Below are 144,179 nucleotides of genomic sequence, written 5' to 3'. Positions count from 1 at the left end.
TGCTAATGCTTCTAAAAAAAAAAAAAAAACCAAACCAAGCCAAAAAAACATGTTCACAGGGAATCCAAAATGTTTATCTTCAGTGACTAAAAACACATTTCAACTGACAGAAAATGGGAGCCATGCTAGCATTGTGTTATAATTGGAATTGTGTTCTAACAAGTTTCATCTGCACTGGCTTTTTTCATATTCCAAACATGCTGAATAAATTTTTTATATATAGCACCAAAAAATTATGATCTAGGCATCAGTGAAACCATGCGAAAGTTTCTCAATTCCAAATTTTTAATAATGGTTCAGGTGGGGGAGGATAAAGAATAAAAAATAAATCGTGTAAACGCCTGCAATTGGCAGGCCATGTTTTTCACAAATTAAAGTGGACTTGGCGCATTATAGCCTGGGCTACTCATGCACCATAAAAACCAAACCAAACAAATTAAAGAATTAAATTTCAGCAACATAAGGTCAAAAAAATTTTACATTTTCTTGCGGAAAATACTGAACTAGATAAAATACTTCAGAATAAGCAATAAACATATGAAACTGTGAACCAAGTATACAGCTTTTATAGCACGATAGTGCAGCTGATGTTAAGCAAAATCCCAGCCATAATGCAAATAGTCCCCAGTTCAGTCAGTGTCCTGCTATCAAATAGTTGTTCATTTTATGTGCCTTTCCTTTTACAGTGTTCATTTATTGACCACAGTTTAATGACTACAGCAAAGCAAATTTATTGACCACAGCAAAGTTGCATCAAGGCACAAAAATTGGAGTTTGTTTTGATGCAGGTTTGCATTCTGGCAGTGAACGTGTTAATAGAGATCCGGCTTTAACCAGATCACTATTATTAAACACCTTCTGATTTTAAGCCTATAGTTATGTCAAATGAACTAATAAGACTCGTAGTAAAGAAAAAAAATGTATGGGATGAATATAAATAATCAGGCGACACAGAAGCCTATCGTAGATATAAGGTCTGTAATCAAGTCACACAGGAGGTTAGGCAAGTGAAGACAGATTATGAGAAATCTTTGGCAAAGGATGCTAAGAAAAATAGCAAAGGCTTCTATACTTTTATAAACTCTAAAAGGAAGGGAATGAATCAGATTGGTCCACTTTATATCACTGGTTTGACTGTAGATGATCATTCTAAGAGCTGCCAAACTAAATGAGCATTTTACATCTACATTCACACGTGAGGAGTTATTCAAGGAGTTAAGGGCTAGATGTGTATCAAACTCTAACAGGGAGTTAAATGATTATGTAATAATTGAGAGCAAAAAAGTGGAGGAGAAATTGTTTAAGTTAAACATAAGAAAGGCACCCGGGGTGGATGGGATCTATCCAATTAAATTAATAAAATAATTAAAGGAGGTGGCAAAGGAAGTAAGCAAACCCTTAGCCATAATTATGAGGGCATCCTTGGACTCAGAGAAAGTCTCCACAGATTAGAGATGTGCAAATGTATCTCCAATTCACAAAAGGGGTTGAAAGGGTGACACGAGTAATTACAGACCTGTTAGTTTGACTTCTGTTCCAGGGAAAATAATGGAGTCAGTGGTTAAAGAAGCATTGCAGGATCATCTTGACAAGACTGCAGTAATAATAAAGACACAGCATGGGGAAGTCTTGTCTGACTGATTTGATTGGATAGTATGACGTGGTCACAAAGCAACTGGATGCAAAAAATAGTTTTGATACCATCTACTTGGGTTTCAGGAAAGCTTTTGATACTGATGAACATGGAAGACCACTGTACAAGTTAGAGCAGTATGGCATTAAGGACAAGTTGCTACAATGGATAGTTGAGCGGGAGAAGACAGAGAGTGGTAATCAATGGACACTGCTCTTCGTGGACTAATGTTATTAGTGGTGTCCACCAGGGTTTGGTGTTGAGCCCATTGTTGTTGTTTTATATGCTTGATATACCTTCATCAATGATATTGATGAAGGTATATCAAGCTTATTGTCAAGGTTTGCAGATGATACAAAAGTTGGCAGGGTTGTTAATAAGAGTAATGACAGTATGCTGCTGTAACAGGATCTGGAGAAGTTGGGCAGATGGGCTGAGAAGTGGCAACTGAAGTTTAACATTGACAAATGCAAAGTACTGCATATGGGTAGCAGTAACCCCAGAGAAATATACCAACTGTTTGGTGTTACACTCAGAGTAGTGGAGAATGAAAGAGACCTGGCGGTAATTGTGCAGTCAGATATGAAGTTTTCTGACAGTGCTGACAGTCTGCCAGAGTAGGTCATGAGATCCTGTCAGTGATATACAGGAATTTTTCTGGCAGCAATAAGATGATTATCCCCTTGAGTACCGCGTACAGCTCTGGATGCCTGATTTTAGGAAGGGTATAGGGCTACTAGAATGGGTACAGAGAAGGGAAAAGGCTGGTGAAGGGAAGCAAATTACAGCATCTGTAGAGTAGGCACCTGTGAAGTGATCTGATAGAGGTGTATAAGGCCTTGTATGGATTGAGCAGGCTCAATGAATTGCTCAGATTAGAAACCTGAGGGGCCATAAACTGAAACTGAGGAAAGACAGTTGTCGAATAGATGTGCAGAAATTTGCCTATAGCCAGAGGGTAGTTGATTGCTGGAACAAACTTCCATCTGTTGTTGTGGAAGTTGATAGCTTAAATAAATTCAAGGCAGAACTAGACAAACATTTGGAATGAATGGATGGGTGAAATGGGAAGTATTATTTTATTTGTCTGATGCTGTATAATCTTGCTTTCTTGCATCATATGCCTCTACTAATGCTAATGGCCATGTACAACTGTGTTCTGTCATTCTCCTATTATAAATTTTCTTTATTATAAATTTTCTTGAACAGTGCAAGACTTAAAAAAAAAAAAAAAATGTCGAAAGTGACTTAGTTACTTTTCATGAAGTGGTTAATATTAATTACTTTTATCAGCCAAGACTTAGTTTGTTCGCTCCAGGTTCTAAGTGTTCCCTGGCTGATTGATCTGATTGCATTTTCCAAATTGATTTCAAAATCTTTTCTTAGAAAGGAATCTTCTTATAAAGTTAAAATTTCAGTTTTAAGTTATAAAGTCAAATAAACTTCAGGCTTACAAGTAGTAAACAAACTCAGAAAAGAAAGTAACCTTTCCTTTTATTTTCTTTTTCACTAACCGAACTAACCTAATACTACTTGGCTACTGCTCCAGGACCAAATGGAGTATAAAATTGACTTCATGACATTTCCATCTACTGATGGAAATGTCATGAAGTAAGCTAATCTGGAAACCAATGACAAAGTCTATGAAACGGCCTCAAAGTCTATGAAAAGGCGTCTCAACTGAAAAGGCCTCTATTTCACAAGATGTTCCACCCATTTTAATAATTTATTCACTGGAAACTCAACCTCTAAACAAGCTGTCACCTTTTCTTGTACAGAAAAGTATCGAGGCAATTTCTGGTTGTCCCAAAATGGTTAAAGGGCTACATCTGGAGATGATCTGATTGAAACTTCTGATTCAAGACAGTCAGAACAGTTATTAAAATAGATTACTTTTGCTGGACTTGCTGTTACAGTCATCTTGCTATCCAAAATGCTTCCAAGGAAGTGTGATTTGTTAATCATCTCAGAGGAATAAATAGTAGAAGAGCTAAGAGACCAATGAGTTGTTAAAGCAAAACACATTAAGTCTTAAAAATATGGCAGTCTTATTCCTAAACCTAGTATCATGCTCATGTTTAGCACCCCAAGCCTGCCACAAACAGTCAAAGCAGGATATTTATTATGGCAAATCCATCTGCACAAAATCCAGTCAGGTGATATAAATATCAAAAATACGGACATTTGCAAGCAACATGCCCTCACTGTAGAATATAACCAAACACTACTGCGACTTGACCCATTCAAATTGTAAAGGAAATCATTCAGCCTTCTCTAAGATTTGGGATTTATGGAAACTTGGTTAAAAATACCAGAGTAACATATCCTGAAGCAAGAAAACAAATCATGTCAAGTATGCCTGCACACTCATATGCAGCTACTGTTGAAAGCTACAGAACAGCTTCTAGCCAAACAGATTCTCAGTTTCTCTGACGGTTTTAATTGTTATATAGGCCAAAACAGTACTCTCTTCCACTAAGCAAATTATTTCCTCAAACACCCTGATAACTGTAGCACCTCACTAAAACAAAGCATGCTGTCACTAATGACAAGAAACAATCACATTCTGCTAATATGGAAATAGATGATTGAACAGATGAAAATGATACAATACTGATGCTGCACACAGACAATGGCTGCTCTGTCTTTCCAAAAAAGAACAGACAGAAATAGGCTTGATATGTAGTAACTTCCTCTAAAAAACAGTCAGATCAAACAACATCATCAGCCAAAACCAATGCAGACCTTTATATAGTGGGAGTGCTTAGGATTGCACAGCTACAGAGATGAACTGGAAAATTTAATAGAACAGTTGGACCCTGTTGGGATATGTGTTCAAGAAAATTATCTAAACCCTGAAGTATCTCCCAAGTTGCATCATTTATAGATGTCACAGAAGTACAGAATTACCAAATCGTGTGGGAATTGTTGTTCTGATTAGATGTAATCTACCTCTTCAAACTGCTGCTACCCCTATGGTGATAAGGGTAGTGGCAAAATGCATTATTATTGAGATCACTTTAACCCAGGTTTCTATATATGTATATATATATATTCTACCAAATTTTTTTAAGTTCTTAAACATGTAGTAGCTCAACTTAAGTCGCCAATTTGTATCTTGGGAGATCTGAATGGCCACCATCCATTATGAGGATCCCGGGGGTGGCTTAACAGAATTATTACTCATTGTTTACCAACTAGCTCTGCTAAACAGGATCACATATTTGCATCCATATCCCAACAGGTAGTGCCTGTTCTCCCTCAATCTAACCAGGTGTGGAATGGTCAATGCTGAGTGATTCACATAACAGCAGTCAGTTTTCTATTATATGTAAAATCCAAATACAATTAACCTCTTGCCTGACAAGCCACATTACCATGTAACTTTTGTAAAGCACATTTGAATGATTACAAAAATCCTGTTCAGTTTGATGATCAGATAATTCTATCTGAATCCATTGACGACATTACAGTGGACATTACTGAACAAATATTAGTAGATACTCCTGAAGTGATACCAAAATCACAAGTTAGAATTCTTCATTGCATACAGAATGCACATTCTGTATACAATAAAGTTGCTGTTCATAACACCTTTCACGGCTACAAGTCAGAGGTTGGAATAAATTCCGCGAGTGTCTCATGACAGATAACCTAATAAATTAAGAGAGACTCAAAGCTGAAGCCTGATGAATTACTCGTAAGTCTGCCTTTTGCCCTCAGTACAGCAGCTATCCGACTTGGCATTGATTCAACAAGATGTTGGAAGCGTTCGGGAGGTATGGCCAACCAAGCTGTGTGTAATGTGGCCAGCAATGCAGGTATGGAGGTGATTGGAGTATCCAGATGCCTGATATGCCTTTCCATAGTGTCCCGCAGGTGCTCTATGAGATTGATATTGGTGGAGTTCGGAGGCCAATTGATGTGCTGGAAGTCAGAACTGTGTTCCTCGAACCATTCCTGCAGAACAAGTGCCCGATGGCTCGACGCATTGTCATCTCGGAAGACACTATCGCCATTTGGGAAAAGGTGGAACATAGTATGGTATACACAGTAAAAAAGCAAGCAGTTGATGATAGCAGAGACCAGTGATATGTTGTTCCACATGCACCAGGAGTCCAAGTTCCTACTAGTGAAACATGCCCCACATCATACAACTGTCTCTATCGACCTGCACATTCGATACCATGTATTATGGATCAAGAGCCTCGTGTTGTTGACACCAAATCCATACACGACCATCCACGTTGTGGAGTAAATAACGTGACTTATTCCAACCAGCACACCTTCCATTCTTCTAACGTCCAACTTGCATGCTCTTTGCACCAGGCAAGTCTTTTACACTGATGAACCTTGGTTAGGAGAGGATTCCATAGGGGTCGTCTGCTGGTATAGCCTATACGTGCGACGCATGGTCATGCCAGATATTGTTCCAGGTTGGTCCATATTGTATTGGGTAGTCAACTCTTGAACAGTGCTGCGCTTGTTCATCTGTATGAATCGTCAGACCTGGTGCTCACCTCTACCTTCAACTTTTTGCTGACCTTTGCAGTTTTGCCATCAGGTCATTGTATGACCATTTTGACAACAGTCCTAATACACTTTAACTAACTACGGCGACTCTTGAACACCCCACCAGTTCAGCTGTTTTGGAAATCGAGGCACCAGCTCGTCGAGCACCCACAATCTGCCTTTATCAAAGTCCAATAAATCCTTCCTTTTATCCATCACGCTCGGGATTTTACTACCTACTGAACCACTGACACCTTATCTATGTTACATAGTCGACTAACTCCGCACTCTTGTACGTCACATGGTCAACGGGTTGCATTCACTTTTCATAAGGTTTTCGTAATTCAGTGATCACTCAGTGTGTCTTCCCATGCCGAAATAGCAGCTCCTACTACATCTGACACATTTTCAGAATGTTAAAACTCATGCCAAATGGTGCAAGATCAATTTTGCTACCACCATTTCCTGTCCTTGTAATAAACCTTTCAAAAAAAGAACTCAAGAAATCCTTACATAATTCCTCTAGCAGAGCTGCAGGACAGAAAGGCATTTGTTACATCATGCTGCAAAACCTATATGACAAAACCTTGAACTACCTTCTCCTTTTTTTTATAACTGTATCTTTTGGGAAAATGACTATCCATTATTTTGGTGTCACTCAATTGTGTTAGCTTTTCCAAAGCCAGAAAAATATCCTTCTTTATCAAGTAGCCGGTATGACACATCAGCAAGATCTGGATGAACTAGACAGATGATAGGCTGGAAAGTGGCACTGGAGGTTTCGAACATATGGTGTTTGGTAATTGTAAGCAGGAGTTTTTCTTTTAAAATACAGACACAGAATTGTTTATCAGTGTAGTATCACCTTACAAACATTGGCTTACTAAGTTTTTCTCTTTGTGGCTTTCTTTTTTTGGATTATCTATTACAAATCAACTGGTTATGATTGCTTTGAGAAAGATACTTTTGTAGACCTTGTCTTCTTCAGAAATGTTAAATCTGGGTTTTGTTTGTAATAATGGCCGTGCTGTCTATACCTGACTATCAAGAATATTTCTGAACTTCCATGAGCTAGAAAGAGAAGTTCTGAAATGCATTTTTGATCCTTTTTTTTTTTCCCATTTGTATTCATATCTTCTCACAGTCGACATTGCTATGAGGTCTCATAACAGATTTTCCCAAGTTGTGCTTGGTGTTTTAATAACAATGCCAAGTATGACTTGGGATAATTTATTATATTTCAGTCTTTCTTGTGTACACTAGATTCCGCAACCATGGACCACATTACATCAATTCTTTCTTTTTTCATAATAGTATGTTGTCACACACTGAAATTGACAAAATTGATAGTGCAAATTATCTGTTGTTTTGTCTATTTTTTCATATTGAGAAGTGTTCTTGATTCAGTACTTACTTCACTGAAGACCCCTCAGCATTGGCACCTGTACATGGTCGTTGCCTTCCAGTGATGCTGCTGAACTTCCAGATTAGTATCACTGGAATCTGGAGTGTGAAGTCGTTCGCCATAACCTGGAAACTTGGATTGTGGTGGGTGAGGAGCCCACCCTTATACAGCACTTTGGCTTGACTGGGATAAATGAGCATATAGTAATTACTGCTAGGATCAATTGCATTCCAATAAATCTGCTTTCCTTTGGTCCTTGGACAGGGTCTTACTGGAAATGTGAGTATGGTGCTCCAAGCAAACTTGTCATCCATTTGCAGGCCTTGCTAGTTTGCAAGTGGTGTCCTCTTGTACCTCTTTTCCTCACTCTCCATTCCACAAGAGAGCAGGCAGCCAGGAAAACGTCATCCTTCTTCATTCAGAAATGATTAAAAGGGTTGGCAGGATCCTTAATATCTCTGAAAAAGCTACGAGCCGGAGATCTTTTAGTTGAAAGGCTCAAGTGTCAAACAAACTGTTCAAATGGTGTCTTCTTTGTGTCTATGAATAAGAGATCTGCTCTGACAGGTGGCAAGAAAATATCGATGTGCAAGGATGGGAATCTCATTCCAAATGGAGTTCTCGGATTTTTTTTTTTTTTTTTTTTTTTATGGAAACCCCAAACACGAGAGGTGTTAGAACCTATAGTACTTAGTACCGTGCTTGGGTTGGAGGTTGAGAAGATGAGAGAAGATATTTGTTGACATTAGACGTGAACTTCTGTAGACTGTAATTTTGATACTAGAGAGCTATTACATGCTCGAATCACAGCATGACCTCGTATACAGTATACCATGCAAAAATTGTGACGCTGTCTACGTAGGATCCACCATGGGAGTGGCACGGCTTCGAGCAAAACAACACGAAGCTTCGGTGCGGGCGGGTCGTTCGAATGCATCGGAACTTTCGTTCCACGCAATAAATGAACGACATACATTCGGCTTTACTGAAACAAAAATTATAAATATTCAACACAACTACTACAAACTACTCATTGCAGAAACCTTAGAGATGAAACTACATGAAACTTCAATCAATATCCGTAGGCCATTCCTATTATCCGACGATTGGTCACTTATACGCATGCGTGAAGAACAAATACTACAACATAAGGAAAGAAAAAAAGTTTCGGATTAATTGTGAGTAACTCTCTTCCTGTGAACATGATGCCCCGAAAAGTTCTAGTCCAACTTAAGGAATGTAGAGAATAACCCCCAACCCCTACCCCTGCCTCTTACCCATTTATTAGACCTCTAAATTTAACTCAAAATTCCAGCCACAGGACCAAAAAGAAAAATCGATCCTTAATTATTAGCCCGTTTAGACCTCCAAAATCTAACTTTATGACAATGTTTTGCAAAATTGACATCGCCTTCCCCATGAATTATTAGTGAGTTGGACAAGGAGAGTTGGAAAAGAAGCTTCCTATATCAAAAAATAAAGGTAAGCCCTGTTGATTCATAACTGTAATTTTGAAATGAACAATTGGATGAATAAACGAGGAAGATGAAAAGTTGGTTCTGTGAGTTTGAAGTTGAACAGAAAATGGATGTTGGCTGGTGGCGGCACATGTTCGGACTGTTTTGAAAGAGAGAGTGGGAATTATAGAAGCCAATTCAGAAGAACAGTGCCCATGGAAGTATCTGTAGAAAAGGCATGTAGCAGAAACAGTACATTTATGAGGCAGCGAGTGGAGAGACTCTGTTAGAGATGAGTCATTAATTATCCTAACTGCCCTCTTCTGAATGGAATCAAGAAGCCTGAGAGAGGTTTGGGGGGGGGGAGGTGAAGGAACAATATTCCATGGTAGGGTGGATTTGCAATTTCTACACAGTGAATAGCTGTTTGGAAGAAAAGTAATGCCGAGAGTGAAAGAGAAAACCAAGTTTTTTTAGATGCAGAGGAAGCAATATTTGTAATGCTTGTGCCAAGAGAGCTTAGAAGTCAGGGTAATCCCCAAAAGAGATATATCATCTTGCCTAGAAATTGGAGTGTCACCAAAGATAAGCATAGGAGCAGAAGAGTCCTTTATGCGAGATATAAGACAAGACTGAGTTTTAGAAGGTTTGAAATCAACTAAGTTGTCTTTGCTGCACTGGAGAATTACTTGGAGATTGGCATTTAAGGAATTGGTAGTGGATATTTGAGAATTTGAAGCTAATTGAGCAGGGCAAGATTTCTCAAACTAGAAAGTGGAATGCAATGTGCTATCGTCGGCAAAACTATGGATAGGATTTCCAGTCACTCGAAAAAGGTCATTAATATACAAGAGGAAAAGAGTGGGGGAAAGAACTGAACCTTGGGTGACACCAGCATTAGTGGAGAAGTTAGAAGAGAGCCATCTATCATCACTCTCAGTGAGGGATCAGAGAGAAAACTGGATAAACAATTACAAAAAACAGTTGGTAAACCATAAGATGGAAACTTGTTTAGAAGACCTTTATACCAAACACGATCGAAATCCTTTGAGATGTCAAGAGCAACTGCTTGTGTTTCACCAAACTTTTCCATTGTTGTTGTTGTTGTTTAAGGGTTTTAAGACACAAGGGCATCAATGGCCAAGATGTGTCTTTCCAAGTTTTTCATGTAAATCAATCTTTTCCGTTGAATTTGTCCATAAATGGGTAACATAAGCCAGAATATCACCAGTGGATCGATGTTGGCGTAATCCATACTGGCGATCATTGATCAGATGGAAGGTTTCTAAGTAGGTTAAGAGTTGGCAATTAATTGATTTCTCCATTACTTTAGAAAGGTTAGAAATAATTGGATGGGATGAATTTGTCCCCTTTTTAGAAACTGGCTGGATATGAGCAAATTTCCACGCAGAAGGAAATACACCTTTGGAATAAGAAAGTGAAAAAAGGAGGCAAAGAACAGGATTACGTTCAGGAGCACAGGTTTTTGAGAACAAGTGGAGAAATACCATCACGATCTGGAGATTTCCGAGCATCAAGTTTTGTCAAACTCCTTTTGACGGAAGACCACAGGAGGCATTGAATGGAGCATGTTGGGAATCGTGGGAGGTGTTTTACCAAGATCATTAATGCATGAGTTGGAAGAAAAATGGGATGCTAGCAGGTCAGCTTTATCCTTGGCTGGGCCCCAGGTGCCAAGCGTTCTGTGACTAAGTGATTTCTGTGCATTCCAAAAGCGTTATATCCAAAGAGCCATTGAATAAATTATATTTCGTTCCAACTACCGTTTTCTTTATTTATAAATTACTGCAGCACTTTTGCACTACAAGAAGTAGGCAAAGGCCCAGAAAGGAAGGCCACCTTTCTATTTCTATTTCTAACAGTACTAACCAAATAACTCAGCCGCTTGGTCACCTAGTGGCAGTGCTCCTGCCTCCCCATGGCGGGGCCGGAAACCTGGGAGGTAAACCAAACCCCCAGGGCCAAAAGGAGCAAAACATGGAATATGACAATTTTCCCCCTGATTAAGACTGCAAATCCAAATAATACAGATTTGCATCAACCTGATATTGACTCTACCAATCCAAAGAGACTGAAGATGGATGCTCCTCGAATTGAACACCCAAGTTTTCTGATTCTTCATTCACTGATAAACCAGCCCTTGGGCAATCTATTGCCATTTCTCATTAAAATGTCTTGAGAACATGGCTGGTTCCCCGAAGATGGTGACGACGAAAATCTGGTGACCTGCTTGTAGAGACCACGAGCTCTAAACACTCTGAGTCTCTACTTAGACTCAACTCATTTGGTGGAATTCTGGTCAAGGTATACCCACATGCCACACTAAATACATCCAAAGGCGTACTTTCAGAATGGGACCTAATGAATGTCTCAGACGAAGAAATTGTTCAGGAACTACAGGATCTGAAAGTCACACGGGCCAAAAGAATCATGATGAAAAAAGATGGTGAGCTACTTCCGACTCGGAGCATCATATTAACATTCAGCTCACCCAACCTACTTTTGTTGGTGAAAGCAGGGTATTTTCATTGTTGCATTCGCCCATATATTCCACACCCAATGAGATGTTATAAGTGTTAGAAATTTGGACACTCACAAACAGTCTGTCGAGGTGACTCAGTATGTCCAAACTGTGGATCGAAAGGGCATACCCTGACTGTAATGCCCAGACTTCGCTTTGTCCCAACTGTAAAAGCAACCATCCAGCCTTCTCCAAAAATTGTGAACAGTGGAAATACGAGAAAGAAATACAAAATAGAAAAGAAAGTCTTGTTCCCAGAAGCACGAAAGCAATTGCAACTACAGATGCCTAGATGTATGTATGCCGAAGCCTCTAAAAAATTTCATTCAGTATCAATCCAAACTGATATATCTATTCCACCAAACATCACCATTTCTGAATGGGCTCGGTCCTTGCTCTCTTCTGTACCACAATCATCAAAGCAACATATTTCAAGCAAGGCTAAAAACACGCCAGTCACCATATCACCTGCTACCCATGTAAGACCCGTTCAAACAGAGAAGCCAGATCCCGTTAGCAAACAGCCAGTTGACTCCATCCTTATGGATACCAGTGAAATCCCCAGTCAAGATGAAACAGAAACCATTCTGGAGATCCATCCAGAGGATGAAATAGACACGAGACCAATTTTCTCAAAAAAGAGATAAAATTAAAAGTGACCGCATCAAACAGACAGACTCAGCTCCTTCATCTAAATCTAAACAATGAGCAATGTAGTCCAATGGAATTGCAGAGGCTTGCGTAGCAATATTGATGACATCCAGGAAATAATTAAACGTCATAATCCAGTTGGCATCTGTTTACCGGAGACATATTTAACTCCTCAGGTCTCTCTCTCGATCAAAAATTATACTCTCTTTTCTGACAAGATAGACCGGTTACAAATAAAGCTCATGGTGGGGTTATTCTCATAGATTCACGAGTCCCTTGCAGATGTATTCCTTTGCAAACCTCTATTGAAGCTGTTGGCTGTTGCTATGCGAATAGCAATTGGAGTCACAATAATACTTGTTTTAATCTATCTCTCCAGTCAGCCTTGTATTATTCATGAACTTGAAGATTTAATTCTGCAGTTGCCAACCCCTTTCTGTTTATCGGGCGACTTCAATGGACACCATCCATTGTGGGGCTCTCCCAATGCAGATGGATGGGGACAACTTATTGAATGCTCATTGACAGGCAGAATTTAATCATCCTAAATACTGGTTCACCAACTTACATCCATCTCCCAACAGGAACTGTGTCCTCAATAGATCTATCTATCTGCTCTCCGATCCTCTTTCCTTGTATTGAGTGGACAGCTCTGGATGATCCACTCAACGGTGACCACTATCCACTAATCTGTAAAATTCAAACTTCACACTCCGTGACTTCAGAAAACTGCACGAAATGGAAATTTTCCAAGGTTGATTGGGCAAAATATACTTATCATGTATCCTTTAATAATCAGATCATTGAATCTTGTCCAATTGACATGGTCACCAACCATATCACTAAACAAAACCTAGCAGCTGCATCTATTGCCATCCCACAATCCCAGTCAAGCTCCTGTAGATCCATAAATTATTGGTGGAATGAGGACTGTAAGAGTGCCAAAAAAGAAAAAACCGAGCATGGAATATATTCTGCAAACATCCTACTATTAATAATCTTATAAATTATAAAAAACCCAGAGCCAAGGCTTGCCATATCAGGAAGAAAGCAAAAAGAGACTCCTGGGTCCGATTTGCAAATTCATTTAATAAAAATACAGATTCTAGAATAATATGGAGAAAAAGAAAACAACTAAATGGCAAATTTCCTCCTCTATCCTCCCCAATTTTCAACTGGAATGGACAGGAGCTGTGTACTCCTGCAGAAATTGCAAATGCTTTAGGCTCTGTATTCTCACAGTTGTCTGCACTGACCGTATATGACCAGCCATTTCAGAAGATTAAAGCTTCAGTTGAAAAATGTCGATTGAACTTCAAAACCAAATTGTGTCTATCGTTCAATTGGCCTCTTACTATGATTGAACTTCAAGAAGCTATATATACCTCAAAGAACAGTGCTGCTGGTCCAGACGGAGTGTATTATATAATGCTTAAACACTTAGATAACAAAGCATTATCCTTGCTGCTGACTTTCTACAATCATATTTTCACTGAACATTCATTCCCCACATGCTGGAATCACTCCTGTGTACTGGCAATTCCCAGACCAGGGAAAGATCACTCTATCCGTCACAACTATAGACCTGTTTCTCTTACCGGCTGCTTGAGTAAAACCCTAGAAAAAATGTTACACTACCAACTGACCTGGTATCTTGACTCCAAATATCTAATCTCCGATATCAGTTTGGTTTCAGGAAAAATCGATCATTGCTGGATCTCATGGTCAAAGCTGAAACGAACATCAGAAATGCGTTTATCCGAAACGAGCATCTTGTTATGGTATGCCTTGACATAGAGAAGGCCTTTGACACCACTTGGCGTTTTGGTCTCTTGAAAGATCTTCATTCCCTTGACCTCAGAGACCACTTACCATATTTCATACAAAACTTCCTTCAGCATAGACCTTTTCAAGTCTGCTATCGGCAAGTCCTCTCGCAAATCTATATACAAGAGGAAGGAGTCCCACAAGGCTCAGTTCTGAGTTCTACCTTATTTGTAATAAGAATAAATAACATAACCAAATGCATACCCGACCCTGTAAACACATATCTCTATGCCGATGACCTGACTGTTTCCTGCAGTTCACAGAATATGAACTTCATGGAAAGACAACTACAAATCTCACTTAACACTATTTAACTGTGGATGACACAGAATGGATACCGACTATCACATCAGAAATCTAGTGTCGTTCATTTTAGTTTTTTTTTTTTTTTTTGTTATTTAGGAGCATTAGCAACTAAGGCCATATTGCTCCAGGATGTGCGGTGGTCATTCCCTGACCTTTCCGCATCCTCCGTATTTGGTTGTGATGGGCTCGAGCCCCAGTCTAATCAAGAAGCGTGTTGCTACGCACTGCTGATTCATTTTAGTAACAAACGAAAGATGTATCCTGAACCAGAGCTTCACTTAACAAATCATCCTATATCAGTTGTGAAAAGTATTCACTTCCTCGGCCTGGTTTTTGATAGTAAGCTTAATTTCTTAGAACATGTCAAATATCTGCAGGTCAGATATTTGACATGTTCTACTTGCCAGAAAAAAATGAATATACTCAGAGTTCTTTCTTCGACAACATTGGGTTCAGATCGCTATACCCTACTTCAATTGTATAGAATTAGGTCTCGTCTTGATTATGGTGCCCCAGTCTATGACTCTGCCAGGGAAAGCATGCTAGCACACCTTGCACCTATTCCACATTCTGCCTTCAGGATTGCTACAGGAGCATATTAGGACATCGCCAGTACAAAGCCTTTATATTGAAGCCCATGAAGTTCCACTCTGTCTCAGAAGAAAGGTGTTACTTCTGAATTATGCAGCTAAAATTCGAAGCATGCCTACCCATCCAATTTGGCCTATACTTAATGATCCAAAGTTTAAAATTTTCTATAGAAATAAACCCAGTGCAGTTCAGCCTACTGGTATCAGATTACAGGCACTATTAGAAACTCGGAATGTACATCTCGAAAAAGTCCTCCAAGATCCAACCTGTTCAGTCACCCCATGGGCCTATATTAAACCATCCTGCGACAATTACTACCTAAACTGGGAAAAACATTCCCTTGCAACTATCAATATAAAACAACTCCATACTGCTCACACAAAGAATTATCCTCTTTACAAAAATATATACCGATAGATCGAAGTCTGATAGTGGAGTAGGTGCTGCAGCAGTTTTCCCTTTTAATACCATGTCTGTATCACTTCCCACCGAATGCATCAGTTATACAGCTGAGTTATTTGCTATCAAGCTTGCCCTAGAAAATATTCTCCATCCGTCCATCAAAAAGAGTATAATATATATAGACTCGCAGAGTACACTTATAGCCTTACAAAACACCTCCTCACCAAAGAATCCTTTAATAAAAACTATAAGATTTATGTTGATACATACGCAGGAACGCCAGCTAGTAGTTATCTTTTGCTGGATCCCAGGCCATACTGGGATATCTGGAAATGAATGTGCAGACTATGCCACCAAACATCCTTCTAATTCAGATTCATCATGTTCTCTCGTTCCATGTGCTGACTACAAATCTAATATACAAAGAATATGTAAGGAAAAATGGACACTTATATGGCAAACTAAAACAGATAATAAGCTCTTTCAAATAAAACCAGATCCACAGTTATGGCCCTCCAGCTTCTGGGAAAACAGAAAGGAAGAAGTAATCCTAGCCAGAGCAAGGATTGGTCACAGTCACATTATCCACCTATTTCTCCTTCACAGGCAATGATCCTCCTCAGTGTACACACTGCAATTCTCAACTTACAATAAGCACATTCTTGTTGAATCACCTTATACCCACATGCCCGGCAACTCTCTTTCAGTTTTCTTACTAATCTTAAAGAATTTTTGAAGCGCTGTGATATCATAGGTAACGATGCCAACCCCACAGAATTTTTCTCATTTCTCAAACGGATAAACTTATATGATCGTTTCTGACTGAACAGTCATCATGAGTATCTTCCACATCACTGATAGGTGCAATATGGCCTAAGCAGCCCTTGCGCCAAAAATAACAACAATAACATCCTTGGCTGAAGTGAAAACAGAACCATCTGGTTTTGACAGAGGTGGGAACAGAGATGGGCAAAAGTTTCGGCCAATAGCATTTGGCAAAAGACCAGAATGCTTGGCTACCATTAGGGCAAGAAGCAAGTTTTCTACTCTGAGCCTGTTGAAAATCTAGTTTGGACTGCTTTACAATCGTTGCAAGCTTTGGTGTAGGCAGAAAATGAAACCGAAGAAGAATTGGAAACAAGCCAATTATGATATGCAACATTCTTCTCTTGAATAGCCTTAGCACATTTATTTTTAGAGAGCATCAGCAAAAGAAGTTACCATATTTCCCCATGTATAAGACACACCTTAATTTTGGGGCCTGAAATTTGAAAAAAAAACGTATTACATAAAAGTTATTGAACTCAAGTTTTATTCATCATAAAATTCATACAACTCCTCATCACTGTCAAAACTCCCATCCATTAGCTTGTCCTCATCTGTGTCTGATGATGATTCACTGTCTTCATATATTGCCTCGTCCTCAGAAACATCTATGGCATTTGAAATGCCACACTTCTTAGATGACTTGACAACGATCTCAATCTTGATATTATCCTAGAATATTTTCACCCAGGTACAAACTTCTCCTATAGTTGGTTTCTTCACTCTTCCTGCTGGTGTCAAATTGTCCCAGAAGACTTCATCCGTTAGTTCCATTCATCTCTCATGGCAGCTTTGAAGGGTTTGTTAATGCTGATATCAAGTGGTTGGAGCTGGGATGTCCAGGTATGATGGCAAGTTTTGTTTTTTGCTCTGCAGCAATCTTCTGTGTGCCCTGAACTGATCAAGCACCAATAGGGCAGGTTTGCTTAAGAGCCCACCTGGTCTCCTGCTCCAAACTTTCTCAAACCAGATCTTCATTCCATCCTGATCCATCCAACTCTTGTCATGAACATGGACAATCACTCCTCGAGGAATGTCTTCTTTTGGCATTGTTTTGTGTTTGAAAATCAGCATAGGAGGCAGCTTGGTTCTGTCGGCACAACAAGCTAGAACAATGTATAATGGCTCTTTTCATGTCCACTTGTCTTCACAGTTACAGTTTTCACCCCCTTCTTATCAACAGTTCTGTTACTTGGGACATCAAATTGAAGGGGAACTTCGTCCATATTTGCAATCTGTCCCAACTCAAACTGATGTGTCTTCCGACATTGAATGACAAAACGATGAAATTCAAGGACCATCTGCTCATAGCTTTCAGGCATCTTTTGGGCAAGTCTGGTGCATGTACGCATGCTTAGTCCATTCCGTTTCATGAACCTGAAGCACCGATTGTGTCCTCCTTTGAAATCAGTAACTTCTTTTTCATCAGCAATTCTTCTTGCCTCATGCTGAACCATCTTTGTGGACACAGGAATTCCAATTGCCCTTTGCTCTTCAATCCATATCTTCAATTCCCTCTCTAAATCAGGCCATTTTGCTGACTTGCCTCTTATGGCCTTCTTCTGCCGTTGCATTTTCAGTAGGGTTTCTTCTTCCCCTAGCCAGTCTCGGATTGTTTTCTCAGTTGGAGGAGGACCAAACTTACGTTCAGTAGCACGATTTCCATTCACTTTTGCAAACTGGATCACTTTTAACTTGAATTCAGCACTGTACGAAAATCTTTTCTGAGCCATTTCTGGGCAAAACGTGGCGAAACGTAACCTAATATACCGGTAACAAGTGCGAAACAATGAGCACAAAGACAACAAGCGCAATAAATGCAAGTAAAAATATCTACAACCACTGTATAAGACGCACCCAGTTTTTAGACCCCAAATTTTTCGAAAAAGGGTGCATCTTATATATGGGGAAATACAGTATCTTCTGCTGGATCCCAGGGCATACCGAAATACTAGGAAATGAAATTGCAAATGATGCTGCGAAAAATCCATCCAGCTCAGCCCAAACGAATTCTCTAGTACCATTCAGAGATTATAAAATGAATATACAAAGTATATGTAAAGATCAATGGACTCTTCCGTGGCAAGTGCAATTTCATAATAAACTACTTCAAATAAAACCTTTACCAAAATTATGGGCTTCTAGCCCCTTTGCAAACAGACAAGAAGAAGTAATTTTAGCGAGAGCCAGAATCGGCCATACTCATTTAACCCATCTGTTCCTTTTGTCAGGGACTGGCCCTCCTCAGTGTAATCATTGTCATACACCACTCACAGTCAAACACATACTTCTGGAATGTACTCTATATAATAATGCTTGACTAGTGTCATTCAGTTCTCTGTGAAATTTAAAGGAATCTTTGCTGCTTGGCCATATCATAGGCAAAAAATCAAATCTCACAGAATTCTTCTCCTTCCTAAAACGAATAGGATTGTATAGCCATTTTAACTGCTTCTAAATCAACAAATGCAAGCAGTATGCACCACTTCCATAAGTGCAATATGGCCTAAGTAGCCGTTGCACTTAAAACCTCATCAACAACAACCACCACCACCAAGGTTTAGATAAAGGGCAAGATATTAAAGTGGAGTGTGGAATAAAGGATTCCATTCCTACAAGAATAATTTCATTGACACGATCTGAGCAAACGTTGATATCAGAAGTTTTGAAACAGCAATCCGACCAGGAAAAGAAGAAACAAAATCTTGCAGGTCACCCTATTTTGCATTCTTGTAATGCCAAACAACACGAGGTTGGGAATAGTCCCTAAATTCAACACCCCATAGCCTCCAAGGCAGGTTACTTAAATTGCCAGTAAAGGATGTACGTTCTAAATCCACGAACATCTTAATAGAAAAACTCTCCATTCTACTGCTCCACTATGCTGCTAAGATCCAAAGTCTTCCATCGCACCCCAGTTGGGCGTTTCTTTATAATACTATGTGGGTTTCCTTCTATGAGAGTAAGCCAAATGAGAATCGACCAGCCTCACTCAGTATTAAAGAGCTTGTCCAGAGTTGGGATATCGGCTTAAATGATATTTTTCAGGAAACAAGTGTGCACCTATTCCTCCTCGGACATAAGTTTCTGCCTCTTACGACGTACATCTTTTTCGATGGAGATAGAATGTCTCCCTGCAATATCAGACAGTTCCACTCAGCTCACACTATAAACTCGCATGCCTGTAAAATCTACATTGAGGGATCAAAAACTCCAACTACAGCAGGTGCTGCAGCAGTTTTTAGTTCACTTACAGCCTCACTATCACTAGCCTGCAGCATCTTCACCGCTAAATTATACACCATCAAGTTAGCACTTAGTAAGATTATAGAGCTTTCCATCTCACGTGCTATAATTTACACTGGGCAAAACGTGGCCCAAAACCTGGTATAATTTACCTGGCCATTTTGGGCTTCAAACATGCTGCAGATTCACCAAAAATGGTGAAACGTCTCCAATCTGAAGATTTGTTAATAGAGACCACCAATTTTCGACACTCTGAAGAACTACTACTACTACATCTGACATCCTTGAGTGGAAACCCAGTTCAAATCACACCACATACCAACCCTCAATTCTTCAAATTGAGCGATCACTGAATGGGATTAATTGAACGTCCCCGAAGATGAAATGGTTCAGGAATTTAAAGAACAAAATGTCACTCAGATAAAAAGGACCATGATCCGAAAAGATGGCAGTTTAGTCCCTACCTAGAGTATAATTTTAGCTTTCAGTTCTCCAAACCTACCATCTTCAGTCAGGGCAGGATATTTAAACTGTCATGTTTGGCCCTATATCCCGAACCCTCTAAGATGCTTTTAATGCCAGAAATTTGGCCATTCCCAGACATCATGCTATGGAGATGCAACATGTGCAAGCTGTGGGTGTAAAAGTCATATACAAACAAAGAAACAGAATGTAAGGCATCAACTCCACAGGCAACAATCCAGCATATTCCAAAGACTGTGACCTCTAGAAGTTGGGGGAAAAATACAAAATTGAAAATAAGGTTTCCTGCCAAGAGGTAAGAAAACAAGTAAAATTAAGTATGCTAAAATGCACCTATGCTTCTGCTACTTACAGTCACCAATCAGTAGCATGTCAGACCGAAGTGACTATCCCTCCAGACACATCAATCTTCAACTGGGCTCGATCAGTCCTCTTGATCCTCCATCTCCACCAAACGTAGTAGACCAGCGAAGTAGTACACCACTTACAGTTCGATCCCAGAGACTTCCCCATTGTGGATAATTTGCAGAAATCAGATCCTGTTGAGGTGAAGCAATCTCATCTATCAAGCATGGACACAGATGATGCAAAGAACCAAGAAGGTCTGCTTGAAATATATGCAGATGACGATATGGAAGAAAGCAACGACTTTTTCAAGAAAAGAAAAATCAAAACTCGGCAGATATTAACAAGCCACCCACAAAAATAAATAATGGAACAAACCATACAATGGAATTGCAGAGGTTTTTGCAGCAGTATTGACGATATCTAGGAATTAATTCACCATTTCAATCCTGCTGCCATGTGCCTACGAGAAATGAATTTAAAACCAAAAATCTCTGTTTCAGTCAAAAATTATACCATCTTAGAAGCTGTTGCTACACATATAGTTATCGGTATCACATTGACAGTGGTCTCGATATATCTTCTGCCAAACCATCCATGCACATTTCAGGACCTGGAAAACCTTATTTCTCAGTTACCGTCTCTTATCTATCTATTAGGTGATTTTAACAGACCTCATCCATTGTGGGGTTCTCTGGTCTAAGATGGACTTGGTGAACTTATTGAAATGCTACTTGATAGAGAGAATCTGACACTGACTTACCCACCTACATCCATTTTCCTACTGGGTCAACGCTATCAATCTCTCAATCTGCTCTCTGATCCTCTTCCCAACTATAGAGTGGAGAGTACACAACAATCCTCTAAACAGTGATCATTTTCTGCTAATTTGTAGCATTCAAGCCACCCAGTCCAAACAAACAAAAATGAAATGGAAGTTATTTCCATTTCATTTTTTATAACATCCAGTTTGATAATATCCTCAGAGAATCAAAAGATCCAGATCCCCTGTGGACTGCCTTCACACTTTCTTCTGATGAATACTTGGAGCAATGGGGTAAAGGTTCCATAGGAAAGATTAACATCCAACAACTACTCCCAGTTAACAAGATCTATAACTGATGGTTCAAAGTCTGATGATGAAGTGGGTGCAGCTGCTGAGCTTCATTCTATTAAGCTTGCTGTAAAAAATATCTCGCTCCTGTCAATAAATAAAACCATAATATATACTGATTCACAAAGTACTATTTTAGCTTTGAAAGACACTTCCTGACCCAACAATACTTTATTAAAACTCATAAAACATAAGCTGATGCAGCTTCATGAGCATCAACAAACTATTATCTTTTCTTGGATCCCTGGCCACAGTGGTATTCCAGGAAATGAATGTGCAGATGCTGCTGCAAAGCATCCTTCCAACATAGCCTCAACAGATAATCTTGATTATAGACACAATATACGGAGAACATGCATGGAACAATGGGCACTTCTGTGGAAAATACAAACAGATAACAAGCTATTTCAAATAAAACCCGAACCACAATTATGAACTTCTAGCCTTCGTAAAAATAGAAAAGAAGTGATCTTAGCCAGAATCCGAATAGGTCACACTCACCTCACACATCTGTATCTGCTTACAGTAAATGATCCTTCTCAGTGTGTGCACTGCTCGCAACCACTTACAGTAAAACATATACTCCTTGAATGTAGCTTGTTTAACAATCCCCGATGAGTGGCTTTTAGTTTCATTTCAGATCTGCAACAACCTCTGGGTGCCTCCATAGCCAGGTGGGTAGGAGCAGCTGTGCGTAGCACACGCTTCTTGATTAGACCTGGGTTCGAGCCTGTGACCACCAAATACGGAGGATGTGGAAAGGTCAAGGAATGACCACCACATATCCCCAGAGCAATATGGCTTTAGTTGCTAATGCTCCTAAAAGCCAAAAAACAACAACCTCTGTCTCTCAATAGCATCATAGGAAAAGAAGCAAATCTCTCTGAATTCTTTTTCTATTTAAAACAAATTAAAATGTATGACCATTTCTAACTGTTGTACAAGCAGTTCTCATATGTAAATTCAATTGATTTGGGAGGCACAATATGGCCTAAGTTGCCCTTGCACCAGAAAACACCACCACAATAACAGCTGGCATTTCGGGAAATGATAGTGATGACTTTTCTGCTAAACATCCCCAACTGGCTCTCTCACAACATCCTCAGGTTCCATACACTGACTATAAGTCTGTGATACACAAAGTGTGCTACAATAAATGGTCACAGATCTGGAAAAGTAACACCAACAATAAACTTTACCAGATAAAGCAAGAACCAAAGCTGTGGTTTTCTGGCATCCGACGAAACAGACGAGAGGAATTGATATTGGCAAGACTCAGAATTGGACACACTCATTTCCTGTTATGGCCCTGGGTGCCAAGCGATTGTGACCGAGCAATTTCTCTTTGTGCTTTCACTGCGACTTTCTGAAAGGCAATCTAGTTCTTTTTATGTTCCTCTCTTTAGAAAATCCTTCTGTTTAACAGTAGCTCTTCTTTCAAAAGTACTGGTAGGAAGCTAGAAAGGAAAGTAACCTTTTTTGCTCTTTTTATATTTAATAGACTAACTCCTACTAATTTCGCTTGGTCACTCCAGGCACTGCTCCTGCCTTCCCATGGCGGGGCCGGTAACCTTGCCAGAAAAGTTAATTTGCTAGGGGGTAAAAGGAGCCAACATGAAACAAAATGTTTTCCTCTTTAGAACCAACAAGCAATCGGCCAGACACAGAACATGAGCATGACTCTTCCCAAGCAAAGACGTTAAAAACCATTTTTTCTGCATTCTTAATAATGCACTCATTATCAGAACAGCCTCTTAGTAAGCTATTCCCCTTTCTAATCCAAAAACACTTGGAAAGTATTGCAGGGTCTCCCAAGATGGTTGAGACTGCCAACTGCATGCATTCTGAAAAACTCTTACAAATGACAAACTTTGCTAAAATTCCAGTGAAGGTAACTCCCCATGCAACCCTAAATACATCTAAGGGTGTTATATCTAGTTGGGACTTTTTGAATGTGACAGAGGAAGAAATTAAAGATGGGCTTCAGGAACAAATTGCTCTCAAACGAATTATGATTAAAAGGAACAATATACTTACACCCACCAGAAATATCATTCTCAACAGTCCAAATCTACTCTCAGTAAAAGCAGGATATCTACTTTGTCGCATTCGTCCTTATATTCCTAATCCGTTGAGATGCTATAAATGCCAAAGGTATGGCCACTTTCAAATGGCATACAGAGGGAACCCAGCTTGTCCCAACTGTGGATCCTCCAATCACAGTCATAATGATTGTTCATCGAAAGGAATAACTTGTCTCAACTGCAACCCTGCTTACTCTAAAACATGTGAGAAGTGGAAAATGGAGAAAAAAAATTGTAAAATATAAAGTTAGTTATCAGGAAGCAAGAAAATTAATTGCACCCGGTATAGCTAACCGTACCTATGCCAGTATTTCAAACAATAGCCATGCAAACTGACGTTACCATTCCATCCAACATATCAATCTCCGACTGGGCTCAAGCTGTCCTCTCTCAGCAGCAGTCCAAGCAAGTAATATGCCTCTTACGATTCCAGCAAAATCTTCTCGAAATATTCGTAGTTCAACTTCAAAAAAGATTATTCAAGACACATCAGTGGACCCAGAGTACTCATCCAAACAGGAAGATCCGATTCTGGAAATATTTGTAGAAGATATGGACACAGGTCACCCCTCCTTTCCAAAAAGAGACAAACCAAAGCCAGAACACATTTAAGACAGTCATGTCAGATACAGCTTCTTCTAAACTCAAATAATGCCTTATGTCTTCCAGTGGAATTGTAGAGGCTTTCGTGGCAACATCGACGACATTCAGTACTTAATTAGATGCTACTCTCCAGTGGGTTTCTGTTCGCAGGACACCTATTTAACTGCTCCCGTAAAAAACTACTCAATCTATTGAAGAGATTGGAATACTGCTCGTGGTAGTGTAGCTATTTTGATTAACTCAAAAATCTCTGCTAGCCAAATCATTCTCCAAACCCAAATTGAAGCCGTTGCTGTGCGTCTGATTTCTCAGATTGTGTTTACGCTAGTCTCAGTCTATCTCTCACCAAATTATATCTACTGTTATAAAGATCTCGAAGAACTTGTAATACAGCTACCCTCCCCTATCTGCTTGCTAGGGGATTTCAATGGCCACCACCACCCTTTATGGGGATCCTCTAAATTAGATAGACAGGGCAGACTAATTGAAACTCTACTAGATAACATTAAATGATATCTTTGGTGAAAATGCAAACATTTCTGTTATTTGAAACAAATAGGAATATATGAACGACTATGATTAGTTTCTGACATGAAATGATATTGAACTGTCTTCATATTATTTATTTATTATTTTTTTTTTTTTTCAACATTCGTATGAATAGGCACAATGTAGCCACAGCAGCTTGTGTGCCATTAAACACCCATACCACACACACACTTCCTATTATTTGGAGAACATCAACTGCAGTGCTCATACTATCAATGACAACTTACAGTACATCATTTTCTGGTTGATTGTCCCTTACAGTCACTTTCCATGTTGAATATCTCATTTTATTGGAAATGAAGCAAATATAGACAAACTTTTGATATATTTAAAATGTATTGGCCTGTACAGGAGGATATAATTTAACATCTATAACAATATGTTGCCTCTACATAATCATGATTTTTGTAGTTGTTAGTATTCTCTCAGTTTGTTCATATAGTGGACACCAGTGAGTGCTTGGCTGCCTTTCAGAAGTTCACTTTGGAAATACAACTTTTTGGGAGTTTAATTCTGAAGTCTTCTTGCATGACGTAGGCAGCAATATTATGCCAACTTCGGGGCTTTTCCCATTTCAAGAATATGCTTTGTTGACTACTGCTCTAGTACCAGCATTATTAATTTCACAAGGTTCAAGGTTTTTTTTTTTTATTATTAACTCATAACCATTCAGGCGTGCTGGAACACAGGTCCAAGCCCTATTAAAAGGCTTCTATTTTTTTGATTTTTAATGGTTGGCAGTATGTTCTCATAGAAGTAGAATTTAAACAACAAAGATTAGTGTAAATAAATTTCATTGCCTGTTTATAAGGTAAGTGCAACTGTTAATGGAACACATCCGAGGTAAAGGGAAGATTTACATTGAAGCCAGCGTCCTCTAGCTAATGGACATACCAGGCGGAGCAATTTATGTTAATAAATTTTATTGGATGAAAATCCCTTGCTTTATTTCCATCCGAGTAGTGCCAAAAATTTTGTTTTAGAAGAGCAAACTTTGAGCCTTTTTGGTTCCCCCATATCTTAATATATATTGCACTGTAGATTTAATTAATGGGCATGCTAATTTCTCACATGATGTTGAAATCTTTCTTTCTTCAGGATCATTTAATATTATGGGACGTGAACCATGGAGAGAAGCTTCGAGTAATAATGGTTGGTTCAGGAGAACAGGGTACACATATCAAACAACTCAGGTTATCTGGACAAGCAGTTATATGTGACTATGGTTGTCAAATGTTTATCATTCATTTTCCTGCCCTTGCTGAGAAAGAAGAGTGAGCCCCTCAGTTATTGTACATAGCATATTTTGTCGCCTATGAAAGTGGATGAACTGACTCTTCCTGTGTTCTTAAAATACTGTAAAGATCCTTTCGAGAAAGAAATTAAAGAAACGTTTTTTTTATTTATTTATTTATTTTGTTCTTTTGTTTTGGGTGAGTATATTAATCATTGTGTATTTTAATTTCTTGTGAGACTTTCTGTTCCTTAAAAACTTTACAAGAATAAATATGGCAGAGATAAGAATTTAGAGAGTAGTGAAGGAAGTTTAAATTATTGGCCTGGCAGAAGCAAATAAACATCCTGAGAGATTATTATTACCTATAAGCAAGATTTGTGAATAGTGATTATAATAAAACTGTTTGTTGTGTTTTTTTAAATAATTCCTTAAGAAATTGTATATAGACAGAAAACTCCTAGGATGTTAGGCTCAATATGCCAAGCAGTTTCAGTGCATTTTTTTTCCTTAATAAAGTAGCTCTTTTGTGCTACAAGGAGTGGGGAGAAACCCACTTTTCTGTTTCTCTTAGTTATAAAACACAAGAGAGTGTATAGAACCATTGCAGTTAATTATGAGAGCATCTTTGGACTGCAGAAGTGCCAACTAAAGACAGTTAGTCTGACATTAGTAGTAGGGTAAGACATGTTTAAATAACTTAGTAGCTGTTTTGACACAGTTATTCATGAGCTAGATGTAGTGAACAATTTCAACACACCATTAGAGGTTGGTTACCCTATAAGCCAGGAAAGATTCTCAGATGAGTGGCTGCAGGGTAGAAGGCTGTGAATAATTTATATTCTTCAGGTGTGGTTCTTGGATCACTGTTATTTCTGATTTTCGTGAACTACTTTGCTGAAGGGGTAAAAGGCCAGAAGTAAAAAAGTCATTGATGAGTGGAACAGACTTCAAAAATGACAGCTATGTTTTATGCAAGGTTTTGGTGGAGTTGAATTAAAAACAGTAGAGTTAGAAAGAACGTTTTCTGACCAGTGCAGGTAGCCATGGTGTCCTCTTGATAATTTATTGAATATTATCCTGTAGAGATGGGGGGGGGGGCTCGTGATACCCCTGTATAAGGCAATTGTAAGACCTCCTTCAAAAAAAGACTGAGCAAGTTGCACGGTGAAAACAGCAAAAGGTCAATCATACGAGGAACAACTCCGATTATGTGGGCTTCAGGTGCTCAGCAATGAGACACCTCAAAGATCATGTTAATAAAATGAATGAAGATGAATATTCATTATTATATAGAATTCAAGAACTAGGGACCATAAATTAGTTTAAAAAAGGTTTTCTTTTAGTCACGATGCTGGGATAAGTTGCCTTAATGAAGAAGAAATCACATAATTTGGTTTTTTTTTCTTGCACTATATAGTGAATACTATTACTTCACGTAACTTAGTAACGTGTTTACCTCAAGTCACTGTTCTGGAAAAGTACTCCATTCAGGGCTAAAATCGTGGATGGAATAATCAGAACGCTGAATTTTCATTTCTAATCACTAAGCCTTCTGTATGCAAAAATATATCCAGCTTCTAAAAAATTGTTTAAGGCTTAAATTGGAAGATTTACTAGTCAAAACCAACAGGCAAGTATTCTGAGTCTCTTCGTTAGATTGGGTTGATACAAAGTATTCTCTCATGCCAATCGTAAATACCTCCAGTGGTGTCATAAGGAACATGTCAAAGGGGAAGATTGTCCCCGAATGAATAATGCTGCAAAAAGATAGAGAACTTGTTATTATTAGCTCTATGGTGCAAGGAAGCCTGAGGCTGCACCAGCCAAAAAAATTTCTGAATTACCCCGAGAGAGAGAGTCAGAAGGGAATTACCAAGAAAGATGATATCCAGCTTAGGACCCTGGCTGTGCTAAGCCCGTGAGCACCTGGGTTCTGTATTGAACTTTTAGAGGAAGTTGCAAGACAAAGTATACAAGAATCTTGAACATGCACCATAAACCAACCCAGGCACCAGTATCCCAGTAATATGTGTGTTAGAAATATCACTGTGGTGGCGGCCCTGGATGCCAAGCGATTTATCTGTGCTTTTCTTAAAGGTGAATTATAGTTATCTTTTTATCAAAAGTACTGGGAGAGACCAAGGAAGGAAAGTAACCTTTCTTTATTTTTCATATTTTTTTAGACTAACTCCTACTAATTTCACTTAGTTACACCAGGCATTGCTCCTGCCTTCCCGTGGCAGGGCCGGTAACCTTGTCAGAAAAGTTCATCTGCCAGGGGCTAAAAGGAGCCAACATGGAACAAAATATGTTTTCATCTTTAGAGCCACCAAGCTGTTGGTTAGAGAAAGAAAATTACCATGGTTCGTCGCAACCAAAGAGGTTGAAAACCTCTTTGGTTGCGACGAATTTGGCGACAGACTTACCTGCATTCTTAATAATGCACTCACTATCAGAATGGCCTCTCAGTAAGATATCCCCCTTTCTAATCCAAAAACAACTGAAAATAATTGCAGGGTCTCTCAAGACAGTTAAGAGACTGCAATCAGGGGACTTGCTTATTGAAACTCTAAACAGTAGGCATTCTGAAAAACTGCTAAAAATGACAAATTTTGCTGGTATTCCAGTTAAAGTAACTCCACATGCAACTCTAAATACATCAAGGATGTAATATCTATTTGCGACGGAGGAAGAAATTAAAGAAGGTCTTCAGGAACAAAATGTAATTGCTGTAAAAATAATTATGATCAAAAGAGACAATATTCTCACACCTAACAGTCCAAACCTACCCTCATCAGTAAAAGCAGGATATCTACTTTGCCACACTCGTCCTTTCCTACTCAATCCCAAATGCCTACTAAATGCCAAAAGTATGGCCACTCTCAAACGACATGCAGAGGGAACCCAGTTTGTCCCAACTCTGGATCCTCTGATCACATTCAAAGTGATTGTTTGGCGAAATAAATGATCTGTCCCAACTACAAAAGCAACCATCCTGCCTACTCTAAGACGTAAGAGGTGGAAAACGTAGAAAAAAAAAATTGTGAAATATAAAGTTGAAAACAAAGTTAGTTATCAGGAGGCAAGAAAATTAATTGCACCCAGTATACCTATGCCAATATTGCAAAAAAATATCAAACCATTGCCACTCAAACTGATGTTACTGTTCCAACAAACACATCAATCTCTGACTGGGCTCGGGCTGTTGTCTCTCAGCATCAGTCCATTGCCCTTAAACACTTGGACCAAGAAAGTAATACGCCTCTCACAATACCAGCGAATGCTGCTACTTCAAATAAGATTATTCAGGACACATCGATAGATGCAGAATACTCATCCAAACAGAAAGATCCGATTCTGGAAATATTTGCAGAAGAAAAGATGGACACCGGTCACCCTTCCTTTCCAAAAAGAGACAAACCGAAGCCATACGACAGCCATGTCATATTTTGCAGTGGAATTGCAGAGGCTTTCTTGGCAACATTCAATACTTAATTAACCACTACTCTGATGATATCCAGAGTACTCACCAGTTGATTTCTGCCTGCAAGAAACCTATTTAACTCCTCAAATCTCCATTTCCATAAAAAACTATTTGATCTATAGACTAGATCCGAATACATCTGATTCTGCTCGTGGTGGTGTAGCCATTTTAATTAGCTCCGGCTAGGCAAATTACTCTCCAACCCCAAAATGAAGCTGTTGCTATGCATCTGATTACTCAGATTGCTTTTATACTAGTCTCGGTTTATCTCCCACTAAACCAAACTTACTGTTATAATGACCTTGAGGAACTTTTAAAACAGCTACCCTCCCCTGTCTGCTTGCTAGGGGATTTCAATGGCCACCATCCTTTATGGGGATCATCTAAATTAGATGCGGCTGACTTATTGAAAGTTTACTGGATATGGCTCGCACACCCATATACAGTTACCTACTAGACAGACTTCTCCTATTGACCTATCAATTTGCTCCCCGATACTGTTTTCAGTCATGCAATGGTCATTTTCCAATTGTTTGTAATATGATGACTACACAACCACCATTACACCAACCCTGCAGGAAATGGAAATTCTCTAAAGCCAATTGGACCAAATTTCAGTCAGCAATCACTTTTGAGAAAAAAACTATTCAACTGCAGCCCATAGATGAAGTTACTAATAATATATCATCCCGACTTTTAGTTGCAGCTAAGTACTCAATTGCATTATCGGCATTTCAGCTACTGGTTTCCTGAAGAGTGCACAAAAGCAAAGAAAAAAAAAAAAAAGCATTCAATTTATTCTGTCGATCTCCAACCACAGCTAATCTAATTAGCTAAGGGCAAAAGCGTGTTACATTCAAAAGCAAGCCAAGAAAGATTCTTGGACTCAGCTTGCATGTATTATGAATAGAAACACTGACTCCAGACTAATATGGAAGAAAATTAGGCAGCTTTCTGGGAAGTTTACAACTGTTCCTTCCCCAATTCTTTCCTGAAATGGGCAAGAACTCTCTGCTCCTCTAAATATAGCCAATGCCTTGGACAAAACCTTTGCTCAAGTCTCAGCTGCATCAAACTATACTTCGAAATTCCAGAAAATTAAGGCAGCCACTGAACAGAGACCTATTAACTTTTGAACCTCACTATCACTTCCATATAATCAGCCTCTACAGGCCATCAGAACACTACGAAACAGTGCTTCTGGACCAGAGGGCATATATTATGTCATGCTGCAGCATCTCGATGACAAAAACTTACAACTGCTTCTAGTTTTTTTAACCAGATCTTCCTGGAAAATATTTATCCAACCTCTTGGCACCATGCTACAGTTTTGGCATTTTTGAAACCTAGAAAAGATCCCTCCAGTCCTAATCTCTCTGTCAAGTTGCCTTTGTAAAATTCTTGAAAAAACGATCCACGGTTGACTCATTGAAACTCAACATCTACTAAGTAATTGTCAACGTGGCTTTCGCCAAAACAGGTCCTCCTTAGATCTGAAGATCAAGGCTGAATCTGAAATTCGCAATTCCTTTGTTAAAAATGAACACCTTGTTATGGTCTCCCTAGATATGGAGAAGGCATTCCAGTGACCTTCAAACTCTTGGTCTACGAGACAACCTGCCCATATTTATTAGGAACTTCCTCAATCTTTCCAGCTCAGATATCAAAATTCCCTTTCTGCTACATTCTCACAGGAAGAAGGAGTACTGTAAGGATCAGTATTGAGTGCAACCCTGTTTGCCCTTAGAATTGATTCCATTACAAAAGAACTCCCAAATACTGTAGAGGCGTACCTTTACGCTGATGATCTCTCTCTCTATTTCTTGCCATTCTCAGAACATGAGATCTATCGAAAGGCAATTGCAGATGTCCCTCAATAAAGTACAAAAATGGGCTGAGCTCAATGGATATTGTCTTTCTCAACAGAAAACAGTTGCGATCAACACAAACTGTATACAGATCCTGAAATTTGGATTTCAAATTCCACCATTCCAATTGCCAGCAGTATCAAATTCTTGGTACTAATCCTGGTGAACTTCTTTGAGCATGTTAAATTAATAGGTACTGCCTGTCTTAAAAATATCAACATGCTAAAAAGATCTTACAAGTTTGCTGCTCTTATATAGAGCACTGATTTGATTCCATTTAGATTATGGTGCTCCAGTTTATGATTCTGCCCGAAGGAGTATACTACACTGGCTGCATCCTATTCAACATAATGCATTGCAAATTGGTGCATACAGGACATCTTCAACTCAGAGTCTATACATTGAAGCTCATGACCCCCCTCTGCATCTCCACAGAAAAGTGCTATATTACTTAAATACACAGCCAAAATACAGACTTGCTCTTTCTATCCTATTCAGCCATACCTTTTTAATCAACCAAGTAAAATACGACCAGCTGGCCTACAGCTCCTTGAAATATCACAGAATTGGAACGTTCCTCTCCACAATAGGCAAAGAATTATTCTCATCCACCATGGACCACCTTTCCTCAACTGGTGCAGTAGTGCGTAGCACACGCTTCTTGATTAGACTGGGGTTTGAGCTCATGACCACCAAATACGGAGGATGCGGGAAGGTCAAGGAATGACCACTGCATATCCCCTTAGTTGCTAATGCTCCTAAAAACCAAATAACAAACTTTCCTCAACGGGGAAAGAATTGTCTACTGGCACTAACCGTGCAACAACTCCATGCTAGCCATATTCAAAGCTGTGCTGAATTCTTGCCAATATATACGAATGGTTCGAAATCTCTTTCAACTGTTGGAGCAGCAGCAGTGTTTCCTTCTGCTATCATATCAGCAGAACTGTATGCAATACAATTAGCTGTAGAAAATTTGACTCTACACCCATCTGCAAAATATATAGTTTACACTGACTCTCTCAACTCAATTAGAGCAATCCATCTCAAAAGAGTCACCATAATTTAATGAAAATCAGGAGTTTGCTATTGCAGATTTATCATCTTCGACAACTAGTGAAGTTTTGCTGGAGTCCAGTACATTCAGGCATAAAATGGAATGAAGTGGCTGATATATCTACCAAAAATTCAAGCAGCATGCCATGCACAGAGTTATGGCATAACCAAACGAATAAAAAACTTTTTCAGTTGAAACAAGACCCAAAGTTCTGTCACTCGAGCAATCAGACAGTGCGGCTGGAAGAAGTGGTATTCACACCCATCGAATGGGCGATGAATCTCCTCAGTGTCCACACTGCTTAGAACATCTAACTGTCAGACATATTCTGATTGACTATCCACACTATCAACAACATTGAGCTTCAATACTTCAAAATCTGGCAACATCATATCATTGGAGAGGAGGCAAATGTTAATGAACTTTTCTGCTTTTTGAAACAAATTGGAGTGTATAATCTTTTATGAATAGGTGTCAGGACTGAAATTAAATTGGCTTCATTGTTAATTATTTACGAATAGGCACACTATAGCCAGGGCAGCTAATAAACAACCATACTACGCACACTTTGGTAGCTAGACTTGGAACACTTAAAAAAAAAAACTATTGTAGGCTTTATCAAAGATGACATATAATCCTCACATTATTTGTGCTTTTAGTCTACCCATGACCCTCTTTTTTGTTACTCTGGAATTGGTCATTAAAATAAAAAACTTTATTTTCTATTCAGTTTACTTGAAAAGACACTAGTAGAACTGCTTCTTTTTCTTGGTATACTTATAACCAACTATCCTTTCAACCACTTGGCCAGTGAAGACCAAACCCCTAGGACACTATCTGTCCACCATTAGACCTTTCATGCTTAAGAATTGAACCATCTTGTGCAGATTACAACTTAGTCAGCCTAAAAGGCTTCAAAATATCTGTCCAACCTGTGGGAAGTTATCACCCCTCTTGATCCAGAAATAGCTGGAATCTGTTGCTGAATCACCAAAAATGGTGAAATGTCTCCAATCTAGAGATCTCTTCATTGAAACAGTCAACTTATGGTGAGCTACCAGTATCCAGTACTCTGAACTCTTTTAAATGGGCATCACAGAATGGGAGCTACTTCCACTCTCCAGAGAGGAATTAATTGAGACTGATAAAGATGAAAAGCTCGGTCTAACTAGATCCATCAATTTAACGTTTAGCATTGGAGATTTCCCATCCACAATAAAAGCTGGTTTTTTTTGTTGAATTTGACCTTACATTTTGAATCGTATTCGTTGTTTTTAATGCCAGAAATATCACCATTCACAGAAGGCATATAGAGGTTATGCCATTTTTCCTGTTTTTGGTTTTAGAGATCAAATTGTTCACTTTCAGCCCAAACTGCAAAGAAAGCTATGCTGTCAGCTTCTGGAAAAGACAATGAAAAATCAAAAGCTACAAGAAAACCAGATCACATTATTTAGGTTTCAACATCAACAGTATGGAAGTGGATGAACATTCTGTAATGAGGAACCCATACTAGACTGTCATGCCCTATCTTCCTTAAAAAAGACAACTAAACCTAAATAATGTACAATGTCATACAGTGGACTTAGGGATTTACTTGCTCAGTTCTGTGGCATGTATGTCTGCAAGAAACATTCTTGTCACCACAAGTTTGCAAATTATATCATGAATGGATGGGACAGGAACTCAGAGCCTCCTGGAGAATTAGTTGCCCTTGTTAATTGTAATATACCATCCAGGCACATCAAGTTACAAACCAACCTAGAAGCCACACTAGCTTGCATTGTAGTTGGTATTTCAAATTACACTTGCTTTTACTTATAATCTACCACTTCCCCCATTCAGAACTTGACACCCTCATCACACAACTCCAATTTGTCTTTTTGGTGATTTTAATGGCCACCAGACCCCATTTCAACTTCTGTTTTGTACTACAGTTTGCAACACCCACAGCCTAACGCCATAGAAATTTGGAAAGGGGGAGCCCAGGCATCCCACTCTCTGGTGCATTTATTCCTTGCCATTTAAGGATCAATCCCTGAACAGGTAATGCTACCCAATAAAGACACATTTTCAAAGAAGATAATAATATTACCAAGTCAGCTACAGATTAGAGAAATTGGTAAATGCTCTAATGAAAGGCTTGAGATTAAAGTGGATTTGCAACAAGCTCATATGTGTATGGTTTCACTGTCGTCAAAGCAGACCACTCCTTTCAAACAGCAGGAAAGTGAAAAGCAAAGTTATTAGTACACTGGGAAAAAAAAAGACCTAAATGAAGTAAAAGTGTATGATTTAAACTCCAGTTGCATACTGTCTTTACTATCATTAACAACCCTGGACATTAATCCTGATATACCTTCATCGATATCATTAAGAAATAAAAATGGACACAGCACCGAACCCTGGGGGACTCCACTAGGGTTTGATGCTGGGCCCATTGTTATTTTGTGTATTTCTTAATGATATCGATGAAGGTATATCAGGATTAATGTCCAAGTTTGCAGATGATAATAAAGACAGTATGCTACTGTAACAGGATCTAGAAAAGCTAGGTAGATGGGCTGAGAAGTGGCAACTGAAGTTTAATATTGAGAAATGTACCAACTGTGTGGTACTATACTCAGGGAGGTGGAAAATGAAAAAGACTTGATAATTGTGCACTTGGGCTGCCGGAGTGAGACAAGGTTGTGATTATGCCTTTGCATAAGGCCCCATTTTAGGAAGAATGTAGAGAAGGGCAACAAGATTGGTGAGGTTAACAAAGGGGTTTTCTTACCAGGTGGATAAGGGCTTGGTTTGAGCAGGTTCAATGCTTACTGGATACTTCCACTTGCTTTGATTAAGAACCTTACCGGGCATAGATTCAAAGTGAAGAAGTTTGCCTTTAGCCAGCAGGTGAACTAGACAAACATTTGGAGTGACTGGATTGGAAAGGGCTTTTTTTTTTTTTTTTGGCTAATGCACTCTTGCATCATATGCCTCAGTAAAGAATGGAACCCTAACTTTTGATATTGACAGCTATTTAAGTAAAGAAGAAATTAGCTTTCGTTAGAAAAAAATATATATATATATTTCATCAGATTCATTTCATTGTTACCTTACTAGATCAAAATCCCATAAAGTTAAGTATTTTTGTTGTCTGATGTTCAGGGACACATATTTAATAAATGTCCCCACAAGGAACACCCACCTGTCTGCTCAAATTGCAAAAATAAGGATCACAAGCATTCCATTTGCAATACTAATTGCCCAGAAAGAAAACTATGCTTATGAACCCATTCACTCCAAAATGATACTTTACCAGCACCATTTCTTTTGGTATCTAAAGTATGTATATTAATAGTTAAATGCTCAACAGGGAAGATCAGTTGCTGATGAGGTTCACCATTTAGTAGGCCTTTTGATGTAATTTGCCTACAGGAGCCATTTCATTCCCATGGCAAAATTATGGGTTACCCCATGACAATTCAATATTTGCAATACTACAGAAATTCTTTTATTGCTCGACTTCTTGCTATTAATCCAGAGCCTCTATTAGTTTTAATGGATGCAAAATCTCTATGGTACAACAAATCTACAGATATAAGAGGAAGTTGTTCTGTCTCGACTCTGCATAGGACTGCTATCTGTCTAAGCTTTATACACTCAGATTTTATCGGACAATGCATCGGCTATAGTTAAGTTTTTACAAACTCCTTAGTTCAATCAAATATAGACATTACATTGGTAACTAACAACTCACTCATTTATTCATAGTTGTGAGGTAAACACTGATCTGACCATCTCTTTTCTATTAGAAAAAACAGCGGAAGTTTTGAGGTATTTGCTTTGTAACAATTCAGGATTTTCCTTCAGATGATATTAAAGCTATTTCCAGATCAACAAGGAAGAAGTTCTTGACCACCAAAACTATACCTTGGTAGTCACAGGAACTCAAATTTATCAAGCTAGAAAATTCTTTCAAAAAAGAATCAGAACAAGTTGGAATGATGGCAGTGAGGATCCATGGGGTTTGTTGTGCAAATCTGCAGATATCTTTAATACAGTTATAAAAAATACTAGACAGATTCTTCTGCAGGACGATTCAACTCATGATTCCCCTGTGTGGGCTGAAATCTAAATGAATCATAGAACACAAGTAATGCTGTCGATCAGTCTTATGAGTGCATTGCATGGATAGTTAAAAATGGTGGATGTTCTGATATACTTATTAAGCAAAGAGTGATGCCTATCGATGTCTCAAAAATGTTTATGGTTAGACACTAGGGTTCTGAAAAGTCATCTGTATGAAACTTCTCCAGTGCTACAAGAGTGAAGGAGAGGTTTTTCTCTTACATCTACAGGCAGTGGTGGATTTAGCACTTGAGAGTCCCCCAAATATTTTTGGTACCGCTACAGGGTGCATTCTATGCATCCTAGATTTGGTGTTGTGCAATTCTTTCATACATATTTTAACTAATGTTTAAATGAAAAAAATGGCACAACTAAGCATTAATGATAATATGTATTCTACTTCAGATTCACTTAGTTTGCATAAGAGTTTACTAAATTCTCATATTAAATTATAGTTTTATTCAGTAATGGTAATAATGATGAGTGTAAAAATTAAGCAATTTTATTTTTTGAGACCCCTCCCCTCTATTTAAGAGGCCTGTGCAGAAATCCGCCACTGTCTACAGGTGATGAAACCTGGGTCCACCACAATCAGCTCAGATCGATATGTTAAAACCTTGCATTTGTAGAGTTTGACTAGACAAAGTCTTGATGAGGTTCTTCTCCATGATAATGCAGAACACCACACAGTGTTCACAAATATTATTTGTATTCCAGTCTTTAGAGGACTTTTACAGGATTGGAAGTGCAGTTGTAGCTAAGTGGTCAGAAACAAGATCTGTTTATTTTACAGAGTATCATGGTGCCCATGAATCCTAATAAAGTTATAAGTTGACCCTGCTACTGTCATTTCAGCAAAAAGACAATATCATGTGCAACACTCTAGGAAATATGTCTTTTCCAGTTAGCCCCTATAAGAGACTTCCTGTGATCTTATGGAAGTGTCAGCTGCATCAATATTATTTAGGTTTCTAGAGCCCAGGTATACAAATTTTTATTAATTGATTTCATTAGGTAGATAAAGGACTTGAAGGAAAGAGGTTTCTTATGATCTATTTTGTAAGGTCCTTAAAGGATAATTTATCTACTTAATTCCACTTTTCCAGTATATTCCCCAAAAATGAAATTCTTCAATTTAATTGTGAGGTGGTTTTGCTTTGCCACCCCTTCATTTTCTGTTATAATCCTTGGATTAGTTCTCTCATAAATTTCTTTATGTTTGTTGTCTCTTTTAGAAATAGACCATTTGAATTATTCTTCCACCAGTTTTATTTTCCTTGGGCTTGTAAGTGCTGAGGACAGTTGTTCTCCATAGGGTTTAAAGGCAAATAATGCAGCTGGCTTACCATTTTTAAAAACAGGCACTTATGCTATGATAGTGATTGCAGGACTAATGTATGAAAAAAAAAAAAAGACTTCAACCAGCAATTTATTTCCCATAGATGTAAAGTCAACAAAGCAGCCTTTGCTTTTGAAATTGTTCAAAGTCATCAATAAGTTTTTTTTCCATAATTTCCTCTGAATGTGGTTTGAAATACTGTATTTATTAATGTTCATACTTTAAACTATTAGGGATTAACTGTGTATGAAGTAAGTTACCCACATTTTTATTTAAAATAAATTGCTGTGGTAAATAATGTGTTCACTGAACAGTAATCAAACTATAATTTATTTTTAAATACAGGTCTATGTTTATCAGCTTTTTTTAACATTATAGTAAATAAATGGTGAATGCACACCCAGAAGCTGCTGCTTTATTACAAAATCTGAAAAGGGTCAGTATACATTGCAAATACCAATTTTTGCTTAGGGCCACAATTCATCACTATGAAATTCTTTACAGTAGCAGATGATCTTAGTGGATTGCTCCTTTAGCTGTGATTTCATTCAAATTTGATATTGATCACCAAAGTTATTAATCTAATTATGGAAATATGTTAATGCCAGTTTTCATCTCAAATGGAAGGAGAGTTATATCCTGATAGTAATTTGTGTACACTAGAAACACAGATACAAGCCTCTCACCCTTAGTCTTTTATGTATTTATTTTAAAGCTGGATTTCCTCACCGGATACAAAGAGGGAATTATTTCCTCCAAACCATGCACTGGTTATTTTGTCCTGTAATCTTGTATACACTGAGTCCCTTTGGCAGGGAGGCATTGGAATGTACACTGATTTGACCTAAATATCATGAGTTTGTATGATATCTCATTATTTTACAGAGGTCAACTGAACACATTAAGCAGATCCTTATTTCATCAATCAGGTAGGCTCTGCAAAATCACAGCTTTAGGAAACCGTCTGCGTGAAGCAATAATGACTTTTTTTTATAAACATGTCTCAACTGCTGACGTTAGCAAAGTAGTGCATTTCATGTAGGAACTCTTAGTTTCTTGTCGTAAACCCTGTTGGCTTCTCTTTGCAGTGAAAACTGCAGTTCTGGATCTTCTTGTACAACCTTGTGATGACTTTTAAGATAACTACTTCTTTCAATAGCACCATAGTGGGCTTCATAAAAGCGATTATGACGACGCAAAACATAGACTGCAACTATGCCAATGATAATAAGACTGAAGATTCCAACCACTAAAACAGAGATGTAGATGGGACTGATGATACGGTGACGTGCAGATGATCTTCCCTTTATTCCTCTTCCACTAGCTGTCCCTTCTGCCTGTTGTTCAGCAGAGAGGGCATGTTTATTGGGAGATACACTTGAATCTGGAAAAAGAAAAAAAAAAGTTAATACTGTGCACTTAATAGAACTACAGTTGTTCAGGGGAAATGAAATTTGGAATGGATTGACAAATCTTTCTGACCCCACCAGCAATAGGGATTGAAACAGTATGTTCTAGGAATGATTGCCAGTTTCACAGCTGAAGAGATTTAAATGTGGGCAGTAAATTAGGAAAGGATGCTTTTATCCTGAAAAGACCAAATATTTCCAGCAATGAATAGTATTGATAAATCATGGATAGAGATACATTGGCAGGACTGCTATTGAGCTTCCAGAGTAGCCTCAATATGCATTGTGAAAGGTCTCATGCTGTACGCAAACTTAGTGTTCTATTTGCATATGTAGTACTTGCTAGGTTGTAAAATGGGTAATCAATCAGAGAACATCCAAGGCGACATGTTCAGTAGAATTGATCACCTCAACAAATGCTACATGCTGATTAACATGGTATGGAGCCTCTTAGTCATTATCGACGAAACCATAAATGCTATGCACTTCCAAACATTATGGCAATACTTTGGGGAAGGCCCATAACAGAGTGGAAAAGTTGGATCAGCCAAAAAAAAAAAAAACACTCCCCATTTCACCCCTCCAGCTCAGCCTTAAATTTATTTAGGCTATCAACCTCGTCTGCCATTCACTAATCTTGCAGACCATCTGCACAATTACCCCCAGAGTTGATATGTCACTCTGGGGTTACTGCTTCTCATATGTAGTACTTTTACATTTGTCACCTCTTAACCCATCTGCTGCAGCAGTATCCCTGCCAACGTGGACATACCATCATTTATAAATACAGAAAACAACAATTGACCCAACACTGAGGGACTCCACTAATAACAGCAGCCTTCCAAAGATATTCCCTTAACAAAACCATAACTGAAGTCTTGTCTAGATGATCCTGCAGTGCTTCTTTAATTTTCCTGGCACAGAAGTGTAACTAACAGGTCTATAATTACTTGTGTTGCCCTTTGATCCTCCCCTAATTATGGCTAAGAGTTTGCTTATTTCCTTTGGATTGGATCACATAAATAAAAATTTCATTACAATAAAGGTGGGTGGCCCATCCTAATTTGACAGTCTTTTTTATACAGCATCTGCTCTTGGAAAATACTCAGCTTATAACCAGTTGACTTCTTTCCAAACTCAAGAATACTGGTTCTGCATGCAGTAACAGTTAGATGATGCCTCTTCAAAAATGAACTAGGCCCAATTAATTTGGTGTAAAGAGTATGACAAATGGATCTCTGAGCAGTGGAAGTCAGTTATTTTTTAGATGAGAGACAAATGCTATAGGGGTGCAGTTTATATAAGGTTCTGTAAATTGCTGCTTTTTTCAGGACACCATAATTTGTGCTTGGAACAACCACGAAGTATCAGTTGATGCCAGTTCAACTAAATATTAGTTCGCACTTGAACTTTTCATTTTTACCAAAACTGTTGTATGAAGGTTGCAAATGCTCATTTTGGAATATTTTGAGAGCACCTGTCAAATATCTTTTGTTTATATTGTTCTGATGAGATTCCATTAGGGTTTGTTACATACAGGTGACCACCCTCATAATTTGTTCAGGAAAAATAGAGCACTAAGCAAGCAGCCCATTCCAATAGGATATTTTCTAATGAAAAGATGCACAAATGTTGGTCAAAATATTTTGGCCCTGTTTTTTAAATGATTTCTGCATTGGATATTATCTTCATTAAAATTAGTTTGTCTCTCCATTTCAAGCCTAGCCCTAGTTGCTTGCAGTGGAACAGCTGTCTTTCCCACTGCTAAAATTGTTCTTACAATTAAACTTGCCATACCTCCACTTGTCTTTGACAATGTAACTGTGTTGGTTGCATTAATTACAATACAATGTCTAGACTTCTGATAAATGCATATAACACAAATATTACAAGCAATATACTTGATCGTTTTAATGCTATCTGCGAAAGAGCATTATAGCGAGGGCCTGCTGTATTAGCAACTTGTTCCATGTCTTTCTAGAAGTGGCAGGAAAGAAAAGATGGAAATTTCGTGAAGATGTTTTAATACAAAAATCATATGGGATATATTGTTAACACTTCTAACAAGTAAAGCCTCTCACTGGCTTTACATCATGCTAACCTTTATTCCAACAGGTCACTAGAGTAACTTAGTATAATTAATACACAAATGTAGGATTCATTTGTGTTGTTCCATAACAATTGTACAAACAGAATATCAATAATTAGCTGATTCATACTGCTGCTATTAAAAAGTCAATTTGAAGCCTAGATTGGAAACAGTGGCCTGGCCTAATTTGTATTTACCATTAGGACGGTTCCCAAAACAGGCCACTGTGGTTAGATTACTATGACTTATAGCACTAAGGTGCAGACTACAGTGAAAAGTTGTCCAATCTTTTGATGTTTCACTTAAGACAATTTTTCTTGACTCTGATTAAAGAAAAGAATAGAAGTAGCTTTAAACATTGGTATGTTTGTAATTAATACATTTTTGGAGAATCCTGAAGGTAAGGCACCTGTGACCTACTGATTCAAGAAGTAAAGGGGAATATAAAAAAAAACTTTTAAGTGAAAGACTATTGTATAAATTTCAGCAGTGTGGCAATAACTTGCACATTCCACTAGGAACATGAGTGAATTCAGCCTTCTCCAGATCTCATTTAAATAAAGGGCAAGCCTACATGCTGTCCTAGTAGAATTAAAAAAAAAGTCTCCAAAACTAAAAGTTTTCTTGATTACTACCAATTAACTCGGAATATTTCTATTTTGTGGGTACTAAATGATGCAACAAAAAAAAAACACTTCCTATATAACCAATTTAAGTTAATAGACCTCTTTTCAGAACTGAAACTTTACTTGGTTAGAGCACCTGTATGATCATGGCTCAGTGTGCTTACATCCCAACTAATTATTAGCCATATGGTGCACCAGCCAAAAAAAAAAAAAAAAAAAAAAAAAAAAAAAATTCTAAGTTACCCTGAGAGAGAGAGCACAAACAAGCAGAAGAATGATGATATCCAAGCTCAGGACCCTGGGTGTTTATCTTTGATCTCAGGGGGATTCTCCACAGACTGGAGATGTGCCTCCAATTCACAAAGGGTGACAAATAATTACAGACCTGTTAGACTCCTGTTTCAGGAGTGTCTAGACAAGAGATATAGCAACAGCAGTAATAGTTCAGACACAGAATTTTCTGACCTATTTGATTTTATTATGAAAGACACCTGGGGGTAATTGTGTAGTCAGGTGGTCTTATCAATGATGAGTGGTTGATTAGACCACTGCATATCCCCAGCAACTAAGGCCCCTAAAAACCAAATAGCAACTCTTATGAAGAAAGGCAATCAAGGCCTTGAATTTATTTAAGCAGTTGATTGCGTAAATAAATTCAGAACTATACCAAACATTTGGAATGAAGTGGGTTGTTTGATGTTGTATAAGCTTGCATCATATGCCTCTACTAATGCTAAGCTTCTGGCATTTCTATGAATATTCATATGTAGTGGACCAGCAAGCAATTTGATGCTTTTTTTTTCAGTATGAGCATCTATAATTATTAGAAATGGCCACATGGTGCAAGGAAGCTGCATAAGGCCTTGAGCATGCTGAATTCTGTTGGGATCCTTCCACTTGTTCAGATTACGAACCTAAGGGGGCATAAATTTGCTTTTAGCCAGCAGGTGGTTAATTGCTGGAACAAACTTCTATCTGTCGTTGTGGAAGTTGATAGGTTGAATAAATTTGAGGAACTGGTGTGATTTTTTTTTTTTTTGGCTGTTGCTGCATAAGCTCATACACTTGCATCAAATGCCACTACTACTATTTCTGTCCAATCTTAGGTAATTATTCAATTGAACTTTGAATTTCCTCAAACTGTGAGCCTTTACCATTCATGTAGGTAACTTGTAACTGAAAATTTCATACTCCATTTTATTTATTCCTCTCAGAGCCTTAAACACCTAATCCACATATTCTGTTGTATTGCCTTTCTAACATGCTAATAGAGAATACAGTCATCCAGTTTATTTAATAAGATTCCCCCCTTAACAAACATAATTGAGGTGGGCTATGAAATTAACCAGAATGTGTCAGGAAGGACATAGATTTGTTTGAAAAGAGAAAAAAAAAAACATTCTGAATATAGTATGGTTTTATGTTCAAGGGGATTGAAAATCCAAAGCTGCATATTTGTTTTAAGTAAATGTTGATAAAGTGAGCAGAGTTTGTTTTTCATTTTGTCCCTCTAAAATAGTAGATCTACAGTTGTCAATATTAATGAGCGAAATTTCTAGAAAAAAGTTTAACCTAATACTATACCTCCTTCTTCTCCCTCTTCTATTCTCCATAGGGGTGTTGTAGGTACAACATCTTGGTTACACAGGTTGCTGTTGCAACACACAAGAATGGGCCAGTTACTGTCTGCAATTGCTGGTTTTCTGTTTTCACATAATAATGAAGTTTTGCTTGTAATACATCCTCTAATGATAGGATTGGAGCCATCCTGTCTGTCCAAGTATTGACTATAGCACATACTGGTAGTATTACACCTATGCTTGCCCTGGTCTTGACAGTGAGCAGTAGTACAAATGCATGCTATAGGTTTCTCTGTAAAATAATTATAAAACCATTAAGACTATTTCATAATGAAAATAATCAATGCTATGTATATCAGTAGTACTTAAAACGTAAAGCAAATTTCCTTTTTGTATTGTTGGTTGCAATTATAACAACTCCTCTTGAACAGACATGAATTAAGTTTACCCATAGATAAAATGCCACTGCCCTGGTAGTTTGTAGAGGAACATACCGTATTTCCCCATGTATAAAACACACCTTTTTTTGAAAAATTTGGCGTCTTATACAGTGGTTGTAAATTTTTTTTTACTTTCATTTCCTGCGCTTGTTACCAGTATATTAGGTTACGTTTTGCCCAGAAATGGCTCAAAAAAGATTTTTGTACAGTGCTGAATTCAAGTTAAAAGTGAATGGAAATCGTGCTGCTGAAAGTAAGTTTGGTCCTTCTCCAACTGAGAAAACAATCCGAGACTGGCTATGGGAAGAAGAATTGCTGATTTCAAAGGAGGACACAATCGGTGCTTCAGGTTCATGAAATGGACTAAGCATGCGTACGCACCAGACTTGCCCAAAAGATATGAGCAGAAGGTCCTTGAATTTCATTGTCCCAAGTAACAGAACTGTTGATAAGAAGGGGGTGAAAACTGTAACGACAAGTGGACATAAAAAGAGCCATTATACATCCTATACTGATTTTCAAACGCAAAACAAGACATTCCTCATTCATGATAAGGATGGGATAAAGATCTGGTTTGAGAAAGTTTGGAGCAGGAGACCAGGTGGGCTCTTATGCAAACCTGCCATATTGGTGCTTGATCAGTTCAGGGCACACATAACAAAAAACAAAACTTGTTGTCATACCTGGAGGCCTGATATCCCAGCTCCAACAAACCCTTCAAAGCTGCCATGAGAGACAATTTGACACCAACTATAGGAGTAGGAGAAGTTTGTACCTGGGATGATATCAAGTCATTTAAGAAGTGTGGCATTTCAAATGCCATAGATGGAACTGAAGACGAGTTGTATGATGAATAAAACTTGAGTTCAATAACTTTATGTAATTCATTTTTTTTCAAATTTTGGGCCCCAAAATCAGGTGCGTTTTATACATGGGGAAATATGGTACATTTGGATTTCTTTTATTGACAAAAATCCCACATGATCAGCTTCTTTAAAATTCTGCCCAAACATGGCTTTATTTCCACAAGTTTGTTTTCCTTTCATTGAATATAACAATGTATTGCACTGGTATTCTCCCTAAGGCCTCAAGAGAGTTTGAATGTGGACATTATGTACCTAAACTCCAGAGCATAACCTTGATGTTCTTATTTTTCAAATACCAAACTGAATCCCCAGTCTTTTCATGGGGAAAAATCTGTAATGTAGTTGATGCCATTTATCTAACACTAGTAAAATAATGGAGTCACTGGTTAAAGATGTATTGCAGGATCATCTAGACACAGCATGGGTTTGTTAAGGGAAAGTCTTGTCTGGCAAATTTAATTGGTTATTATGATGTAGTTACAAAGGAACTGGATGGAAAAAATAAATTTTGATATCATATACTTGAATTTCAGGAAAGCTACTGTATAAATTGGAGCTGCTCTTTGTGGAACAAGCTTAACATACTAGGAAATAATTGTGCAGTCCATGATATACAGGAATTTTGCTAGCAGGGAAAAGGAGGTGATTGTCCCTCTGTATAAGGCAATGGTCAGGCCTCTTCTTACCAGGAGAGGCATAAATTTGCTGGAACAAACTTCCATGTGGAAGTTGATAGGTTAAATAAATTTTTTTTTGGCTGATGCTGCATAAGCTCATACACTTGCATCACATGCCACACCAAGCAAAAGGGCAACCTTCTTTTTGTGATAAGATGCTTTGGCACCAGAGTTGGTTAAATACCTCTCCTCTACAGTCCTTTCTTAAAACCATAGCTTTTCTATTATAACTACTCAACTGGCTTATGCACAGTCATTCATAAACTTTACCCAGTACTGAGAGAAGATGATGATATTCACCAGAATCATTTAAAGTCTAGCTGTCAATAAATACCTCTAATGTATTATCAGAGTAAAACTGTAACTTAGCATCCTGTTCCCCAGTAATAACTAAGAAATGTTTAATGCATTAACCAAGTCAGATTTCCTAGTGTGAGAAAGTTCACCTGACTTGTTTAATGTAATTATTTTTCTTAGGTGCTCAGCACTCTTGCTACTCTTTAGCAGAGAATCTAAAGCTATGACAATGCCACAACAGCCATCAGAGGGTCCAATTTTAGCAGTATAAATTTTGTAAAATGTAGTTTTTCATTTGGGTGCTATTGGCAGCTAAGATTTCTATACTTTCAACACTTTTTTTTTTTTTCACCATTAAAAAGGACAATTATAGTCCCATTGTCCCTTTATTTTAGGTATATCATCATGAGTTGCTGTCTCCACAATGACTGTATTGGTCTTATCTAATATTTTTCAATAAAGTGTTCCCTCACAAGTCTAATATTATTGTCATCTTTTGTTTTCTCCTGCACATAAGAGTCTGATTAGTCACCTTTTATGAGTGTTTTTAGACTTTTGATAAAATTTCTCTTTCATCTTCAGTTACTGTGCTAGTGGCTGTTAAAAATTCTTAGTATGTATAAATTAAAAGCTAGAAATCAGCTGTGATAGTTAGCTAACTATATTACCCTTATTAGTGTGAAGGAGTTCTCAATCCAACAAAATCTGTCATTTCTAATAAATATTACAATTTTCTTATATATTTCATACTTTGCAGCGGAACCCCTTTATTACTATGGGAGCCATAACTCTGTATTCATTTTTTACATAAGATGATAATAAATTCACCAACTTCATTACTCCCGACATAAGCAATGATAAAGAAGTTGGTGAATTTATTATCAACTACAAGATTCCTATGGATCTTAATACATAAAACTGATTGGATGCTGTATAAACTTCTTTTTTCCATCCTTTAAAGGACTGACAATAGGGAAATAATACCTGTAATGTCTCTTTAATTTTTTCTTCTTTCCCTATTGTCAGTCCTTTAAAGGATAGAAAAATGAAGCTCAGCCTTCCTCTTCTCTGATGTGCATTGAGGTTTATGAACCCATTCAAAACCTGGGAATGTATTTTCTCTTCTGATCACAAAGCTGTGACTTTCAGTTAAATTATTATAAAAAAAAAATGTCCCCCATCATATCTATAAGCCTGTGTGGTTCAATAATGAATTGAAAACTAAAACCAAGCTAATTTCGTACAAAGAATGTCAACCACCAATGAAATACGTGATCTTGGTTTCATATTCGCGAGCAATTTTTCCTTCTCATCTCACTTAGACTACACAACACAAATTAAAAAAAAATGTATTAACGACTCACTATTGCAGAAACAATTACTTATTTTTACCGAAGTATTGAACCGATGAACAATGAAAATATTTCTTTGTACAATTCTATAAGACAGTTTTCTCACACATTGTGAGGGTAAAATTAATGTGTGATGTGTACCCGCTCCGCATCTCCTTAACCTGTTTTAAAAATTGTTTTTTTTTTTTTTCTGTATTCAATAACAGAAACTTGCATCAAATTTATTCTCCAAGTAATAAAATCTGTATATTTTCCCCTTTAGAGTTATGAAGTCATGGGTGGACACAAACTGGTAAGATAGCAGTGCATTAAAGACCGCACCAAATTTCAATTTACATATCCCTTTCTTTTTTATTATTGGTAATCAGTCACACTAATCAAGAATTTGGAACTATTACTTGGCTAGAGGTTTTCTTCCTTTACAGCAGTAGTACTTAGTATAAGAGATAGGGAAGTAACAAAAATGCCTAACTCATGTAGAAAATTTATATACACCGAGGAGCCATGGACACTGCAAGATTTCTGTATGTGTCTTGTGGTATCGATGTCTGGGCAATACCTGGAAGTCTTCCTCATGTTCTGTGAACCAGTCTCGAACAATCCGGGCTGTGTGGCATGGTGCATTATCCTGCTGGAAGACCGGACCTAGAGTATCCCAGCAGAACGTTGCTGTCATCACTTCCCCAGGTAAATGATGCATGTACCAGATGACCTTCCAATCACTGAAGGTCCAGTTTTGATGCACTGTGTGTTGTGACACACAGTTGCCAAACACCTTGGACCACCCGTCTGGCCATTGTCAAACATGATCTAATTAATGGCAAAGTCCTTAGATTAAGGACCTACAAATTAGAATATGTGCAAAGCATTTATCATACACGACTACCGTTTCAAGAGGATTCCCTCTCTTCTGGAATGCAGTGCTAGACCAGTGGCTCACGAAGGATAGCGATGAGTTCATCAAAGTTGCATATGCAGGGAAGATCAAGACATTCCTGTCACCAAGACCGCCAAAGGTAACTCTATATGGTACTCAAATTCCATATGTACAGAACACCAAGTATTTGGGTTTAACTTTAGATGATCGTCTCAGGTTTCATGTCACTAAAATCAAAAAGTTCGTAGCTGCAGTTGTTAGAATTTCTCGCAAGGAATGGGGTTTATCCAAAAAAACCTCTGGTATTTGGTTAGTGGCTGCTACCAAGGTTACAACTAAAGCCAAGCTTCTGTCCCTGCTTACAGGTACCATCCCCTTGGATTTACACATTACAAATAGCAACATAAAGGAGGAAAAACGTAGAATTTGAGGGAGTATGGAACCATTACAAGAGGTTGTCTTCTTGGTTTTCTCCAACCACCCCTACTGTTCGTGCGGTGAGGTTGAATCTTGGAGACATGTCATCCTTGAATGCGGACTGTATACTTTAGACAACAGGTGTATGTATAATGTTTCCACATTGTACCTAGTTGGAATTTTTCGCTGGCCTCCACCAATATAGCACACACAGAGAATGGTTAGTCCCTGGTGGCGAAATGGCCTGACATAACACTTGGTTCTGAGCTTATGTCTAGGAGCCACCCTTCATATCAGGACATACACACATGTACAGCATATAAATCGATTAATATGTATCTTGAGAATGTATATACAGTTGTGTGTTAATAAATAATCATTTGCACTATGGATTCACACAAGGTCGCACTCAGAAATAATACTCCATCTGGAAACCTCCAAGGCCTTCTGTCGACCACAACTGTACTGGTTAATCAGGAAATACTTCACTGACAGAACCGTTACAGAGGATACCCACAGGGCCCCAGTTCTTCAGGACCGATATCATTGCATTTGGAGATGATCTTTGGAGCCAAACTCTACCTTCGAAGGCCTCCCCAAGTTAAAATCCAAGGCATGCAGTTACCTCGTGATCCAAACTAGAGGTCATCATTGACCATAGACTTACTTTCCTCCCTCACCTTCAGAATCTCCAATACTCCTTTACTATAAGGTGGTGTTCCTCCGGAAAATTATGCGTAAAATTAAACAGAAGCTGAACTCTGTCCCCTGGACGATTCCTGCAGCAATTCTAGGCACGGATGTGAAAAGAGAGAAGCTGCGCTGCTATAATGAGCTAGTTCATATATGGCAGATGCAATGGGACAAGTCATGAAAAAGTTTACTCTCACGATGGAAACCTATCTAGTCAAAGGACATGGTGCTCTCAATGAGAAATTGTTTCAATTTAGACTTTCAGAGCAAAGGAGAACTGGTTGCACATACTCTTCGACTGTGCTATGTATAATGAATCCAGAGATTCTCCTCAACTGCAGTGTAACATCACTCTAGGCCTTTGCAAAAGAAGAGGTTTATTTTGGGGGCGAACCTAGTTTGAAGATAAAATTGGACAATACTTTAAGTCTGTTTTTGATGAGTTGCTAGGTGCCGCCTTTAGTTTTAATAAAAATTATCTAATATAGTGCATAATTTCTCTCTTGGAAATGAAAGATATCTTATTGTAAATCAAAATGCCTTCTCAGCTCTACAGCAATTTGCTACACACGCCGCGGATTACTGAGCTAACTTCTATACTCAACAAAGCTACTTTTTTTTTTTTTTTCCCCCTAGTCCTTTATGGGGCAGGATTCACCACCGTGCGTGATTATAGGAGCTAAACACACTATACTCATTTCTTGCCATTGTAGAGATGAACTAACGTTTAGGGGCTGCCTTTCCCATCCTTATTCTATAAAGCGATATCCCGATTATAACGTATGCAGCAGGCATCTGGTAAAAGAATCATCATGCTTGTCACTCTTTCAAGACCATTCTCAACTAAACAACAGAAAAGAAGCGCCTCCTCCCAACAAAGATGAAGTCACTAGTAAGTTCTTCAGCTGAAGGAAATTCTTAAGTACAGTACAGGTACTGTCAACGGTTTGAACTATCCATGAAATTGACTCTCAACACCATTACCCCCTAGCATTGTCGTTGGTATTATTGCATCAGGCAATCATGTAACCTATCACTGCCTGCAATAAAGATATATAAAACGGTGTGAAGGTCAATTTCATGGCGCACATGTATAGCAGGTAGCATTTTTATTCTACACGGTTTCGTTCCAATGTACTTCTTTCTGCTCAATTAAAGAACGGAAGGGATTTAATCTCTTTCGCATCTGGATATCTAACCCAAAAAATATACAGTACAATATTGGCATATAGCGAAAAAAGGTTGTTTTTTTTTTTGTCTGTCTAATGCAGTGTATTGCGCAGAATTTTTATATCCACCGTAGTTAGGTCACATGTAAATGCTCGCACGATCAAGGCACTATTAGCTCCGAAGCAATCCTGCTAACGTGTATTAAAGTTCTTTTGTTGACCACTTCACAGGGACTTTTAGGACGGCGATGTTCGTTTACGAACACTAGTATCTGATAACATGATCCACTGCGTTTGTTGCAGAATATAAATCAAATGTCCTTACACTTATCACCAACGCAGTGGCATTTTGTTTTATGATCATATACTAATAGTGCCCCCTTATACTTGAACTCCTAAATTGGATGTGCTGGAATGTAGCTGTTATCCTCTTAAACTACTACAAGCTACTTTCCAGCGTAACAAAATGACATGCTATTCAGATTCATGCATTAAAAAATTTGACCACGTGACAACTTTAATCCTTATGATTTCGAGATGTGTGAACACAATAACAAAAAGGCAAATGTTTAAGATCCACTACCACGCCTTACAGAGAAAAATTGCGATAAATGTCGAACAGCAGCAATCTTTTGTATCAAATTTCATTTGATAGATCAACTCTTATACCCATGCAATGTTCACCACTACTTGAATGCAGAATTGCAATTTTAAAAATTCCCATTACTGTACGCGTGTAGCGCTGATTGATGTTCCCAAAGCGTCAGGTTCTTTTGTCATAAATGTTCAATTACCATACGGGGGGCGGGAAGGAAAAAAAAAAAAGTACTCGCATCGTCTTAGGCCAACCACCCAAAATGACTCCCTGAACATCTGTTGCTATTCCCAGCGGCGTTACCTTATACGGTAGCGAATCCAACATGACTTTCCCTGGTGGCTGTCATCCGCCACTCACGTCGAAGTCACATAAAGCTGTCAACATCTCCTTCTGCCACTTAGAGGAGAAAGACGTTTCACATTTGCATGCTAACACGCTTCCATCCATAGGTCGTTGAGTCCGAGTGAAACCGGAAGCTCAATTTTACTTCAGCTTGCAGCACAACTGTATTAAAAATAGCGTTATCTTCAAGATAATTAACCTTTGTCATCCTAGGTTTAAAAATACTCTGTTTAACAGTCTGCTTTCATTTAGTTTACTATTTCTCTTCTGGGTAATTGGCTTCTACAATATAGAAAGTTTGGACTATTAAACTTACCTATCAACCACACCACTTATAATTGCATTATTCGTACGGAAGTGTTAATTATCAGTCTTTCCCTACTAACAACGGTTGATGTCCAAATATGAATAGGCATGCCAGTGAATTCATAGGAGGTAATATCTGATGTAAAATTGTGCTCTTGAGAATGCTAAGACAGTCCACTTTTATCATATTTCTATGTTCGTGGGCCGATATCCATGTGCAAGCTTAAAAATGGCTAACTACAGGCCTCTCAACAGGATTCGAACCCATTATTGTTCTAAGATGGGCTTTAAAAAAAAAAAAAACCTTGCACTTCTATATTTTGTCCATTTCAGTATCTGAAGAATTACGCAAATCATTTTACAAATATCCTTCGCTTTTCACCCATGCCCGTAAAATCTCTTATGTTACAATTAGCCGGTAAGGCTTTAAGATTACCATCCATCAGTAGCATAGCTACCCTTGTTCGGGCCCCTACTTAATTAATTAAAATTGCAAAAAAAGGAGACAGCTGTCTTGCCTGCTTACATGGTAGCTACGCTACTGGTCAATAAATACAACAAAATAAGTATCACACACATTTTTCCCAATACGCCCTCTGTAACTCAAGTTTCTGCATGACGTTCGAGATCAACCATCTTTTCGATGATGGTTTAACTTCATAGGAGTCATATCTTTAAGTTTTGGAGCAAATGCGGAACGTCTTCAAATTCCAGCACTACTGTAAGAAGGCCGCAAGTTGAAGCAATTGTTCTATTTCCAGGGGCTCAAAAAAAAAAAGTCTATAATCCCTACATCACAAACTGATTGAATAGCTGCACGTTGCTTGAACCGCGTTCAAAGATAAATCAACACGAAGCTGTAGGCAAAAATGTGTCCAAACTTACGAGTAATACATTTCATCCTGCGCTTAACAAGTTCCTATTGAGCGAAAAACCGTGCCTACATATTTCTAGGGTTTTTTTAAACGGGTGTGGGAAAAAGACGAACGGGAATCATTCACTTTTAACTTCTTTGTTCATGGATGCATGCGCTACAAGAAGGAAGAAATTTTCGATTTATTCAAGTACACTACCAAACACGGGATGAAGAAAGAAATGCTACTTAAGTGGAACAAGAGCAGTAGACCAACAATCATATCGATGTTGATTTAGTGTATTAAGTAATTGGTGTTTACACTGCATTTCATTTGCTATGCACGTTATAAAAAATTTAATTTCTGTGAATTACGATTGCTCTGAGATACCCACCTCTTAAAAAAAAGTGAGTCAGAAAGGAATCATGATGTCATTTCCTTTGTATAAAATTAAATTGTGATGCTATTTAGCAGTTTCAATTATGGGAAGAAAATGATATTTTCCCCCTTAAATGTAAACAAAAAACTCGGGGGGGGGGGGGGATAAGAGCAGCCAGGCTATATATACACACACTTGAGTTTTGATGATATTAGAAGTAAAACAAAAGTTTTCATAGTATTAAAATAATAGCTGGTCTGAGAATTCCCCCATCCTCAAGGAAATACGTCATTGCGCTAATCTATATCAAAACAGAAGGGAAAAACATTTTTTAAGACTATTACGATTCGCAATTTCGCTTGTTCAGCAGAAACAAAGCTGAAGTGCTGCCATCTCGTGATAGGCTCTCAAACTGATTGGGAATCGTATGCTACCTGTTGCAATTAAAATATGTACGCGTGAATTGCTTTTCTTTTGTATAATTGAATGTAGAAAGTGTAAATAGGTAAGAGCAGTTGTTTAAAATTATTTCGATCGTTAATTGTATTTAGCAATCACTTGAACTTCTGTGTAAGCCTCGGATTAAAGTAATGCCAAGGTGGTTGTTAAATCTTTTTGGACTCATTTTAAATGGATGCACATGAAAAAAAGTTAAAAAAAAAAAAAAAATGTACCGGTATATACACACACGACTTGTTTTATAGTGCATTATTAATGAGTACCGGAAGAATCTCAATGTCCAAAATTTGGGACTGTGTGCTGGATAATTCCATTCTACTTCTTGTTTTCTCTCTCTCAGGGTAATTCAGAATTTTTTTTTTTTGGCTGGTGCAGCATAAGCCTCATAATAATGTCAAAAGAAACTACCATCTCCAAAGTCGTGGTACCAGACTCGCTCTTAGGATATTAGCTGTTCCTCACAGTGTATGTTATTAATTACAGTAACTACTTTGTCACAAAGTGAGTCATCGCGAATGTTCTGTACAGTTCCCATCTATATAATTCCTTTAAATATTAACTTGACATTTTTTGAATGAATAGTTTATTCGTTTCAAAATACAGAAATAGTCCTTTGTTTAATTGCCAATTTTTTTCCGCACTATATTTAAAAACATCTTGAGCAGTATACATACTTTTCACATTAATACTGAATAGTCAATATCACACTTTATGTAAATCTTTGTATTAATCGGCTGATCGAATAAAAAAAGTGTTGGAGTTTTCTTTTAGCAAAGATGATATCATATACACAAATTAGTTTGAGGATCAATTATGGGTTTAATGTTCATTTGAGCAACGAATTTCACCAATCGGATGTATTTAGAGGCCTGATTGTTTCAATTCTGCTTTCCCACCTGCTGTCAGATAATGGTTTTGAAATAAGTTGAAGAACATTTTCAACAAGAACTGTCCAGCATCGTTTACAATTACTTTGATTTATGTCGACTAATTCGGGGTTACTTGTCTAACTACTAAAGACACAAGCCCCTTGAAGACTTAATCGATAAAATTAACTATATTGGATTAAAATTCAAAATTTCTTGCGACATTAGCAAACAAAACAACCGTAGGATTTCTACAAGAAACATATAATGCAGCCATGACCTGAACAGCGCTCCATACTGTTCAGTGATGTAAATTAATAACGGACACCGCCTTGATAGCACTCTAATGGATGCTATTTTCATTCTGTAGTTCGTATTGATCTTTACCTTGACTGTTACTTGTACCGCCCAAGCACAACAGCATTCTGGCACCAGTGTCATCTAGGCAGCAGGTACGCCGTGACAACCCTGCTCTATTATATATTAATGGACTCAAGGTCGTCGGAGAGTAGGTCTTCGTTCGTGTACTTTGCCACTTAAAATAATGCGAAAGGAAATATCATTGTTATCAGTACAGGTGCATTATATAACACTTTCTTTTTTGTGGTGGAGGGAGAGAGAAGAGAATTGGCCTGGCAAGTTTGAAGCACTTCAGTGCTCTGCAAAATTCTCGGATAATTAGAGTTTACAAAACTGCTGAAGCTTACTTTGCATAGAATTCCCGGATCTTCGTGTTTAACAATCTGCATCCAACAGTCCTGTTCTTCTTGAAGTACATTTGCTGCGAAGAATAATTTTAAATAAACTGCAGTCTTCAGCAACTGTTCCTGCATACATCACGTTCTTTAAATAGTTAAAAACATGCTCCCGCTTTTATGAACTCTCAAAAAAACTTGATGCTAGTTTGTTTTTTGTAAGCTGATACCTATTCTTGTATCATCTTTATTTCGCAAAATAAACAGCAAGCCTTTATATTGGATGGCTACTAGCAGACCAATTCATTAGGGCTGGGGAAGAGATGTGATATGTATCGTTTGTAAAAAGAAAAGGAGCTGTGACCATGAGAATGGAAAATCTATCCTTCATTCCAGGGTCGAAATGTTTTTGTTAGTATTGTAAGTAGGGAATTCTCCCACACTGGAAGAAAGGCAATAGTTGATGGGACAGACATTAGGTCTGCTCCATCAGAGACATAATATTTAGTTTCACTTGCTTGTTACCTAAAATAAATCGTTTTCCACATGTAATATATATATTGTTCGACAGCTGTTTGCTTGGTGAAGAAACAGAGGTGAATATCCCCAAATATTTCATCACAGCGACTTTTTGCCTATACTCAGTTTCAAAATTCATGGACAACAGAATAATTTGCATTTTTAGTACTAAAAATGCAAAAATCACATTCATTGGATATTGTCTGAACGATGATTTAAAAGATGGTAAAATGATTATTTTAAAAACAGATTTCAGAAACTCTTGATCAAAACTAACAACTGGTCCGTATCGTCAACTTTACATGTGAATCTGAAGATAAAATCAATCGGAATGGTCATTAATGATAACTACTGGAAGATACCAAATTACAACCTAAAACACAACACCCGTTTCAACTATCTATAACGTTATTGGGTAGGAATATTTGGCACATCTGTGTTGTCATGTACTCGAACAAGTGGCTAACTTATTAATCTATGCAAGCGATAATAGTCATTTTGGGAAATGGAAATATCTAGAATTATATGAATATACAGTATAATAGTACAAAGACCTTCAAACCCTTTCTGAATCACTAGATTCGGGGACGAGTTGCGCGTTGTTTTATTTTAAAATTTATCTGTTCCTCCCACCTCCTCATCTACAACTGACTGAATCGGTCTCCACGATTCTCGAGAATAAACTGGCAATCTTCATAGTGCAATAATGATTTTTTGTCAGTAAAATCAAAAGTGGTTGTCCGCGGATAAAGCAAATTTTTGAAGAACAAACGGAAGAAATTCCTTTGGTTCCACAATCTGTGGAACCAAATTTGTGTCAGGACAAATCCGAAAGTGCGCGGGGAAAGCTGGCTTTATAGCCAAGACAATGGCACACATTCCCCCAGTCCGTTCTCACAGATGTACAGAAGAGTCACACGAAGTGCAGGTATAACGCTTGCCCTGTTATTACGATCCGAGGCGGAAGACTCCCGATGCAGTCGTCACAGGATTAATGGACGTTTCTGAGGAGATAAGTAGCGTCTAACAGAAGGTAAAATGGCGACAGTAAGTCGCCTTTGGCAGAGCTCCTTCGACATCAACTTTGGGCCACGTGAGGGACTGCGATTTAATTAACATTAAATCGCAGTCCCTCACGTGGAAAAAAAAATTGCCCATCTTTATACCAGCGTCTGTCTGGACTTTATTTACTTACAAGAAAGGATAACGTAACAACCAATCGGTTTGCAAAAGCTGATTACAAGATGCATCCCTTCTCTTGCTTCCGTATCTAGTGACGAACAGTAGCAGCTGAACTCAGCTTTAATCTCCTCCCCCCCCCCATATATAACGGTGCAGTAATCGGTTGGGACAAAACTCGTTTCATTTATGATGTTGTCACCAAACATTCAACGCATATCATTTGTCCTTCAGCATGTTTTTAACGGAAGTGGTTGGTGTTGATAATATAAATGGCACGTTATGCTGTTCAAAGGGCTAAATGAAAGGCGTATGAAAATAACCAACAATACGCCAAGTGTCAAAGTTGTAGCAAAAATACTTCAGGTAACAAATTGCCTTCATATGAAAAAGTTGTTGTAAATAAAAGTGTTGGTAACAAGAATTACAGGCGACTGCATTTAAGTATCGTATTGGGGATCAATAAGAGGGGGGGATAAAATGTCATACAATGATAAGCAGACAAGAAAGTCGTGCCACCAGTGCTTCAAAACCAATCGTTATTAAATATAAATGCTGCACTCCTCGGATTTTCAATAAAATAAAGATGATTTCACGATCATTGTTGTCCCCCCCTTTTTTTTTTTTTTTTTTTACTGGAAGAGGGGCAAAAATAAGTCTGCGGCGAGGGTTACAAATATATAGAGCAAAGGTTTTCAAAGTGTGGTCAGCAGAACTTAGAGAAAATGTTCCAAATAAACCATGAGTCAACAAGGGGTTGCATGATCACGATCACACTATTTCTTCCCTAAATAAAATGTCATGTTTTATGGACTAAGGTATTCTTACTGCTATAGTTGTGAGTTTAACAGTACGTTTGCACACGAACCGTCAAAACCGGACGCATAAGAAATCAATGAACTTTAATGGTGTAGCTACACACATTGTCCCGTGGCCGGAAGCAATGTTTCCTTATCTGTGCAAAACAGCAGTCATCACCATTGTACTTCCAGAAAGAGTTTTAAAAATGAATAAATTTAAGTACGACGTTGTGACATTACTGAAAGCGTATCCTTAGGAGGGATGCATAGTCCCATTATAGTATCTTCCCGTCGAATGCTGTTTGTAAGGATTTATCAAAGGAGATACAAGCTTCTGTGAAGAACAGAGAGCATCTTTACTCTGATTTCTCAAACCAAGTTACCCATTGTCTAGCGATTACGCTGGTACCAGTGCGTGTCGAAACGCCCAGCATACTGTTAAAACACTGTTTATTGACAGACAAGTTTCTGAATCCACTTTGTTTGGATTTACACCGGGATCCTAAACAACAGAAGCCTACTTAACAAGGTCAAAGAATGTGACAAGTATTTCGTCGTAATATCGATTGACTTTGCCGGGGCGTTCGACTCACTCTGGTGGCCGATCGTCTTGGGCAGACTCAGGGAAGCTAAAGCACCCATCAACCTATCTCTCACAAAGAAAAATTGAGATGAACACTCCATACAAAAAGATCGCAAGAACAGTACACAGAGGATGTGCACAGGGGTCTGTATTGGGCCCACTTCTCTGGAACTTGGTATTTGATGAGTTCTTGAGGATGGACCTAGGACCGGTGGTGGTGCAGGCCTTCGCAGATGATCTGATTTTGACAGTGCAAGCAAACTCCGGAGCCCAATTGGAAATCCTAGCTAATCAGGCCCTGCAGATACCCCAACAGTGGGCCAAGAAGAATTTCTTAACAATGTCACCGACAAAGACATCGTCGGCGCTGCTTAAAGGAAACCTGCAACTGAGACGACCATCCCAGATTAAGATTGATGGGACAACTATCAAGTTCGCCAGTCAACTAAAATACGTTGGTGTCATACTAGACAATAACTTATCCTTCCAACCACATCTCAAATTCCTAAAACAAAAGATCAGAAACTACTCTGCGGTGGTAGCTAGGGTCTCAAAAAGTGTACCCCAGCCTTGTACTACAAGACAACCTTTCTCCCAATAATTACATACGCTTCACCAATCACACTATTTCTTCACGGCAAAACTGCCTTGGTCGTAAATAAGAAAACTCTAGATGCAATTCAATGCACCATCCTGCAGAACGGCGAGTAACCCAGCACTGCAGGTGATAGCAGCAGTACTTCCATTGATCTTGAAATCGCAGTAACAGGACTCCTCTACTACTTATTTAAGGAATAACCACCGCTTTCCTGGAATTTACAATAGACCCAACAAACAACCATAAGGCAGAAAAGATCCGTCTTCAGTCTCACCTGCTGCAGGTGTGCAGAAACAACCAAAGGAGTCATCACCTACAACTTGAAAGAATCGATCCAAAATCGCCTACTTGGTTCTTTCCGGGGTTACAAACTGGACACGGGCCCCTTCAATGTAAAGTTAATGAACTTCGCCCTTGTAGAGGACCCATGCTGTACATGTGGAGAGATCGAAACCTGTGAACACCTCATATACGAGGATCTCGGGTGAATCCTAATCAAGAGTTTCACCTACTGGATTCAGAGGAGGAATACAGAGCCCTAACCAACTTCGCTCAAGGAGAACGCTAAATGCAATACACCAGGAGTGAAAGACGACCGACCAGCCAGATAACAAATCAAAACATCCTTTCGGACACATCCCGGAATGATAATTATGTGGAACATACTAGCTGTCTTGCCTAGGAATAGTGATGGTGCACTTCCTACAATGATACGAACCAACACTGCCTATGTACCAACAAATATGAGACCTAAGTGAAACTGACAAATGTACTAACCAAAGATAGGAAACCTGGACGAGACACTGTCCCACGAGAGACTCTACTACCGTACATGACTACACTACGACTGCTGCAGCCTCACTGCCATGTACCAGCTCCCTTGCCTAGTACCTTTTTTCCTCTCCCCGCAGGGGGGAGGAGATGGTCTACCTGTCTCCTCCCTCCCTTGCCACCCCATATACTTCGCCTGGTGAGGCATGGGCATGCCTTACTGACCACCTGTGGTTGCCTTCCCTATCGACGCCATACTTCTAGTCTTCACCCCCCTACTCTGACTAATACGCCAGCGTACACCCCACGCAACTAATAAAAATTGAAACCTGAACTACATTAACCTCTCCTGGCTTTTTCTAAAATTAAGTCCTAACCTAGCCACCGAAATCTCAGGAAATTAGTTGGCAGGACCTGCCAGAATATATATAAGCTACTGGGTTCCTGGTGTGCCTCCATCGGGTGTAAGTTGGGCAACGTTGGGCCCCAGCGGCTAAACGACCATAAGAACAACAGTAGACGACACTAAATGATCCAAGACCCACACACTTTTAAATCTCTGGCATTTACAGCGTACTGTAACACACGTGGAGATGGAGAAAACCCTGGTGCCGCTTCACCGTAAACACACACTTCTTTTAGAATTTGTTATCAAGTCTAAAGAAAAAAAAAAGGTTTAAATACAACATCGGCGTTACAGTTTAAACTATTTCAACGTTGATTCTGGTCTTGTTAATGACACAGAACTACGTATGGTTATATGGTGGTTGTTTCATGGAAGCTGGGATTCGTTAGAATGAAGTACCTTCAGCTATCCTTTACAGTACGTTGTTTTCTGAAACATTTAGAAAACACCACAAAAAATACGCACTAAAGAAACAAACTGCACATCGCTTCATTCAGTTGGAAGTGTGTATATAGGTCGGGTGAGCTAAGAAGCTGTTGACAGGTGTTGGTAGTTAAGTTGATGCTGTTCTATGTTTAGAAATACTCCTTGAATCTGAGAGGGGATGAAGATGCTCTACTAAACTCTTTACTGCTGAAAATATCTTTGTGAGCCCTCAACATGTCATGGGTGATCTTAGTGGAGCAGATTAGAATCAAAGTCAAACATTGCCCTATTTTTACCGTCAAAACTGAATCTTGTTTAGAAATGAGTGGTGCAAAATCTACTTTGTATTGAAGTAATCTGATTTTACTCCTTATTTCCTTCAGTCTCTTCGTTAAAATTCATGGCTTAATCAGATATGTCATACCATTCAGGACATTTACAATTCATTTTTTAAAAATTTTATTGCAGAATCGATGACCACTTTAAAAGCCCTTGTCAACTAACCACAAAACAATCGGTTTTTATGAAAACCAATTGTCATTCAGCACCAAACATGCATTTGAATCCATTAACAATTAAAGCCATAATTAAACGTTTATCCCAGATTTGTAAAGAATATTTTACGTTTATCTTCTAAGAAATTCTCTACGTCTCACCACGAGATTTGTATGTAAACCCCATCGTAAAAAAGTCACCCGAATACTCCAGGCGCATCAGTAACGCACCATGCAAATAACAATTCCAACTTGAGGCAATTTATTTGATTTATGCAATGCTCTCTGACGTACTAATCACGTGCCTGAAGGCTTTCATTTACTAGTACCATGAATATTCTTCTTTGACATGGAGAGAAGAGCAGTAATGGCGGATTCACCTTAATTAATATGAAGGGGTCAAGGTCCCATCGGAAGGACGATACACTCAAGTTACCGTGCATACATACACTTTATTTCTCCTCGTGCAAGTGCTCTCTCCTCCCACTTTCCTACCTGACTGATCTCCGCAGCCTTTGTGGTATTCCAACGGAAACTCCAAATACTTATTACATCTGAGGCTCACCTGTTATTACGTTTCTGTCATTAGGACGAGTGCCTCTGGCACCACGGAGTAAACTGCTCGTTTCCCACATCCGCGCGCACAACCATTCATTTCTTTTCCCCCGACTTCTTTCTCGAATCTCTGCCTTCCCTTTTGACTGTCTTGAACGGTACAATTTCAACCAGACCTACACGTGACTTTTCTGATTGCTGGGTACCAACTGTGTCAAGGTAACCTGGTTAGGACTCAAAGTACATGTTTTACATGTATTCGGACGTGTTTGGTCAATTAGGTGTGTTTAGGGAAGTATGACGTCAAATACATTCATGGTTCCGGTTCTGTTGAGCATTATATGAAAGTCAATGCAGCCATTTCTTGTATGTAAAGTGTCAAGTCTGCAAATTGCTTTTTAAAGCTTTCGTGGATCTGAAGGGTCGAAGATCATATTTTCATCTTCGTGTTGATTCTCTCTTTATACTCCGGAATAGCCAGATAAGGTCAAAGTAGCTCACAAGAACTTCACGACATTTCACAGTCTTGTAGTCTTCAAATATGATGGCCTTTATCTCGTCATCGATATAAATGTAACTAGCAGATTTATTCATGCAACTTTTCGGCCCATTCAGTAGGGGATAAGGGTCCGCTTAGGGCCTTAGAATTTAGTGGGGTTCCCCCTAAAGTACTATATCTAAGGTACAATGTCAAGCGCTAAAACTTTAGCCATTTAGATATTCTTTATAATATATTTAAAAGTTAAATATTTTGTACAAGGACATCTACATTTTTAGGGTTGTGGCATTTAACATGCTTCTGTATTTGCTGTAGGAAGAATTTATAGTAAGAAGCAGATGTGGAAATTTGGGCATTATAATAATAGAGGATTGCAGAAGTCGAAATCGTTCGAGCCTGTGACCACGAAATACAGAGGATGCGGAAAGGTCAGGGAATGACCACCGCATATCCCAGAGCAATACGGCCTTAGTTGCTAATGCTCCTAAAAAAAAAAAAAAAAACACAAATAAGTCGAAATCAAACAAATTTGAGGCACCTTACTGCTTTAGGTCTAAGATCCCGAGGAACATTTTGCTTAATCAGAAAAATCGACGTCAAGAACGCGACTCTATTCCGCAACCCTATAATGTGGAAAGACCTGATGTGTACGAGAGCGATTATATGAAATCTTGACTGTGGAACTTATTATAAGCGCCAAAACTGCTTTTAATATACTGTATATATAATCCCAAATACACTGCATGGATTGAAGGCTAAGGTGTTTGCTGTCATTAGACTGTAATTTTCGGGAAATACACCTGAAAAAGTGTTGTAGAAGGGATAAATGAAGAAAAGTTAGTTTGGAATGGATGTTTACTCTTTGACGTGCGTCAAAGGGTCAGCATTCAGAAGAACAGTGCCCATGGAGTTATTTATAGAAGAAGCATGCAATTAAGTCTCCCCACGCTTTCAGAGAGACTTTGCAAGAGATGGATCAATAATAACCTGACTGCCCTTTTAAATGAGTCTACAAACTTGAGGTTTTCAATGCTCCAATTCAGACATGTGAGGGCGGATTTGTGAAAAGTACAGAATGAGCAGCTGTTTAGAAGAAAAGTAATGCCTGGAACGAGAGAGAGAGAAAACCCAGTTTTTTTTAGATGCAGAGGAAGAAATATTTGTGATCTGCTTATACCAGTAGATATGTGATCTTTTCTAGAAATCTGAGCATCACTGAAAATAACCATAAGAGCCCCAGCAGTCCGTTTCTTGCAAGATAAACAGGACGGAGTTTTAGAAGGAATAAAATTAACTAAGTTATCTTTGCTCCGCGGAAGAACTACATGTAATTGGCATTGGTGGTGGGACAGTCCAGAAGTTGAATCTTTTTGTGTAGGACAAGGTTTCTCAAGCTGGAAGGTGAAATGGTGGGCCATCATCAGCAAAACTGGATAGGATTTCGATGTAGTGTATGAAAACTATTTTGGAGACGGGATTAGCGAGTATGTTGACTTTCCCTTTTCAGGAAGAAATTACCCACTGTCTTCAATGTACTCATGATAGACAATTCTTTCGTGTTTCTTCTGCCAGTTAATTGATGTAGGAAATGGCTCATTCCTTGTCTAATAGTTTTAATTTTGCGTGACTCTGGCATAAGTTGGAGACTAAAGCGTCTTTAATGATGTCTTGCTATTTGCTCGGAGATAAGGATTTTGTGCCATTTACAACCCTTTGTCACACAACAAAGCAAGGGATCCGAGACGGGATAAAAAAGATGGCACCAGAACGCTAGTAAATGATGTAATTAAACGCAATCTAATGCGCCTCAGACGGTGCGATGTGTTACTTATTGGCCATTAACCTGACTGGAGATAGTATGCAGTAGTAATTGCAAAGGAGAAAACGGATTATTGTCTGCGAAAATATTTTGGTTTTAGGAGATAGAGGCTGTTAGGTCATTCTGTTCCAGTAGTGTGTTTGCTCGTCCATTTTGAAGCTATTTGTAATATAGATTGAAAATGGACGAGAAAACGCAATGCTATGGGGACTTAAGTCTCCATATTCAAGTTTCTACAACTTCTGATACATGTTTTCGCGTATCGATGTTGATATACCGGTGCTCCAAAATTATCATCCAACTACGTACAAGGCCACGATCTTCCAACAGACCAATTATATTTGGCAGAAATTTGGTACCATGGAAAATGAATAGCATTAGCTTTTTCTGCAACAACCAAAAATAATAATAGAAATTATTATTTGGAGTGATCTCTAGAACTAGAGATCACTCCAACATAAAGCATGAAATAAGTAGATGGCCCCCTTGTTGACAAATGGAACTTTTTAGGAAACAGAATTCGTTTGCCAGCTGCGAATGGCGCCAAAGATTTTTAAGAAGACACTTTGATTAATGTGGTTCTGAATGATGACTGTAGAGAGGATAGATTTTATTAGCTCGTGTCATCACCATAGCCCAATTACATATTGCTTTTGTGTTTCCCGCTATCGCATCTTTCCGAATACAAACCTTAAATTGTTTTACTGAGTAATTTACTACTTTTGCTCCATCAGAACCGAGTGATTTACATTCCCGATAACATGTATTACATATAAGCTTCAGTTGGATACAATCACAAACTTGCCATCATCACTAGAAAGGTCGCCCAAGTTTAGCTGAATGTTTCAGCCTCATCCATCAAAGCTTGGGCGCCGAACGTTTAAAATACTGAAGGTCAAGCGTCGGTAATGAAGTCATTTTAATGAATACCGCGACATGTGCTAACACCTTGTTGTTATCTCATTTCGTTCCACATGCTGACAACTTGTCTGGAGGTAACCTTGGGTTTAGCGTCTGCAATGGCACCAGAAAGAAACAGAGCTTTGATTTACGGACGCTACAAACGTATACAATGTCTACATTTGCCAATGCTCTGACTAATTTCTCTTCGGTTACTCGTGACCACACCCTATGAATATCGAGAGCACTAGTTTATTGATTATCCGTACGATATGAACGCTACTAATTTAAAAGAGCATACGGAAAGAAGATGAATTGATATCGATCCCACCTAGAATTTATAAAATTCCAAAGCTTGTATGTACATAATTATGTGGGGGGAAGGGCGATTTTAATGAAGTACGTATTCATCAGAATTTTATAATTAATAGCGGGACTCCAGTTTGTTTATTTTTTTTAGATTTCCGCATTTCTTTTATAATACTGTAAATATATTATAAAAATAACTTCTGTTTATATCGAGACAGCCACTTAGGATGAAGAGTTTACAAGGAACATTACCGTATTTAGAGGTTAGGTGATTTCGAACCGCGGTCAACTCAAAATCTTCCCAACATATCAGTTAGAAGTGGGGGGGGGGGGCCTTACGTTTTTATATCTTATTGGAATGAATGAACTAAGTGACATTGCTCTCAGGTGGTAGAGTAGATTAGTGTCGTTTACTTTAATTGATTCCCATAAGATGAATAATCATGAAGTTCCGCTTCCATCTAGTTAGATTCATATACGTACAGAGTACAGCATCTTTCATATAAAATAGAACGTAGATAATTACTAAACCCGCAATGTAATTTCTTAAACAGTGTAAACTTCTAAACTATACAAAGACTTCCTTCTAATTCGTAAAAATCTTCCAAACTGCTCAACAAACTCATTCTCCCAGTTATACATAACCTAAGAAAAAGATATTTCCCTAAACATATGGCCACTATTCAAGACCTTCTGGACAGCCTCCTAAAGGACTTAACACCGGAAGAATACAGAGCAAGATTGTAGTCCTTAAGCACAAATTCCATTCTCACATGTTCATTTAGTATTAGTAATGACCACATGGTGCAAGGAAATCTATGGCTTATGCAGCACCAGCCAAAAAAAAGAGAAAAGGAAATGGACAACCTAAGCGTTTTCCTCCTGCCGTAGGTAATTATCCAGATGACCTTTGAATTTCCCCAAACTGTCAGCCTCTACCACCCACGTTGGTAACTTATTCCAGTAATTTTTAACACGCTGGCTAAAATAAAACTTCCTGCAATCCTCTCTAAACAACTCCCCCACCCCCCACGTAACTTGAAACTATGGCCCCTAGTTCTAGAATCATTTATAACCGTGAAAATTTCATCCTTATTCATTTTACTGCTGCCTCTCGGAGCCTTAAACACCTGAATCAAGTCTCCTCTAAGGTGCCTAGTTTCCAAGCTCTGCATCCCACATATTCGAAGTCTTTCCTGATATGGACGCCCTTTTTTCCGATCTCACCAGGCGAGTTACCCGTCTCTGGACCCTTTCAAGAAGAACAATGTTTTTCTTTAGATGCGGTCTCCATACTTAACACAGTATTCGAAATGTGGTCTAACAATAACTTCATATTTTATTTATTTTTTTTTTTAATGAAAACCCCAAACACGAAAGGTATCAAAACCTATAGTACTTAGTACCGTGCATGGGTTGAAGGAGAAGTATTGGGGGAGAAGGATGCATATAATGGAATTATGATCCTTATCTCTACTATCGATGATTTATCGAACAATTGTTCGATAAATCATCGATAGGACACCGTGGGCCTTCCTTGCAACCAGTCTAGAATGTTCGGAGAACTTCATATCTGACAGTATCGTAACACCTAAGTCCCTTTTTCCCCACTACCGGCTTTAGTTCAACTCCGCCAAGTGTATAAGTTATTTTGGGGTTACTGTTCCCCAGATGCAATATGTACCTTACAGATTTAAAACCAAATCTAATTCCACATCTGGCCTCCAAAATAAATGTACTGTTTATACTTCGGGACGACTACGGGCTCAGAAGTTCACAATATTGAGAGAATACAAGAAACAGCACCGTATTTAGCAGCCATGGGATTGAACACCGGTCACTCAAAGCACGCATACTTATGCACCTTCTGGCTTAACCACTCGGCTGCAGCTCTCACCGCCTTAACTAATCCCACACTCAAGACATCTCATACAACGATCTTTCAGGCCTTTATTAATTTAAGTAATATAATTCTATCTTCCAATAATGCAAGCGACCATGCTTTAGGGCATACGCCCATATCACTGCCATTCAACCCTTTTCTCCTTATCAAGAAGCGTCATGTGGAAATCTGCCTGCACCAATTCTAAGTTTATCCTGTCCACAGTGGATTCTTCCGTGTGTTATTTGCACTACAGTACTTGTAAACCACTGCTTAAATCATGTAAACAATTCACACGTGATCAAAATTTTCGCCTGCAGTGCCTCTGTGGTCCGCATTGCACTGTATTCGTGCTAATACAGGCAGATCCACGTGCACTTCAATTTGTTTTACACACTACGCCACACCTTCAGCAGTTGCATACAGATTTCGATAACTTGACCAAACCGGTTCCATCTCTATTTGAACAACCCTTATATTTGTAATAAGTAACAAACAACTTCGTTTAGTATTTATAGACAACATTCAAATCGAACTTTCTTATGATAAGTTTTAGCTTATCTGAAAAATAAGGAAGTTACCAAGCTTTATTTTTTCTTAATTATGCTGTTTACAAAATACAGAAGCGTGTGATTTCAACACCCCTTTCTAATAAATACGGAAATCTTAATAAATAATTCACAATGTAACCCTAGTTACATGTCTTTCGGTGTGGTACTGTCTCATTTAGTTTTCACATTGGTAACAATATTCCGTGCTACTGGTTATTAACTAATAATAAATTAATGGCATTAATTACAAAGATGGTTTTGTGGTGGGGTCATTATAACGTGTGGGGGCCTGTTACTAACCTATAAGTTAGCTTGCTTATCTGTAAATCAATTTCGTTTGCGAACTGAAAACGTGGACAGATTCAAGGTTAATATGAGAGCAACTTATTGAGATGAGATTTTTAAATGAGGTAGCGTTTTACCAAAAATAAAATAAAGAGAAAAAAAATGCTATTATTTATGAGTATATTTCATCGTTAATGATACAACTCGTGCAAATCAAACTATGAGGCCATATTTATGTACAGGGTGTCCCAAAAGTTACGCACCATAGTTGGAATATATAAACTTAACATTTATATATCGGTTTTAATTCATCCTCATGCTATTTGGCATATCGCAGATTTTTAAACGTTCCCCCAACCTACTTCTAGATATTTCCTGATTTTAAAGACACGACGCGGGAGCCCACAATAACTCGAGACTTATTTGTGCTTCTGGTTTGGTTTAGTTTTTATGGCCCATGGGCGACTAGGCCACGATGCGCAAGTCCAACTTATTTTTGCGCATTCAGATGGTTCCTACAAGAATTCTTTGGGTTATTTTCATACATATCTCAAATGTTCCCCAGAGGAAGAAATGAGATGGCTTCATATCATGATCTTTGTAATCCGGTTACAAAAACACTTTATCAAACAGTAGGAAGGGCTGGGTGAAAGGACAAACTGCGTTTCGGAAATATAGATCAATCCTGATAACAATATTCTAAATGGAATACAAGGATCCATAAAAAGTCGTTTCCAGCAAAAAATAATTGATGGAAACACTAAGAACAAGAAAAGAAATATCAGCTTCGAGTAATAGCAGAGGCGTTCATCAAGGTTGTGCCCCTCCCCTTCTGTTATTTACTAACATGTGAATAAATCTGAGATTAGAAAGGGGGGAAGGAACCATTGTAACTACACAACTGTGGAAATAATGATTGAAATTACAAAACATCTGCATTTATACTCCCTACAGAATCGGTAGATAACTTCCAATGATCTGCTTCTAACCTTACTTTGCTATTTCTCTTGGAAAACATCGAAATTACACAGAATAACATTAATATAATCAAATGAACAGTTGGAAATAAAAAACGAAGTTACAGCATCTCTCTGATACACTTTATTAAAGACAATAATCACGCCACGATATTCTGAAGAGTTAAAAGGCATGGCCAGATCTGAGCTCCATAAAAGACTGAAGAAATTGGATCATGTTCAATGAAGCCAAGAAATATTTTAAATGAAAACCAGGAAAAACGAGAAGATTACTTCCAAATATTTATTACAGTTCACATACGTTTCAGCTCTTCTGTTAGAGTACAAATTCAGTAGTTATGAATTCGAATTTCATAAAACAATTTGATGCATCAGAAAGGCGATATTGGACAATTGTGAAACTTTGCCCCTACTGATCATTGAAATCTTTTATAGTACTTTTTCCTTGTTCAGGCACTAAATTAAGCATTCCTGAAATCAGTAATTAATATCTGTCATTGCGAGTAATTCAGCAGCGCCTCGTGCAATTTATGTACTCCTATAAACCTCCTGTTGCATCGCGTGGAATTAATATAGAATGGTTTTGAATACTTATTACTGAATTTCTTACGCGTCCTTAACTAAATGCGCTCACCCCTACCCCGGCCCTTCTCGCGTTGATATTACAGACACGAACCTCGCCTGCAGCAGCGCGATTAACCGGACGCAGCTTACAGGAACAAGGCTATAAGATAACCTTGCACAAGGATCACATACAGAAGCAGCGAATTGTTTGTTAAAGCGATTAATCCATTAAGGTGGTCGAAAACAAAAGGTAACAAAACACTTCCTGCAGTGAAATTTTATGCTGTAGTTAACTGGGTGTTAATTATTGTTGATATAGAGAGCGTCATTAACACATTTGATCGTGTTTGTACGTTGAGAGTAGAGAAACAAGCTTCAGTATTTCGGAAAACGAATTAACAAAAATGTGGTCGTTAAAATTGAATACATTGACACCTGCCAACCTTAATGTGTAGTAGAAGCTCATTAGTTATGTCTTACGTTCAGTGCAATGTTCCCCTCAGTACTTTTGAGCTTCAAGTTCGTTATAGTAGAGAGAATTTCTTTTAAGCAGTCAGTATCACGGATTGTGGTGAAAGGTTATACAAAAGATGGAAAGTTAACGAATGTCCTTCAAACGACTATAGAATCTTTTTCCACTATTGTATTCCATTTTGAGTTTTTCTTAATTTTCATTACAAACAGATTCGTTACGAAATTTAATCAGGGATACATTAAAATAAACAGCCTGAAAATTGATTTTTTTTTCAGTGAATTCATTACCAAAACTGAAACACACGTGGGTTGTTAAGAAGTGGGGCCTTCATCCCTGTTGTATGACTTAAAAAAACTTGAAATATTGTAGCTGGTTTCGTGCCTTATTAATTGGCATTTTGGGCGGTTTTCTTCAGTGATGAAGCTTGGATCCTCTGGAGTGGTAATGTCAATAGTCAAACCAGTAGCATATGAACTGAGGAAAATACTCGTTTGTCGAAAACGCATACCCAAAGTTCAACTCGATTATTATTTGTGATGCTTCTTGAAAGACAAAATCCATAAAAAATAATCCCATATATTGGAAGAGCTGATTACCAATATACAGGAGGGAGGAAATTGCCAACATAACATGTTCAAACGTTATAAAAAGGTGTCTCTAAGAAGCGCATTGATTAAAGAACAGCGCGATCACTTAGTTGTCTGGCGATTCATTATGTTTATTTATTTACAGTATTTATAAATTTCTCACCCATAAGGAAACACTAGAATGGAGAGAAAGTTGAGCATTACAGAGAATCTGTATAAAGCAATCATTTTTAATGCGTATTAAAACATACACAACATTAAAAATTTCGAACCAGAATAAAGAGCAATTTCTTATACATAGATTAAGAGTATAATCAATTTGGTGATTATGACATACCTGAAGGATAGATACAGAGAGACTAGCAAGTGAATTCATATAACTAATTTCTCACCATCTATCCCTCGTACTCAACGTTTACACATTAGTCTTAAGGATGTATTGAGGACCTTCAAATAAAGGAGCCTTATTTAGGTGGAATTTATTCAAAGAAATATCTAGAATAAATTAACAGACAAGGTGGAGAATTTGGTTAAGTTCAAAGAAGAGTTAGATACCCATTTTTGGCAATGGGAAATTATGAGAAATCGAATTTTTGCAAAGTACGAAATCGTTCCTTTTGAGAGACATTCGATATAGAACTTAAATAGTAGAGTAGTGTGTATTTAGCTTTTAAGACGATTCAATTACTGATATCAAATCACACTTAATACATCATGCAAAAAATATTGGACAATCGCAACACCCATACCAGAAGCAGCATTCAAACCCACGACTTTATTTGTTAGATAAGCACCCTATCCATTGGCCTAAAACGTTATCGTTCTGTGGAGATTACAGGGATCAGTGTTATTACTGAAATATCTAATAAAAAATATCGATTCACACTTGAATACTTAGTCTATTTGCATAACCTTCAAAAATCCTGAACGTGACCGAGGAGGCCGGATTCACGAGGTTTTGCAAGTGTTTTTCCAACTCAACAAGCCCCATCTGAAATATTGGAAATTAAGATATTTAGATATTTACTTCGAATTCCAAAGGGTCTGTTTTATTTTATTTTCCAATCCACAACCCAAAAATATAGATCACGTTTACCCTCCTAGTTCGTTCTCGACCTGAGAGTTTGACTTTTCCGTGTGTGTCACCGACGGTAACTATGCGTGGAATTCCTGCCAGAGGAATGTTAATGTCATCTGTCCTGTTATTATCATGCCACTGGTTCCAATACGGGGACAGCTGGGAGATATGTTCTACCCTACAAATCGAAGCTACTGTTTGTTATAAGAGGTTCGCTCATTTGCCCAAGGGTCGACGTGACGGAATGCTACTTCTGCGCTCATTTCGCTGAAAGGCACTTGGTGAATGTAAAGTATTTCCATTTTCTATATGGTTTTATAATTATACCTATTGTTTTTCTTTAATTTAAGTGCTTTCTGTGAAAATTTACGTACCCTGCTTCTATTCTTCGTACACTTTTCACTGGTGCATTCTTAGATTCAAAAGTACATTTGGGGATACGCTTTGAGGAGTTTCATTAATGATGTGCTATTCAATTAAATTGTAAAATCGACTTAACGATTAATGGCACAGTCTAAGCTCCAATTTGTTTTCAACTACAGTATATAGTGTATACATTACACGGTTGATTTGCTCGTTTTTCTTGGTGAAAAACAAATTTCCAAAAAGGAAAAATACATGCAGCTTATCTGCAAGATTAATTCTGCCAGTGTTAAAAAAGTCCCATTAAAAACCCCACACGACGAGGGAGAATAGTGACGCCATCCGCTGTAGCAGTCGCGAGGCCCTTGAACGAACTAAAAATGTACGTAAGCCAATATTTCAAAATTTTAAATTTATAAGTGGTTCACTTTAATTATAAACGCGATGAGATTAATTTCCAGCATTCAAAATGGAAAAAAGAAACGATAAATTTGATGTTTCTAAGATCAAACGTCTAATAACGGACATTGTTGTTTTTACTCTTGGATTTTTCTCCAAGTTACTTTTTCGCCCACATTGCTATTGAAATTAAGACTTAACAATTACGTTTGCCAAATAATCTTTACAGATTTATTGGTTACACTAAATCCTTTAGGAGTTTAGATCCTAATATTAATTTCTTTCCAATAATTGAATTCATTACATCAGGTAATAACTGAAATTTTAGGGCGTCAACAAGAGGGATGTTAGAGGAAGCCTTTCATTTGCTTCGTAAACTAGCGAGTTCTGGACCACTGTCGGGAGATGACCTCAGGGTGCCGATTCCTATCATGTTTCAGATAGGAGTGTGTCAACTGCGTCGTTGTTGGAGACACGCAATGATTATTATGTCAGCAGCTTTCTAGTGGGTTGATATTGAGATTAATCCGAAAGGGATTCTAATTTCGCAGTACTTATCATTAAGGATTTGATTGTTTAGAATAGAAGTAGTGCAGCTAGCAGGATTTATTATATCGTGTTTCAATTTGCATATAATTTTTGGTCGGTTTGTCCCTACAACCCTCTACAGGACTCACTCGGGCATAGTGAGTTAGTGAAATTAGTTTCGGAATTATAAAATGTCAATATAAGGTCCTTCACAATCTAGACTGGAATCGAATCGGCTTTTTTCCTGAAGTGACGTAATTTTTTTTCATCTGGAATGAATTTCGCAGGTTCTAAGAGGCGACTTCTACTATCAATTACTATTATTTTTCGTAGGCACTGCGACAAATTAAGCTAATGGGCTGTGAGGGACTTTCTTGGTCATCAGTTATGCTTGTTATAGTACCTCAAATTGATATCGGTGTAACGTGTGATTTTTTTATTGTGTATATCGCCTGTAGAAGAATGTTCACATACCAATGTGTGCAGGAAGAAAAACCGAAATAATTACTGTCCATAGGCGAGTGGTCAAACGCGTGGGTACGTTTTGAGTTGACCATGGTTCAAGCCTATGTCACTGCTCAATGTAATGTTGTTCTTCAACTCCTCTGACCCCCATGTGACCACTCTGGAGTATAGAGATTTATTTTATTCCTCCCGCTTGACATCAGCGAATTACAGTTCGACTAACTAAAGAGATGTTTAAAGAATTCCTACGATCTCCGATGGGATTCAAAATCAGACCTCTCCAAAGATACGAAAAGTGGTGAGACCATTATACTGTCAATGGCGGACAACAGATTACGCTGAGATTCTATTTCAAACTAATAAATAACTTATTTAATCGTATAATTTATTCCACTTTATGATCAGATGTTTGATGTCCCGAAAAAACATATTGCATAGTATATCAACCCTAAGTGAACTCATGCAGAGAATTCGCAGTTGGAATGTGATGAAGGGTTTGGATTCCCGAAATACACATTTTACTCAGCATACATTTTGAGGCTAGCGCTGAGTAAGAATTTGCAGTTGGTCTGAACGGAAGACACCTGCATAGTCTGAAGTAAAAGCCAGCATATGGTAGAACAGAGGCGAAAAGTGATGATCTCACATTCCACCGAGCTATCAGGCAACTTGCAACTATCAAGAGCAGTAATACGTAGTGCTTTTACAACTATAACGACATTCTAACAAGTTATTTCGATCAAATATGTTCATTTGAAGGATTTAATCTATTCAATAAAATAACTTATTGAAATAAAAACCACTACATCAATCGAAAAGGTGGAATGCCCCATGCAAACGTGCCGAAGCGAAGTCTACAAAGAAATGATCACTTTCTATTTGGAAATGTCGACGCACGTAATTGTTGTTTTGTCGTGAGTTATTCTCGGAGGAATTTCTTTAAATAGCCAGATGCCGTCTTCGCCTTGAAGTCCACCCCGACATTAGGAAATGTTTTTCTTTCCACACTCCATTAACGACATTGCGGCTTCTCCATTGGGCTCATTTTCTTGTCGAAATGAACCTAATATTGAGCAGCATGCATCTGGCTCGTTTCTTAACTAGCAGTTTCCATGGAATGCCAGAAACGGAACCTCTCCGTAGCTTTACTGCGGAGTGATAGGTGAGGATAGACATATTGGTCATTAGACGTCCATTAGGACCACCTCTGTGCCCTGCGACTCGCTCCCGGCAGCAATAAATCGTACATTGCAGTGGGATGTAATAGATACCTTCTGTCTCTTGCACGTCACGAGCGTCTCATATACACGCCGGTACTCAACGACACTCAAAGAAAGAACAGGTAAAAGAAACACACACAAACAAGCTCGGACTTTTATTATTTTTGGAAGTTTTTATGACGATACACAATTGCAGCAACGATCTTCAAGGAAATTAAATAAATAAAAAGTTCCGTCGATGAACTGAACATGAAAACTAGACAAGACGAGGAGGCCTTCATTTAGACCCCAGTTACAACCACAAATGACATAATTTGTATTGCAACTGCTCCATAAAATGGTTTGGTTTCCTCTACCTCCAATAAACAAACCCAAGAGACATTGAGTATGTTTTCCTTAAAAATGGACACTGATCTATAAACGCAGGTGGCGTTAGTGTGTACACAACTATATTATATTTTTGTCCTTCACCTTCTTCACCCCCCTCCCTCAAGCTAATATGGGATAATGAAGCCAATTCACATGTCAACATCCGTTTATTCTTCATCATCAGCCATTTTCAATCCACTGCCTTTCCAGCAACTTTTCAATCCATTGTCTTTCCAGTTCCTTCTGTTTTGTGCAATGGCCATCCATTTACTACTCACGAACTCGTGAATTTCATCTGTCCATCTCCGTTGTTGTCTTCAGGTTTTCTTCTAGCTCCTCTTGAGTCCCATTCTGTTATTTTCTAAATCAATCTGTCATGCTTTCGAGCAATGTGTCCTGCCCAAGTCCACTTCAGTTTTGATAAGAATGTCCTTTGTGTTTCTCATCTTATCTAAAAGTCTGATCCGTTTATTATTTTGGAAGTCAACTTATACACTTTCGTTTTTCTTCCCTAATAAAAATGCCTTAAAATATGCACAACATCAATTTATTAAATCGCATGTATCAATGACGTTTTGGCAACACGAGAGAATAATTCTTTCGAATAGATTGCAACTTGTTAATTAGTCTAGCGCGTTGTCCATTGAACAATATATCGTGGTTGTAGCAAGATTTAATGTTGTTTAAGTGAATTACAAACTATATATATATAAGACATAATGCTAGAGATTTAACACTTCGTGAAGGTTTTAAACTCTGCCCATTGCTGAATGAGAGGGAAAGAAGGGGAAAACGTACAGCGAATTCCTTCATTTAATTATTTGAAAGAATTAGTCGCGAAGATTCCACTTCACTCTGCTAAATAAGTTTATTTACAGAAGCAAAAACTCTCATTTCAGAGCACGCACGAGGTTTAACTGGCCTTGTGGATTGGCTTACAGACTTATTATTACGCGTCAGAATCTGTACTGGAGAAAGGATACAGGGAGGCAGGATTTATGATGTTGCTTGCTGTGTGGCGTCGGTGGTGAAAACAACTTAGACAATAATGGTCTTTGCGTCACGAAGCACGCGCCAGTGTGGCTCGCTAAGAGTTACCACAACGATTGTTTTGTGACATTTTATTTTGTTCGCTTATTTCTTGTTCTTTTGGATCTTAAGATGTTTTCCTCTTATTGGTTACCGTGATGAGTTTAAGAGGTAGAAGATTAGAAACGACCTTCGAAGGTTGAACAGCAGAAGTCCGACTACAAATATCCACGTATCAGCAGGCAGGAAGTATGTTTATTGTAGTACGCAGTCTTAATATGGCTAACCGTATATCAAGTACCAGAATCCTTGCAATAAACTTAAGGCTTATTTTCATAAATTTTCCTCCTAATTTAATAATATCAATTTAATGGTGGGGCCATCGTTATATACCAGAAATTGTATGTAGTTTAACCGAAGGGATGGACACAATACTCTGCGGGGTAGCGTACTTCTAGCATCCTTGAAGGAACTCATCAGCATTCTCAAAGACTGATCAATAGTCAGTTAAGTAGGTCACATAAGCGAGATGATTACAGACCATGACATACAGTGACCGCCAGTTCTCTGGCTGCTCTACGTTTCTTCTTGTTGTTTTAATGGCGTCATCTATTATACGGTGCTCAGATTGTTTATGTAAATGCAGTTCGTGGTAGTATTTACAGCCTTCACCCTTTTGGGTTGATCCTCCAAAATTTTTCTTCTCCCTAGCGTTAAAACTACTCCGACTTTCTCAATTTCCTAATTAATAACTTCGGTGGATGTTGGAGTACGTTGACCAGTTCGCGTTCTGATTTTGCTTAATGTTGAATCACTGACCGGAAGGAAGGCAGCCGACTTATCTGATAAGTTCCTCTTTGTAGTCTGCGTACGAAGTTTAAGATCAGAATCAGTAAACTCTACACAACTAAAAATAGAATGTATATTATAGATCTTTAAGTAGAGGGCGCCATCTCCGTGTTACTGAGGTTCGGACAATATTATTCCTCCAATTTCTGCAATATTAATAGTAACAGGTCGTTGCTAAAAGTCATAAACAGGATAACCAGGATATTTTTCACTGGCCAACAAATCTGTGTGATGAAAGGAAATGGCGTAAGCAAGATGAAGGAGTGCAATAATTGATGGCGAGGATTGCGTTTAAATTGAGCGCAGCAGATAACGGTCTAAAGACTTTCGTACAAACAGCTGGTCTCAAATAGAAGCCTTCAATTTCATCTTACTTCCTGGATCATGCACTTAAGAGTTGGAATCAGATGAGGGAAGGCTACGATTGTGAAGTTCACTTCCGTAATATTCGCACAAATTATGATACCTTGTCACACGCACTTCTCTTAACCCGCCCACCTGCGAGGGGTCATCGTTTACTCACTCCCTCGTATTACACGTTTTTTACTCGCTAATATCCTCTCAAGTAACGTAATTAATGAGGCTGGCGTGTGCCTCTGCAATACTTACTCGTTACCACAGTAACAGAGCTCGAGCTGCGCGCACACACACGTTGGACCGTGTGTTTACAGTTCGTGGAATCGAAGTTTCTGGCAAGGTTACCGTTAGGGTTATTCCTGGGTGATGGCGAACGTGACTTGTAGGAAAGTTGGGCAGAGAACACTGGCGTCAGGCCGAGCGAGCTGAGTATCCGACACCCCTCCCAACCACCAACAGCTATCCTGCCCTCGTTTAGCCTACCCTGACACCAGTCTTTTGCTTCACCAACTGATGGCTGGCTTTATGGGTGACAGGTATACGACCGACGGCGTCTGCCTGCTCCGAGTGCACGATGACATGACATGTTCGCGCGTCTTTTGCGGCACGTGTCAAAATGGAAAGGTGGGTTGAATATCGGAGTGGCGATATATGAAATTATAGATGCGTTGCTATTTTTAGGAGTAACTATGGGAGATTTGGCGCCTTACAGAGAGAAGTTTGGATTTAAAAATCAAAGAGAATGTGGGTAAGTATTCCTCACCTGGAGATCCGACTCACAAAATAAATCTGATAGTTTGAATAGTCACCAAGTCCTGCTTTAATACTGTACTATCATTTGTGGCTATTGGACCTGATAGAGCAACCAAGATGAGTTATTATCAGTTAGACTTGAGCGCATTCTTCAATCACACTTCTGCTAACAGAGCTGCTCTCTGAAACGTCTGTTTTCTAACTCGAGGAATTTAAACACTGCAGTTTTGGAGGATTTTTATCGTTAATAGCTAGATGGAAAAAGATTCATATGAAGCAATAGGAATTCCACTAACCAAAAACATCAGTGAAGGTGAATAGATCCATGTCTCAAATCAAAATACCTCACATCTCCTGAATGATTTTAAATTTTCTTCAATGAAAGAAAAGTCCTTGACCATTAGAGGTCAGAAATCCGGAAAGAACACCAATAACTTGCACATTGTGTTTTACTGACATCACCAATCAACAAAGTTACCCGCGATGATGGATAGCATCAACCCTTTAACATGGAGCATTTTAGTTTACTTAAGGGCAATCCATTCCTGTTCTGTCTCTGAGGTAATAGCAAGATCTTTGGTAGAGTTATAGCTGTTGATTTACGTGCTAGATGGAAAATTCAAAAATTTAATTTCAAAGGCATTCTTCCTATCGCTTACCGGAAGCTCTGTTCACAAAGTACCAAAAGTAATGCGCGATAATATACATTTGTTAGATGTTAATTTTAATTGAATATCGGCCATTCTGTTGCAAATATCTTCTTCATAATGGGAGGACATTGTGCATTATGAAGCGACTTGCACGTGTACTCGTAACTCCTTGGTGTTTCTGTAGTTAAAAGACAAAGTCACTCCACTTGCGATAAATATTAAATCGGTACTGGAGCGACTTATTTGACCCAACTATTAACAGTAATTTCGTAAAAGCCAAGTGGATCCGATCTCAATCTCTTACGCACAAACATACATGAGGACGGTGAATGGGAAATAAAAATAGCTTGCAAGGACGACCGAAATATTCTTGAATCCTCAAGTAGGTGTTGTAATCTGTTGAATAACTCATCAACAAAGTGAGTTCTCTATTCTATACTTAGCCCGAGGGTAAATCACACTGAAGGAAAGGGGAGGGGCGAAGACACGGAGTTTTTTTTTTTCCTTTTAGTCTCTCTCTCTCACACACACACACACACGAAATCGTGCCTACTGCTAGACGGAAGTTGATAATATTTCATCAATCACACGTGCCAATATTCCACACGCTCACTGAAACCTCTGACGCCAGGCAGTGTGTCGCCTCGGAAGGCTGTGACAGCCAAAGTTCAAGGACAGGTGCATTTTCTTTCTAAGTGAATTATCGCGAACGCCATTATTTTCTTTTAGTGATAACGAAATAGGGACACGAATGGAAGGAAAGGGTTGAAAAGATGGCGAACCTCTGATCATTGCTCTCTACAACTTACAATTACACCCTACAGAATTGATTCAACTGAAATTATTCAACGAAAGCCTTCTTGAGAGTATCGAAACATCACTAGAGGGCGCACACTGACCTAAGAAAGGAAGTCTTTCTACAAAAGATTTGCTACAAACATTTCGTAGAAGACACAATAAGAATGTAACACATACTTTGTTTAGCTGAACAAAGCGGCTTCTCTGGCTCTTGGCTCAACATCAAAGGAACGTAAACAGGTTTGTAGAGTGTCCTACATAGTGAGGGTATTTACAGAGAGACACGTTTATTTCATACAGCTATTACAGAATATTGAAAAAGAAATTCGCCCTATTAACAAATATTAGAAAACTATAAATATTATATTATTAATTTCGTAGACTTTGTCTAATCCAAGATGGAAATTAAACAAAGTAAGTCTTCCGGAATTACTAATTAGCGTACTCTTCAGCTGGTCAGACTGAACCCCGAGAAGTTATCGCACATATCTGAATAGGGATCGCTTAAAACACCTGCCTGCCAAACCCACTTACTGCTGTCAAGACAATACGAATTCCCTAAAGCTAGATCCTGTTGCAATATGTAATTGGGGAAGTGTCGTGTGTGACAGCACGACATTTTCAAAGAACAGCAGTTGTCTTTAAATGTCCCCCCCCCCATCGATGATGAGTACCAATTTGACAAATTTAGGACTGGAACTTAGAACGAAAATGATTAGGCAAAGATTATTGACCTCCAGACAGTGAAGGTCACGTATAGAATACGTTCGACTTCTAAAGACAGCTTTAAAAGTCGCCATTTTGTTTTTCGCTCCACATAAAAACAGTAATCGGTCACATGCGGATACTTCCAGAAACTACTCCATCTGCGCATGCGATCGGTGTGTGTTACTGTACCGCTTAGTCACACACACGAATTATCTTCAGCTTCCAAAAACAGCTTAACATTATATACATAATATAAGAGGAAGTTTATCCCACTCCCAAGAAGATTGGGATGAACAATGCTATCAATAAAGTGATAACAAATTGAGTTCACTTTGAAATCATTCCAAATATAAACGGCACCCTCACTTGTTTAGTCTGTATACGAGAAACTTTGATCCTAAGCCAATGGGAAACTGACACCGTACAACACCCTAAGAAGCAAGAGGTCAAAAGGGTGGCAACTGAGATTACGGTCTTTGATAGCGATGTCAGCGAGTTTGATCCCATCCATCAACTCGGTGATTTATGATCGTGTGGTTAATAGGAAAGGCAACCGACCGATGCATAATAAACCCTTTGATCATTTTCTAAATCAAATAATAAGTCCGTGTATCTTAGACTCCAAATAACGCCTTGTAAACAGAAACTGAGCTACTGAACTTGTAAATAATTTATTCGTTGATTTTTGAAGATCATTAGGGTTAAGTTCATTCTAATCTGATCCCTTCGCCCAACAAAAAAAAAAATTTTGTTCAAACAAAACAATGGAATTACTGTTGACTTCCACTGACGCGCTTACATTACAGTGATGCATGACGTCATGCAAACCGTGTCATGATTAATCGCAGCGATTCCCTTTTAGGAGTACTTACAATGACTTACTGGGAGATTGCACGAATACCGATGACTTCACACCGACTCTCAAAAAAACCCAAGTTTTTTTCATGTCGTCTGGCTGGCTCCTAATCCACAGGGCTAGTGGAATGCTCTTTCTGTCAAGGATTAAGTTCATTCTAATGGTATCCTCTTATTGCGGCTTCAAGATCATGACAAGTTGAGTTTGCTTTCCCAAATAAATATATTACACCATTTATAAATTTAATGAAATCTGCTGCTTCGGTTATTGCCTAGGCAACTCAAGACAGGACGCTATCGTGTTGTATCTATAAAATGCCTGGGATTTAAGGGGGAAGTCTACACTTCCACCTTAGCATCATCACTTTCCACATTAATAGATTTGGTTCAGTTTATTGAGAGACGAAACAGAATGAAATGGGACTCGGACATTATATTATCGATGCAGTTTTGTCTGTTAATTGCTGAGACTGAAGGATTAAGACCGAGTAGCAGCAACCAAACTCCATATCTCTCAGTCAGATGAGAGTGGAAATTCAAGGGCTTGTCCTGGATTTGAAATTTTTTGGTAGTTGTGGTCTCTGTATAATAAGTTGAATGCAACAAACGTTAATTCCCTTCCTCTCCCCCCCTCAAGGTCTTCACTGTCACAATTACTACTATGGCTCATTAGTTTTTGATACTTTTTTTAATCTTCTACAGTCTAGATCCGGAACAAATTTGTTGACCCTTGGTTGTAAGGTCCAACTTGCAGTGACATTGAAAAAACTAGCGTGACAACTGTATACAGTTGCTACGAGTTCCTTGCATACTAAGCAAGGAGAGTCATTGCTTCATTATATCTGTCCTTCAATGTGCTACACTTAGACAGGACTTACAGTGGACATATTGAATTCTACAACAGACAAATATTAAACTACTAATACTATATTTGGAGATGTGGTAGTTTAATGTATTCTTCATACTTGTTCTGGTCCTTTGTTCAGTATATATTCTCCGATCCCGAGCCCAAACACAGAAGGACCTAGGCTGGGGAATAATTTGTCCATATTTGGGAGTGTTTTCTGCATATAAAATCAATAGTCAGTACGAAGGATTCAAGCAGGTGAGAATCGCTTGGTGTGAAGTCTGTTTCATTTCGTGATGCTTTTTGAGCTTTAGCAGTGAAGGATGCGGCAGTTTTACCACCTCAGGATCTCAGAGAAGCGCAGCATATCACCATGGCAACTTTAATTCTATCACCAAAGAGAATGTTCCCTGGATTCGTTGCCGTTTTGGCTATTTAATGATTTTTATAAAAGAAAGGGCAAACTTTAGGGGATTTAAGTTAAGGGTGAATAATGAACTTCAAATTAAAACAACCTTGCTTTTCTTTAAATAGTTTCTAAACCCAATTTTCGTCAAGAATTTTTCTAAGCTGTAACTGAAAGCAGTGATGTATTTAACTTTGGTTCGCCTGCTTCCTTAAGATGTGGACAGTTGAAAATAATGCATTCTGGAGATTTAGCTAAAACAGAATGGCGTTTTTTTAAATTTAAATAAACACATTGCTTGATCGGCAAATAAAATAATGTTATTTGATAACTTTATTATGAATGCAGTAAATGATTGATTGGCCACTGATGAAGAGATGTTTGAAATTACCACCAAAGGTGACAGTGCTTTGTACGAAGATCAGGCACAAAGTTCGACGATACTGGCGTTATCTTTCTGCTTCTAGGAAGCCGCAACTTGATTACATACTCGTTGTAGAATCTGCCCTTGAATACACCACAAGGAAATCACCGAGAGCACGCGCGCACACACACTTGTTGATTGCTTCTTGCTCAAACATCTCACGTTGTCCAATAGTTCACTCCTACAGTTGGTAAAGGCCGGAGGGAAACGCTCGGATACCCTGTTCCTTCGCTGTGTTAATGACCGCCAGGTTATCGGAAGAAGTTAAAGGAACAGTGGGGGAAGACTAGGGGTGGGATTGTAGAAGAGTTAGTGTAAGGAAAAGCAGAAGATACGTACGAACTTAAGGTAAAGTAGAGTAGATTAGAAAAAGAACACGAGGGAATAGTAAGAAGGTTAAAGACGCTCTCGTTAAGTAATCTATAAAACAGATTACAGCTTTAATCCGTTTTATAGAATTAATTTGGTTGTAATTTATTTTCGACGGCGGTATGGTTTGTAGAGACGACTTTACTCCCACGGCTTATTGGAGCCAAAGAGTTCAGAAACTGAGGTGGGACGATACCCATTGTAAAAGAAACTGAAGATCAAATAATGGGATTTTTCTAGAGCACAGCAAAAACGTGAGCAGTATAAATGGAGTAGACGAGGGGGGGGGGGGGGGGAACAAGCCCCGAGATTTCAAACCCATCAGAAAAGATAACTTGGTTCAATTAAAAACTGAATTCAGTAATCTCTGAATTTTTCTTTCAAATGTATCTTTTCCTCTTATTAATCCAAACCTATTTATCCATGTGTTTTCTCGGCAATTCTCTCTGTACAGCTTAATAAAATACGTTCCGTTATTTTTACGCCACCACAGTCTGTATCACACCTGTATTTCTACCTCCTCTTAAATAATCCAATCACAAATACGGAAGCGGCGAGGAATCCCCTCGAAGGAATGTTAAATGGATCGCGTTCCATCATTTTTTGACAGCTAAGAAAAATAACTTGGAAGTAATTTTCTTTATAAAATGTGTCTAATGTTTTTGCCGCGGCACATCGCGAGATATTCGGTGGTTCAGAAGGGGTAACATCCATCTAGGAACTTGGCAACGGTTTTGCGGCAACATCACAGTAACCCGTCTAGACAAGCAAACGACAAACTTAGAGAAGCTGGTGAGATTTTAAAGATTTTAAGGCCTTGCGGGCAAGTAAAGGACAGGGAAAAGGGGATTTAGTGGAGCAACAACCCACCACCAACGTCCGACTCTTTTTTTTTTTCATCCCTTTTCGGAAGGCTAATTATGCTGCCTGAACTCCCATAAAGGAAATTAGCTGATAAATATCCGCACAGCCACTGCTAACTTATGCACAAGCACACACGTGGAAAGGGAGGGGAGGGGAGGGAAAGAGAAACAAAAAAAGAAAAGAAAAAACTCTCAAACTCTGCCCGTTTGCTGTATTTAAAGGAGCACACATTTGCAACTCTCCCTCATGATTCTTGTGGGCTTTTTCCTAGCTGTAACATACCTTTGACTGCGGATTCCTGCCTAAGAATTTCTAACGAAGCTCAGTCCTAGAAAATTGGATCTCGAGATTGCCTTATAGAAACACCAAGTATTATAGATATATTGAAAACTCATAACTCATTGACAAGCTTAAAGCTTTAATTAGCTCACATTTTGAAACTTGTTTTAACACTACGAACAGTTCTGTACGCAGTGGTATTAAGAGAGAAAGGTTGGCTCCCCTGATTCCTTAGTTCACGTCCATAACGCCTTGAATTGCCATCAATCAATGTATAATTAGTAGTGGCAAATGACGCAAATAATTATCGACTTTAATTTAATGGAATTTCATTTCAAACTATTTCAAGTGAAAAGACTTTCAACGATTAATGGAGACTGGCAATTCATGGCAATAAATGCTCCCCTCATTTGCGCAGACTCAGATAAACTGATACAGATCATGATCAAGTCCACCTGTAAGATTGAGAATTAATGAACATCTCCGATAAGCCATTCAAAAGACGTTTTGTAGCATATTCGAGTTATATCCGATACAACTTATAAAACCGAATCTTTCCATGATGCGGTCAAAGAGATCAAAATTCAGTCAAGAAGTCGTTCTTCCACATCGTAAAATATTTCTACCCATGTCCGGTAAAACTGCAGCCATTATCAACCCACTGCAGGATGGAAGCCTCCTCAACAATTCATGTTGAGGGATATGGACCATAATTTGCCACGCTGGTCCAGTGCGGGTTGGCAGATCGATCATATTTAGCAGTCACGGGCTTGAACCCCAGTCTACTGAAGGAGCCTGTGCTACTGCACTCCCGCTCCTGACCACTCGACTATGGAAGCCTTTATTGGCATCAATTAAGAACATTAACAAGATACGTTTGAAAAGTATCTATAGAGAAGGCAAGCAGCAAAAACAGTATGTCTATGACGCAGAATGGAGAGAGAGAATGTATGTGATGGGTCATTAATTAACCTGACTACCCTCTTTTGAATGAAGTGCAAAGTGTTAGTTGTCTGACGGCATCAGGGGTTTTCCCCATCTCCGCGCTTTTGAATGGAGTCTAGAAGTCTGAAAGAGATTGGGGAGGGCACCACCAAAGATGTGGGAACAATATTCCGTGGTAGGGCAGATTCGAGATTTGTACAGCGTAAGGAGTTGTTTAGAAGAAAACTAATGCGGATAGCGAAAGAGAAAACCCAGTTTTTTAAATGCAAAGGATGAAATATATGTGATGTGCTTATGTCAAGAGAGATTAGAAGTCAGGGTAATCCCCAATAGAGATATGATCTTGCCTAGAAATCAATGTCATGAAAGATAAGCATAGGATCAGAAAAATCCTTTTTGCGAGATATAAGATCGGACTAAGGTGTTAGAAGGATTAAAATGAATAATAATTACTTAATTATTATAATAATCTAATCGTAGTTGTCCTAGCAGTTCATTATACTGCTCTATGTGCGTGGTGATTTAGCGAGGCAAGAAGTGAACTTATTCATAATTGAAACTGATTTCGAACCAATGAGACGCACGGACCTCTGTGCATATTGACAAATCAATAACCATTTGTCCATTCTTGAATTGATCAGATTCAGTACATCATTTGCTAAATATTTTATATTAACACAGTCTAATGTTTGACTTTAAAAAAAAATGTAGGTTCTATAGAGCCGAGTTCATGGTAGCCCTTTTAGTATCTTAAAATCGAGATGTGGAGTGATTTTATTCTATTTAAACTATTGGATTATTCTTCAGGGCACGGTCAAACTCTAGAGAATAAGCTTACCCGTATTACTATTAATGTTTTACAAATAGTTGCGAAAGACAAATGGAAAGGAGTTTTTTCTCTAAAAAAAGTTAAATAAAAAAGAATAAGAGAACCATAACCAGGGAGCAAACTGGAAATGATTGGCGAATGCTCATTGAAATTCAGACCACGCAGAGTGCTGCAGATTAATAACGAAGAACACGACTCTATGAAGAACCACCAGATCTTTTGTCACTCTATCAAACACCTGACAACTCGTACATCGCGATATTATAGAGGGCACACTCTTCTTCTCCCAGAGGTCATATTTTGTGGAAGTCCAGTAACAGAGGTGACCTTTTGAGAGTTATTGATTACATATCCGACAGAAACCTCTTAAGCTGGTTTACTCTTTTAATCGGCTTCTATCAATAAATTTCGGATGAAAAAATTCATTAATTTGAAGACGAAAACACCAATTTCGAATTCATTCTGCACGACCACAAGTTTTAATTTAATATTGTAGTGTTTAAAGGATTTAGGATATGTTTTTGCCTTCATAAAAATTGGATGAATCTTAACATTAAGAAGCGACTTTCCACTGCGGTATGATGGCAAATATAAGTTATAGCATTCTTAGCAAATTCTATTAGGTCTTCAGGGTCAAACATCGGATTGGCTGGCCTTATTCTTTTTCGACTTTCAACCATTTTTTTGACAACAAACGGAAGTTTGAAATTGCCTACGAACGAGTCGGTTTTAAACTGAAATTATCTTAACTAATTACATATAAAATTAACGTTAATTTTAAACTTATTTCTAAAACAGATTTTGCAGCTACTTCTCTCCATTAATATGGATCTTCATTTCTTTATATTCTTCCGACTTTTGAATCCAGCATTTGCAATGAATTCCAATTCTCTCTCGAAAAAGAAGATTTGCATGTGAAGGTGAAAACTAAACGAAGAAACATCATGTCCCTTCAGACTTACACATAGCAACAGAGTTTTCACTCCTTCGTGTTTTCCCTCAGATAAGTTCAAATTAAAAATCCTATCGCGTGCTGCAATTGCACTCTGTTTGTAGAGATAGAGAGGCTAAGCAGGTTCATAATTATTTCGAGGTATTTGAATGGCGGATGTGTAGATAAAAATTAAGCAGGAGGCTCTCCTTTCGTAATATGTACTCAGGATACGGAGCATTCAGGAAGTCAAGTACGTGGAGGTCACCGAGACAACGCTATCTTGACGGAGCGTGTTATGCGTCCACGGTTCTGTAAACATTGAGATACAGAGCAGGCTGGGGTATCTGCGTAAAAACCGAAGCCATACGGCTGGAGAAGAATTTGCTCGGTTGGTTAAGGAAGCGATCAGCAAGATTAACCCTTGGATGTTTGATGATAAATGCACGCTGACATTGCTAAACAGATAAGGTGAAAGGAGGGTGGACATAAGACCTAAATATGAATAATTGTAAAACTAAAATGTAACGAAAAGAGATACAAGAGGTTGTTCAGATTCTGTTGGTCTGATCCAAGTGGAACGTTGTCAATGGTGCTTTCAGAAGATTATCTTAACTATCATCTATAGATTTACAGAATAGATTATCATCTATTCTGTAAAAAAAAAATTCTCTGAAATCTTTTTAAGATCATTTTTGTTTTAAATACGTTATTAAAAACATTATTTTCATCGTGAGATTCTCTGCTGCACATATTCCCGGTAAGGTTCTAGTTAAATTTGACTTTCAGAAGTCCTTTGGAGCTAATGTGATTAAGAGAAAGTATATTGCCCTGTTTATATAAACACATGCATCTCTTTCCATAACTTCAAGTCCCTGGTATAAAGTCCATTGATTGTGCCATCCAAGGAAAGAAACCCTTACGAGAAGGTTTGCAGTTGCCGCGCATGTGACTATTTATCACAGCATTCGTAGCTTGTAACTCTTGTCACCTATCGGAAAGGTCACAAAGAACAAGATGTTTATATTCGAGAAGTTTATGATGTCAATTTGTAGCCCGAAAGGACTCGGATACGAGCGGAATTTTTTTCCTGTAAATTAAAGTTCCCAAGGGAAGAGAGGCAGACTACGTTGTGGCATCTGAACAGTCATCCTGCATATATTTAGTTTAAACAACGTGAGAGGAGGGATTTTTTTTTAAGTAATTTATTCAAAGAATTTTTCATTATACAGAAAGGTGTATTTATGGTCGAATCTTGACTTTTGATGCTTGCATGCAGACCAGAAAACACTGCCCGCAAACACGACAAATTCTGTGTTCATTCCACCATCCTTGCTATACAGAGTACGATACTATAACTGGTGTATACTCCTGGATGCAGCTCTCATATACACAGGGACTTTTGTGTATGGCGTATTATCAAGCTTAGAGGTCATCCAACTTTCTTGCCATCAGCAAAGTTATCTGCTGATGATCAGTGAGGTACTGGCCATCAGCAGATAACTCTGTACCGAAAATCCAGCAGGGAGTTGCTCCTCCCCATCAGTAAACCTTGACTGTTTGATATGCGAAATCAAAGATTTACTCTCTCCTTTTTTGAAAAACACTTTGAAACAAATGTAGGCCAACAGTAAACAGTGTCACGAGCAACAAGGCCATCTGTGATTTCCCTCCACGTGAGATGCTATCTTCTCCCGTAGTTGAGTGTCTTCGATTGAAGAACAAACATCCCAACTGCCATACGAACTGATGAGAAACATGGCATTGCAACGTAGATGAATTGAAGGTGTACAGGACTACAAAAGTAATGATTGTTTTAGTAAACACACTCGCGATGACTGAAGAAACCATTCCTTACATCCTTAAAGACAATAGTCCCGACTGTGAGGAATGTATACAGTAATAAGTTAAATCGTTTATACAAGCATAAACGACTTGAATTCTTGATAATTTTAGAATATTTTCTTAAATATCTGAATGATATTAATTGCAATAGGCTTTTATGATGCAATTTTTACCACTCTAAATATTTTTGGGTCCTAATGTCCGCCTTAAGTGAAATCGGGATTTTTCTAAAATCGTGACCCCTCTTATATCCCGTGAGTTTTCTTTACCAATTCAGGTATTTAAAAAGATATGTGCATATTTAATGAATCTTAGCCGTCATGACTCCGAATTTAAAATTAATTCTCCAAAGTCTGTTTATCCATGCAATCTGTCTCCTTGCGATGGTAGTTATTGATCCTTATCCGACAATATGTTATTGTGTAATTAATGCGATGCATGAGGGAACGATATTTAAAATTACAAAACCAGTGGATGTCAACAGGCCGGGCCTCTTAAAATTACAACTGCATTTTTGAACCCTAGAAGACGCTGAAACAAATTTAAAGATAAGCATCCCAGAAGCACGATAAAAAGAATAATAATCCAAGATATTATTTATAAATAACCTTGAAGTAATTTATTCATCGGAAAAATTGTTGGACTTTTCATGCATAGAAAGGGTTCAAAAACCTTTCGAGCCACGAAATTAAGTCCTATTAATACATTTTTAGAAAATAGGCTACAGTGTGTTAATAATTCTAATGATGTCTTTCTTAAATATGAAGGCACGCCTGGCATCCTGATAATGATTCCAGTTATCTGAAATTGCTTGTCAACCAAGGCGCCAAGATCCCTTACAGAAACATCAGCTTTAAGTGGACTACAATCGATTCTCTCACAACTAGAAGAAGCTATCTGGTTAAGCATCAGACAACCGAATTGGATGAGCTTTTAGATTGTCCGGGTATACATTATAATAGCAGATTTAAAGTTGCTAAAAAAATCGCTGAAAATGTTAAACAAGATAGTCCAACAACAGGGCCATGGGGAAGTATCAACCCTAATTACTATTAGGGAATAATCCTATAACTTTTAACTAATGATCCTACCCCTTCTGCCTGAGTTGGGCAAACCACATCCTTGATTGAAGTGGACTTTAGAGATTCCTTCAGTCAAAGACGGAAATCAAACCTAAACGAATGATTCCATTCCATTATCTCTATAAACAAACAAGTCCTTAGAATAATCAAAGTTTTGGATGGATTCATTTTTTTGTTTCACCGTTCATTGCGAGCTGAATGAATATTGAGAAAAGCCGGAAGTTTTGACGTCTGAAGTCAGCATCCAACTCCTGATCTGTGGTACCAGTTAGTTCCAATTTAATAACACATCAGGCAGCATTTTGACTACGTAGCTTAGAAAGAATCCTGCGAAGGCTAGGAGAATACTGAAATATACGTTTAACTGATGATTTGGGCAATCACATCAGTAAAAATTAAATTCTCACGTGACGTATTCAAGTTTTACCTATATTTACGCACGTGACCGGGAGTAGCTACTGTACCGGCTGAGCACATTTAAACTTCACATCATAAACGACCCGAACTTGACCAGACCCGTTCTTACACCGCTTTTTTTTGAAAGCGTTGCAGTCTTTCGTGGTTCCAGCGAATAGAAAATAAAATAAATAAAATAACCGACGTATTTCCCAGGTGCACACGGTGTCACCGAACTCTTCACACGCACCAACTGACAATCCCCTAAGGCTGCACGAGTTGTTTCTATTCAAAGATGACCGGAGCGAGGCCGATTTGACTTAAGACATTCTGGAGGACCGTCTTTGTAAAGAGCAAATGCTACCTACCGTTGATCCCCGCGTGCACAGCGGCCACGAGACAAAAGACTACCACGCTCGGTGTCTGAAAACCTTTCATTTCTTCTATCGAACTGCTAATACTCCACGCACGGCATCGCGCCGACTTACTAACTGTTGCTCACTCTTTCTCTCACTCGTGCGAACGTCAACTCCCTAGATGCTCCGCGCGCAGCTGGAAGGAACGTCGCCGTGATTGGCTGATTGATTAGTAGATTGAAGTGCACCAGCGAGGTGTTTACGGAGCACCGCCTTTTCCCTAATTGGTTCGGTGACAACATTTTTCTCTTGTTTTTGTGCGCTTCATTATTCCGCAGTTGTGCTGTCGGAGGGATGGTAGATTTTGCGGGTAATTACCGCTGAAAGCGTGCAGTGCCGTGAACTGTCTCTTCCCTCCCTTGGTGTGCCACTTAGGCTTCACAAGGTGCCGGGACGACGGGACTCCTACGTTGCGTTCCAACTCCGACTGTGCTCTACAAGGAAAGCTTTTAAAGCTTATCAACTCTCTCTTACCACACAGCCAGAAGCGTGCTTGTAATTAGCAGAATGTGACGGATCATTGAGCCAAGAGATTTAAATTCATGTCCAGGTAGATAGCCGAATTTCTGCCAGTCTGGGATAGATGAGTGTCAAAAAGCGATCCTTTCCCATTTATTGTGGAGGGATTGTTGGTAGTGTGGATTCACTTCACTGATCAGATATAAAGAGCTATGGAAACAGAGGACTAGTTTATAGAAAGATTACAAAGTAGCCCATATTGTAAATGCTACTATTGGAGTATTCGCTTCTAAAAACAAACGTTTTAAAAGATGCTTTTTTTAAACCCCCTGTATAACATAAAAGTTGAACTTGTCATATAAATAAAACATGTTTTCAAAAGACTGAAATTCTCAGTGATATTTCATCAGAACAACTGATTCATGCATTCTCCAGAAATTCGTTTGGATTTTACCGATGTGTGCTGGTAAATGTCAAAATATTTGAATCAGCGACTGATTCGAATTATTAGCAAATATGAGTAATTATTATCGATCAATGAAAGAAAATTAAGCCTTAATTATAAAGATTTTCACCAAATCACATATTTGACAGCGTGCACTCTACAAGGACTGAAGTATGAAGGGGTGGGGATGTTACATTCCACATTACACGGTTTGTTATGGTAAATGCCATTTTGTATGCTTGTTAAGAACAAACATTACTTCGGCATGAACTGTATTTCCTACCTTGATAAAAATGTACACTGAAAGCAGTTTTAGAAAGTTAATATTTCTCCAATTATGATTAGCTCCAACGGATTAATAACTGACAACACTTTTCGCTAGAATGCACTGGGACAGTTGGGGGGGTGGGCTATACTCGGGCAGTGTTCAAGCAAAAAATTGTCTTCACGTTCGTGTATATATTCTATGGAATTAATTTATCCCATAGACAAACACGAGATTCTGAGACCGATTAACTTGGCCACTGACTGAAAATAACCCATAAAGATCCTCTGCCGCCGACAGGAGTAGAGGACTATTTCCTCTACTATTTCGACTGTCATCAGCGATCACAGTTGAACCTAAGACATACGCATTAGTTGTGAGAGTGCAATCGCGCACACCTGCGCAGGTATTAAGTCTTTAGCATTTACAATGATAATTAGCAAATAAGAGGATCATCATTTGATAAAAAAATGGCGATATGTCCTCAAGAAAAATGTCTACTAAAAGTTTTATTAAGTAAGGCCATAATCTAATTAAAGTATCATACCTATTCATTTTTCATTGATCGATAGTTATTACCAATAAAGTACGTGTATTTTGAAAAGTGGAAAGTATTTAAGGATAATTTACAATGTATGCAAATAGTGAAGGTGAAATTCTGGGAGGAAACGATAGTCATGGTCAGCGTATTGAAATATATTGAGGAAATCAAATGGCGAAGGTGAAGAAATGCTTTTGCGCAGTTTATATTCACACTGAGAAAGTGCGACATTGATAATATTGCGAAAGACAGAACACCCAGGGCAGGCCTACTGCAATTAACCACGCACATAATTTAAACTGTTTTTTTAGTCATAATGCGCCATTTCGTATGGTTTATCGTGCAATATTTCTGCACAAGAGTGTGTTCAGGAAAGATTTGCATGTTGTTCTTGTTGGAAATTCCAGAATACCTCACGTGGGAAACCCTGTTGTGTGTAACGGGTTAAGGAAGTAAACAGGAGCAAAAGAAAACGTATCTGGAAGGGGTGGAAGGAAAGTTCGGATATTGTAATGAACAAGAAAACAACAACAGACATTTCTTTTGAATGTACCTCGGAGAAGATATTCTCATTGAAGACAAACTTGAAAATGTGTTCACCACTCTTAATAATCAAGTTAAAAATAAAACTACACGACTCAATTTAAACTGAAATTTAGTCGAGGTCATACGTAACTAGAAAGTACCTAATCACGGTAAGCATTTAGTAAATTCGCTGGTCAATTTAAGCAAAATAGCGAAGAAATGTTTAAAGTACAAAGACAAAACTCTCAATGTTCTAAAAACAAAATTTGCAGCCTCAATTTTATTTCGCCCGGACAAAAGTTGAAGATTAAGAAGACTAATATAACGTTTTGGAAATGGCCACAAAGGCCTACTGTAATTTAACCATGCATATAATTTAGACTGTTTTCGGGCGGTCTTGAATGCTTTAATCTTAAATGGAAAGTAAATACAATGAAGACTACGTAAACAACGTATTTATATGTGAAGAAATTGGAAGTAAATAGAAATTTTAAATTATTTATTGCTTCTTGAAGTGACGATATTCATTATGGAAAGGGAAATAAGAATTACTGGCGAATCTTCGCTATGGAAGGCTTTCGTACCTGGATTGCTTTATACATTGATACAAGATAATGATTTTTATCTAACTCTCTTTCCTTAGAGTGATTTCTAACACCAGAACTCACTTTAACGAAAGTTGGACTTTCATCACAGTGATTAGTTTTACGCGAAATGCCTACAGTTAATGAGAGTCAAGCTTTCTTTGGAGTAAGAAGCAATAAAAGCTAAACTTTCAGTTATGTTGTCCAAGACATTTTGCGCAAGTTTCCTAATGTAATAAACCTTAAAAATCACTTACTTGCTGTGGTTGCTAAATGTCTCAATCATCAGCCATTGCGAATTCACCACTCTTAAAAATAAAAAGCAAACTAGCTGAACAAACACACGCTCCCATACTGCTCTGCTCAACACTAGCAGACACTCCTAAACGCCCTCTGTTGAATCTTATATGAGTTACTTAGGGCAGACCAATATGTCTTTAGCACAATGCTGAAATAAGGAGAGATCGGGTGGTAACCACCTGCTGCGCTCTATACGAAGAGGGCATGGAGTGGTTACCACCCGATGGTAACTCCACCCATCGCTTTCTTCAAGATCCCTCACACGGGGAAAAAACCCCGTGTAGCGGATTTTGAAGAAAAGTGTATTCGGGTACGTGTTCTGTGTGTCCTTCGGCCGGTTTTGGTCCTGTGAGGGGAAACCGGAGCTCCCGGAGAAAACCTCACGGCCACGGTTTGAGACCGACTAACTCAAGATACTGAGCAGGGAAACCCACGATTAATTCCATTCTACCGTCAGTGGGATTCGAACCCGTACACTACTCAGTACAGCCTAGCATTCAGCTTACTCGGCTACCGGGCCCCGACGTTAAACTCATTTTCATAAGTGATATTTATTTTTTCATGAAGCAAACATTTAAATTTAGTATAAAGCTTCACGTTTATTGAGTTAAAGTCATTAGATTGTTGGAATCGGTAATAATTTGCGTCTAATGATGGAATTATTATTGAACATAAACGTAATAGTAACACATTTCGCAAATACTGTTCAGGGAAGTTTTCTTTTTTTTTTTTTTTCGAAGTGTGCGTTTTGGAAAAAAAAATTGAATGCATTCATACCATATAAATAGTCGAGTTTACATTATTTTTAATTATAGGCTTTCTGTAGAAGAAAGAAAAATTCGGAAACGTGAAAGGAAAAAAAGACTATCTTTTGTAATCAATTGAGGCGATTAAATAAACATATTTGCCAATAGATGGTGCCACTGTTTAAATTACGAACTTCCAATATTTCACCAAAAATTTGAACGTAGAAATTTATACATATAATGTCCAAAAAAATAGGAACCTTTGTACTAATACAGTCAGAGACAGAAATGCAAGAAAATTGCGAAGTGCGGCAATGACATATAAGCGCAAAGTGTGTCTGTATATATATATATATACATGTACTTGGATTTCAGGAAAGCTTTTGATACGATTGCTCATGGAAGACTACTGTACAAATAGGAGCAGTATGGCATTAAGGGCAAGTTGGGCTGAGTGGGAGATGGCAAAGAGTGGTAATAAATGGACACTGCTCTACGTGGACTAATGTTATCAGTGGAGTCCCCCAGGGACTTAATGTCCAAGTTTGCAGATGATACAAAGGTTGGTAGGATTGTTAATGATGGTAAAGACAGTATGCTATTGCAACGAGATCTGGAAAAGTTGGACAGATGGGCTGAGAGGTGGCAACTGAAGTTTAACATTAACAAATGCAAAGTACTGTATATGGGTAGCAGTAACCCCAGAGAAATGTACCAATTGGGTGGTGTTGCACTCAGGGTAGTGGAGAATGAAAGACTACTGGGGGTAATTGTGCAGTCAGATATGAAGTTTTCTGAGCAGTGCAGACAGGTGGTCAGGCCACACCTTGAGTACTGCGTGAAGATCTGGAAGCCTCATTTTAGAAAGGATGTAGAGTTGCTAGAACGAGCACAGAGAAGGGCAACAAGACTGGTGAGGGTAACAAAGGGGTGCAATTAGGAAGAAAGGCTTACGTTCTGCAAATTTCAGCTTCTGGAGACTAGGCACCTGCGAGGTGATCTAATTGATGTGTATAAGGTGTATGATGTGTCTAATTGAAGTGTATAAGGCCTTGAATGGGTTGAGCAAGCTGAATGCTGATGGGATTCTTCCTCTTGTTCAGATTACAAACCTGAGGGAGCATAGATTCAACCTGAGGAGGGACGGTTGTAGAGTGGATGTGCGGAAATTTGCTAAAGGCAAATGCAAAGTTGCAAATTTGCTAAATGCAAACGGAAATTTGCTAAAGGCAAATTTCCACACATCCATTCGGAAATGTAGCAGGTAGTTGATTGCTGGAATAAACTTCCATCTAAATAAATAAATTTTCTGTTTATACTCTGGGACGACCAAACGGTCGGAGGAGTTCACAAGGTACACAGAGTACAAGAAACAGCACCGTATTTAGCAGTCACGGGCTTGAACCCCGGTCACTCAAGGCACGTGTATTCATGTACCCGCACGATTGACCACTCGGCAACGGCGGCCGTTTGTTGTTGTGGAAATTGATAGCTTAAATAAATTCAAAGCATAACTAGACAAACATTTGGAACGAATGAATCAGTGACAGGGGAACGGTGGTTTTTTTTTTTTTTTTTTTTTGACTGATGCTCTATAAGCTTGCTTTCTTGCATCATATACCTCTACTAATGCTAATTACCTAACATGTGATGCAAGTATCTTATCCAATGTTTAGACATTACTTAATAAGAAAAAGTTCAATCGATGTGACATTTTAATAGTTTGTTTCGTCGGTCCCTGGAAAGCTTTTAAGATGAATCCCATCCTCCTCCCCCACCAAACCACAAAAATCTATTCATATAAATTAAAGTATATTTCGCGTATTACTCTAGAAAGAAAAGTGCGATGGAGATCAAATTTTCATGTTGATGGGTTGACTTATTTTGTTATAAATCATGAATTGTTACTATTTGCTAACGCGCCTCAAATGTGAGGCACTGCGTGCGTAAGTCAACTAACTTATTATCGAAAGCGGCACACTCGTACGTCAGCCACAATTACTGATGAGCAACATGGTATATTTTATCCAAGGGACTTTTATTTTTTGTCATCTTGTTTCTTCCTCTGAATTTTCTTTCCAGTTGAAGCCGTTCCGGATCCAGTTTTGCCCGGTTCTGTTGTCGTTCGTATGACATCAGCCACACCGTATAACTGTAAGATGTCGAAAGGCGTGAGTAATGTTCCTGCGATGCTTTTTCTTTAACCACTTTCTACCACCGCAAACGAGTTGTCATTTCCGTCAGCTGTTTGCGCAACAGAGAGAGGAACAAACATCCCCGTCACGCCAGGTATCGATCGTAGCAGCTTCGGTGTTTATACTGCCGATTTCAAATGGTTTAACAGCAAAGGGACGGGAAGGGGAGAAACTTTTGTATCTTGCGAGCGTGGAAATCTAAAAATATATTAACGAGTTATCCTTGTCGGCTACCAAACATGCGATCAATATACATAGGGTGGTGTGCATTACAAGCGCGTGGGACTGGAAATACAGGATATGTAGATAAAGTAACACATCTCTAATCGTTGGAATTCTTTATTGAGCAATCCTCAGAAAACCCCAGAGACGCACGCAAAATAATAGCGGAGAATAAGTGCTATTTGTGAGAGAGGGAAATCGAAATACATTCCAATCTAACATTGACAGAAATCAAGGAAGTACTATTACCGAAGGTGGTCATGTTCAACAGAAAACAATGGCTTGAGGAACAGCTACGCGAGGGAAGTCCTTGTTGCTTGTTTCCTTTTGTGGAGAAATGACAAAGGCACCCTTCTACACAGTCTTGGCTCTCATCATGTCTGAATCCGGTCTTGAATACGAGAGTGAGCCCGAAAAGAAGACTAATTTTCAACACCTATAAGTACCGTGTTATAATCCTCGTGAGTGGCGCAGTGGTTATAATTACTGTCCTCTCACACCAGGTGGAAAAGACCCGCGTTCAGAATCCTTCAATGATGTGACGAATTTTTATAGGCTTTCTTCACAACATGGTTGATTGTGAAGGTGGTCTGAGGTGAAGGTAGCATGGATTATTTTTTTTTCTTATTAGCATTAATAGAGGCATATGATGCAAGAAAGCAAGCTTATGCAGCATCAGCCAAAAAAAAAAAAAAAAACCTCCCATTTCATCCCTCCGTAAGTTCCAAATACCTGTTCAGCTCAGCCTTAAATTTATTTAGGCTATCAACTTCCACAACAAAGGATGGAAGTCTATTCCACCAACCAACTACCCGCTGCCTAAATGCAAACTTCCGGACATCTATCTTACATCTGTCTTTCCTCAATTTGAATTTATGCCCTCTCAGGTGATTATTCTGAGCGAGAGGAAGAATCCCATCAGAATTGAGCATGCTCAATCCATTCAAGGTTTTATACACCTCAATCAGATCACCTCGCTGGTGCCTAGTCTCCAGATACTATAATTTGCAAAATTTAAGCCTTTCTTCGTAAGTGCAACCCTTTGTTCCATTCACTAATCTTGTTGCCCTTCTCTATACTCGTTCCAGCAGCTCTACATCCTTCTTGAAATGAGGCCTCCAGACCTGTATACAGTACTCAAGGTGTGGCGTGACCATTGCCTTATACAAGGGAATAATCACCTCCTTATCCCTGCTAGAAAAATTCCTGTATATCATTGACAAGACACCTTGAGCTACTCTTGCAGGCCGTCTGCACTGCTCAGAAAACTTCATATCTGCCTGCACAAATACCCCCAGGTCCTTTTCGTTCTCTACCACTGTCAGTATAGTGCCACAGATTTCATACGTTACTCTGGGGTTACTGCTTCCCATTTGTAGTACTTTACATTTGTCAATGTTAAACTTCATTTGCCACCTCTCAGCCCATCTGCTCAACTTTTCTAGATTCTGTTGCAGCAGCGTACTGCCATTAGTGTCCTTAACAACCCTACCAACTTTCGTATCGTCTGCAAACTTGGACATTAAGCTTGATATACCATCATCAATATCATTAATAAATACAGAAAACAATGGACCCAACACTGAACCTTGAGGGACTCCACTAATAACATTAATCCATGATGAGCAGTGTTCATTGATTACCACTCTCTGTCTTCTCCCACTCAACCATCCCTTTATCCATAGCAGCAATTTGCCTCCAATGCCACACTGCTCCAATTTGTTCAGCCTTCCATGTGCAACAGTATCAAAAGCCTTTCTAAGATCCAAATATTTGATATCAAAGTTATTCCCTGCATCCAGTTCTTTTGTGACCATATCATAGTATCCAATCAAATTGGTCAGGCAAGACTTTCCCTTAACAAAACCATGCTGTGTCCGAGCTATAACTGAAGTCTTGCCCAAATTATCCTGCAGTGCTTCTTTAACCAGTGCCTCCATTAATTATCCTGAAAACTCGAGTTTTTTATCCAGCAAACAGGCTGAAGAATACACGCAATTACAGACACAATATACTGACGCCTTCAAAGCCTTAATGTTTAACATACGCACACCCAACTGTGTTATAAAGCCCAGCAGTATTAATTCCGACAGCCCGTTTTTCAAAGTGAAAGCATTTTAGCTTTCAGATAGCTGTCCCACTCATTTCTAGTGGTCGGGGAGTTATATCCTCTATCACAGAAAGGTTCTGCTTCATAATTAGATTGCTTCATTTATGCAAAGCAGTAACAAAAATTCGTCATTTTGATTATGCTATATTAAATTTTTACCATTTAAAGCAGATGAACGCCACTTTATTATCATATATAATGTTAATTGACTTTATGTATGCACATTACAAATGAAGTTCTCTGAATGGAATGCATTCTGTTTATAACGTTTTATTTTTTAAATTCTCAAAATCTACTCCGCTTAACTAAATATTTCAAGTTAGCCACTATTGCAAGCTTGCCAGCATATGTCCTTCTTTCCAGGGTAAACCGGCCATGTCCTCCCTTCGAAATCTTCTGCACTAACCTCCGATGAGCTTTTCCTTCCTAAAGAGATGAATGCGATCTACAACAAACCTTTGGCGACTCCGTAGCCAGGTAGGTAGGAGCAGCAGTGCGTAGCACACGCTTCTTGATTAGATCGGGGTTCGAGCCCGTCGCCACCAAATACGGAGGATGTGAAAAGGTCAGGGAATGACCACCTCATATCCCCGGAGCAATATGGCCTTAGTTGCTAATGCTCCTAAAAAAAACAAAATAACAACAACAACCAACCTTGAGGTTGAATGACCCTGAATAGAGAAAGGGGGGGGGGGTTACTGCAGTTCTCTTTGCAGCCAACCTTAAATCCTCTCTCTCTCTGCATATGGACTTCATCCCCTATGAAGATGACCTAAAGATGAATGTTTCGTTATGAATCCAAGACTGGTACTCCAAGATTGCTTCTTTATAGATCTCTGAGTTATCTGCATATCTCAAAATCACCAGAACCCAAGCTATCCAAATCCACGCAAATAACATTCACTAAAAAAAAGACAGAAGACTGATGTCACTCTCCTATATCTTATCAACGGAATCCAGCGCCATAAAGATCTGATTGTTGGGGATGATTATTTTCAAGATAATTGCCATTTTAAAGAGAAATACCCTCGCTACATTTGAAAAAACATCCATCGCAGCAGATCCAGGCGAGAGGTTTTTCTGTATAGGATAAAAAGGAAAAAGTCCTACCTATGGAGAGTTAAACAGGAACTGACTAGTCTATCATCCCACACTAATCATTCAATACGTGATAAGGTGGGTGTGCCCAGTGATTCTTTGTGACTTGGTCCTTTGGGTCTCTGTCCGCGGGTTTCCCCAGTGATCATTAGCCATTTCATATAATCAGAACAAACTTTGTCACTATCTACGCTGCTCTCACATAGGATCGAAGTCTAAGCACGACCGAGATGCTATCACACCCAGCGAATCTTAGAACACGCAGAAGTAGTATCTTCAAAGGATGTTCCCTGAGAATAGAGTAGACTACTTTGGCAAGTTGGACATTGACTCTAAGCAGATGAACCAATACAAAGCCTAAGAAATTCGGTTGTTCAAGAAACATATCTATTCTGGTGAAGCCGGTTCCAGTTTTCCTGCTTTCCAACCATTAAGCTCCTACGTGGATGTTAAGGGGGCAGAAAGCTCCTCTGGATCAATCTATTCCCGATCTTAATCGAGCAGATCTAGTTTGACTTCTGGAACTCAACCCATCCTAGTCCTTTAATCCATGCCAGTTCTAAATGTGATGTGATCCCGTTGTTGACAAACTGTTAACTTTTTTTTTTTTTCAATTTTCTTGTCGGTTAGCTCATATATATTATTTGTTATACTATAAGTTCATTGAACATCTAATTTCCTCTTGTAAACTATGCATTGTATGTTATATTATCTCCTGCCGCTGGAGAAGAAGCGTTTATTTAAAACCGATTAATCGAATTGCATATCCGCCAAAGACTACAGGCCTATTGCAATTGGATGTTCGTTCCAAAAAATATTTGAGAAATACATTTTAAATACCATAAACCATCACTGCTTCGAGAATAGACCGGAGTACCTTCATTCAGTGATCCCACAAAGATCTACTACCACGAATCTCATGGAGACTCTATTTCGAATCCAACACGCCCTTAACTTCAGACAGCAATTAGATATTGTCTTCTTAGACGTTGCATCCGCTTTCGACAGTATATCTATCTCGGCTATTACTATCATTTTGGAGGAATATTTCCATATAATTGGGCACGTATTAGCTATAATAACGAGTTCTTTGAGGGAGAGACACATCACTGCCATAAATTGAGTTTCCAAAGAGACCTTCCAAGTCAACAGGGGAGTCCCACAAGGTGGTGTCCTCTCTGCTACTCTCTTTGCAACAGCACTGCATCCCTTCATGAACCAAAATCAAAAACAATTTGTCGTATATGCAGACGACTTGAAATTTTTCATCACCTCGAATGACCAAAACACATCCTTACAACGCAACAACGAAGCAAACTCCAAAATCGCCGACTTGCAAGAATATCTTAATTGCATGGGGTTCCGACTAAACGAATACAAGACAGCACAAATGGTTTTCACCAATAAGGTAATAAAGAATCACATATCAATACGCGTAAATGGCAGCGTGATCAAAAAAGTCAGGACACATATTGATCTTGGTCTGAAATGGGACGAAAACCTAAACTTCACACCCCATTTCGGATATGTAAAGAAGAAAACTTACGCAGCGCTATGGACCTCCAGACAAGAACTGGTAGGTATCAGGAACCCTGACCTTGTTAAACAATATATTTTAAGATGCGTCATCCCCATCCCTCTCTACGCATCTCAGATTTCGTCTTCTGCCCCAGATGCTACCATCAAGGCTTTCCTGGGTTTAGAGTACTGGATGCTGAGATGGTAAAACAGGATCACTACGCAGTCATTTACAATCTCAAGAACCATTTTATATGCCAACTTGGACGTCACGCCTTGGTCTCACATAATTGTCACCAAGAACATTCTCACGCTTGCAAAACTGCTGACCGGGAGACTGACTACCTACTGACTCGGCCCCGCATGACGCAAAGGTGGGCGAATAGAACACCATCCCCTCCAATCAGTAGCGCGCTCACGCATCTGGAAAGCCTTCGGCGATTTTTTCCTTCTAACACCATTAAGATCTACAACGATCTTTAAGCAAACCCAGAAAAGCTTTGCACAGAGAAGAGGTACAGGACTGAAATGTTTCAGAATGCATTACTCCACCTATAAATGTTGAGTGAAGCCCACAGATGAAAACAAAACAGAATGCAGGAAATGAAAAATGAACTGGTCGGGACTGTTTTTACTCCACACTGGTGTTCCTGTTATGTTTATATTGAACGTCTTGTCTTTATGTTATATCGCTGTAAATAGTGGTGTAGATGTGAACAGTCTCTAATTCCTTGTAAAATTGCAAATTATGCTTGCGCTCTCTTTCTATCTGCCTCTCATGTAAAAATAATGCAATGATATGTATAATATAATTAATTAGACAATGTATAATTTGTATAATTTATAAAGACGATGATTTGTATAAATTATAAATGGATAATTATGTATATAACTTATATTTGTATATATGAATGTGCACCCCTGGTTAATAGCTGTAAGCGGGTGTCTCTTAGGAGAAAATAAAGATGATAATAATATTAACGTCTTAATTTGACAACTCGGCTTACTTGTTATAAATTGAATTAGAATTTTTTAGATTTCCAGACACACAGACTAATCTTACACAACTTTCGCAAGAGAGGAAATACACAAATTAGTTTAAACCCAACCATCTGCTAGGAACAAAGTGATGACTATGTTTCGGGACTGGTGCAGTCCAACACTCTGGTTTTCTACGAAGACAACACCGACAGGTGCTCCCTACTGAAAGCTCCCTCATGGCGCCGTGAAGGCAGCAATTTGTTAGAAACGTAGCTTCTCCCCCCCTTTCAATGATTCAATGACAGGACGCTACTCTTCCCCACTTTGCCAAGTACAATCAAACGAATTTTAAGTGTACAACCAGTAAATATCTTTTACACCGTTTATTAAAACAATAGAAATACTCTTCATTTTTCTTATGAAAGTATTATTACTAAAAACTAAAACATATATTGCATAAAAAAACATGTTTGAAAACAAAATTATAAATGAAACTATCCTTCTATTAAAAAAAAAAAAAAAAGAATCAATTAACTGAATTTATTCATTGTTTAACCAGAGCAAGATAACGAGTGGTTATTGAAAAGTGGTAAAACATTTTTTATTTAAAAAAAGAAAATAAATACTATTTCTTTTCTTTTTAAATTTCTGTTCTGTTTTTCATAATAATTTCAGTGATCTACAACGGCCTTCTCTACAATCTACTCTACAGAGAAAATCTACAATCATATACTTAAAAATAGTGGATTCAAAATATGCATATTACACTCATTGGCTGAAAAATTAGAAAACTTTATTCAAAATCGAGTAGAGCCACCTTGCGCTTTAATTACAGCCCGTACACGTCGTGGAATGGATTCCCCTAAGTGTCTGAAGGTGTATAGCTCCAGATTTGACTATTCTTCCATCAGGATATGTGTCAGTTGCTGTACTGTGATTGATTGAGAACTACGAGGCCAAATTGACCTTTTTAACATATTCCAGAATTTCTCAAATGGAGTCAGATCTAGGGAATCAGGGTAGATGTTGGAAATCATGGTAATGTTCCTCGAACCATTCAGATCTAATTTTTGCACGATGAATAGTTGCGTTGTCGTCTTGAAAGAATCCATCACAATCTGGGTGAAAATGAACCATTGCATGGTGAAGTTGCTTTGATACGATAGAAAGTTGGAAGTAACACAATATGACATTGGACGTAACACGACCTTCTAACGGTATGAGCGGACCAAGTCCCTACTAACAGAACTTACCCCATACCATGCTTCAGTGGTAGGCACGAAACAGTCTGGCTTCATGCGATTCAGGCCACACTCTCGCCCGACCACTAGTGCAAAAAAAATGTGTAAATCAAGAATCGTAATACCACGTGATCTTTTTCTACTGTTCCACAGCCCAGTCTTGGGGTTGGTAGCACCACTTCAGTGGAATCTTTCGATTTTTTTTAGAGAAAGAAGTGGCTTTGTAGAGGCATCCGACTATCGAATCCCAGATTCTTTCATCTCCTGCCATATAGTTCGGTTGGAAATGGATCCTTCTTTTCCTAAGTTGAATTTTTCAGTCATATTCTGCACATTGGTCTTCCGGTTTTGATGAATAGTTTATTTTAAATTCCTGTGGTCCCATCCTTGTAGTACTGACTTTCTGCCACGTTCCTTCCTTTTACAGCAGCTTTCTCCTTTTCATCTTCCACTCATTGTATACTTTAGAGATATCTTGTTTCGACACACCACTGAGTTACTTTGTTTTCTCAATTGTGGCTCCTACTAAAACGTACTCCAACTTTCTGAAAATCGGAACGATCACCTGTCTTTCCCATGATGGATCGACTAAGAAGTCCCAGCAAAGTGTACAGTATTCTTTTGAAACCAAAGAATGTGATCATGCCACGTAACAACTACATCTGCATACTATCGTTTAATTATCTGCTGATGTCAATTGCAAAAGGTTTCTAATTTTTTAGCTAAGTGTATAGTATGACCTAAAGAACCAAACATACTTTTAAACATGAAGCTATGTAGACCATGAAATAACAATATACGAAAGGAACTGATAGAGGAAAAATGCGTACCTTTCGAAGATGGAACACTACTGACATCTTAAATCGTAATATAGGCAATCAAAATGATACGGGAATTAATAAATACCATGTTTTATTTCTTCATTTCTTTTTATCCATTATTATATGACAATAACACATGTCATGATTTGTTGTAGTTTTATTTAGCTTCTGTTTCATTCTTAATATTCCTAATAAACAGTTTTAATAATTATTTCCTTAAAAATCGCTTCAAACTTCAACTTAGTGTGCAACACATTTCACAAATTCCATTTCATCTTTGCGTAAATCCTCAGTTTAATCGAAACACAAATCAATTACTTAAAATCCAAAGAGCTGTCAGCATACGCCTTCTTTATACCTGTCCTTCCATCTAATGTATAAGTAGCATTTATCTTCGAAAAGAATTGGCTTGTAGAAACGCACTGGCTGTTTTATCTTGTGTTCTCCTGAGTTACTATTCGTAAAGATAGGCTTTCCTTGAGCCACTGTCATTATCCCCAATGTTATCGCGAATTATCTCCGCTATTGTAAATATTATGTTTATCCCTATAATTAAATGCGATATTCCGACTTGATCTCAGAGCAGTTTCTTCCGGTTGCCAGTACTTAATATATCATGTCAATCTTAGCGCAAAGTCAGGTAAGATGCAGCGCCGATGTCTACAACCGTGGTAACTGATTAAGAAAGCAACAAAAACGTGATTGCAGTTACGAAGTCTGTTCATCCTAAGAACTGTTGAGGATTCTTCCCCCCCCTCATCCCCCATCTTTACGAGAATCTTCGAAAGTCACGAGCAATTTATGTGTCCTAGTAACAGATGGACTAAATTCCAGTGGATGAATAATTAATGGCGGTTTTTTTCATAAATTGTACTCTTTCTTAATAATAATATGGATTAAACTATTGTTAACTAAATATATATGCACATATGATGAAAAAAACAAAACAAAAAAAAAAACAGTATTAATGATTTAGGATGGGAACTTCTTGATCGTCCTCACTACATCCCTGACCTTACCCCTAGCCATTTCCATTTGTTTAGTCCACTTAAACAACTGTACGATGGCCTTCAGAAATCTCAGGGCCATCAGAAATGCAGGTACAGTAACGACGACTGCGCGTATATGCATACGAGCCTATTGTCTTCACCATTCAGTCTGTCTGTCTGTTCGCATGTAACAACTTTACTCCAAGTGGTTGGATTTTTACGAAATTTTGTATTTTGGCCTTTAAAATATTTATTCGGCATTTCATTAAAATTGGAGTGGATGGAGGATGCATTTATATGAAATTTTGTATTTGGGCCTTTAAAATATTTATTCAGCCTTTCCAAATTTCATTAAAATCGGGCAAATAGAAATCCGACAATTATTTATTTTTTCCATACAATTATATAGAAAAAAAACAAACAAATAGCAGTTCCTTCCTGTCTTGTGTCACCAAAATCATCCTGCGTTGAAGGTACACACTGGGCACTGATCGAACTACTGATTAGCTCTGCTCAAAGAACACAGTTCTTACACACGTTAAAAACTTGGGTTTTGTGGACATTTCTCCATTCTTACTCCACCTCTCAATTCCCTTTGGTTTAACTATTTAACTTTCTATAAATATTCTTATCAAAATGTACTTTTAATTTTTAATATTAAGTACACCAGCAGAATGGGCTTATGTTATTCTTGCAGCACAAGGACCAGAGAATTTTTGTTTTTATTTATTTATTTTTTTGAACATTCGAGTCAGTGAAATTTCCTGTTTAAGTGCTTTGATCTCCCGTCTTTTCCTCTTAGCTTAATGAGATCCGAAAAACGATAGGGCAACAGCGACGCTTACACAAAATCTGCTACTGAATCTGACAAGAGTACAGAGCAGAGGGCGGTGAGATAGCTCCTTGGAAAAAAGGTATTTATGAGGAGCTTAAAAATTAGCCTAACTAATGAAGGGCAGTTGGTAACATGAGTGCCTCCAAGAGGAAGTGCGTACACTTTGAGTCCTATTTATGACAGGAAATGCTTTTTGTTTGTTCTTTCCGACTGGCGCTGAGTTAGTTGATCTCGGGAGGGAATAAAGTTTAATATTAAGGGAAAGCAAAATAAAATAAACCAGCTTTAGAACACATGCAGATAGCGCTGTGAATAAGCTATAAAAAACTTTTTATTTTGTTAATCCAGTAAATTATAGTTGTCATCTAGAAAAGTGTCACATTTAATTATAATATATTTATTATTAAAATAGAGGGAAGGCTGAACATCCCTCTTTAAAAAAATCAATTAAAAAAAAAAAAAACCGTAGAACTGTATGCTCTAAAGTCTAAATCAAAATATATGAATGATAGTTGTTCTGGTGTTTTCTAGATGGCGCCACCTGTATCAAAAAAAAAAAAAAAAAGATTGTATAATACAATTAAACACAATTGGTGAACGACTTCTAAGAGGGAAGGTCTTAGGTATCATTAGTACAAAAACACTAAATACTATCGTTGACAAAACAATAATATAATTGTTTTGAAAAACAAGGATGCTGCTGATAAAAGAGTGTGTTATCTCTTCAGTGCAAAGCTGTGTTTCCTGAACCTTGGTACCATAAAAAGATGGTGACGCAAGAATAAGAAACAATAAATTAGTCCCCATATCAGTGTTGTCTCCTGACTCTCACAACTCTTAAGTTCTATATCCCATAAAGAATTATTTTTTAGAAAATAAAACAATTTAAACAAATATCACTTTGAATTCGTAATAACTAACAATGGAAGCTTGTTATTACGAGTATGATCTACAACCATCATTATTAATGTCAAAACGAGTGAAATGTATTTTAAATCTTAATTTTTTTTACTACGAGTTCAATTTATTTATGGTTTTCTTTTTATGGTTTTCTCAGCTCTTGTTATATTGGACTTATACTGCGTTGGTTCCAACATGCAAATCAATGAAGCCATAAAAAAAAAAAAAAAAAAAAAAGGTAATGACTATCGACATACAGCGAGTTAGCTTTGCATTAGCAACACTTACCTATACCTCTTGGGACCACTACCTTTTGCCCTAATAAAGCCAGTACAATATTCCCCATGTTCTTTTCCAGTAGGTCCTAAACATGCTCAATTGGATTGAGATCAGTTGAGTTGGGCAGCTATGGGAGGACGAAAAATTCATTGTTATCGAAACCAGTTAGCAACTTGCAGGTGCCTGTGGCATGGCACGTTTTCTTCTTGATAAACGTCGAAATTGTCTGGATATAGTGTCATCATGAAGGGGTGTACTTGGAAGGCGACGATAGAAAGGTAGGCGTTTTCCCGTTGAACTGTTGATTAATGGTAATCGGAGGACCCAGGGCATGCCACGAAAACAGTTCCAAAACAATAACACTACCGCATCCAACATGCCGAATATCAACAGTGCATCTGGGTTCCATGGCTTCATATGCCCCATAGGACGATCGAGTTGGAAACGGGATTCATCAGACCAGCCGACAGATTTCCACAAATCGGTGGTCCAGCGTTGTTGCTGACGTGTCCATGCAAGGCGTAGTCTTTTGTGTCTCCAGGTTACATGTGTACCCTTGAGGGTTATCAATTTACTGTAGTATATATGAGCTAATGTCTGGCGCTTAGTCCATGTGACAGAATACACAAAAGACAAAAGTCCAAGTGTCCAAAAAGAAAATGTCCCAAAATCCTCTGCGATTTTCTTCATGGCACTGGACTTGACGTCATGAATACTTTTTTTTATTTCCGTGAATTGGACTTTCCCGTTTGAATGAACGTTCATTGTACAAAGTGTGTTTTTCTCCTATTTATTTTTATGTTTTGTACAATCTTTGTTCTGTTATCTTTTTTCAGCTCAGTTATACACTTTAACTGGGCGCATGCCTGTTGTGTATATTATATGTTAAAAATAAATAAATAAATATTGGTCTTGCTATACCAACTGGGTGGTTAGATGAGACACTGTGCTGCACCGAGCCACCGGTGTGGGAACTCCAATGATCCCCACCTAGGGTAGGGTTTAACTCTCGCTAACCTCAATTGAGGTAGGATTTACTGCTGGCACAAGTATCTGGTGCGGGATCCGCTGCTAATCCAATTCGGGGTAGGATTGCACCTGCATACCTTAGAGTGGGTCAGATGTTAACACTGCATGCTCTTGCATACTGTGCTTGTGCTGCTGCTGACACCTTCAGGTGTGGGGTGCCTGGTACCTGCATACCGTATGGTGGGTCAGGCCAAATGGCACACTTCTTTGCAGGGTACTCTTACTCTGCACGCTTTCTTCTCTTTCCTTGGCTCTGGGTGGGCTTCCCAGACAGGGGTGTCCAATCCTTCACTTCATCCCTACTTACCTCATCTGGAGGACGCCATTTTCCTCGTCCTTCCTTCCTTCTTTCTCCCCCTTTTACTCCCATCTTTCAGCTATCTCCTCCGTGCTTCTTTTTTTTTTTTTTTTGTTCTCCGTCAGGAAGCTCAGACGACCCCTGATGGAGAGCAGCCAGAGTACTACGGATAGCCTAGCTCACCTCCCAGTGGTGGTGGTGGCGGACAACGTGGAGTCCCACTAGGGGGCCTACTACTATTATATTTAGGCCACTGGAATAATTAAATTCATCTGCCATGCTGTGTCTTATGTCTGTTAATTGCGTGTGTTCTATGGTCGATTTGTCTGTTTACTGGACGAAAAACCCCAGTTTTCTGGGAGAAAACCTTGCTATCTACGCCTGAGACCGACTAACTCAGCCACGGAGTGAAAAAAGCCCATTAAAGTTCCTCGCGTCAACGACGGGATTCGAACCCGGGCCCTTTCCACCTGGTGTGGGGAGGACGGTGACGATACCACTGTGCTACCCACGCAGACACTAGGGTGCCTGCGGCCAAAAAGCCAACACAAACAACAGAACCCAACACTAAACTACACATGCAAAACACAACACTTTCAGGGTATGTCCCAAACCGCCGACCTGGTTCCAGCCAGGCCTCTACACAACTTATTTGCTAACAGGCTATGGAGCGTTCAATGCAAAACTAAATTACTTCGGAATCATAGATAGCTCACTCTGCGTCTGCGGGGAAATCGAATCGTGGGACCACATCATGTATGAGAGTGCCAACTACGAGGACTTTCGCTGCAGAATGATGACAGCGACTACCTACTTCTCCAAAAACATGGAAGCCCATCTTTTTTTGACATGCTCGAAGAGTATGCAGCCCTAACCAAATTTGCATCAGAACTATTTACGCGACGCAGAGCATGAAACGCCATACATAGGGAGTGAACAGACTGAATGCCGACTGGGCCAATAGAACTTGGTGGGACCTCACCCCCATGAAAAACAAATAATCATGACTGTCACAATGACATGGCGACTGGATGGAACCAGCCACCAAAAAGAGAATACCAACCAATGACTCTGACCTCACGAAATTGAGACACCCGCTGGACGGGGCTTATTGCGCGCGCGCGCGCGCGAGAGAGAGAGAGAGAGAGACGACAAGGGAGTAACACCGGAAATGACAATAATCCATCCTGAGATAAAACCTGCTTCACACTGAAACGGACGCTGGACGGGGACCCCTACCCCCCATGATAGACAGCCATATTTGCGACGAACCCTATGAGACTCAAACACCGGACTTGACAATTACAGACTGGACCTCAAACACTTGACAACTAAACACTGGACTGGACTCTGATCACGATTGTGACTGCAAGACGGCCGTCTGGCGATCTGGACTGGACACCTGGTCTGACCCACTTTTCTCCCTATCCCAGTGGGGGGACGGTCCCCGTCTCTCCCCCCTTCTGGTAGGGTATGTTCCACTGACCAGCCTTGGGGTCGCCTTCCCTTTCGTCCCCATACTTCTGACTTTCCCCCCAGCCTTCAATCTCCCAGTCTATTCTGTCTGTACACCAGCGCACGCCCCACAAAATGGAAATTAACATCAAAATTCAAACTGCTCATGAACCTTTCGGCTTTGCAAAATTCTAGCGCACGCCCCACGTTTTTTTTTTTTTTTTTTCCCATAGTCTCAGGCAATGAAATCTCAGAAAATTAGGTGGTAGGGCCTACCAGATTAAAAATTTAAAATTACTGGGTACCTGGTCTGCCTCCACGAGGCCAAGTGTGGGCAACGTTGGGCCCCAGAAGGGATCTAGTGGCTAAATGGGAAGAAGAACAACGAAACGTAACACTGCACTTTTAAATGTCTGGCCTTTTATAGTGAACTGTTACACCCGCAATGAAAGCTACACGGAGATGGGGGAAACCCCTGGTGCCGTTTGACATCAATATACTTTATTTTACACACTTTTCTGGCTTTTACAGAGATTTTGTTATTCATCACAAGAGTACTGATGGTCAGATGTGGGAAACCACAGGTGGCGCCTTACCCAAACACTATGCCACTATGTGCTGCGTTGCTGCCATGTTACAAGACGAGACACACGAGGCTCACAAAGGGTGTCGAGCACACTTGGCTGTCCCATGTATGTCCTTTGGCTAGCTGTTCGACCGCTATTGAGGCAGTCACGGTAGACTCGTGAGAATTTAGCTGTGTTGGCTATTGTTGAGATACAGGCTCCTGCACGTTTTGCCCCCACAGTGGTTCCACATTGAAAGTCGGAAAGATCTCTATCCCCAACCAATTCTTCCTCGAAAAAAATCACTCAAAAACTGATCGCCACATGTGCGAACTAATATTAGCAGTCTCCCACTTTGTGCCTTCACAAGGTTCAGAGACCAGTCCTTTCCTGTAGAAGGTGGTGATGCCAATTCAAAGCCAACCCAGTGTACATCATTTCACAGTTATGATTTTTAAGGATCCCAATTTTTGGAACCACTGATTTAGAACATTTCATACAATGGTGGTTTGTAGGATGGCTTTGTTCAAGAGGATCGTAAAACGAACTCTTTAAGGGGGAAAGTAGTCGAAATTTCGGAAACAGTTTCAAAAGATTAGGACTGCAGTCCTAATGATGCCACTATAACTGCTTCCTTCCGTGATATTGGAAGGAGGCACAGTTGTGTATCAGCTTCCTCTTTGTCATTCACGCATCTAGAGCCAAATATACTCGTCAGAGAAGACAGTTCTTAATGATTTCCAGCATACTTCCAGGAACATTGATTGATTGAAATTTTCGAAGTCGTCTTTCCAGGATCACAGGCATATGTCATCCCACTATTAAAATCTGACTATTAGAGTAACATGCTGAGTTAATTCTGGGACTTCGCACGATTGATTATCTAGAATAGTGGGCGTCAACATTTCGTTTAATAGTGGGTCAGTTTTTGTTAATTTGATCCTAGATTTTCAGCTATTATAGATTATATTATATTATGATATTATAGAATTTGTACAAATTACATACATATGTACTGTAATAATCTTATATCTATAAAATGCACACACTTATTGTTTTTGCAAAAAAATTAGTGATTTCCTCAAGTGGGTTTAGCTGACACGCGGGTCATAAGTTGGTGATCACCGGTCTACAACAAGGATGTCATTAGGCGACCCACCTGACTCCAGGCCCACCTTGCGTGCGCACACACAAACAGTTCGTGAAAACAGTTCAACGTGTCTGCAAAATAATCAATATTTTTAATAACAACAGTCTAAACTTCATCATTATTATCAATAAAAAAAATTGGGCCCCGCCCACATATAAATTCGTGATCATGTGACCACTACTGGAAAATGTTGGGCGCCTCTTGTCTCGAAAGCCCTTCAGTAATAACTCTTTTCTTTCTAGGAGTTGGCTGAAAGCGTGGAGTCATGCTGTATAGACAATCTACATACAAAACTCTGCACGTTTTTATAATGGAGAATGATGCAATAGCAGCCAGGACGCTAGGTCACGCACCAGCTTTATGTTTACGACCAAGAAAATCATAAATGACGCAATAAATCTTTATTATTATGTCATCGCACGTGAAAACGCTTTTATTAAAGAAGAATGAAAAATTTCAATCACTGATGCAATTTATGTGGTCGCTACTGTATTTGGAATGCCTCGGAAGGTGAATTTGCCAACCACTTTCAAGGACTTCCATCAGAGTTGAATACTCAATCTTATATAATCTTATCAGATTACCTTACCAAATGACAAATTGTTAATCTATAGAAGTTTTTATTCTTTATTTTGATTCTTGTGAGTTAAGTTTACTTTCAGAGATTCTTTATTACTTCGTGCCAATTTAAATCAAATATTTTCGTTAATAATTAGGTGATTTTAAATGTAAGGAGATGACAGCGAGTGTTTATTTAAATTTGTGAGTCATGGGCTCACAAATTCTGAAAGGAGAACCCGAGAAATACTTTGAGAAGGACACAGCCAATACTGAAAGATAAAAGGAGTTATCGTGTTTTTTTTTCTTTTTTATACGAACGTTTTTAATAATTATTGAGCTATGGTACAACGATACTCCTTTATTTTATTTCAGTTATTGCTTTGGAAGATTTTTTAAACCAAACTTAAAGCTTAAAAAATCATTTTACATTTTAAATTAATTAATAGTATTATTTATATTATAATTTATATGCAATTATGTACATAAATGCAACATAATTGATAGATTAGTTTATTTTTTAAATTTAGCTTTATTTATTTATTTCAACATATTTTTTCAATAATGTTTTCCATTAATTCTTATTCTGTTTTGAAAATTATTCCCTATGAAATTCCAAAGTTCGCTAAAGGTGCATATTTGTGCAACGAGATGGCGCCACGTTAATTTCAATGGACACAGTAAATAACCTTCATTTGTTAAAATCAGGCAATGGCTTTCATTCCAAAATTTTCAGTAGAGGGCGTAACATGCTGCGAAGAAGAAGACAAAATATTTAAAATAATTAATCAAGTAATACACCACGAATTTCTCACTGTTTAATATTGCACAGAGCATAGCGTTAGTCTGTACGTAGTATTGACAAATTTGCTGCTAGCGTCTATCTTACATTGTGGATCTTCATCGTGAGTTGCATTGGTACTGCACTACACTTTAAACAAAAATGCACTGCTCTAGCGAAGAGGTATATTGGTATTTACTTCAACCGTGTACCATTCCTCACACTTTTGAATGTTTACGTACCTTCGAAGGAATTTTCACAGATTGCAAGGCAGGCAGAGTCCTATCTACGTTAAGAGGATATGTTCACACATTCAAAGTTATTTAAAGACGCAAATCCCAGTCTCAACGGCAATCGTCCTCACTATAGTTTGATAAGAAAGAGAGAATCGTTTACCTTCATCTAATGGCTATGGGCCAAGTGCAAATTACTGAAGATGAACCATTGTACAAGAACAGAAACTTGTCTCGGTGTCAATAGTCTTTTAACATCTGATTTAATCTTGTTTTGGTTTGGACGCTTTGGACCTTTTCCAGAAGATGCATTTCTCGAATTGTTGCGGCATCGTAATTAACCATTCATCTTCGCCCCAGAGGGTCTCCCGGCAACACTGTCACAAATAATTAGAATCCGACATTCGTCTTGTTGCGGACGAAATGTTTGTCTTGCGTTGCTTAATTCTTCCGAGCGCCTTGAAGAATGTTGTGTAAAAGACATTTTATCTATTTTTTGTGGGCCTGTCACATTATGCGTTCATTCACTTCTGCGCCAGAATTCTCACTTTTGCCTAAACTTCGCTAACTTCATAATGTTAGTATGTTTCGTATGGCGCCTACTTTTAATGTTTGCACTCCAGGCTGACATCTTACGTTATTTAAGTTTTCCTTACTGAAAATGGCGGAAATTGGATAATTAATTCAAATCAGCAGCTATTTGTTCACAAATTGTTCTCAAACTGAAGTTACAGTTAGCTGCTTAGCGGAGGGAGTAGTAGGGGGGCCCTCGGTGAGTTATTACCGGTTTTTCAACCAAAGAATAGTTAATTTGCCTGTGAACACAAATCGCATTACGTTATAGTGTAAGTTTTTGAACATCCACCATACCATATAGTAAAAACAAACGTCATATTAGGTGCCAGCCGAGAATTACCTTTCTAACTGTGTATTATGTTTATAAACTGTGTGTGTTGTCTTGTTGGCTTGCCGGTCTTTCGGGATGAAAACCTTACAGTTGTCGCCTGAGGCTGATTAACTCATCCACGAAGTAAAAAAGCCCATAAAAGTTCCTCGGGTCATTGACAGAATCGAACTGAGCCTTTTCCATCCGGTGTTGGGGGAGGATAGGGCAGTGATTATAATCACTGTGCTACATGCGAAGACTATGCGATAACAACGACGTTAAATTCTTATTTAAGTTTAATAAAAATCAATTAAATATCATTCGTACCTTTCCGCGGCAGCTTGGTCGGCGGCATATAGTGTCCCTCGTTGGAGAGGCAGCACTGTTCAATTCCGATCTGAGGCTGAAATCGAATTATTTAGGAATTCCTTAAGTCTCTTTAAGGATTTCACTCGTGAATTTTCTGGATTTTTTCTCCTACACAACTGGTAAATCGGCGCATGAACATACACGCACGCGTTGTACAGACAGAAGACACATGAACCTTATAAGGATTATAGGGGAAAATAGGAAATCACTACGAAAGGAAGCAAAATTACATCCGTACCTATAGCTCAGGTTGTATGATAGTCATGCCATGTCATGCCCACATTCGTACAACCACCCGCCTTCTTGTAAAAACTTCCACGAGAGCATGGTGGGTTTGCCACTTATTACTCGTTTGGATCTGGGTTCGAAATCTGTCCCCGATGGAAGCGATTCTCAAGGTTCTTCAAGTGAAGTTGCAATCATCTGATTAGCAGAGGGTAGAGTGCCCCTCGGTGAGTTATTCCCGGTTTCTTAGCCTAGGAAGCAGTTAATTAGCCTGCAAACATACTTGTACATTAAGTTGACCATCTGTCTCGCTGCCCATCCCAATTGGGGAATCTTTCCCATTCACATGGCGACTAGCAATTAACTACTAACTACTAACGTTAACTACTAACAATTAACATAAATAAACATCATGAATATATCATCATAATAAAGAAATACTGAAAAATGCATGCCACTTCACTTTATTTCTAGCACAGAAGCATCTCCAGACTTGTATACAACATTGTACTTTGTACTTCGATGTGTTTAATGAGGTACAGAATTCAATTTTCAGTGAACTGTTGATAAAATAGTTTACTATAACAGTAGGTCTCAGGTGAGGGTAGCATGGTTTTTAATCCTGGAAACTCGGATTTTTTATCCAGCAAACAAAAAATCGTCCACAGAACAGTTTCAATTTATAAGGTGCAATATGGCCTTAGTCACTAATGCGCCTAAAACCCTACAACAACAAAAAAGGCACTATAACAAGAATTAATACATTTATTTGCACAAATGGTAAAAATTCTTAATGATTTGAAATATATTGAGGTCTTTCTGCTTTTCCTTTGATTCGTGCGGAATTTTTCAGTTTTTGAACCACTCTACCTTTGTTTTCGCTGGCGCCAGTATTCTACAACACGGATGCTGAAGAATTGATTTTGACAGTGATTTCAGGAATTGTGACGCAATGAATCACTTGGATTTCCTGGAATTATCCTACTTGGAAGAAGATTTTATGATGAGTGGATCAATAAGGCACATTATTAAAGTGACTGGTCAAATATGCTTTCGGTTCTCAATGCATGGCCTATGAGTACCGTGCGATGAATTTAAAATATGAATAATACCGATTGGAAATGCAGTGTTCTTTCTGATATACCGTTTTTAAATCCGCAATTCGTAACAAGCAAAATAGCGAGTGAAGACACATTTATGTAAACAACAAATCAAAAGAACTGTATGAACTAGATTATTTCAAATTATCACGTTCAGACCGACTGCACCAGAAACTGTTTTGTTTCTTGTAAATGACTGCTGGACCTTACACAGATCGCAGTTTATGTTGGATTTTTGTAGGCTTGATCCCTCTAGTAATGAGAAATTGAAAATAAAAAAATGGAGAGAGAAACGTAACGTTTCAGTCATCAAATTTCAACAAAGGTATAGGGATAGTTTAAAATCAAAAGAGAGAAACTTTGTGTATGTGCTTTTATTCATGGAAAGCATTACTACTGAGGAAAGCACTGTTTCCCCGTCCAAAAATATTTGGTATCTTACTTTTCAAGCAGCCCTCATATTTTATCCAACAATAAAATATCTCATTGCATAAAACGATATTAATCCAATTTGCAAAGAAACTCAGCTTTATGAATAACTTCAACTGCAGATTGCTTTATTGAAGTTTACTCACATTTCTTTTCCCACAGAAATCGTAATTTTCTACTTTTTTTTTTTTTTTTTTTCAATAATACAAAATTTGGATTTAATAAGGTCAAATGATGCAAAGACGTGGACTTTTTCTGCATCAGCCAAAAAACAAAAAATAAAAAAATAAAACAAAACTATTCCCATTTCTACAAAATAACCATCCAGTACCGCCTTGGGCATAACCAGACTCATTGCATTTGCCAAATTGTGAGGCAATTTATTTCAGCGTTTGACAACCCGCTGACCATAGGTGACCCTCATGAGATTCAGCTTTCTCTTATTCCCGGAGATTTTATTTTCTCCAAATACATAACCTTACATTTCTTAGGCCATATACGCAATCGATCCAATTATATTTGAAGCAAAATAGCCTGACTCGACTTGTCAGCCACACTTCCTACCTTAAAATTACAAGAAAACTTTGACCGCTTACTTTGGATACCCTTGACAATATTATTTATGAAAATTATAAATAGGAGGGGACCCAAACACCGGTTCTTGAGGAACTCCACTTATCACACTGGTCTGTCCTGAAGAGTAACCATTCATGACAACCCCCTGTCTCTTATCCTTTAGCCAGCCTGCGATCAGATGTATAGGTATACCAGTAACTCCACCTTCTTCCTGTTTATATAGCAGGAAGTCTTTACTGAAGTCTAGATTTATAATGTCAAAATTGTTGTGGGCATCCAAATTCTTAATGATTACATCCACGCTTTAGGTGCTGCCCAATTTATTAGGCCATAGAAGAAAATTGGTGATCAGCACTCATGATTACTCTCCACCGTTAATCGAATTCCTAACGGAGAGTACTTCGATAATTTGAAATCAATAATCGCACATATTCCAACGAGGCAAAAGGAGAATTGTTATATCCAAAGATCCCCTCATCTCCTTTGTGTGTAGTGGTGAATATAACATTGACTTACGTAATAAAATATTTCTTATGGAGAAAAGCTTCAAATTCAACTTCAAATAAGTAATAAAACCTGCTGAACTGGAGAAATAAGTTTTCTTCGAATTTTCTTTTCTAAACACCAATTGCTCGATATCTGGATATTCTCAAAATAATTAGGGACCGCCATAAACGAAATTTCGCAGTTGCTCACTGGAATCGATTCCCTGAAGGCAATAGAAGAGGGGGGTCGTTTCTTTTGAGAATCAGTAGCCGTTTTTTTTTCTCTCTTTCACTATTCTTCACATTTTCTATTATTCTCTTCATAACTTCCTACTGGGCCTTGGACAAATGACATACCGTACGATGAACAATCGAATAGTTCTCGTATATATATTGAACGGTGGCCTCCAACTCGCTAGACTTTCAGGAAATCTATTATTCCCCTAGAAAAAAGTACCCTCAGGTTAAAACCATCTTTTCCATTCTCCACAAACTTGGATTCATCGTCCCTTGAGGAATTAAAGTGAGCGAGAAGTTTGAAATCCGTTAAGGTACGCAGACTCTCCGGAGAAACTATTGATAAATACAATCAATATAACACTTTATTGAATTTGTACTTAGAACCCCACGGGAATGACTTGAGATGCGAGTCTTTATCCAGTTACACAGCCACGGGGCTTAAAGTGAAGAAATATGCTAAAGAAACTCTACTGCCCCAAACTAATTTGCGACCATCTTCCTTCTTTCTCTTTTACAATAATGCAAGACTTCCATTTTTCTGTCTACTGAAATGTGCTGTCCGAAATGTCAAAAAGTATTGTCTCTCCATTACATTATATCTCTTTACCTGGGATATATTTTGCATAACAAGCGACTAAAACCAGCTGCTTTTCGATTTCAAATTTGGGCAAGAAGAGTCGATTTAAAAACAAAATAAACCTGAACAGTTCACGATAAAAGGCATTATTGGATCCTGAGTGGCGCCATCTAGTGGTACTATAAAAGAGCAATAATTAAATATAGAAAAATTAATATTTTTCTATCAATATTTCTTTTCTTTTTCTTTATTTACTTATGTACTTTTATTTTTATTAAAAAACTAAAATATTTTTATTTTAAATAAATATTTTTCTGTGTTTATTTACAGGTGATTAATTTTTATTAGTTTTTTTTTTTAAAAACAAAATTCAGCTTTCAGATAATTAAATTTGGTAACTCGGGTTCTACAATGGATAACGATAAAAAACTACATTAATTCATTTTGTACGTTGACTGCGTAATAATCGCAAACTCTTAAACAACTAAGAACAAAGAAATAATTTTTTATCGGCTGAAAAGTCCTACATAACACAAAATCTGTTAAACAGCATCTTTAATTAAAAAATAAACGATATTATTGTATTTCCACTCGTATTAATGAAGAAGTGGATAAATGTTGTTGCTAGAGATTTTTACTGGAAAATCGAGATTCAGAAGAGGATAAATGCTGTTGCTAAGGCTAGTTACCGGCAGCTTGGGATTCCAAGGGTTAAATATTGTAATTTGTAGACAGCCCCCAAGGTCATTTCTTGAATTACATATTCTGAGAAGTTAGGGAGTATTGTGTGCGAGGTTTACTCTTATACAACAGGTAGGCGTGGTTACCTGGCGCGTTCTCTTTTCCCTACACCTGTCGATGACAGGTGTTGAAAAGCAGCGAACACATCCTCTCTGTCATGTCAGCTAACGTTTCCACAGCGTGAACTGAGGGATCGCATGGTTGAAAGACATTGCACACATTATGGAGTAGCTCTTGCAGCAAATGAACACAGAAAAAAAAAGATTTTTTTCTCATAGTATCGCATCCATGGAACGTGCAATACACGTGTAAAAAAGTATATAAGACATGTACAAAACAGTACATAAGACATATACAACTTGCCACGGCCTGTATATTTTTTTAATTGGACATATTTTACTGTTATGGACATTTCAGAATATTCAAATGAAAGGTACATTCCTAAGAAGGATCAGCATTGAACATTTTACAGAACTAAACGTGCGTTAATAAAATATCTTATTTCCAATAATCAAATATGTACGTGAAATTATGGATGTGTCTGATGACCCGGAACTACAGTCCGGTACGCTTTGTTCCATATCGAGCCCTGATTCCTAACCTGTTTTTGAACATGACCTCCAAGCTTTTATATAGTGTGGACCGTTGGGATATATGTCTATCCCAACGGTCCACAGATTTTTTTATACTTCTGTTGTAGAATGTAAAATTATTCTTGGCGTTTCTCATAAATCCTTTTTTTTCACCACCTTTCATTTACAAATTCTGAATGTTTATAACGAAATACGTCAAATGAAAGTACATTGGCAGATCCTTTACGAATCGCCCTCTTAAGTTAGGAGATATAGTGCGTACAGATACAGAAATTATGATCTTACATTGCAAACGCATTGCAGGTTGCTTCGCTAGCAGCCATATCAATAGGCAGCAGTATTCTGTGTATTGATTGGTTGTTGATTCGTAAACAGAGTTATACACGCTTTTCACGTACCAACGACATAAACTTTGTTGGATGTGGAAAGCTGAAGTTAAAATATCAAGACGGTGGCCACTAGTTATCATTTTGCTATTCACAACTCAACAAAATGAAAAGAACGCCTAAAAATGTGACGTATTTCATGCAGCTTGCGATGAAGCGGGACAAAATTTGCTATGGCGGTGTACCAGAGAATAACGATAAAATGAGGCGACAGCGAGAAACTTCAGACAGATATAAAGGACATTTCTAGGGGTTCTATAAGAATTACCAACAAGGTTACATTACAGAAGTCAATACAAGATGCTCGAAAATATGATCACATGATATCAGTACAGCGTTATGATCCCTTACAATGGCTAAACAAGCCTGGCAGCGTCGAACCATGCACAATATACGGGTGTCTATAAAATTCTGCGGCAACAAATACATTCTTCCACCAGCACAGACCTTAGCTCACCAAGTGACCGAGGAATTGGCTGTAGGCGTGTAAGGCGACGCCCAAGGGCGTCCCACACGTTCGATCCGATTTAACTCTGGTGATCGTGCTGACCACGGCAGTCGTTGGATATCTTCAGGTTCGAGATATTCCTCCACCACTTCAGCTTTATGTGCACTGGTGTTGTCCTGCATTAAAAGAAAATCTGGGTCAACCTCACCCCTGAAAATCGCGCATAAGGTTTGAGGATCTGTTCTCGGTACCTCTACGCAGTTACGGTATCCCTATCAAAAACATGAAGAGGGGTACGGCCGTTGATTATTATTCCGCCCCACGCGAGAACACCACCCCCACCATAAGTGCCCTTTCTCTGATGTTGGAAGGATGATACCGCATTCCTCGTTGTCTCCAGATGAAAGAACGTCTAGAATCTGTTTGTAGGCATCAGAGAACAGAACTGTACCCTATTTGTCAGGACTCCAAGTCACATGTTCATGACACCAGTTTAGACGAGCTCGGCGATGGTTTGGAGGTTAATGGATACAAACCACTGGCTTCCTTTAGTAAAGTCCACTTGAATTAAAGCTTCTTAACATAGTCCAGTTGGAAATTTTTCACCTGTGGCCGCAGTAGTTTCAAGAGAGAGATGATGACGATACATCGTAGGGTTCCGTCTTACAGTTAGAGCCAGATAGTGGTCTGTTCTGGTTAACGTAGCCTTCGGGCGACCTTGGCCAGCTCTTCTTGTAATAATTCCAGTGTCCTAAAACTGCTTCCATGATGCCAATACGACGCTGCGTGACACACTAAGCCAACGTGTCACCTCCGCCTGCGACTTTAAATCGTTCAACAGTCCGACATTTCAAAGACTCATCTAAACCAGTGCTTCTCAAACTATCTGTGGCGAAGGACCAGTTTCTTTTATTTTCAATCAGTCGCGGACCGATACTTTTGTAAAATACAAATCGTCGTGGACCGGTAACGGACGGATCGTGACGGACCCGTAACAAACAGTTCGCGGACCGGCACCGGTCCGCAGACCACTTTGAGTAGCACTGAATTCTAAACGACGATGACTTGCCATCCTGAGTACTGGAGAGGTGGCTATTCCACTGAGCAAGCCGAAAAAGCCGGGATGAAGTGATGTGGTCGCATCCCGTGTTTTTATAGGCATGAATAATTTGCATAATGTGCGGCTCTGTAAGGTGGTAGCTCAATTTTTATTGGATACTCGGAATTTGCATGCCAGGATGCCTATTATATGAAATGTTCGCCTTCAGCAACTCTGTTCACAATAAAATATCCTTTAAAAACATTTTGTTCTGTTAATTTTGTGAAGCAGTGTATGATCGCGAATAGAGAACCTTCCAGAAGTTGAGAATGCACAGCGCACGATGGAGCCACTCGTATTATACGAGTATAAAAAAAAAAAGTGGAGAGTGTAAGGAAGAGTCATTCTCTCTTACATAAAGAACTATCAAAGTAAAACAGTGTTTATTTCTTGCTATAAACCTGTTAATAATATACAGAGAGTAATTTACCACAGAATATGCGAGTTAATTAAGAATTTTGGGGGAAAATCTTCGCTCTCATATTAACTTAATAATTTTCAACTAATTTTACCACGTTTTAAATAACTTTTACAAAAAATATTTTTGTTGTTAATATTTTAATATCCAACGCTGAATTTAAACATTTGATTTTCTCGATGCCAGAGAAGTAACTACAAATTGTGGATCCTCCACAGCATCCACCAACGCTGCCCCTCTCCTTCTATCTGCTCTAAACCATACCACACCAACGAACCGTGAAGATTTGCTGTGGAACAGGTAGTATCCTGCTACGGAACTATAGTGATTAGAGCGGAACTAATATCGCAGTTCCGGAACTAATTACTACTTCAGGCTACTTTTGAAACTGTACAAATCCATTTCAACTTCTGGTATAAGTAAAGTTGAAGCTATTTCTGATTGATTAATAGTCTAATTTATGTTTTCAATGTACGGATTACAATGAAAGAAAATATTCCACTTTCGTTCCTTTCCGAGTGAATTACGATAAAGTTTAAGACATTAACAAGTTAGAAGTGCATTATGGGACATTTATATTCCTATTTCGACGAAAGATGGCGCCATTTCATACATCTTCAAATATATCGATTATGTTCGTAGTCTTTAATTACAGTAGCTGTCGTCGACGACAGCTTGGGTGATTACGGAACTATAATTGTGCAACCACTCTTTAGAACCCTTTCTTGTTTGAGATTGATAGCACTGACACATTAATGTTTGGTAAACTCTGCACCGCGGGCGGTTTTTTTTTTTTTTTTAAGGCTAATTGCCTTCAAGGTTATTTTAACAGTTAATCTGTTTATGTTTCCCTGGTATGATGCATAGAGCTCAAAAGTTAGTAACACAATACTTAGCTGTTTTTCGATAATGCAAAACTGGTTCAAGGCATTGGAATTGGGTAGTTAAGGATCTGGTGCATATACAAAATATTATATTGTTCTAAAAACTCTGGCATAATCAATATGTTGCGATTCATGACAATGAATATTTATTCAAATCCTTTTAAAAGGCCCAAATATAAAATTTCATGAAAATCCATTCACCGCTAGGAGCCGATTTATTACATGCGGACGGACAGACAGACGGCCATTGCAAAGACAATAGCGCATTATGCATATAGTATATGCTTGTGCTCCTTTTTGCTGTAATTACTTACAAAAATGAAATGCAACTGAAAATTACAAAAAAAATTCTGGGGGGGTCTTGAGACGTTGGGGTACTAATTTCGAACAAGCAAAGTAATATCTAATTATCAAATAATGCGGAATGAAACAGTCGTTGTCTGATGTTAATGTTATCCACTCATGCAATGATTCAAATAATGAATATAATGAACAAAAACAGCAAAATAAAAAAAAAATCGAAATGGCTTTTTTTTTTTTTTTTCTTTTTCGAGAAAGCGAGGACAACTAAATATCTTTTGAGGGAAAATAAGGCGGAAATCTCCAAATAAAGAGCATTTAAAAATGATATTTATGTAAATATCGCAACAGGTGTACACTGGGGGGATCATGAAAGTCTAGTACACTTTCATGACTCCCCCCGGAAAAGAAAGACCGGAGCATCCAGAGGATAAACCTTACGTGTTAACAGCTTGTAACTGACTACCTCAACACTGACGGGAGAAAGGCAGGAATAAACTTCATGAATGCATCTACCGGGATTTGAACCCAGCTCCTTCTACCAGCACTATTATTAACCGCGAGAACATTTATTAGCAGTCAGTTGTTTTTTTTATCTTTTACGTTTCACGCTGTTTCAGTTTTTCATTTTTCAAATTTTTATTTTATGTTGAAATACGGTGCACTGTTTATGAAAATCTCACGGACTTTTTGTTGCCAAAACAGCTCATCCAAAAAAATAAATAATAATAATAATTCCCGAGATTTATACCAATTATTTTTTATCCCCCCAAAAAAAGAGAAAATAATGCGGTAAAGGAAATTAATATTGATGTTTTAATATTATTCAAGCAAAAATAATTTTAAAAAAAAATCAAATTCTCTTCATCTTTCTAACATTGCAAAAAAAAACCAAAAATTTCTGAACCCCAGCAGAAATGAAAGGGACGGAGATCTTCCTGTTGACTCTATGCATTAATAACACGCAATCCTTGAGGTTATTACGCAAATTATTCGGTAAATAGCGATAATTTTAACCTATTAAATAAAGCATTTTGCAAGGCCAAGTTCCCTTACACGCAGCCATAAATAATAATATAACTTAATAATGTACGCAATGACCGGCGTGTATTATTAGATTTAAAGGTGACATTAAGGGCAGAATCTACTGGATAATGATCTCTCCAGACATCTTGGCAGTCACCCAAATAACCAAGGATTAAGTAATAAAAGTAATTAACGTTCGCCCACAGTTCAGCAGGTAATGATAGGTATCTCATTTCAAACGTCTTTTGTTCCTTTATTACGTCCATGCGTTTATTGAGTTGCTATTGTCCTTGAGAATTAGAAGCACATCGGTTAGTGTGGTTCATGCGCTTTTGTCGTGTACCATGTCTTTATGAGTGTATGTGCTGCGCCCACAGGCCGATTTGGATATTATGCGGGCTTAAAAACCCCTTAACGTTGGAGATGCATCCTTTGACGAGATTTTAAACGTTTTGTACAAAAAATAAGACCGAAACCCTTCCAAACGAAGACCATCTTAATTTTAGAAAATAGGGATGGGTTGCTTTATATCATGGGACATCTGAAACTAAAATTCGGTCTCGGCCGAGTTAAATAAACAGATTGATCACACTTAATATTCATTATAATAATTTTCCCTTCATTTCAAGACTTTAAGAAAAATAATCGGATATAAGAACACTGGATATCAATCTGTCTAACGTCACTTGAAATATATCCCACAGACAGGTTTAATGAATCCATTACGTAGATAACATTGTTCCTAAAAATGATTGATGATCGGTGTAGTTACCGACCCCATTCCAATCTGGAGCATTTTTGCCCATTTTGTTGTTCTCTTTGTTTGAAGCTCCACAAACCCCTGTGACGGGTGTGCCGAACAACTTTGGTCTAGTCCTTGGTTGGCAGCGCAAAGTGTAGACAATATAAGAAAGAAATTTTATCCGAAAGTCTTCAAATAATTACGGTTGTACACTTACCTGTTGTATCGACTCTATGTTTTATTTTCTTTCTGCTTGTCATTTTCTGGCACTTCCCATTCATGGGCTCCTTCTCCCCCCCTTCCATCTTAATTCATAAGGAGTGGTCTACGTTTCATATTGCGCTGTTGGTAGAAGATGAGATTATTATTTTAAATATAGATGGCTCTGAGGTGTACATTATAAATAAAACCTTTGTGGAGTTAACTACATTTGAATGGAAAGTTGTTGTTGGAGGGTTTATAACTGGAGAAGTCTTGCTAGTTTGAATTTGATAGTGGTATTTTCGTGTTTGTTTTTCCAAGTCTGCTGGTTTAGCAATGTGAAGGCCATATTGTTAGTGACATCTGTTTGATGAAGATTAATACTCCGGTGATTAAACTTCTGTATCGAGAGGAAGGTTGAAGCTTCATTTTCGCAATAGTATGTGCAAATGTCTAAAAGGACTTTGATTTTTTATACCAGGTGACAGTGCCACCAGTGTGTTAAAGATAGCATTTACTATATCATTCTAGTAATCTTCTCGTGTGCATAGTCTCTGCACATTCAGCCCTCCTTATTTGGAGGGTTTCTCGATATCGTTATAAAGCTGTCTATTTTTGTTTTTAAAATGTTAGTTGGCTGAATTTTATCAAGAACAGTCACTGTGGTTATTGGTTGATGCTCGTCGAGTTGTCTTCTGCAGGATTTCAGCTTTGGTTTAAGTTTGTTGCTACGTGCCTATAGACTTCGGGAGCTTTCGGAGTGGTGAATGACTTGAAATGGGGGTCCATTAGTCCAAAGTAGTTCTTTTTCAGAGTTACGGATAATACAGAATTCCCCTAATTTTTGTATTAGGGACTGTAAAAAAAAAAAAAAGTAAGGGAGAGCATAGAGATTAGACGTTAGATTGTCTTTAATTTCTTTAGTATGTTGTAAAGTTTATTTTGATAATGTAACTTTTTGAAAGTTTTTTTTTTTTTTTTTTTTTTTTTCTTTTAGTGATATTTAGTAAATTTTAAAAATATGGTTGTTAAAAGATCCATCTTTTAACACGAAGTCAGAAGCTGACTTCGTGTTCAAGACGAAGAGTTCCGGAAGAGTCACCATGACTCTTCCGGAAATAGCTGATTGGCGATTTCCGGGTGAGTAATGACTTTCATCCTTTGCGGAACATGTGGCATGTATTCCAAGGTCGAACTAGTGGATAACCACAGCTCACCTGGAGATTCTTTTTGTCACCGTTGTATGGAGTATACCGATCGAAAGTTAATTTGGTGAATTGCTAGAACGAGTCACTGAGAAAACGGGTGCTTGTCCTAAACAATAATTGGAATAATTGTCCTAGTGGGAGTCATCAGGTACTCGCACCTCTAGTAACCACCTACCAAGTGATGCCTTCCCGATTCGGGCATCCAGAACAGAATAAGCAGGTGCAAACTACTCTGGTTCAAAAGGACTTAGTTTTATTCAGAGCTTCCATTGTTAGGGAAACGGTAAATTTTTGTAATAAGGATAGGTGGATTAGAACCAGCGCATATCTGCCTGTAGATTATTGTCACCGTCAGATTTTAGGGGGGGGGGTAAAGAGCATTATTCATGTGGGGACTAATGATATTAAGCACACGAGCTGAGGATTTGATGGTCAAATATTAGACCCTGCTGAAAAAATGCCGCGAGATTTTCTGCAATTCTGCCCAAGGCACGATAGGAGAGATTTTATGCCGAAAGCCTTCTGAAGACTTGAAGGACTCCTTAAAGCTTTTGGGGGAACTTTTTATCATCTTGTCCCGCACTTGGAGGTAGGATTCTATTTTGTAGACTGGATACATTTAAACAAGGGTAGTGTAAAGGTTTTGGCCAATATCATTTGATTTAAATCAGCACATTACTTGCTAAATAATTCGCTGTATGATTACAGTACTTCTTTGCTTGAAACGTAGATTTCATCTGTATAAGGTGGATTTAAGTATAAAACTTATTTGAATGTACAATAGAAATGCCAAAGTTTTTGGTTCCTTAAACAGCTGTCAATGTTTTGGTATTGTCATGTTTATCAGTTCTGCTTCAAAATAATTGTAGACAAGAGAATAAACTTTGCTTTTTGCAGTCTGTTTTCTTACTTCTATACCATACGAGCTCTGTAACTTAATTTTGCAATAAATAGCTGACTGTATTTAATTCCTTTTAAGTGGAACTTGCTATGGGATATTTGATTATCTGTTATTATTTGGGGAACTAAAGCTATAAATACTTAGGTTAGTGAGTAGTTGCTTTTTTTTCTGTTAGCGTATAGATCCAAATTTAATTAGAACAATGAAAATCCAACTTTAAATATGCCTGCACTTTGTCTAATACACAAGGGAAAAAGCCTAACATTAGGGAAAAAGTGAGTTGCATTTAAAACTTAGTCCTGTAGGACTTTCCATTCATGAGTAGCAATAGTGAATCAGGTAATCTTTGGCTCCATTGGAGAAAATTCAAATGGTTAGTGTTAGCCTAGAGCCGAGACTGTGGACTATTTAACAGATAGATTAGTAGCAGAAAGAGGTAAAGAAGTTCCAGTTTGGCGTGTTTCTTAAATTCAGTCACATCAAAACTGTTGGGGACAGACTACAAGGAGCGAAATCTTCGCTTCAACCCACCCTGCAGACATCGAATGCCGGGGGTGGGACACATTGGATAACCTTGAATAAGAAGATATAAATTCTGCAGGTATTTTGAGCTACGCATTTTTGGTTATTGGTCGAAATATTGCTCTAATCATGACGGGGTATAAATCGCTTTGCTTAGTTATGCCCTGGTTCTTGTTGCAATGTGTTCAGTCCCTACAACGTTGGTATTGGTGCATATGAAGAATTGGCCCAAGCGGACCAGCTTCTCTTACTACAGAGGAGGTGTGGTAACCTTCAACATATGAAATAACCCTGCGCATGTGGAGAGACATCCCATACTCAACCGTTATTGGGAGTTCAAATCAATGGGGAGTCAGCATTGGTATTTATAATAATTCTTTTATAAGTTAAATGGGATACATCTGACCATGCACAGAAATACGAAGTCAGCTACAAAATATCCATTAGAAACAATGTCTAAAAGAACTAAAATGGTTTTGGGGAACACGTGGTCTATGAGAGGGAATCTTGGGCTTTGCGTAACTCTTCACTGCGCTAAATATGTCAGGAATAACCTTTGGAATGTCTCTGATGGAATTTGAACCCAGTTTCTCTCACGAAGCAAGAAGGTTTGGCGCCACTAGCGACAGCCAGAATTTGCTCGAAGTGAAGTTGTGTGCGCTTCATGCTGGTTCAGTGAAATGGAAGATACACTTAAACCGAAAAATAATATCTGCCATAAGCCTTCTTTAAAAAACCTTTTAAGGCAAATTCTGTACGAGTCAGCAATATACTAGCTGAACAGTTACCAAAGGAGGCTGCATTTTGTTGGAGGGGGGAAAAGAATCTGTGACTAATGTGTGAATCGTATCTTGAATGTTATGCCAGGACTACCTATTGGCACACCGACGTCAGTTGGTTAAACAAAACCCCGAAATTAAGTATGATTAGGTCGAGCAACAACAAATGATTATTAGAAATACACCCATTGTTATGCTAGTAAAATTGTGGTTGGCGTAACGAAACACACGAAAGCACCCCCCCATCAAGGATTTTCCTACGGGAGGAACTCTTGGGGGCTTTCTTACATAGATAATAATCACCGTCGGTCGAAGATTGTACAGTTTTTTTTTCCTACAAAATTCAACCAGCATCCTTTGCTTCACCAGGATGGAGTTGAAACTAGTCGCACTCAGCTCTTCCTTTACTGCCTATTTTAGGGAACCGATGGAAACCAGAATGAGGAAGGGTGACTACTGCTAAATCTTCGCTCACGCAGTTTGGTGATCAGAGAAGACTACCTGTTTTGACCACAATGAAGTATGGTACGCAATATATGGTTTCTCGCAAGGCAAGCAGGTGACCTCTGTTCTCAGGCATGAGACCGTTGTTTTTAATTTGTAGGCAAATATATGGTGTGGAATGACAATACTAGCGTAAATGGAAACAACTTTGATTCAACGATCAGGGATAAACCATAACTGTTGAAGAGATCAGTAGGGATATTTGCTACGATCTCAACAGGAGCTGTTTCTCAGATTGTGGATTTAAAATGCAATTTCCTACGGCACCGATGTAAGTTAATGGTTAATTCAAATCTGAGTTTAGTTGCACACTATTTCCAGTGCGAAATGAAAGATAATTATGCTTAATTTTAAAACAGTACCATTAATATTACGAGAAATCCTGGGTTTTGCGACTTAAAACTTCTTAATCGTATACGATATTATGAAAGAAAGGTATTCCTTCAGGGTTATTATTGAATCTGCTTTAAAGCGTAGGTTTTTCATACGTAAAAAAATACTTTTGGTAGATAAACTCGAAAAAGATGTAGTGTTTTGACAGCCAGGTTAGGTGTGTGGTATCAAAGCAACTAAGGCTATGAAGCATCTGCCATAGTGAATATGGTTCGGTCAGTTTGCTTGTCCACTGGATGAAAAACCCTGCGAATACTCTGAAAATGAAGTAGAGGTACCAGCGGATAACGTTCTCCATGAAAATCTATTTTATAATTTTTTTTTGACAGAATTTTGTTCGCTTTATGCGGTTAACATTTTCTGCTTGTCAAATGAATGATTTCCCTTTATTGGGGGAGAGTGGCTAGATACGTTTACTCGCAAGAATTTTTCATGACCTACTTATGTCTACCACTTCGCAGGCCCTTTCCATCTCTTCATACATGCCGGTGGACGACATGTAGGGTTGCTTTTTTGTGTGCAGTTCAGTGTGAAAATGGGGAAGAAGAAATATTTAAGTGTCTTTGAACGTGACATAGTATTTGGTACTAAACGCGTCGATATGAATATCTCTGAAACTGCAGTCCTGTTGGGGCTTCTCACGAAGTATTGGGATTGATCCAATAAGGGTGATTCGGTGGATGGAAAGGACATGTTTTTTTTGTAGGGGGCGGCTCCTAGAACATCTATTCAACTCCACCTCGTATCTCTGCACAGCACAGTACCACTGTAAGAGGGCCAGAAGTATGAGTAGTGTTGGTTTGTGTGTTATCTTCTGGCATTACCCAGAAGCATCAGTCACCTGGAGAGATTATTCATCCACACCACGGGAAGGTGGGTCAGTCCCAGTAAAACTCGTGCCGTCTCAATTCGAGACTCTAACTCACCTGACGTTGCCATAAGGCAACATCATTTTTATTTCAATAAGGAATACTGGAAATTGTTATAACCAAGCCACTGCTAAAAGTTAGTCGAAAACTGAGGGGTGGGGGAGAGAGGAGAGGACTGTCTTCTGGATCAGTCATTATGCAGTAAGTTCAACTAACATGAGATATGAAAACACCGGGTTTGTCGTGTTTGGTTGCTTAAATTGGCAACTTCCCAAAACAATTGATCAACTTCACGTTATGATATAACAGGTCCATCAATAATTAATTTAAAAGGCTATGGGAATAAAGATACATAAGATAAACAATATAATGTTTTCACAAATGAACAGTATTCGAATATTTATTTATTTTCTCCCGATCAGTTAAAAAAGATTAAGTTACGAACAAAGATTTCGCCATTAGCATCTCATTCAGTAATTGAATAAAACTAATCACTAAATGCTCTCCGGATAACTTCGATTTTCGAGCTACCCTAAAAAATGGAGGTGGGGGGTTGGCTAATGTTTTTCGTCACGTTCCTTCAACCATTATTCGTTCAAAAAATAATGCTATCGCATCTTAGCGTTCGTGCTAATTCTTAAAAGATAAAGACCAAAGCAATCGTAAAGCAAATTACTGGTAGTTTAACCTTACACCCGCCGGACTGACCTTGTAAAATATTAGTGTCCATGGATGCTATTTGTCGATCTTGGGTTATGACCAGATAAACAGGCAGAGTATGTTAATAGTAATTAATCAGCGAAGGGGCTTGATACATGTCTTATATAGAAGCCAGATGGATTCTATATTCAGCTTCTTTATGGTGAATAACGGAGGTTATTTCAAACTCTTTTCATGATGGGGCAACATGGCCATAATGGCGGACATAGAAAAAAAAACATTACGTTGAAGTTTATAAACTTAGATCCCTTCTTTTCTCTAGTACTGCAAGTTTTATTTCAACATATTTGTTAACAGGTTAGGTAATTTGGTAACAGGTGCTTATAATTTGAACTCATCATCATCTGTTTTCAAGATGGTGGAAGGAAACACATATTTCTCTCATTTGGATTGGACTCCGAACAGAAAAGATTAAAATATGGTGATCTCAGAAGCTCTCCCCTTCTCAATCGGAAAGAAAATAAATAATAAAGGAGGGTGAGACTCTACAAACTGAAAAGGAAAATTCTGGAACGCTACAAAATTCAGACTTGTTGCCAAAACGATCTCTTAGTATTTCAAAGTGTTTCAGGAACTTCAATGAAAGCTGAAAGATTCTGGTTTGACTCGAATGATGGATTCTACATTTACAGAAATACAATTTCAGCTGCCAAACTATTATTCCAGAGGTAGGATGATGATCACAGGGAAAGGAGGAGGATGATGATGATGTGTTCTGCCCGAAGACAGGTCTTAATTCTAATTGGCTTAATAGGCCATTGCGGTGGTTTTCCTATTGGCTTATTTGCTTGCGTGCTGAGGTTCATAGCCGCATATATTCAGGACCGATTTGTCTGTTTTAAAAAAAATAGAAAACGCCGGAATAACTCACGAAAAAAATTCTGTACCTCCCGCTTGAGACTTCATGATCTTATAAGTACTAAGACTGGATCTCATAAGAAACTTGTGGTAATCTCGCAAGCTCTACATCTAAGGCGAGACTCGCGAATCCAGACATTTCCAAACGGATGCTAAGCGACTATGACATGGAAGTTAGCACAGTACTATGAATGTGTATGGGGGGGGGGGAATAATTAAAAATATATAAAAGTTATTACTTGTCTTGTGTTTTTTTTGTTTTGTTTCTGTTTTGACTTCCACCCTTCTGAAGTCTCAAACCCACCTCACAAACGCCAACCTGACTGCAATTCACAGAAAACCCTAGAATCTACAGTGGGTGTCAGCTAGGATGTAAAGCGGGAGTTAGCAGAACATTAAAGACACATTTATTTACAAAAATTTTACAACCTTTACTGAACGTTATATACAGCATTTACATAAAAAAAACAAATAATTACAAACAAGCATATCAATTTCCGTATATTTGGACCATACTACACTACACTACCCCTCTCTCATCGCCTATTCTCAATTTACAAGCCATAAATATCGGTTTGTATCAGTTGTATCTTACTTAATTTGAATCCTCGATGATTACTCAATCATTCTCTTCCATTACCAATTTTTATCTCTTACATCAGTAAACTCATTTCAACTCTTATTACTCTTTCTATATACTTTGTTATATCACTTAGCTTTTAACCCATGAAATTTATTACAACTAGTATCCTCTTACCTCAATGTTCACTATAGATTACCCATTCTACCTTAATTACTCTCCAGTTATCATCTCAGTCATCCGTCTTTACTCATGAGGTTTCTCTATTAATAAAATTTCTCTCTCTTTACACTTCATCTGGTATGTTATCTTGTGTTGGCACCTGGCCTAGTTTAATGATGTAGGTTAACATATCCTTACAGTACTACTACTACTACCCCCTATAAATACAATTTCTTTACTAATTCCTTTATACTATTACTTTCCCTTTATTTACCCCTGTACCACACTTTCGTTATTTCATAATCATTAACATTCATGACAAATTACCTCAACCTTATTAATTAACTTGCCTATTTCGAACAGACTTTTCTTTAGAAATAACTATCAATCAATTTCTTAAAGAGTTTAGATTGAGTCCATCAGTTCGGAGTTCCAAAAAAAAAAAAAAAAAACAGGAACAGACTTACGTTCCGAATTGGCCGCTACTTCCAGTTTCCTTGCGTTCGGGCTTCCTTCGTGGCAGAAGGCTTTCTTCTATTTCTTGGGCACACTGCCTTGCGAGGCCGGACAAGGCTTTCTTTCTCTTCTTGGTTCACATATCTTTAACTTAACCAGCTCCTTCATGGCCTATCACTGCCCTCCGATGCTGGACCTTTCCTTCTTGCACGTTTATCTTAAACTTCACCGGCCTCCGATGCCGGACCTTTCTTTCTTGCATGTTTACCTTAACCTTAAACTTTACCACTGCCCTCCGACGCCGAACCAGGCTTTCTTTCTCTTCTTGGCTCCCTTATCTGCACAACTTTCAATGCACATGTTTCTACTCTTCCATACCTCCAAATAGCCATCATCACTTTCAGTCCGCAGTTACTCGCGTCCTCTACGCCTCACTATACCTTTCTCTCACGTTTTTTCTTCTTCATCTTGCTACCATGAGATGTGAACTCTGACCACCAAAAAATCTACTCCCACTTCAACCGGCAAACTCACGACCTTCTCCTTAGACCACAGAGGTCAGACACAGAGTGGACACTTGCTGAATTACTCTCCCCCCGAACTTTTCTTTTTCCCTCAAGTTTGGAACCCCTCCCCCAAGGACTCCAACCAATCTCCATACTGTTTAATCTTTCATTCCTTCCTATTTGCTAAAACAACTCATCCCAGCCGTCTCCCTAGCGCACAAACCAACCCTTCTCTAGAAATTACTTTTTTTTTTTCACACGGCAGTATGACCTTTTCATGTTTGACGGTCACCTCCAAAACACTCCGTTTCGTGTTCACACCTTCTCTGTTAAATATGGCCAACTTACCAAAATATCAGCCACCCTGACGCCGCTTTCTTTTGACGCGAGCACTGGATGCCCACTAATTTCCTGTTTACTTTCTAACGGTGGCTTAGATCAAAACAGACGCTTCGTAATCCCATTTCACAGTCCTATTGTTCTTGCCCTCAGCAACCCTTTCACGCCTGTTCTCAAATGGCACCCTCTACCTAGTCCCGCTGTCCCTGTTAGCTCTCTTACATTATTCGAAATTATTTGTCTCCATTTAGCCACTATTTTAATTCCCACGCCTCAAACTGTCCATTACTAAATCTAGTGTTCTTCCAACTTTAACCTTTTTTTACATTCAACCTAAATATTCTATCTTAATATTTACTAATTTTAAATTAATACTCGGGCATTAATATTAATTCTAGCTAAATAGATATTTTAATTTGTAAGATCTACATCTTACTAATGCATTCATAGTATTTTAGTCTATTTTCTGGAATAAATCAGACTTTCGCGATCTGTGTACACAAAGATCAAATGTTTACAATCTAATGAAAGCTAAATTGACAGTACCGGAGAAGGAATCCTAATGTTAGGCAGGAAGTCACTTTTACAAACCGCATTCTTATAGTCACGCAATTCTTTCAACATGAAATGCAAGAAAACTCTTCTCTGTTCTAACCGGAAATGCAGCATTCTTCTGGTAATATAAATGGTAGGATTCCAAGAAGTATCGATGTGCTAAAAACCATGCAATTCAGATAAGAAAACACAATTTAGAGGTGTCTGAACTTTGCCTTGATTTTTTATATAAATTGAGAACGAAATTATATCAAAATCGTATTCAAATATTTAGACTAAAGAAGGCAATGTTCAGTCCACTCTAAAAATAACAAGGGCTGAGCCGAATAGGCATTATAATTAAACTTATAAATGTTATTCATCTACAAAACCAACGTAACTTTCCAGTATTCTTTCTTGGGACAAGAACCGCATTTCAATAAAGGAAGATAATTTTATCATTTTCATGTTGATCTTCAGTTTTGGATCACTAAATTTACAAACTAATGTTTTAGTAAAGCTCTTTAATATATTTATACTCTTAAGACACGTGGGGATGGTCACTTTAGATTTAAACCGTGCTCTACAATTCAATTCGATTGAGTCAATACTCAAGCTTTATATCATTTCCAAAATACAATTTCTGCCTCGCTGTTACTGTTAAAACATTTATTCTTTCCTTGTTTACAGTATTCTTTTATTTATTGTTTAGCGTTTTAATTAAATACAGAAAAATGTTTATCTCTCTTTCCAGCACTGCACTCCTCGCTGTTGGAGGTTTTTTTTTTGGAAATTTCCAATTGAGATGCGAGAAATTCCACTCCCTTCCAAGCTTTATGGTTTTTTGGGGCTGTGTAAAACATTTTTTTATATTTTTCTACTCGCTGTGATTTATTTACTAACGCCCTGTGCATTTATACTACTGCCCTCATAGTATTTGAGCCTGGAATTAGATGCCTTCTGTGGTGCGCGTGGGTGCGAGAGAAGGAAAAATTAAAATGCGGAGAAGTCGAACAAAAACGTTGGCATCCACCCAGAACTGAAAGTTGTAACTCATTCTGCTACTGACAAATTACCCACAAATTAAAAAAAAAAGAGACACACGAGAAGGGCAACGTAAAAACAAAATTCAATTCAACACGCTACTCAAAACAAAACAAATCTTTAAATTTTCTTTTGCTTCTGTTTTCCACCCACATCTCATTTGGCAACTACTTGAAACTGCGGTATAAAAATAAAAGAAATGATTTTGCTCCGAACTTTCTACATTCCTTCAGCCGTGTCTATAGAATGTAAGGAATGGAAAACATTTCTGTATAAGTTAAGTTTCTGTTTAATCTATACTTGTCATCGAAGTAAGCAGACGGACACATAAAAGGCGTGCATCTTTAATGTGCTGAGCAGAAATTTCTGGTTGTGGATCCTTATCTTGCATTTGGTTGTATGGTTGGAGAAATAGACCACTACGATGTACAGAACATTGCTGGCATAATTGATGAATATACAACTCGCTTATACAGGGGGCGTACTCTTTTTTTGGTATTGACATGCTAAACATGTTTTCTCACGTACATTGGCTGGAAGGTGGGACATTGGATGGGTTTCTGTTTTGGACAATTGGTGTTTTCAAACTGCATGAAAGGTTGAAGTGGATATAGCAAAAAAGTAAGAAAGAGGATTAAGGTTTTAATATCTTCAAATGGACGATTTCTTCGGTGGTGATATCCATCATTTTATTCACCACAATAAACATTTTAATAAATAACAAACGAATCCCAAAAAGCTCTCTAAATTATTACTCTTCATTACCGATATTTTGATTTGAATTTTTATTCTCTTCAAAGAGAGCGTCATCTTCAATTCAGTACCTTCACAGGTATTACTGTTTCTACTTTTCTTGAAAACTTCGTTCTTTCGAAGCAAGTAACGTTTATTGGACTCTTGAGAATAACGGTTGTGCTTCTGAAACATGGTTAAATCATCGCTCGTATATAAACCAGAGAAGAACAATATACAGTCTGATCAAAAGCAATTCTCACTGAATACACCTAGTATGCCTTAGGGCCATAAGGCCTAGAGGAATTTCAAGCAACATTTTCCAGGAAGAAAAGTGCGTTTTATGGGCCTGGAAAATACTATAAGCATCGTGCTAAAAACTCTATACCAGGTCCTTGTTGATGTGAGCAATGAGTAAGAAGAAGAATTATAAATGTCCTTCTGACAGTTGACGTATTATAAGGGGGGGGGGGACTCTAATCCAATGTCCTAAACTAAATCTTTTCTCATGGACATGGGGGGAACAATCTGATAAAAGCTAAATTTACAATACACCGGAGAACGGATCTTAAGGTATCTTCATTTTAGGCAGGGAGCCAGTTTTACAAACTGCATTCTCATAGTCACATAAACCATATTTTCCAGACGATAAGACGAATCATGCTTTAGAAGACAAATTCTGGAAAATATATTTACACACGCTTTACATATAATGTGTTCGCACAGCCTATTGGTCATCCACACTCCATTTAATCCCGACTTCATCTTATTGTTGAAAACACCATTCAAACGTCCTCCTATATTTCTCTCTTATTTCTATTTAATACAGCCTTCATATATCATTCTATCATAGGATAGTTCTTATCGCTATATGCCTGGGTGCATTCTTAGAGTGTACTTTGCTCCGAATCTTTGGTGTACCCTTTAGCCATGCGTTTGCCTTATTTTTCTAATCTTTTCCCTCGCCTGTGTATACATGGAATTAGAATTAAGAAGAAAAAAACGAAGGTCCAAGTAGTGTTGAGAGAGAGAGAGGAGGAGGATTCAGACCATGGTTAAGATGGTTTGTCTCGGACAGGACTGCATGAAGGAATTTCTTCCAGAAAGGTCGGGTTTTTTACTGCGCAATCTGTCTCAGGAGAGGGCTACACAGTATTATTTCTCAGAAGTCTGGGATTTTCATTCATTAAAAAGATCCCACAGAATATTACACGTGGCGTATTTGATGGGTTCTTCCTCCCAACCTTCTTAACTTCAAGATACCTGTTAGAAGAAGAATAAACACGCATAGAAAAATGAGAAGGAACAAATTCGGGTGAATGAACTGAGAGTTATCTAAAGGGGAAGGGGAGAGAGAAGGATTGAGATTAATCTCAAGGAGAAATTGCCAACAGAACGAAAATAAGAAGGGAATAAAAGACGACTGGTAGGTAAGAAAAGAGAAATGATGAGAAACAGATGAAAGAGATGGGGAAAGTGATAGATAGGTAAGTGGGAAGGCAGTAAATATACGGCACCTGTAAAGGAAAAGTGAATAAAGCCGAAACATATGAACGATGAATCGAAGACAAAAATAGGCGCTGATTAAAGAGTGGAAATACATGCGAGAGAAGGCGAATGAGAAAGGCAGACTCATTTGTTTAAATTGAAAAGAAAATCTGGCCAAGTGACGAAGAAAGTTGACCCGTTTGAGGAGAAGAAATAGCGAAACGGCACAGAGCCAATTAGAACAGCTTACAGAATGTATTACCGAAAGAAGATAAGGAGAAAGCTAACAACAGAAGGGAGGGGGGGCGGCTACATAAACAAATAATTCTATTTTGGCACCGAAACAGACTGTAACTGTAGTATCGAAAACTGGGCTAACCCGAGCACTGAGTGGAGTCAGCAGTGACCCCCAATATGTGATGGGAGTTTCAGTGATATTAACAGTCACGCTGGAAAAGAAAAATAATGGAAGGAAACGGAAGGGAGGGAGGACGTAAGACAAACGGGGTCATCAGATCCCCTTCTGGAGAGAAGGCCATATAATGGGGATGCTATCTGTAAAAGCCATGGGTGATCCGAAGTTGGTGGAACATGTGATTACTGAACCGGAGAAGTGCGGCAAGATTCCTGACTGTCCCGTCTTCTTGTCTCGGACCAGGGACGCCACAACCCGGAGGAAAGACGCGGAGAGAAAGAGAGAGGGCAGCAGACGGAAAGCTGGCGCTTGCTCTGGGCCGACGGCGGCACTAATGAGGGAATGTGTAGCGGCACGAGGCTCCAGCCTGCCTGACCATTATTGTGTCCCCCTATCCTCTTCATCTCTTTTGTCGGCAAACTTTATTTTTTTCTTTTTTTTCTTCCACACTTTTGTAGGCGCCTACAAATCTGGTGAAGACAAACAGAAAATCTAGTATTTGAGAAGAAAAGTGATGACATGAATGGCTTTACTGCTAGTAGGATGGACGGAGTGGTTGTTAATAGATGTACGAGTGTGACGGAGGGGAAACATTGACAGATAGTTTTAGACAGGGACACTAAGTTATTCATAAGTACACACGCTGCCGTATGAGTGGGATGGGGAGGGGAGAATAGAGATGCTGTTAGAAAGTAATGCCCAACTGATTGTACATGCGAAATGTGCGTGTGAGAGAGCGAAGGGAGGGGGAACGGGCTTCTTTCATTATCTGCAACACGTAAATGTCAGAAAAATTTCCGAATATCTAATTTAATTTCAATCTGATGTTGACTGATTTACTCGAGCAATTCCCTTTATTTACTCGCTACGAGAGCAGCTTGACATGCACTTATATACCGTCCCTGCGTCTGGCTTGTTTTTGCTATTAATGCCAATTCAGCTTTTCATATTTCTTAAGTTGATGAGTTCCAGTACAGAGTAACTTTATTTTCTTTTGCGTCTTGTTCTCATTTTGTCTGAACTTTTAAGAGTTTCGCTAGAAGTTTTCAACAAGCAATGAATATTTATGAGGAATTTTACAACAATGATCAGGCAAACAACTATAAATGTGGCTTCTCTGCAGAACTCCAAAGATATACAGAGATGCCTGTACTTAGCTGTTCTTAACTCTGTCTGAACAAAACAATAGCGTTACATTCTTAACCTAAGGAACCGAAACTTAAACTGAGGAGCCCCGCGGGTAGAAAGATGGTTATAATGACTGTCCTCCTACAATGGATGGATGGAAAAGGTCCGGGTTTGAATTCGCCAATGCCCCGAACAATTTTTATGGAGGCTTTTCACAATGGAGCTGAGTTTGTCGGTCTCAGGCGAGGATCTCATGGTTTTTCATCCCTTTCGCATGAAAATCGAAACGCCAAAGCAATTTTTTAACACACACTTGACATTACTCAGGAAACCCCATGATAATGCACTATACAAGGGGATAAAAGTGTCCCTAAACAATTGAAGACCTAAAAAGATTGACAACTGGCAATTTGACCTTGACTATGTTTGTAAACTTTCTACTGTTCTTTGGCATTGCACCAAATAAGAATATTGTTGTGAAAACATTGTGGAAACTACTTTGTGCAAAATCTCGTAAAAATGGCAAATAATACAAAGTGGTAGTGGTATGGACGTTTAAGGGCACAAGGAGAGCTGATCTCAGGGTGTCTATGCCTAGATAACAATTTTATATAATAATTTTGTGCCTTTTCGGCAGCAGAGGATTTCTTACATGCGTATTAATACAAAGACTATTTAGAATTTTCAAATATGAAGTATTTAAAGAGGACATGCTGATTGAAATTTTTTTATTTATTAGGAAAATGGACCGAGGAACTAAGAACAAATATACATTTTAAGATTCATCGAAGACGAAGAACGGAAACTGTCGTAAATGAGTTTGTTTCAACAGATTTCGAGTCTTATATTCAGATTTTTTTAAGAGCAAACCAGTATGGCAGAAAAATTTCTTAATGGAAGATCAACTACATGAGAAATATATTAAGCATGAATGTCTAAGTCATGCATCTTACTTTATGGAAATTATATGCGAAAAGTTTAAGGAGTTTGACTGGTGTTAAAATACATGTTTTAAAGGTTTAATTAGCGCTAATATTGGCAATATGATGCAAGGTAGCAGGACTTATACAGGATCAACAAAAAAAAAGCATAATTCGCCTAATCCTTTGAATAATTTGCGCCGGAGCTTCCTCAAATTTTTCCAGCCTACCCCCTCCAGACGTTAGGTGGAAGTCTATTCAAACAATCTATTACGCTTTAGTGGAATGCAAATTTCTCCACACATATTCGAAAGCTATCCTTTTCCAATTTAAATTTATCCCTCCTGGGTGTGTTTAATCTCAAAAAGGGTAAAGTTGCCATCCGCATTTAGTTTAGTCAGCCCTTTTAAAGCCTTATGCATTTCAAATAGGTCACCACTCAGATGCCTAGTCCCAAAGACTGCAATTTACAGAACCCCAAAATTTCTTGCCTAAGAATATCCTTTTGTGTCCCCAACTAATCTTTTTGCACATCTCCCGATCCATCCAGCACATCTATGTCCTTCCTAAAACGAGGACTGTTTTGGATTTAGCGCTGAGACTGCTGAAGCCAAAAGGTGTCGATATACGATACCTATCCTTGCCTTTTCTAAAGAGTGAAAGGATAGCAATCAGAACTATTGCGCTAACTGCAAAAAACCAAACTGTTCTCTACAGAGATCATTATTTTAAATCAAACAGATGATATTGTTTTTATCAATTAATGTACCTGAATAATTTATGGACTCGCAGGGTCTTGAACTTCAAAAATTAATAATTCTAAAAGAATTAAAGAACTTTCAATCTGAGAAGATTCGGTTTGTAATTTTATATTTACTTTAAACCCGTTTATTTCAGAAGTAAACCAGAAGCAAGTTAGATTTCGAGAACTATCACCTCTAACTCTTGCGTCAAAACATGTGTCGACAAGTTCAGTGGATGAAATAGTCCATACAGCTCAACAACGTTAGAATGAAATGAAGTTAATTGGAAGCAGGATGCACACAGTCTCTGCATGTCTATTATAATTGCACACTTAGCAAGTTGTAATAAAGCAGAAACCGTGTTAATATTTTGCATCACGTTTCTTAACACGTTCACTGTCCCCATATATTACATTTGCGTGACCTGAGAAGTCCAGATATGAAACTATCAGATTAATCAAAGTGTACGTAAATATGTACATATAGCTATTTTGTATATTGTATGTAATGTTTTTTGTGTTTTTTTTTTTTTTTTTTTTACTATGCATAATATGTGATGCCTGGACTTGTGAATACAAATTTACTCCTCCACGTCCATGAATCACGTATGATTCCCTTACAACTACCCACCAATTTTATTACTTTTGAGGTTATATTGTTGACCTTGAAGTGTTTTGGCCACGGTCACAAGTTATTAGTTACTTTCTAGTGTGAAAATGGGTAGTCGTGGACTTAGTGATGAGGAGTTGCAAAGAATATTGGAGGAAAGTGACTATGAGCCAATTTCTAGTGATAGCGACGACGATTATGTACCAGAGACAGTTTCAGAGCCTGATATTGACAGTGGAAATGAAATGAAAGAAATATTGACACAATTTACGGATATGGCAGGTACATCAAGGCAACATGAAGGTTCTACTAGTGTTAGTAAAAGTCCTTGGACTTACAACATTTCTCCACCTCAGAAGGAAACTTTCATAGGTTCATCCGGTATCCAAAATATTGACAGTATAATGGAAAATGGTAATGCTTCTATAACCCGCATTTATTATAAATTTATAAATGAAGACGTCATGAATCTTATGGTGATTCAGACAAATTTATATGCTCATCAGGTTATGAATAGTCAAGTAACAGCGAAAGGAAGAATGCAACGATGGAAAGATACTAATGAAAGTGAAATGAAAAAGTTTTTGGGATTCATCTTATTCTCAGGTATTGTTTCATATCCGAGATGGGAGTATTATTGGAAAACAGACCCTATGTACTATCATCCATTTTTACATAATTTTGGAATGACTTACAATCGTTTTACTAACCTACTAAGATGCTGGCATTTTGCAGATAACACAGCAGAACATTCTAATAGATTGTATAAAATTCAACCCCTTATTGATCTAGTAATTACAAATTTACGTAATTTATACTTTCCCAGGGATGTTGTTGTTATCGACGAATCTATGATACCGTTCAGAGGTCGGCTTCTATTCAGGCAATATATCCCTTCAAAAAGTAACAAATATGGATTGAAAGTATACAAGTTGTGTACAAAAGATGGTTACGTTTGGTCTTTCGATGTTTACAACGGTCAAACCCCGCAAACCCTGCCAGGAATCGATAAACCTGGATGTGTGGTTATAAAGCTATTAGACAGACTAATAAACCAAGGGCGACTTCTAGTTGCAGATAATTATTATATTAGCATACCTCTTGCAAATTACCTGAAATCAAATAAAACAGATTTGTGTGGTACACTTCGTAGTAATAGATTGGGAGTTCCTAAGGAAATAATCCAGAAGAAATTACGCAGGGGTGAAAAAATAACAATGCAAAAAGATAATATTGTGATCACTAAGTGGCATGATAAGAGAGATATTTTGATGTTGTCAACATGTTTTGGTGATGAAATGAAGAAGTGTGGAAGAAGAAATGAACAAGTAAAACCAGAAATGATAACTGAATACAATAAGGCAAAAAAGGGGATCGATGTATCAGACCAACTTTCAAGTTACCTGTCACCAATGAGAAAATCATTGATATGGTATAAAAAAATTGCAATAGAATTAGTTTTTGGGACAGCAATTGTGAACACATTCATAATTTTCAATGAATTGCAGCAAGAGAAGAAAGACAATGTCTCTTTTAGAAGTGAGAGAGGCAATCACTAAAGAATTGATGGGAATCAAAAAGGAACCAACCTCTAGTACAACCATTTGTCAATCTTCATCTCAGCATTTTCTGTCGGAAATTCAGAGGCTTTCCCACGGTAAAATTCACAGGAAAAGGTGTCACGCATGTTACGAAGAAGCAGAAATTGCTGGAAAAAATCCCAAATTGGCTGCCAAACAAGTTCATACTGAATGTAAATCATGTGAGAAGCCATATTGTATGAAATGTTTCGAAAATAAACATAAAAATTAGTCTTTTTTCAGTTTTTTGTACTTCTGAAATAAAATACACTTTTCTTAACATTTTGAAATCTGTTTTATTTACTCCTAACATTGCATGTAATTTGAAATATTTGATGTAGCTATGTGTAAAAACTAGGAAACTTTTATGCAGGTTCATTAACTTTTCTAAAAAAATATATTCTTTTTAATAAGTCCACAAAAGATTAAAAACATAGGTCAGAAGTCCAATTTTTTAAAAATGTTTAAGCTGGCAAGACCCTTGGGAATCACATATGATGCCTGAACTTATTACAAAAAACGATTGTGCATCACATGTGATTCCCTGGACAGTGAACGTGTTAAGATTCTTGCATAGATCTCTCATAAGATATTGTGGAGTCATTTCATTGTCATCGCTTATGTTTTGTAAATAGCAGAAAACACAAATGGCGCGATCTTTGTCCTCTAATGTATTTTTATAGCAGCCTTCTGTATTAAAGGGTTGGAGACTCCTAATTATTAAAGTTCTTTCTGAGTTCCTACTCAGAAAGAACTTAAATGCAAGATGAAAATCGTCATTGAGTATTTATGAACTTTAAACTGCCAATGAAGGAAAAAACGGAGTGAAAAACGTCCAAAAAATTTCCGTTTCGTGGGATGTAGAGGCTGGGACAAAAGAGAAGTCATTTAATGAAACCAAGGTTTCAAATCGATGAAATAAAAAACAGATTTATAGAAATTTAAGTGACAGAAACAAAGTTATTAAGAAGAGATTCTTGTTTGTAATTCATTCGCCGTTATGGTCTAAATTATCAGTATCAAAACAAAGCAAAATTATGTATTTAGACAAAGTCTGCTTTTTATAAAGCTGCTGGAAATTAAAAAAAAAAACAATTTTGTTTCATTTCGTTTAATTTTGTAATTTCTATCTGATAGGAATCGCAAAACTTACATTACATCAGTACTGAGTAAACAATAAAATGCTCCATTTCCACGAGAAGAGGAGGTCCTTGAATTTAAATACTTCCTGAAATTTAACGTTGCTGACGTCGAGACAGTTCTTTTCTCCCGGGTTAGTGGCCCATTTTATCAGTGATTATGTCACATGCTCTCTTGGAAATAAATATTTAGGAAGTGTCTCACTTACAATTTTAGATGTACGGAAAATTCTGATGGGTGAAATCTATTGACTTTGAACCGCAATATAGTTAATAATTTATTAAAAATATTTAATGATCG

General features: G+C 38.3%; 2 protein-coding genes across 4 annotated transcripts in view; one reads left to right on the top strand and one right to left on the bottom strand.

Moving 5' to 3' along the window:
• The window catches only part of SCAP (SREBP cleavage activating protein), a 512,327-nt gene extending 486,346 nt beyond the window's left edge, over positions 1 to 25,981 (top strand). The window contains exon 28 of the mRNA XM_090380371.1: positions 25,674 to 25,981. Coding sequence (XP_090236497.1) covers positions 25,674 to 25,853 — 180 coding nt within the window. The 3' untranslated portion in view covers positions 25,854 to 25,981. The remainder of the gene's footprint in view (positions 1 to 25,673) is intronic.
• Positions 25,982 to 37,988: 12,007 nt separating this feature from the next.
• On the bottom strand, positions 37,989 to 93,070 carry LOC150091012 (uncharacterized). 3 transcript variants are annotated; one of them, XM_090373858.1, is made up of 3 exons: positions 92,977 to 93,070; positions 43,373 to 43,672; positions 37,989 to 39,060 (listed from the first exon to the last, which is right to left on the bottom strand). In XM_090373858.1, the coding sequence occupies exons 2-3, from the start codon at positions 43,596 to 43,598 to the stop codon at positions 38,711 to 38,713; spliced, it is 576 nt and encodes a 191-aa protein (XP_090229984.1). In that variant the 5' UTR covers positions 43,599 to 43,672; positions 92,977 to 93,070; the 3' UTR covers positions 37,989 to 38,710. The 3 variants fall into 3 exon arrangements, with proteins under 3 accessions (XP_090229984.1, XP_090229973.1, XP_090229978.1); XM_090373847.1 differs by lacking the exon at positions 92,977 to 93,070 and adding an exon at positions 89,853 to 89,973; XM_090373852.1 differs by lacking the exon at positions 92,977 to 93,070 and adding an exon at positions 89,853 to 89,973 and having other exon boundaries at positions 43,385 to 43,672.
• Positions 93,071 to 144,179: the final 51,109 nt, after the last annotated feature.

This window comes from Mastigoproctus giganteus, chromosome 1, assembly GCF_048544385.1.
Source record: "Mastigoproctus giganteus isolate SK-2022 chromosome 1, ASM4854438v1, whole genome shotgun sequence".
Lineage (NCBI taxonomy): Eukaryota > Metazoa > Arthropoda > Arachnida > Uropygi > Thelyphonidae > Mastigoproctus > Mastigoproctus giganteus.
This window is presented reverse-complemented; position numbering and strand designations above follow the sequence as displayed.

Bases quoted from the DNA above. Each gene is read 5' to 3' on its own strand.
- LOC150091012 (XM_090373847.1), bottom strand. From the start codon at position 89,922: ATGAAAGGTTTTCAGACACCGAGCGTGGTAGTCTTTTGTCTCGTGGCC. The intron at 43,673-89,852 runs GTAGGTAGCATT...ATTATTTTACAG, and splicing joins TGTGCACGCGGGGATCAACG to AGAAACCTATAGCATGCATT. The intron at 39,061-43,372 runs GTTAAACTTTTT...TTCTTTTTCCAG, and splicing joins AGAAGGAGGTATAGTATTAG to ATTCAAGTGTATCTCCCAAT.